Source organism: Eretmochelys imbricata, chromosome 7, assembly GCF_965152235.1.
Source record: "Eretmochelys imbricata isolate rEreImb1 chromosome 7, rEreImb1.hap1, whole genome shotgun sequence".
NCBI classification, from domain to species: Eukaryota; Metazoa; Chordata; order Testudines; family Cheloniidae; genus Eretmochelys; species Eretmochelys imbricata.
In genome coordinates, this window is record NC_135578.1 from 82,689,098 (window position 1) to 82,833,276 (window position 144,179).

At 44.0% G+C, this 144,179-nt stretch overlaps 2 protein-coding genes across 6 annotated transcripts; one reads left to right on the plus strand and one right to left on the minus strand.

The window, feature by feature from the left end:
* The first annotated feature begins 43,390 nt into the window (after window positions 1-43,390).
* Window positions 43,391-79,269, plus strand: MACROH2A2 (macroH2A.2 histone). 3 transcript variants are annotated; one of them, XR_013346649.1, is made up of 10 exons: window positions 43,391-43,537; window positions 52,366-52,602; window positions 58,821-58,927; window positions 59,684-59,881; window positions 62,662-62,772; window positions 64,651-64,750; window positions 70,533-70,622; window positions 74,098-74,272; window positions 77,484-77,931; window positions 78,581-78,707. XR_013346649.1 is itself a non-coding variant. In XM_077821885.1 (10 exons), the coding sequence occupies exons 2-10, from the start codon at window positions 52,431-52,433 to the stop codon at window positions 78,641-78,643; spliced, it is 1,149 nt and encodes a 382-aa protein (XP_077678011.1). In that variant the 5' UTR covers window positions 43,391-43,537; window positions 52,366-52,430; the 3' UTR covers window positions 78,644-79,269. The 3 variants fall into 3 exon arrangements, 2 of the variants coding, with proteins under 2 accessions (XP_077678011.1, XP_077678012.1); XM_077821885.1 differs by having other exon boundaries at window positions 77,484-77,616; window positions 78,581-79,269; XM_077821886.1 differs by lacking the exon at window positions 77,484-77,931 and having other exon boundaries at window positions 78,581-79,269.
* Window positions 79,270-79,352: 83 nt separating this feature from the next.
* AIFM2 (AIF family member 2, ferroptosis suppressor) lies at window positions 79,353-105,334 on the minus strand. 3 transcript variants are annotated; one of them, XM_077821887.1, is made up of 9 exons: window positions 105,304-105,333; window positions 103,754-103,948; window positions 101,129-101,244; window positions 98,340-98,459; window positions 87,304-87,396; window positions 86,716-86,824; window positions 84,351-84,503; window positions 81,947-82,147; window positions 79,353-80,260 (listed from the first exon to the last, which is right to left on the minus strand). In XM_077821887.1, the coding sequence occupies exons 2-9, from the start codon at window positions 103,926-103,928 to the stop codon at window positions 80,106-80,108; spliced, it is 1,122 nt and encodes a 373-aa protein (XP_077678013.1). In that variant the 5' UTR covers window positions 103,929-103,948; window positions 105,304-105,333; the 3' UTR covers window positions 79,353-80,105. The 3 variants fall into 3 exon arrangements, with proteins under 3 accessions (XP_077678013.1, XP_077678014.1, XP_077678015.1); XM_077821888.1 differs by having other exon boundaries at window positions 103,754-103,942; window positions 105,304-105,324; XM_077821889.1 differs by lacking the exon at window positions 84,351-84,503 and having other exon boundaries at window positions 105,304-105,334.
* Between the last annotated feature and the right edge of the window lie 38,845 nt (window positions 105,335-144,179).

Below are 144,179 nucleotides of genomic sequence, written 5' to 3' on the forward strand. Positions count from 1 at the left end.
TTGCACCCTCAGCAAGTTTGCAGATGACACTAAACTGGGAGGAGAGGTAGATATGCTGGAGGGTAGGGATAGGATACAGAGGGACCTAGACAAATTAGAGGATTGGGCCAAAAGAAATCTGATGAGGTTCAATAAGGACAAGTGCAGAGTCCTGCACTTAGGATGGAAGACTCCCATGCACCGCTACAGACTAGGGACGAAATGGCTAGGCAGCAGTTCTGCAGAAAAGGACCTAGGGGTTACAGTGGACGAGAAGCTGGATATGAGTCAACAGTATGCCCTTGTTGCCAAGAAGGCCAATGGCATTTTGGGCTGTATAAGTACGGGCATTGCCAACAGATCGAGGGACATGATCGTTCCCCTCTATTCAACATTGGTGAGGCCTCATCTGGAGTACTGTGTCCAGTTTGGGCCGCACACTACAAGAAGGATGTGAAAAAATTGGAAAGCGTCCAACGGAGGGCAACAAAAATGATTAGGGGACTGGAACACATGGTTTATGAGGAGAGGCTGAGGGAACTGGGATTGTTTAGTCTGCGGAAGAGAAGAATGAGGGGGGATTTGATAGCTGCTTTCAACTACCTGAAAGGGGGTTCCAGAGAGGATGGATCTAGACTGTTCTCAATGATAGCAGATGACAGAACAAGGAGTAATGGTCTCAAGTTGCAATGGGGGTGGTTTAGATTGGATATTAGGAAAAACGTTTTCACTAGGAGGGTGGTGAAGCACTGGAATGCATTACCTAGGGAGGTGGTGGAATCTCCTTCCTTTGAGGTTTTTAAGGTTAGGCTTGACAAAGCCCTGGCTGAGATGATTTAGTTGGGGGTTGGTCCTGCTTTGAGCAGGGGGTTGGACTAAATGACCTCCTGAGGTCCCTTCCAACCGTGATATTCTATGATTCTAAAAGAACACAATGGGTGCCACACTAGTGTAGCAACTGACCTCCATATGTAAAGACCACTTGAAAGAGATTGCTAATCCATAAATCTCAATTTGATATAATTACGCAAAAGACAAACTGTGATTCTAATAACATAGATTTCAGAGTAGCAGCCGTGTTAGTCTGTATTGGCAAAAAGAAAAGGAGTACTTGTGGCACCTTAGAGACTAACAAATTTATTTGAGCGTAAGCTTTCGTGAGCTACAGCTCACTTCATCCGATGCATCCACTGAATGCATCCGATGAAATGAGCTGTAGCTCATGAAAGCTTATGCTCAAATAAACTTGTTAGTCTCTTAGGTGCCACAAGTCCTCCTTTTCTTTTTAATAACATAGAAACTCCATTCCAACGTGCATTTCATGTTGTACACAACAGACCAAATTCAGTCACGACATAATTGCAATTCCCACTGAAATAAATCCATTTATGCCTTGGTTGAATTTTGCCCACTGTGTGTATTATGTACTGGAAAGAAAGGGATGATGTGTAATTCCTAAAACTTGTGCACCTTTTGTAGGCCATGTCTGAAAGGTGAAACACTAGGAGTAAAGTTTGCCATCCAGAATTCTCGGGGGATAGAAGGGAAGCTAATAGTGTCAAAAAAATCACAGTGGAGATGAACAAAGAGTACTCCATCAATTAAATTAAACACAGGCACTGAAGTCAAGCTGCTTAATGCAATACTGCAGGTCTCTTTCACAATTGTGCTATACATTCCCTACCTCCAATGTACCTGCAGTACTGTATGTATCAGTCTTACATAAAAAGAATCTCATATCTATGCAGTATAAGGAGGTTTGACAAACTGCAAGTTAAAAAAGTCCCGCTATACAGTATGTTTCGTATCCAGAGGGATCCCAATTTGTTATCTTAGGCAACAGATTCCTCTTTGTTGCCAAATGGAGCTACAATATAAACAGAACTGCCATTGCCCTGGGTTAAAAGCACTTTGTCTGAAACGGTGTAGCATGAGAACTGAACTGACAATTGTATAGCACTATTTTTTCATAAAAACTTTGATATCAAATCCAGCTACCTGTTACAAGGTTGTGGAGCGTGGCTGGTATGGGCAGCAGTTATCTGAACACAAACTGATACTACCCAATTCTAGTCTTATAATTGGATCAGACACAAAAAGGTCAGCAAGTACAAAAGTTAAAATAAATCCCTGTCCTAGTAGTAACCCTCTAACTGAGTCCTTGTAGGGTTGTTACAGCATTAGAGAGGAATTCTTTTGCTAACCTCATACCAAGAAACAACCAAGATTAATCAGTCCAACCCTTTCTAAAAATGGTGGCTGTACTTAAACAGCAGGCATTGACAAACTCCTAAGTAAATTCACAACTGTCTGCTTTTTGTCTGCCCCTTTCCTGTTTTCTGAATGCGTTCTTCTTTGTTGCATGGCATGGATTTGTCACAAGTAAGAATTTTTTTTTATCTAAAAGAAAACAAAACAAAACGTACATCTGTAACGTTGCTTTACATGGCAATTGAAAGTTAATGCATGTGCTCAGAGGAGTATGATATTCATTTATTATTTCTCAGGCTGTTTTTCAGCTGATAAATTTATGGGGAAGGAAGCTGTTGTTTGAGGCGTCAGGGACCTTGAAACAGTTACCAGCGCTCTTGGAAGCCACTAAATCATGACAGTGAAATAGGGTTGCCAACTTTCTACTCGCACAAAACCGAACCCCACCCCCTACCCCGCCCCTCCTCCAAGGCGCCACCCCCACCTTACCCCTTCTTCAAGGCCCAGCCCCCTGTTCACTCCATTCCCCCCCCCCTTCTCTGTCACTCACTCTCCCCACCCTCATTCACTTGCTCATTTTCACCAGGCTGGCTCAGGGTGTTGGGGTGCACGAGGGGGCTCCGTGCTGAGGCAGGGGGTTGGGGTGCGGAAGGGGGTGAGGGCTCCAGCTGGGGGTGTGGGCTCTGGTGTGGGGCCAGGGTTGAGGTACAGGGGATGTGAGGGCTCTGGCTGGGGGTGCAGGCTCTGGGATGTGCCTGGGAATGAGGGGTTTGGGATGCAGGAGGGTGCTCCAGGCTGGGATCAAGGAGTTTGGAGGATGGGAGGGGGATCAAGGCTGGGGCAGGGGGTTGGGGAGTGGAGGGGGTCAGGGGTGCAGGCTCCAAGCGGCTCTTACCTCAAGAGCTCCTGGAAGCAGCAGCATGTCCCCCCTCCGGCTCCTATGTGGTGGCTCTGCTTGTTGCCCCATCCACAGGTGCCACCCCCACAGCTCCTATTGGCCGTGGTTCCCAGCCAGTAGGAGCTGCAGAGCTGGGGCTTGGGGTGGGAGCAGCCCTTGGCTTCCCCTACGTGTAGGAGCCAGAGGAGGAACATGCTGCTGCTTCTGGGAGCTGCGCAGAGCCATGGCAGGCAAGGAGCCTGCCTTAGGCCTGCTGCGCCACCGACTGGGCTTTTAACGGCCTGGTCAGCAGTGTTGACTGAAGCCACCTGGGTCCCTTTTCGACTGGGCGTTCCGGTCAAAAACTGGATACCTGGCAACCCTACAGAAAAAAAGAGAGGTTTTGGGAGCACTAGACAAAATGGGCTTGATGTTCCTGTTACTTACTCCTTTATTGCACCAGTATAATTCCAGTGGCTTCAGTAGAGTTGCTACTGCTTTACAGCAGTGTAAATGAAAGGTGAATCAAAGACCAATAGCTGCAGCTAGAACCCACTTCCTTTTTGTCAGCAATGTGCAAGTACACACCTAGCAAGTATCAGTTCATGCTCCTCTCACCACTTTGTTCAGCTTTACTTTGAACAATTCCATTCAGAGCTTTGGGTTGGCCTGTTCTCTAAATAATTTCCAGTATATCACTGGGCTGTGAATTGCTGAGTCTGGATATCAAATCTTAGGCTTTTCAGGGGTTTGTTTAACATTCCATCTGTGGTTTCCTAAAAAAGTCACTGCACATTTTAAAAATGTCAATGCAGTTTTTGTGTTGCAGTTTGACCCGCACCCATCTTCAGTGGCAGTGATGGGGTAAAATATCAAAGAGATCAGCACATCCAGGTCCCATGCACTGAAGGGGTCCCCCCAAATAATTATTTTCCAGTAGTAACAATTAGTCTCCCCCTATTGGTTCCCTCCAACAGTAACAATTAGTCTCCTTCCTAGTAATGCCTCTAGCCATATGCAGAGAGTGGTTTGGGATTTCTGTTTTTTCTACTCATCTGCCCCACCTTTAGCCTTCCTTCCCTGCCCATTTGGAAACTAACTTTGTGTGCTCCTCCTCCATATCAGAACCTCCTCAGTTCAGTCCTCTATTCCCTGGTATAGTTCAGTTTTCCTTCTTCCCCACTATGTTCCCCCTGCAACACATAAACATCCTCTGAAAACTTACATTCAGGCCCAAGCATTTTAAATCTAAAAGCATGTATTTTTCAAGACTGAGGGCAGGTCTACACTTAAAACACTGCTTTGGCTGCACCGCTGTAGTGCTTTAGTGAAGACGCTCTACGCTGACGGAAGAAACTCTCCCGGCGACACAGCGCTGTCTACACTGGTGCTTAGGTTGGTATAACTACATCGCTCGGGGTTGGGATTTTTCACACCCCTGAGCAATGTATTTATACCAAAGTAATTCCGTAGTGTAGACTGGGCGCGGTTTTGCTCTGACTAGATTCCACCGACTTTACGAATTAGTTTTATTTTTATCTTTACCTGAAAAATAGCAAATACTTTGAGGCAAAGGGGATTTGTAGACTTCAGTTTAAAAGAAAAGTTGGCTCTTAAATACTAAATACTTATTTTAAGGGAGTTTGGCACCTAACTCACTTAGGTTCTTTAAGAAGCCATAACACATTTGCAAATCTGTCCCTTAGAGTCTGACAGAGATAACAACAAAGAAGCTACAGGAAAAGTAGAAGAGTGTTACAAGGTATACACAAATCTGAGAGTGCGAGAAGCAAGTGTTCTTGTCAAGAGGAGGAGGCAATGATACCTAGACAGCAGGCAATTCACAAAGTAAAAAAGGGGAATTGACTTCTGTTAAGGAAAAAAAATTGAATTTGCTCCTTTGGTTACCCTAGAAAAATTTGGGCCAGTCAACAGAAACTTAAAAATGCTATTGTGGCTTCACAAGATAAAGCTCGGCTGGTGATGAGGGGAAGATTCAAAGGGCCACACTGCACTACTGGAAGTTTCTGAACACGCCTTCTCTCAGTTCCTAGGCCTCCTTCCTCTTGGGTGGCTAGCAGCTGATGGAAAGGCACAGGGCATGGTCTAACTCCATTCAGAGTACTTCACATTGCTGGCAGCACTAACCCTCCTGCTGCCTTTGCATTCAGGAATTGCAGAAACTGGTATTGTGATCCACCCCCTGTGCTCTCCTTGTGCACCAACAAAGGGCCAGCCATGATCTAGTCCTGCTTTATTAGAGCTGCAATGAGATATCGGGTACATGGTATTTCCACCATCTTAGTCTAAAATTTTGGTTGAACAGCTATTCTCACAAGATTTCAGACCCTTACAGTTTTGGATTAGAACTAGAACTCAGATCATAGAGGCATTTTGTCATCAGTGGAATCAAATTTGAACCACCCTGAAATTTGAAGGTTTGGATTCAAGGTTCAGATTTTGGTCTATTTCTACTAAAACCTAGAGCAATAAAAAGCAGTGCTGGTATTAGGTATTATCTTTGATAGGCCATTTTCATATTAAATCATTTGTCTACCACTTCAAGGGTCAAACTCCTTGGTTGATAGCCAAAAAGTGAGACAAGCTTGGGGGATGACTGCAACAATGAAAGGAGAAGAACATCCTGCCTGAAGATTTGCTGAAGATGTTTGCAAATTACCATCCAGGAGTTTGAAGGAATTCTTCAGTCACGCACACCAGACTATTGTCCTTGACCAACATGCATGGTGTGGCTACTGGAGATGGGCATACCAACAGTTTTTGCTTTGTTTTTTTTTTTTTTTTTTTTTGACCTCTCCTTCCAGAGGCCAGCAGCAGAGCTAGAAAATTACATATTTTTTTTTGGATCATTTTCCCAAATTCTATTTTCGTCATCAGACTCTTCGCATGAAGAATTAGGTTTATTTTCCAGCAGCCAATATGTAAAGTAAGTGTAACATAGATACAGACAATAATTCTGTGGGACTCTCAGTACAAGAAGGAAACTCTCTCTCTTGAACAATCATCTCTTTAAAGAAAAATGTGTATATTCATTTTGGAGAGCAGCTCCAAGAGGACACGGTAAAAGCTTTGCTACCTTTCCTGGTTACAAGATGACAAACTTCCATCTATTCCCTTTGATGATTCCATCTTTAATCCTTTCATAACCTTTGTTCTCCCCACAAGCAATACATTAATGAATCTTTTGCACACACACAAACAAAAGTTCTATCAAATTTGTACAGTCACATTATATCCTGGCATAATAGACAAAAATTCTGCTGTTTGATGAAAGTCTGTTTTCATTAAGAAGTTGCTTTGGATACTGGAGTTCCATTCAGTTTCAGTCTTCCTTGATGCGAATTGGAAGTATTAGTTGGCACTACACACCAGAACAAAATAATGTTTATGATGTCTTTAGATCTCCAGAAATGTTTCTGATGTCCTGATAAAGCACTTAAGTAAACTTTTCTGTGGGTACATTTCAACAGAAGTATTCCAAGATTGAAAGGAAGGATCACAGTGGTACAATTTCTAACAGTTACGAGATACTAAGGGTTTTAAGCAGATTTACTGGAGGGAAGAAAAGATTAGGCAAGGAGTTAAATGTCACAAACTACATTTCCCTCTTCATATGAAAGTTTGAGTGTACAACACCGGAACCTCAGATGCCTCACAACACGTACCACACAAATACGGGTTTCAGAGTAACAGCCGTGTTAGTCTGTATTCGCAAAAAGAAAAGGAGTACTTGTGGCACCTTAGAGACTAACCAATTTGAAAGCTCATGCTAAAATAAATTGGTTAGTCTCTAAGGTGCCACAAGTACTCCTTTTCTTTTCACACAAATACGGCATCCCCTATTTTATTTCTATTACTGAGAGTGAAAGAAACTCTAACAATATATATTTGTATGGAGTATCTATACTATAGAGTTCTTGCAATAAAACAATGCAGCTACAATTTATAAAATAAGTAGAAATATTGCATTGAGTGCACTAATGCCCCAATTCAGTAAAGCACTTACGTATGAGTATCCAATTAAACTCAATGGGATTACTCATATGCTTAAAGTTAAGCATGTTCTTGAGTGCTTTGCTGAATGCATTACATTATTTTAATCACTAGAGAAATCAGGCTTATTTGGATAATGGGCTAGCAATTCATGTTGTAATTCAGCTAGGAGGGCTTATCTTCAGAAATCAAATCCAACGTGATTTATTTTTTATCAGAACAAATCCCAGAAATAAGATACTTTTATATATACCCATATTAAGCATCTCTCACTTCAGCTGGCACTACCATGCCTAGTTTGGGGTTTATATGTTTTTAATCAGTGTTTTACTAACTGCTTTTCAGCTAAAATGCACCTTTTGTTATCATCTGTCTCCATGAACAAGCTTGTGATTGGTTGCTAAGACCAGACGTTGAGAGATGTGGTGGACTCTAATTCACCAGGAAAATGAATGATCCCATTACCCAGGTTTAGGAATCATGATTAGTGTTAAAAAGCCCACTTCAGAGTTCCATAATCTAGTGGCACTACTCTTACAAACGTGGCAGGACAGCATTTTGGAGTTGCTGAGACTTCAAATTACTAAATGATCCAGGATATTTTGAAAGCCATGTTCCAGTGCTTTTTCAATAAGGGGAATACAGAACACTTACTTGTAATTTGAAGGGTAGAAGAAGACGCTTTCCGCTTTGGTCCTAACTCTAACTGCTATGTATCAGGGTAGCTTCATAAACATTTATGTAGGGATGTAGGAGGGATAGCTCAGTCGTTGGAGCATTGGCCCTACTAAGCCCAGGGTTCTGAGTTCAATCCTTGAGGGGGCCATTTAGGCATCTGGGGCAAAAATTGGGGATAGGTCCTGCTTTGAGCAGGGGGTTGGACTAGATGACCTCCTGAGGTCCCTTCCAACTTGGATATTCTATGATCATTGCTGTGTACCAAATATGGCAATATTAGTCTGAACAGAGACCAGGCCCTGAAATAACGAATGAGAACACAAACCTATCAAAGTTTGTCATTGTAGGGGAAATTGTATGGGATACTGGAATGCCCACAGGAAAGGCACACTTGTGATTATCCTAATTTGCCTCTAGGCACTCCCAGTGCATTAAACCCATCCTGATGAAGAGCCTTTATCAGGCAGCAAAAGCTTTAAACAGATGATACCTTATACAGTATCCACCTCTTCTCATCCTTATGCAGAACCTTTTCAGAGAAAGTCTACTTTCAAAATAATTCAAGGATGAAGGGGACAGGAAATATCTTCATTTAAAGAATATGGGATGCAAAACTCCCTTAAGAAGAATATCAGACACACAGATTATGCAATAAATGTATTAGCAAAGGGGAGAAATATCTTCAGGTTAATGAAGGGGTTAATTTCTTTTATTTGTAATTTTTACTTTTCGGGGTGTAAGAACCTGACCAGAACTGCGGGCGGTGTGCCTTTTGTTTTTTAATGAAAAAAGTTATATTTATAGTTTGATAATGTTAATATCACTTTTCTTTCTGTTATTAATATTATTATGGCAATACATTTGCTCTTTTTTATTTCATTGTGTTTTCTTTTAGGAGTACTTTACGTGGAACTTTGGAATATAAGGATTATAAATACTCCCCACCCCAAAGTTCCTAAGGACATTTTTGCCCTGTTTTTCCCCAGTTCATTAGCAAACTGGTGCTTTTAACTGACATGTTAATTTTCAGTGCAAAGAAATATATCCACACAGGCCACCCATGGGGACCAGGTAACAGTGACCTCTCATACATATGGTCTCTCTAAAACACTGTATTTACATTTTCAAAAATAAAAACAAGAATATATTAGGGACCAGATGACAAAAAGTGGTCTCCTCTCGTACCAGGTGGTCTATCTTAAAGAAGGTGGTCTTGAAAGTTTCTCTGTGTTATTTTTGCTAGTGTTCTATGGAATCTCAGACTCATTAGGAATATCTGAAATCCTGATTAAAAAGAAACAAATTTTCAGTTATGACTTGAAAACAGTAGGATGTTGGTAGTTACCTTTGAAAATTATCCTGTTTTCTCCCCTGGTTCTCCCTGGCCTCAATAAAGCAAAGCACTTAAATTGATGCTTAACTTTAATCCAGTGGGTCTACTCACAAGTTTAAAGTCAAGCGCGTGGTTACATGCTTTGCTGGATCAGGGACTCTGTCTCTTTTCTATTTCTTTGTTCTCTGAATCGTTTTCCTATATTGTCCCTTACTGTTTCCTTCTGTTTGTCTCTCATGATTTTCTTTCTTTGCTTCTTTCTTTCCATTTCATCATTCATACCATCTTTTCTTGCAACATCTTGTTCATTGTTTTATTCCCCCCCTTTTATTACCTTATCCTTTCTGCTACATTGTTTTCCAACCATTACCTCTCTATAATCAGATATTTTGATCTGATGAAAGTATCAAACCAAAACATCAATAAAGATGGTACAGTTTATATAGTCTTTTTTAATTTAGTATTTAAAATACTAGAGAACAAAGACCAGTTTAGTTTTACAACTAGTTTATGATTTTTGTTGTTGTTGGTCACAATTAAATAATTGTACAAATTTGGTTCTTTGTGAAACAGACTTGCTTAGAATCATTTAAAATTTCACTTGAAAAGTACTTTCACCACAGATCATTATATTTTTTAATTTATGTCATTTTGAGATTTCAGTAGGTCAGATGGCAGTGGTATATGTGACGGCTTGGTGGTGAAACTTCTAGAGATTATATTGGATTTTTCCTTTCTTTTGCATGGCTCTGTGTGCAAATACAGTGTCCCTGGCTTGGGGCATGCTGGGGAGTGTGGAATTCCATTTTGCGATAATTCCATTGTTTTCTCACAGTAACATCTCAACAACTGCTTCAGTAAATCCTCCCCTCTCCTGCAAGTGCTCATGTTTTCCCTGCTGTTACATATAATGAACAGAGCAATAATTGAGCAGTGTATCCTTCTCATGTGATGAGACTTTCAAAACAAAGCATATTTTTACTTAAAATCCATAGCCCTTACTGCAATTGCTAGATTATCTATTGCCTCCCTATCTTCAGTATGGGACAAGTGTCTAGTCTTACTCTGACAATGTTCCCGAGACCACAAATAGAATGTACTTTTCCATCCCAGTCACTGATAACAGGGTAAGAGTCTGTGCTTCATGTCTAACGAACGTATTACTGAACTTGAGACTCTCGGGGGGAATGGTAATGGTGATTTTCGGTCACCTTTGCACTCTTTTGCCCAGCTTGTAGCTCTGCAGCCATCCCACTCCTGCCTCAGCCTGACCCCAGCATACCCCTATGCCAAGGCTGATGAGAGGGTCCTCAGAAGACAGCTTGCAGGGCTATTAGAGCTCTTTTATGCCACTCTGGCCAGTTTATCCTGCGTAAAGGTGCTGGAGTGGGTGTGAGAATTTCGCCCCTGGTTTCTCAGTCATTTTTGACTCCTTTTGGAGTACACGCATGCCATAATATTATGGACCTTCAGAACTAGTATGTAGCAATGCTAAATCAATGAAGATGAAAATTTGAGGCACATTTGGAGCTCAGTCCTTCAGGGTGCTGAGCACTCTGGCCCCATTCCATCAAAGAACTAAGCACATGCTTAAGGATAACTATGGATTGCAGCCAAAGCGCCCCAGAGTGCCCAATACCTTGCAGGATTGAGCCCTATGTAACATGTATTACAGAATGACAGATTCTTTCCATCATTCTTCTCATTTGTCTAGCCAAATGGGATGTTGTTTCACCTTGCCCCACCATTTACTTTGAATTTAAATTGCCATGTTTAAACAGGGTAAGTTAAGACAGATCTTTGTCCTATACACAAAGAAATAATGTAGCCACCTCTGTGATGAAGAATAGGAGCCAGTGGCCTGATCCAGCAAAATTCTCATTGACTTCAATGGTGCAGAATAAACCCTCAGATTGGCAACTGGTAGACAAGACTCTGCACAATAGTGTAAGGAGGGGATATTTTGGCCAAGAAAAATGGGGAAAATCCACCTGCCATGGAATTTTTAATGTCCAAGCAGAACCGACAGGGCCTTGGTTTTTAAGGACTCATCCACCTAATGACATACTTTCGTCTTTACAGTCCCAGAAGCAATAGAAAAAAATCACTGTATTTTTCAGTAGTATAGATTATATTCACACCATTTGCATTGCTGCAGTTTATTTCTTCTATGTCTTTTGGGCGCCAAATTCATCCAATTTGGGTACCTTGCAGTTAAAAGTCAGTGATTTCCTTTCAATCCACTAATGTCAGTCAAATGTTAATTATGGAATTAATCTGTGCAGGACAATTATTTATTGAAGCAATTTGTTGTTCTATATCTAGTTTTCTTGACTCTTACAAGAGATGTTTCACCATTTTTTAATAGAATGTACAATATTTAAATGTACCTGAATTAAAATGATGAATTATGGATATGTTGTGATGGGGCATTGCTTCTACACATTTCTTGTACACATCAATTGATTTCTAAGACATTTAAATCTTTATATACTTTTTACATTTGGTACGCTGAAGTTTTCAGCTTGTATGTTAGATGTTCAATATAATTACTTGGAATACACTGGCATTGTAAGTGCTGTAATATACTTTTTATTAATAATAATCTTTATAATAATTATGATGATTTAGAGAGGTGTTTTTCGGTCCTTTTGAATTAGTTCAGAAAGCTAGAAATGTCTAAGCTTTAATACAGATTCTTTACTTAAATTATAGCTAGTAGGAGGAGAGCAAAAGTTTATTTTTTTCTATATCCTTTACTACCTTATGATGTGCTTTTTCAGCCAAATCAAGCCTTTGTTTTTCTTCTTGATGATGTAAGAGCACTGATTTATGTTTTGCTTTTAATCTCAATAATTCAGAACATTATTCAGAATTATTATTATGCCAGTCTGAACATTTTTAAGAGTGCTTTCTAGACTAGTACAGATGACATTTTGAAGGAACAGACACTGAACTACACCTCTAGGAGTTGACCTTGGCCATGGAATTTGAAATATCGTATTTTTAAAATCTCCCAATATATTTAAGTGTTGATACGTAAGACAGGGTTTGTTTTTTAATAAATAGATACGTTTCTTACCGATTCACATTTAACAAAGTCAGTAACCTAGTCAGGAAAAGAACCCAGAGTCACAATCCAGTAGTCCATCTACTAGATGATGTATAGTAAAAATTAGAGACTAAAGGTTTAAATATTCAGCATGTATGGGGGAATAAAGATTTAGTCAAAGGACTTCCATCCATGAAGTGGGGATAATGGTACTTACCTCCTTGTAAGATGCTATGGATCTATGAATGAAAAGCACTATATAAGAGCTAGATATTATTATTATTATAAATGGCTTGGCCATTTCACTTAATTTTAAGAATAAATATGAGAATTTTCAGGACAAAGGAGATTTTTCTGAAAATTTTCAATACAAGGTGTCAAAAACAGGACTTAGAATGGATTGCTGGTTGCAGCCTTAAATATGGAGCCATGACTATGACTTCATACCTGGAGAAGTCCAATTAATTCCCATGCATCATGCTGAAACTTTACTGCCAAGTGTCAGAGCAGCAGTGGGGATTTCCACTTCAATTAGTGCCCTGTATGTATTCCTGTACTATTTGTGTTTGTTACATATGTTGTAAATACTTTCCTTTTTCCTTTTATAAAGTAAATGTAAATGTTTACTCATATTTTTTCCTGCCATTTGTAAACAGCAGCTGATCTAACTAATAAATCATAAAACCATTTACATGTCTTGTTTCAATTTTGGGACGAGTTTTTCTTTTTAATTACTTTTAAAATTATGTAATTATTATATGTTGTTTAGAAGGACTTTCAAGTAGTTTAGGACCCAAATTTCACTGGCATACCTTACAAATGTTATGAGATTGTGGGAAATGCTCTCTATATTGTAAATAAGTTTTTAAAAAAAAAATTAAAAATTCAGCACTCCAAGAAATTTTTTAAAATAAACCATTTTGCAAGAAACAAATAAATAAATCACATGATTGTCTACTGCCGTCTCATCCGCAGAAGTTCAGGTAACTAACACTTGCCCAAGCGGTGCTTATATCATTGGTGAAGCTGGTGCAGAAATAGAAAGTCAAAAAAAACCAAAAAGCCACAAATCATTTGGTAATCCCATTCTGCTCTAAAACAAAGGCAGTACACATTGTCCAGAGTCAAAATTCACCTCTTCCTGGGCTCTGGCTTTAATAAAGAGGTACTAAAATAAACTCATGTTCAAGACTTTTTGGATTATTTAGATTATTTGTATTAAAGTAGGACCTAAAGACTCTGCCTGATATCAGGACTTCATTGGGTTACGTACTGTACAAACACATAGCAAGAGACAATCTCTTCCCTGAACAGTTTACAACCCAGGTAGATCAGACAGACAAAGAGTGGCAGGGGTAACAGAGGCACAGAGAGATGTAGTGAAGATCAGAAAGCAAGTCAGCAACCTAGTCAGGAAAAGAACCTAGAGTTGCAGTCCAATGCCCTATCTGCCAGACAATTTTGTCTCCCTTTGTGTGTTCCTAGGATTCCTCCCTTCTGATTTCTCTGCTCCAGATCCTACATTCCTATGTCCAGAGGACAACTCCCAACTCTGTTATATCCAGGGTGGAGTTTAACAAACCACACCTGCCCTAATGAATCAGCAGGACTTGATTAGTATCTCTCGGTGGGGTTCCAATACCTGGATGGCGCCACAGAAGATGTATACCACCCTTTTACAGGACCATTTTAATTTCAACTTCATTAAGAACAAATAGGTAAAATAAAGACCGATTACTTACCTTACAGTAACGGTGTTTTTTTGAGAGATATGTTATCCACATGAATTCCACTCTTGGTGCACATGCTCCCCATGCATGCAAGATCAGGTTCTTTTGGCCAGCAGTGTCCGTTGGGCCACACTTGTGCCCTAACTGTCCTCCTGTCCCCCATATCTGAGGGTATAAAGAGCAAAAAGGGCCCAACTGTCCCTCAGTTCCTTTATCAATACAGAACCCCAGCAGGGTAGAACTCTGTAGTCACAGAGAAGGAGGGTGGATCATGGAATCTGTGTGAGCAACACATCTCACAGAACCACAGTTACTGCAGGGTACGTGACCATTCTCTTTTCTTCAAATGATTGTCCACATGGATTCCACTCTACTGTGCAGTTGCCTATTTGCTTGGAGGCAGGTACAAGGAGCCCTACTTAAACAAGGACTGCAGGACAGCCCTACCAAAATAGGCACCCAGTCTGGAAGTCTCCATTAAAGAATAGTGTCTTGGCAAGCGCCACATAACTGCCCTACAAATTTCAGGTATAGCGACATTCCTTAAATGGGCCGCAGGGGCCGAGGTCTAGTGGAATGAATCTAGGTGAATCTAACCTGACTAACTCATAACATGTCCTTACACAATTGGAGACCCACTTAGATAACCTCTGTGAAGATATGGCTTGCCCCTTAACTCTGTCAGCAAAGGCCACAAATAGCCTGGGCATGTTCTTGAATGACTGTTTCCAGTTGATGTAAAAAGAAGGTAACTTTTTCAGTTCAGCTTCCCAAAGGATTGAGTGAGGCTTGGGAAAGAAAACCAGGAGGTGAATGCTTTGGTTTATACAGAATTCTAATACAACCCTGGGCACAAACTTGGGGTGAGGTCTGAGAGTGACCCTATCCTTATGAAACACTGTTTAAGGGGGAGCTGCCATGAGGGCCTAAATCTCCCCTATCCTTCAAGTTGATGTAAAGGATATCAAAAAGGCAGTCTTCCCTGATCGGTGGTATGGAGAAGGTAGTATAGGGTACAGGTGGCTAAGGGCTCAAAGAGGCAGGATCCATTGATATTGATATTGTATGGAGTTTCCAAAGGGAAGGGGCTCCTGAACCAAAGGAAGACCCAAGAATAAGGCCCTAAAGAAATCTTGCCACTCTAGAGTGGGAAAAAACAGTATGGGCTTGCACAGATAACAGTGCTAGATTGACCCTTATGGAGTCGATTGAAAGCCTAAATTCTTTCAGGGTGAGCAAATAATCCCAAAAATTATTAAAAATTGCTAAAATTGGTGATGATGACAAGTGTAAGAGATATATAGAACAGATATGCCTTAAAATGATTAATAACTACTGATTCCTTCTGGCCCTCAAAATAAGAAAAGCTATCCACTTCTGTTTATCCCAAAATAAGATACACCTAGGAAGTAAAGACAATAAGAAAACATTCACATCATGTGAGACACTTTGTCTAAGGACTAGAGGCGCCAACTTTGTGATTTGCCACGGGGGTGTGTGACCCACCCTGCTCCACCCTTTCCCCCAAGCCCTCACCCCTGCTCTGCCCTGTTCTACTCCCTCCCCCGAGCACACCCCTCTCCCAGCGCCTCCTGCACGCTGTTGAACAGCTGATTGTGGCAGGCGGGAGGTGCTGGGAAGGAGGAGGAGCTGCTTTGCGGGGCCCCTGGGGGAGGGGGGAAGAGGGAGAAGCTGATGCGCAGGGCTGCTGGTAGGTACTGAGCACCCACTATTTTTTTTCCATGGGTACTCCATCCCCGGAGCATCCACAGAGTCGATGTGCTAAGCACCCACAAATCAGCCATGGCCCATCACTTTTTACTGTTCATAAGGGCAAGCAATGGGAGAAGAAGGGGTGGAAAGGAACGAGTGGGGTCTTGGGGGGAAGAGGAGATGCAAAGGCAGTGGCATGGAGAGAAGAGGCAGCGCAAAGGCCGGTGCTTGGGGAGAAGAGGCAGTGTGGGGCGGGGGAGGCATGGTTCAGGCACCAGTGACCCCTCCAATTTTGGGGAGCTTCTGCCGCTCCTGATGGGTGGACAAGCTGCAAGTTAAGCAAACTTGAAATGACTGGCTTAAAATTGAAGGTTAAATTGGGCAAACTACCTGCTACCCCAAGAAATAAGTCACATGTTTTCACCCCCAAATTATTAACTATACATTGTTTTTTGTGTAAATCAAATATACCAAGTGGATAGCTTTTCTTCTTTCACCCCAAATGAGAAGCTGCCATTTCTTTGCCTTGTGAGTCAGCTCTACATCCTTCTATATATGGATAATGTCTCTTGTTCTATTGTAAGTCCCAAATAATGTGAAATGTTTATGTACAGTACTATCAAAAAATGTATGATGTATGTCTGCCAAATTTAAAAAATATAAGGGAGTTTGCTGGTTTTCATTGTAAATAACTGTTGCGCTCTGGAAATAATAGGAATTGTCGAGAGCAAGAAAAAAGGAATGTAGAAAGATATAAACCAGTATATAACTTTGGAATAAGCGAAAATGCGTAAATTGTTAGTAGCGTTAATAATGAAATGCAATCCTTGAAATGAATCAAGCATAAAAAGCCTCCGATAAGAAAAAGAAATTGGTTATACACCATCGCCATCTACTGGACACGAATGGAAGCAGCAGAGAAACTGAGCTGAAATCTGAGCACTCACTTGACAAGTGTCTTACAGAAATCAGAGAGTGGTCCCCTGCAATAAGCCCTGAGATAAAACTGAGAAAACCACGTGCAACTTGAGAGCTGACTGAATTCAGCAACCAGCTGCAGAATCCTAAGTGTGACCATCACCAGGACTATCCATGTGGAAAGGACTCTCCCCCAACCCAGGGTTAAGAGGATAAGATGTGGTGAGATTTCATTTAAATATTTTATTTCACTTTCTATTCTTTAATACAAGTAACTATAGGTTACCTTGCTAAGTCTACACCTTCCAGTGAGACATTACATAGCCATATTTTAGATTTTAACTCCTTTATAAATCCAAGCAAATTGACCTAACAGAGCTTGAAAACAACAACTTTAAGCAATTGGCTTTGAAATTCTCAATTTGTCTCTTTTGGACCAATCCATTCAAACAATAGTAACCACACTCTTAAAAGTGCCTTAAAGACAAGTGCATCCTTGGAAATGTGATAGATGTGTTAGGTACTAAAAAACTGATGATCATAAGTAAATGTCATACAAAATCTTGGTAATTTGCATGGTTCTTTAGTATAACTACTAAGTCTCAACTCCATTCTGTGATAATTGCTTTGCAGTACATACCTAGAACATTGGTTGTGTCTATACTGGAGTGGTGAACTGTTGATTATATACTAATGTGGTTCTGGGTGAATTAATAAATTGTTGGTTGGTTAAGAATAAGAAAGTATCCTGATCTGAGATATACTGTTCAAGATAAAAGCTGACCTGAAAAGAACCCAGAGTTAGAATTAGAAAGCAATGCTCCCTGAACTCAGTAAAAAGGGATTATCCTATTAGATTCCATTTATATTGGCTATAAACTCTTATTCAATTGGCAAACCTAGTTTGTTAGATTTCAGTTTTAAAATCTAACTGGCACCTCAGCAAATGCATAAAAATTGACCCCCTTTCATGCTTACACCAGGGAGAAGTCTGGTGCTAAGATGCCCAAATAGGAAACCTCTTCAATTTAGCCTTTTAAGTCAGTCCGCCAGAAGATTTCCTGCTTTAGAACGGAATGTCTGAACCTCAGCTGAATAGCTTTGTTTGGTGTACATCATCCAGGCTGTTACATGTAACAAAGCTTGGTCTGGGTGTTGAATCTGACCATTTTTCTGTCAAACTATGTCAGGCAGGGCCAGTAGGGTTATAGGGGGGCTGAGTGATCTATCAGATTTGAATACCAGAACTGTCTGGCTCATGCTGGGGCTATCATAATTACTAGTCCTACATCTTGTCTCAGTTTCCTCAGTATCATGGGAATTGGCGGAAAGACATACATCAGTCCTGGTGTCCAGGGAAGGAGGAAGACATCTGTCAGGGAGTCTGGGTAGAAACCCTCTGGAGCAACATGTCCAGCACTTCTTGTTCTGGCCTCTGACAGGTCTATTTCTGGGAATTCCTACTTGCAAAAGACTGGGTAGGACCAGGTCTTTGACAGACCATTTTGTGATTGTCTGAGAACTGCTTGCTGAGTTGTTCTGCCACTGAAGGCAGGGGGAATCTCTCTGGACACCAGCTGAAATTGGAGCCAGGAGCTGGGGCAAACAGGAGAAACTTCTGCAGGATTCTGAGTCACGCTGGGTAAACACCCTGGGGAGACATGACCTGGACCAGTCTGAGTTAGTTGTACCTGCCCTCCGCCTCCCAGATCCGTCCTGGCCCTTAGCCCCCTGCACCAGACTCTGGTAGCCTAAGACCTAGGCAGGCCCTAAGTCTCTATGCCCCAGACGTATAATCTCCCCTTCTTCTCTCTGTCCCCCACAGCCTCATCCCCCACTTTCTGCCCCGTTTAGTCAGTGCCATTCTGGTACCTTCAGATTTAGGACTACACCAAGTGCTCCTTTCTGCCCCTGTCAGAAGAGGTCAGCACCAATGTAGTGGCAGGCAAATGGGGCCTTTGAATAAATGTAGCTTGGGGTGGAATCGTGACTCACTGGGGCACTAATAGAGAGAGACTGACCAGAGGGCTGAGACCTGGCTACAGCCTTCCTCTCTGTATGAGAAGAAGGCTTGCTTGGTCTCCCGAGGAGGAACAGCTTCATGTGGGCTTTCCTTGCTCTCCAACTGTGCTTGGAGAAAGAACGACATGCCCTCTTTTCTCAGCTTACATGCTGCTAGAGTCAGCATCCTGGGACTGCTATATGAAAATGATGTTGTTGAACCTATAAAGGGATGAGAGGTGCATTCTAACTACGTGAAATAAAGGTTACTTACTTGTAACTATCAGAGGGGTAGCCGGGTTAGTCTGGAATGCCCCTCTGCTATGTACATCGGCCAAACTGGAAAGTCCCTACATAAAAGGATAAATGGACACAAATCAGATATTAGGAATGGCAATATACAAAAACCTGTAGGAGAACACTTCAATCTCCCTGGAAACACAATAGCAGATTCATCCTGCAGCAAAAAAACTTCAGGACCAGACTACACTTTGCTTCTCTACAAAAGAAAAAGGACACTAAACTTTCTAAACTACTACATGCTACAAGGGGCCACAGCAATGGTTCCCTCAACCCACCTAGCAATATTGTTAACCTATCCAACTATACTCTCAGCCCAGCAGAAGCAGCTGTTCTATCCCAGGGCCTCTCCTTCTGCCCCTCCACCCCCACGAACATGATACAGTTCTGTGGTGACCTAGAATCCTATTTTCGACGTCTCCGACTCAAGGAATATTTCCAAAATACCTCTGAACAACATACTAATCCACAGAGGTCTCCCTACCAACACTACAGAAAGAAGGATTCTAGGTGGACTCCTCCTGAAGGTCGAAACAGCAGACTGGACTTCTACATAGAGTGCTTCCGCCGACGTGCACGGGCTGAAATTGTGGAAAAGCAGCATCACTTGCCCCATAACCTCAGCCATGCGGAACGCAATGCCATCCACAGCCTCAGAAACAACTCTGACATCATAATCAAAAAGGCTGACAAAGGAGGTGCTGTTGTCATCATGAATAGGTCAGAATATGAACAAGAGGCTGCTCGGCAGCTCTCCAACACGAGTTTCTACAAGCCATTACCCTATGATCCCACTGAGAGTTACCAAAAGCAACTACAGCATTTGCTCAAGAAACTTCCTGAAAAAGCACAAGATCAAATCCGCACAGACACACCCCTGGAACCCCGACCTGGGATATTCTATCTACTACCCAAGATCCATAAACCTGGAACTCCTGGGCGCCCCATCATTTCAGGCATTGGCACCCTGACAGCAGGATTGTCTGGCTATGTAGACTCCCTCCTCAGGCCCTACGCTACCAGCACTCCCAGCTACCTTCGAGACACCACTGACTTCCTGAGGAAACTTCAATCCATCGGTGATCTTCCTGATAACACCATCCTGGCCACTATGGATGTAGAAGCCCTCTACACCAACATTCCACACAAAGATGGACTACAAGCCGTCAGGAACACTATCCCCGATAATGTCACGGCTAACCTGGTGGCTGAACTTTGTGACTTTGTCCTTACCCATAACTATTTCACATTTGGGGACAATGTATACCTTCAGATCAGCGGCACTGCTATGGGTACCCGCATGGCCCCACAGTATGCCAACATTTTTATGGCTGATTTAGAACAACGCTTCCTCAGCTCTCGTCCCCTAAAGCCCCTACTCTACTTGCGCTATATTGATGACATCTTCATCATCTGGACCCATGGAAAAGAAGCCCTTGAGGAATTCCACCATGATTTCAACAATTTCCATCCCACCACCAACCTCAGCCTGGTCCAGTCCACACAAGAGATCCACTTCCTGGACACTACAGTGCTAATAAACAATGGTCACATAAACACCACCCTATACCGGAAACCTACTGACCGCTATTCCTACCTGCATGCCTCCAGCTTTCACCCTGACCACACCACACGATCCATCGTCTACAGCCAAGCTCTGCGATACAACCGCATTTGCTCCAACCCCTCAGACAGAGACAAACACCTACAAGATCTCTGTCAAGCTTTCTTACAACTACAATACCCACCTGCGGAAGTAAAGAAACAGATTGATAGAGCCAGAAGAGTTCCCAGAAGTTACCTACTACAGGACAGGCCTAACAAAGAAAATAACAGAACGCCACTAGCCGTCACCTTCAGCCCCCAACTAAAACCCCTCCAACGCATTATTAAGGATCTACAACCTATCCTAAAGGATGACCCAACACTCTCACAAATCTTGGGAGACAGGCCAGTCCTTGCCTACAGACAGCCCCGCAACCTGAAGCAAATACTCACCAACAACCACATACCACACAACAGAACCACTAACCCAGGAACTTATCCTTGCAACAAAGCCCGTTGCCAATTGTGCCCACATATCTATTCAGGGGACACCATCACAGGGCCTAATCACATCAGCCACACTATCAGAGGCTCGTTCACCTGCACATCCACCAATGTGATTTATGCCATCATGTGCCAGCAATGCCCCTCTGCCATGTACATTGGTCAAACTGGACAGTCTCTACGTAAAAGAATAAATGGACACAAATCAGATGTCAAGAATTATAACATTCATAAACCAGTCGGAGAACACTTCAATCTCTCTGGTCACGCAATCACAGACATGAAGGTCGCTATCTTAAAACAAAAAAACTTCAAATCCAGACTCCAGTGAGAAACTGCTGAATTGGAATTCATTTGCAAATTGGATACTATTAATTTAGGCTTAAATAGAGACTGGGAGTGGCTAAGTCATTATGCAAGGTAGCCTATTTCCTCTTGTTTTTTCCTACCCCCCCCCCCCCGATGTTCTGGTTTAACTTGGATTTAAACTTGGAGAGTGGTCAGTTTGGATGAGCTATTACCAGCAGGAGAGTGAGTTTGTGTGTGTATGGGGGTGGGTTTTTGGAGGGGGGTGAGGGAGTGAGAGAACCTGGATTTGTGCAGGAAATGGCCTAACTTGATTATCATGCACATTGTGTAAAGAGTTGTCACTTTGGATGGGCTATCACCAGCAGGAGAGTGAATTTGTGTGGGGGGGTGGAGGGTGAGAAAACCTGGATTTGTGCTGGAAATGGCCTAACCTGACGATTACTTTAGATAAGCTATTACCAGCAGGACAGTGGGGTGGGAGGAGGTATTGTTTCATATTCTCTGTGTATATATAAAGTCTGCTGCAGTTTCCACGGTATGCATCTGATGAAGTGAGCTGTAGCTCACGAAAGCTCATGCTCAAATAAATTGGTTAGTCTCTAAGGTGCCACAAGTACTCCTTTTCTTTTTGCGAATGCAGACTAACACGGCTGTTACTCTGAAATGCTGAGCTTCAGTTCATTTGCAAAGTTGACACCATCAGCTCAGGATTCAACAAAGACTGTGAATGGCTAGCCAACTACAAAAGCAGTTTCTCCTCCCTTGGTGTTCACACCTCAACTGCTAGAAGAGGGCCTCATCCTCCCTGGTTGAACTAACCTCGTTATCCCTAGCCTGATTCTTGCTTGCATATTTATACCTGCCTCTGGAAATTTCCATTACATGCATCCGATGAAGTGGGTATTCAGCCACGAAAGCCTATGCTCCAATACGTCTGTTAGTCTATAACAGGCGTCGGCAACCTATGGCAAGCGTGCTAAAGACGGCACGCGAGCCGATTTTTAATGGCACGCTGCTGCCTGCCAGCTGCCAGTCCCACTCAGCCTGCTGCTGAACCCAGGCCGGCAGTGGGCTGAGCGGGGCCGGTGGCCAGGAGCCTGGCAGGCAGCAGCATGCCATTAAAAATCCTGCCTGCCCCGGCCCGCTCTTCTCTGCTCCACCCCAACCCCCACCACGGGGGGCAGGGTGAAGAAGCTTGGTCCTGCCAGGTGCTACTGCAGGGCAGGTAAGCTCCCCCTCCCCCTGCCCCTGCCGTGCTGGGTTCCTGCCCCTCCTCCTCTCCCTGACTGCTGCCAATCAGCTGATGGCCCTTGAGGGGGAAGGGGAGAGGGAGGGGGAGGGGGAGGGGAAGAAGCAGAGCCACAGCAGGCTCGCTGCTCCGGGGAGGAGATGGAGAAGAGGTGGGGACGGGGCTGTGGGGACGGGGCATATCCCTTCCAGCACCCTGCCATGATCCGCTCTGGGCAGGGGGCTTGGAGCACCCCCACGACCCTAGCCCACACCCTCAGCCCTCTGCCCTGACCCCTACACACCCTCACACACACCTAGCCCTCTGCCCTGACCCCTACACCCCCCACACACCCCAGCCCTCTGCCCTGACCCCTACACCTCCCACACACCCCAGCCCCCTGCCCTGCCCCCTGCACCCCCCTCACATGCCCCCAGCCCTGACTCTTGCACCCTCCTCACACACCCCCAGCCCCCCATGCCCCAATTTTTGCACCCCCCACATTCCCACCCCCACCTTAAGTACCAAACGGGAGCTCCTGCACCCCTCCCCCCATTCCCACCAGCACCCCTCGCACCAAATGGGAGCTGCCCTGGTAAGCACTCCACACCCAAACCTCCTGCCCCAACACTGAGACCCCTCCCTCATTCTAGCTCCTGGCCAGACCCTACACCCCAACCCCCAGCCTGCTCCTTCACCCCCAGCCCTGTGCTCAGTGCACTCCTACCCTCAGCTCAGTGCAGAGAGGAAGAGAATGGGCTAGAACCAGAGAGAAGGTAAGTACCCACTCTATGTGGGCAGAGCCAGGATCCCAGACCGGCAGCAGGCTGAGCGGGGCCGGCAGCCGGAACCCTGCCTGGCAGGAGCCAACGGACAGAACCCCAGACCAACAGCGGGCTGAGTGGCAGCGGGCTGAGCCGCCCAGCCCACTGCTGGTCTGGGGTCCCGGCTGCCGGACCCGCTCAGCCCGCCCCACGCCAGCCAGGGTCCTGGCCGCCGGCCCCACGCCAGCCAGGGTCCTGGCCGCCGGCCCCACGCCAGCCAGGGTCCTGGCCGCCGGCCCCACGCCAGCCAGGGTCCTGGCCGCCGGCCCCACGCCAGCCAGGGTCCTGGCCGCCGGCCCCACGCCAGCCAGGGTCCTGGCCGCCGGCCCCACGCCAGCCAGGGTCCTGGCCGCCGGCCCCACGCCAGCCAGGGTCCTGGCCGCCGGCCCCACTCAGCCTGCTGCCGGTGAATGGAACCCCAGGCTGGCAGCGGGCTGAGCAGGCTGGCGGCATAAGATCAGCATTTTAATTTAATTTTAAATGAAGCTTCTTAAACATTTTGAAAACCTTGTTTACTTTACATACGACAACAGTTAAGTTATATAATATACAGACTTATAGAGAGACACCTTCTAAAAATGTTAAAATGCATTACTGGCACGCAAAACCTTAAATTAAAGCGAATAAGTGAAGACTTGGCACACCACTTCTGAAAGGGTGCCGACGCCTGATCTATAAGGTGCCACAGGACTCTTTGCCGCTTTTACTTGCAACTGAGGTTCTTCAGGATGGACTGAGCACGTTTAATCTCTTGGGATATGTGCTGACTGGCGCAGCTGAACGGTGGAACTGCTGTAAGCAATGCCTGTTAATAGCCTTAGTACTTGAGTGCCGCTTCCTGTCCCTCCCCTCAGCGTTCCAGCACATTCAGACCATGTGACAGTGGTTACTGCCTCAGTTCCTTCCACCACTAATGCAGAGCCTGACTTAATTTGAACTCTGCAGAAGAGGGGAAGGCAGGCTGGGATCGTGAATATGCAGAGTCCGTCTCGAAGTAACCTTCTTCTTCTTCGAGTGCCCTCTGCATATTCACACTCTTGCGACAGTTTGGTCAACCATATACTGACATGGTACCCTAATTAAACAGATACTGGAGAACAGCCCTGCCAAACTGTGCATTAGACCTAGTAGTTGCGTCTAATGCATAATCTTTAGTAAAAGTATGTATCCAGGGCCGTCGTTAGGCATACGTGGCTGCGTCGGGCATCCGAAAATTTGGGGCACCACCCTCGCTGGCTGTGGTGTGAACTCCTCTCCTCTCCGACCCCTCCCCGCACTGGGCCCACAGGCTTCTCCCCAACACAACGCCCTGGCCCCTCCCCTCCGCCCACTCACTCCTCAGGCAGCTGGAGAAGGCCCCCGGCTTGGGCGGGGCCTCACGGGGCCAGGAATGAAAGTTTGCATGTGAGTGAGCAGGGGGAGCCAGGCAAGGCTGGGAACAGAGCTGGGGGATACCCGGAGGCTGGGAAGAGAGAGGGGGAGCCAAGCTTGGGGAGGTAGAGCCAGGCACAGGACTTTGTGGGGCGGGGAGGTGGAGAAGGAACTGGGCTGGGGTTGGCTGTGGGGAGCCAGGCTGGGAAGGGAAAAGAGCAGGGGGATTCTTTGTCTGGCTTAGTGAGCGAGCAGCAAACGCGCTAGGGCCTCCTTGGGAGCAAGCTGGTGGCCCCAGGGGGGAGCAGCTGTTCCGAGCAGCCCCACACTGTACCTTCACCTCTCCCCTCTTCTGCCCATGTGCCCTGCCCCGCCGGCAAGTCCCTGCAATCTCTCTCCTAGTCTCCTTTTCTCTTTGCCTCCCTCTTCTCTGAAGGTTAAGCCCAGATGCCAAGGATCCCCTTTGGACCGTCACCTTTTCCTCTCCTCCCTTCCCCAGCCGGGATCAGCAGCAGATGGGGCTGGGAGGAGGGAGAGGCGCACACACAACCTGGCTGGGAAGGAGGGAAAGTTAAAGGAAAATAAAAGAAGGTGACCTTTGCTTTTCCTGCCCATTCACAATATTCTGGTGTCAACAGGAGGAAACTGACACTAAAACAAAAGGAGGAGGGGGATGTACCTGGAGCAGAAAAGCAGCAATCAGGGCTGCAGAATGCAAGGGAGGGAGCGACCTCTTAGCTGGTAGGAAGAAGAACTCGCACTTGACAAGGCTGGAGTAGCTGAAAACTTTTATTTAGGGAAAAGGGACATGATTTTTTTTTTCTTGTGGATCCAAGTTACTCCAGGGCTGTCTCTCAAGCTGGTAGCATTTTGAACGAGGGAGAGTTGTAAACAGTGCAGAGTTGAATGGGATTTTAAAAGTCCCTTCAAGAATACAGCACCTTCTTCCTCACCCATGGGAAAGACCTTCAAAAACTGCCTTAAATAATCCAAAACAAGAGCCACTGTTCAAATGAGACTTGGCTGGTTGTGGCTCCAGCTGCACTGTTGAAACAGCGGGCTGAGTTATATGCAGTACAATCCCACTGAGCCATGTGTGGCAACCAGGAATGTAAATCAGGGCAGAAAAAAAGACTGGTGCCTGAATATAATTCCTTTTCTTATTAAACTGCACATCCCAAGCACCTCTTTACTTTTCTGGATTAAAGGGAAATGCTCTATTTTAGGGAGAATAAAAGGCCATTTGGGAGTTGATGGCCCAGAGCGGTGGCAGGCAAGGGCCTGGATGAGGGTGGGACTCAGCAATTGGTATCAGCTATTTCCTTTTTGTCATTCAAATGGATTTTGGGTCATAGCTGACATCCCAGCCATCATATAAAATGCTTCTCTGTGGCCTTTTGAAGTGCACACATACTGCCAAGTCCCTATCCTAGCAGGGGAGGGAAGGAGAGGGCTGCAGGGTGATCTCCTACCTCCATGCAGCCAGTAGCCTATGTTTGCCACTGCCATGCTGGAGCCTCCACATTTATTTATTGACAAAATTTGCAGAATTTTAAAATATTGTGCATAGAATTTAATCTTTTGGTGCTGAATTCCCTCAGAAATATGGGGTGCTGGGCAGTCGGAGCTGTGAGAGGGGTGCTGGGCAATAGAGGGGGTCTGCAGGTGGGAGATCGCTGGGCATAGGGATGGGTGGTGGAATCTCTGGGTGAGGAGCCACTGGGCATAAAGGGGGTGGGGGTAGTGGGTGGTGTGGCGGGGCATGCTGGCAGTGCAGGGCTGGGGTTGGAGGTGCAGGTGGGAGGTAAGTGTAGGGGTTAGGGGTGAAGGCGGCACTGTGCAGAGGTTAGGGGTGAAGGCGGCACAATTAAACTGTTTTTAATAAAGTGCATGAGGCAAGTTTTCCATTACTGTAAGCTTATGTTTGTGTTGCTAAGAGCAAGAAGGGCATGGGGCACCAGTTTAATAATACTGCGTAAGACCCCATAAATCCTAAGGATGGCCCTGTATGTATCAAGCTCCATGTGGTTGTTTTAGATTTCAATTAATGGAACATGTCTAAAGCATGCTGCTGAAGACACCGACTGTCCTGGTAGAATGTGTTTTAATGCAGGAGGATTGTTTCAAACATTCTTATATCTCTCTCCTATGCACTGTCTGACCCATCTCAGATAAAGTCTGAGCAGAAACACCTTTTCCTTTACAATTATCTGCATAGGAAACAAATAGTTTGTGAGGTCTTGAATATTTCAGATCTATCTAAGTAATAAGATGTTGTGTTTAGATGTTGCTTGTAATTATTAGAATTGGGAGCACTGGCTGTTGGGAGTCTGAAAGGACAGGAAACAGGAAGGAGGAGGAGGAGTTGAAGAGGCTGAGGGAGAGCTACTGAGGGTGCAGCAGCAGCTTGGAAAAGAGGTTTCCACTTTAAAAAATAAAATCATGTTGAAGTTTGTTAGTACCTTGCCTGGCTACTACAACATATTGGCGACGACGATGGATCTTCTGCCTCTGAACCCACCTGCACCCTTTCTACAAAGCCCAGGTGAGCCTCCAATTGCTTTTACTGCCTGGATCCATATGTTTGAGACTTATCTGCTTGCAATCAGTGCTACAGAGATTTCTGAAGTAAGAAAGTGTGCTCTGCTAATCCACTGATTGGAGCAGAAGGGCAGCGTATATTTTACACTTTTGCCCTTGTAGACGATAAATATGAGACTGCACTCACTGCATTAAAGAACTTTTTTGTACCAAAAGTGAATGTAGTAGTTAATCGCTACAGGTTTTGCCAGTGTGAGCAGAAACCAGGGGAGACTATAATGCAGTATATTGCTTCCCTGAGGAGTCTGATTGTAACTTGTGACTTTGGGAATATGGGAGATGAGATGATTAGAGACCAGCTCATTGAGAAAACAACCATGCTTCATGTAAGAGAACGTTTACTTCTAGAACCACAACTTACACTAGAAAAAGCAATAACCATTGCTAACCAGATTGAGTCAGCTACAGCTGAAGCAAATAATGAGCATGGATACAGGAGGCACAGTCCAGGCTGTGAGTCCTTTGCAGAAAAGTTCACTATCACTGCAGACAAACAATTACAAGACAAAAACTAATGGAAAACCACCAAATCAGCAAATTCAAAATACAGTAAAAGCATGTTTTCGCTGTGGATCCCCACAACACCTTGCAAGCTACACAGGATGTCCAGCAAAAGTAGCTCAGTGCAATCATTGCAAAAAGATTGGGCATTTTGCTAAAGTATGTCGCAGCAGCCAGTTTAATCAACAGGTGCATGCAGTTACAATACCAGATGTTACTGTGCTGAGCGTGGACAAAATCACTACTGCACATATTCCAGAACAAATAAAGTGCATGGTAAATGTTTCCGCCATACCCTCAGGCAAATCACACTCTATTCAGCTAATGTTGGACACTGGCTCAGCAGTATCTATACTACCTGATTCCATCTATTTACATTACTTTAAAGATGTGCCTCTTACTGAACCCAAGCTTCACCTGGTGTGCTATTTGCAAAATCATATTCCAGTAAGTGGCTGCCTGCCAGCAATAGTTACTTTTGGTGATTGCTGTGTAACTGTAGAGTTCTACATTGTCCACAAAGGCACCCCTATCCTTGGCAGAGATTTATTGGCTGCTTTAAATCTCAGGGTAATTAATGGACGAATTGATCTTCCTCAGCAAAGCACTCTTGCGGTACACACACCAGTTTCAGCTGGGACCCAACACCAGGTTGAGGAGAAACTCGGCTGTGCTTATGGGTTTCTGCATAAAGTTAAAATGCGGAATAATGTGATGCCTGTACGACAGAAATTATAGCGCTTACCATTTTCAGTCAGGGAAGTTGTTTCAGAGGAACTTAGAAAACTTGTTCAAGAGGACATTATTGAAGAGATTGACTCCTTGGAATGGGTTTCACCTATAGTAGTGACACAGAAGAAGGGCGGAGGCATTTGCCTTTGTGTGGACTTAAGGGAGCCAAATAAAGCTATTGTGATTGATAGCCATCTTCTTCCTCACATAGGAGAAGTATTTGCAGAACTCCGTGGAGCAAAGATGTTTTCTACTCTTGATTTGCAGAGCACATACCACCAGGTTATGTTGCATGAAGATAGCAGAGACCTCACAGCATTTATTACACATGAGGAACTATTCCATTTTAAACGTGTTCCATACGGTCTCGCATCAGCCCCAAGTGCCTTCCAAAAAATGTCATTGATTTTGAAGAATCAACATGGAGTTCAGTGCTATTTGGATGATATTATCGTGTTTGGAAATACTTCAGAGGAGCATGACAATAACCTGTAGTCTGTACTAAACTGCATCAGGAAAGCAGGCCTCATGCTCAATAGGTCCAAATGCAAATTTATACAAACTGAACTCTCCTTTCTGGGGCATACAATTTCACAGGCTGGACTAAAACCTGATCCGGCTCATATCCTGGCAATTTCAAATGTTCTTCCTCCAACAGATTTGCAAACCTTACGTTCCTTCTTGGGTCTTACCTCCTGGTATGCAAAATTCATTCCCAATTATGCTTCTGTCATTGAACCGTTACGAGAATTACTATGGGGAAGTTCAACCTTAGCGTGGACAATGGATACATAAGCTAGTTTCGAAATGGTGAAAGACTTGATTGTACATAGTCCAGTACTTGCATTGCCCACAATTATAACTACTGATGCTTCTGATTATGGACTTGGGGCTGTCCTCACACACCTTCATGAGGACTACACAGAGAGGACTGTTGCATTTGCTTCAAGGACACTAAGCAATGCTAAGAGAAAATATTCTACAGTCGAAAAAGAAGCACTTGCTTGTGTCTGGGCTACTGAAAAATGGAGAACTTACCTGTGGGGCCGCACGTTCAAGTTGCGCACAGACCACAGCCCTTTGATGATGTTGCTCACCACAAAAGGACTGGGAAGAGCATGATATCGTATTGCTAGATGGTCTGTAAGACTACTCTCTTTCAACTATGAACTAGAATATAAGCCTGGAAACCAAAATGTGGTAGCTGATTGCCTTTCTCGCCTGCCTTTGCCTTCACCAGATGGTCCACTGGAGGATGAGGATGTAGTAGTTGCACTTATTACAAGCACTCTTACTGCAGTTACAAGAGAACAATTTCAAGCTGCTTGTTCAGCATGTCCAATTCAACAAAAACTACAGGAATTTCTGACAAAGAGATGGCCCAGTAACCCTAAAAACCTTGACCCAGTTTTGCTGCCTGATTTTAGAGTTCAGGATGAACTTTCTTTGCTCGACGGCTGTGTGCTACGAGGTAAACACCGGCTACTTGTGCCAGAAGAATTACAGTCAAAAACTCATACATCTGGCACATGATACTCATCAAGGAATTGTCAGAACCAAACAATGACTACGGGATCTGTATTGGTGGCCAGGGATGGACTCTCACACTGAAGCACTCATAAAATCCTGTGTCACTTGCCAAATGCATGATAAGACAGCAGTGACATGTACCCCTCCATTACAGCCTGTTCCTCTTCCTGAATCTGCATGGGAAAAAGTGGCGATTGACATTGTAGGACCCTTTGATACTGCTCCAATTGACTGTCATTATGCCATCACCTTAATAGACTATTTCAGTAAATGGTCTGAGGTAGCTTTTACATCGCAAATCTCTTCTGCTACAGTAATTAAGTTCCTCTCTTCAGTTTTTAGCAGGGAAGGTAATCCCAGAGAACTGGTTTCAGATAATGGTAGTCAATTTACTTTCCTGGAGTTTGAAACTTTTCTAGCAGAGAGGAACATTTTACACAGAAGGTCATCCCTATACTACCCTCAAGCCAATGGGGAAACCGAACGGTTTAACAGAAGTTTGAAAGAGAGTCTGCAAATGGCTAAACTGGAAGGGCAATTGTGGATAACCTTCACTACTGATCTCTTGCAAGCATACCAGGCTACACGACATGCCACAACGCAAAGATCACCTGCAGAGTTACTGCATGGGAAACAGATGAATACTAAACTGATCATTGCTGGATTGTTAAACGCACGACCTGAGGCCCCAGCAGAGGATGATGTGAGAAAACCAGTTGAACAGAACCAAGTGAAGTATAAGACTTTCACAGAAGCAGCGGAGTGCTAAGGAACCGAAGTTTCAGTGTGGTTCTTTTGTTAGAATACGAAAACTTGGAATTTTACGCAAAGGGGACCATAAATTCACAGCTCTTCTTAAAATCATAGAGAAGAACGGACCGTACGCCTATTGAATTTCTGATGGGTGGGTATGGAATGCTTCTTACCTTGCACCTGCCTATGCACCAAGAGGAGATTATGCCAACACCCAGTCTGCATTGGATGACTTCACCGTAGTATCAACACAATAAGACATTGCACTGGAACCGGGGCTTGAGAGACGGCCTGTCAGACCCAGACAACCACCTGTCTGGACTAGTGACTGTTATGTAGTATCTATAGTGTTTTTAGTGTAATAATTCCATCAACAGTATAGTGCCTTGTTTCCTACTTGTTCCTGTGGTTAGAACAACATTTATTGTAATTGGGAGAGTTTCTGAAGAGAGGAGGGAATGTGGTGTTTAGATGTTGCTTGTAATTATTAGAATTGGGAGCACTGGCTGTTGGGAGTCTGAAAGGACAGGAAACAGGAAGGAGGGGGGAGGAGTTGAAGAGGCTGGGGGAGAGCTACTGAGGGTGCAAGCAGCAGCTTGGAAAAGAGGTTTCCACTTTAAAAAATAAAGTCCTGTTGAAGTTTGTTAGTACCTTGCCTGGCTACAACAACATAAAACTCTTTTCATATACAAACAATGTAACTTTGATTCACTCTTGAGTATGAAGTTTTGGAAAGAATACCGGAAGGTTACGTTGGTACATTGATTAACATGAAAATCAAAAATTACTTTAGGTAAAAACTAAGGGTGCAGTGAGAGCACTATTTTGTCTGTATAAAAGACTATAAAGGGAGGGTCTGCCAGTAAAGCATACAGTTTGCTAATCCTTCTAGCTGATGTAATTGCTATAATAAAAGCTGTTTTAACAGAAAGATGAAATAAAGAGCTAGTTAATAAAAGTTTGAATGGCAGAGACATGAGTTGTGTTAATACTACATTAAAGTCCCATACAGAAACTGGGTCCCTTATGGACAAGTAATGGTTTAACAGACCTCTTAAAAACCTTTCTACAATATAATGAGAGGAAAAAAGATCTCCCCTTTGAATAGGGTTTGCTGAGTCAGGAGCTGACTCAGTGCCTTGTCACTCAAATTCCTACCAGTATATGTTAATTGGGACCTGATTGAAAGACAGGCAGTGGGCAGAAGTTGCCTATTAACTGAGTGGAGATACAACTGAGGGGAAGTAACCCCCCAGCAGCTGGTACTATATAAGCAGACAGGAAGGAAGTGCTAGAGAGGAGAGTAGGGAGCCTGAAGGAAGAGAAGCATTGACATGACTGGTGGCTGCTACTACTGTACCCTTCCCCAGAAACATGTGGGGGAAGCTGGATACTGACCGTAAATAATAGCTGTGGCCTGCTGAAGTGATATAATAAAGTATGATGGTTAAGAACACCTGGAGTTTTGGTGGTCATTTACAGAGGCTGGAAAAGACTCTCATGGGACCCCATGACCTCCTCCACAGGACTATGAAAGACTCCTTTGTAGCTATATGGGCTGTAAGGAATCAGAAAGAATCTCTTATTCTTTAGAAACAGCAAGTACTCTAAAAAAAACACTTGCATAGGAGTGGATACTGGATCAAAACCCTTATCTGATACCCACAGTAGAAATTGCCTCCATATTTAATCAGTATTTTCTAGTAGATTGTTTTCTAGAATTAATCAATACATGCTGCATTTCAAGAGAAAAAGAGTTCTCAAAATCTGAGAGTCCTACCACTCATGCCATAAGGTGCAGTGAATGAGAGTCTGGATGGTACACTCGTTCCCCTTGTTATGATAGTAGATCTGGTGATAGAAGTAAGCATTTGTGTGATGTTATATGATTAAAATATGAACGTGTAGATCATTATTGCTACCACTGTTATATAATCACAAAAAATCTTGTACAAAGTGTGTCAAGTAAGGTGTCACTGCAAAAGTTATGGTTTGCTGAATATGATTATCCTATTTGTAGGCATGTATTGTTTTTTATTTGAAGTTCTGAAGATTGCTATGTACCTGTATTTCAAATTTGTTTGCTCCTGTGGTATCACCCCCAGGGTAATTTGCATTCAGTCTGACCAGCACATTGTGAAGGGACTGTTCAAGCTGAATGGCTTATTAAAGAACACTTAACTCACAATGGACCATAGAAGAGGCTTATCCACACCTGATGGACTTTCCTGTGAACCTCCTAACTAGAGCAGGGGTAATGGCCTCTGCTATGATTTAGCGAAGCATGCAAGGGCATGTGACCCGATCATGTGACCCTAAACTCCACCTTGTTATCTGTATTCTTCCACAAACTGGGCTGAGGGCTAAAAGGCCCTGGAAACATCTCCATTTTGCCTCTTTCCTGCTCTAATCTCCGGACTATGAGCTTATATTAATGGGAGCATTCTAACCAAGGGACTGAGGACCTTCCAATTAATTGGGAGCAACCAGAGACTTAACCAGTTAACAGTTTGTGCCATCACTGCTTCAAGTCTGATCCAAGAACTCTTTGCAACATGAAAGCTCACCATCTCTACTACGAAATTGACCTCCAAACTGTATTCATTTAACCAATTCTCTTTTCTTTTTTAATAAATTTTAGTTTAAAAAGAATTGGCTGTAAATGTGTATTTGGGTAAGTTCTGAAATATTCATTAACCTGGGAGGTAATGTGTCCAATCCTCTGGGATTGGTAGGACTTTTTTATATGATGAACAAGATTTTCAGTAATCCTTGTCATATTTGACTGGGTTATCTGGGTGGAAACCCAAGGCTGGGCTACTTTCAGGGAACTGTGTTTTGGCTTCTGGGTAACCAATAAGGTATTATAGAAGCTGTTTTCTGGCTAGCCTGATGGATCTAAGTATTGGAATGACCACCAGCTTTGGGGATGGTCTGCCCCATTCCTTGCAGTTTACCCTAATTAAGTAATGTCAGTGTGGCCCCCTGGGACCTCAGTCACAGCTCGAATTTCCCCTTGGAGAAGAGAAGCAAGTCCTGGGTTCTCTTGCTCCCTCTACCATGCTAGAGTAACAAGTATCATTTTGGCAGAGTCCTGCCTGATTTTCTTTACAGCCTTCAATATTAACAGAAAAAGTGGGAAAGCATCCATCAAATCTATTCCCCAACTGAGGAGAAACAAGTCTGTCAAGAACTGAGCATCTCTCCTATTCTCAAAAAATGTTTGCATTTGTGCATTGGGCATAAAGGGAAAAGTGTTTGGAGAGCATCTAGCATCGGTGGATGCTACCACAAATTAATAAGATCGGCAGTATGCATTATTATCTGATTATTCCTTTATTTATTTAAAGATCACAATTATTTCTCTGAAATAAAGCCTTCATGGATTTTAATGCAGGCTATTTGATTAATTAGTAATTGCGTATCACAGGGATGGTGTAATTATTATAGCTGGAAAATCAGAGCGGTCAACACACTGCATGGCAAAGTTCCTCTGCAGGAAATCTTTATGGCACACTACCTTGCCTGAAAGGAACAATGTGCCTGTAAATTTCATCAGAGAAATAACATCACTGCATCAGCAGCACCAGAATATAACAAACAGTGCAACTATAGAGAGTGACTGTCAAATAACTAACACCATGCAGAGACTTTACCAAGAAGAAAAAAAAAGGCAAGAAAATTAAAATATAGTTTCAGAGGAAGTGAGTGAAACCAGTACCACGCATGCTACGGACTCGTCTACACTTGAACAGCTACAATGGCATTGTAAAGCTTAAATGTGGACACTACCTACACCAACAGGAGGAGTTCTCCCATAAGCGTAGGTTATTCACCTCCCTGACAGGCAGTAGATAGGCTGATGGAAGAATGTTTCCGTCAACCTAGCGCTTTCTACACAGGGACATAGGTCTGCGTAATTACATCACTCAGGGGTGTGGATTTTACCTGCATGCAACTTAGGCTGCCGAACACCTATTTTTCCTGGTTCATGAATCACACTGGGGCTTAAGTGGGAGATAGGCATTTGGATGCCTACTGGGAGGCAGCAGTGTGCATGATCAGAGTGCCAGGAACATTGGTGCCATGGGAACTTTTACCCAAAAAACATATGTGCTGGATGAGTTTAGGCACCTACAGGGTTCAAGTGAGAGTTTCGTTGATCACAGTGGAGCCAAAATTCGGACTTCGTGTCTAAACCTGAAACTTAGGCACCTAAGTACTTTTGTAGATCTAGACCTCTGCCTCTTTGAGTGGCAATGGCTGTTCATCTAATCCATGTGATCACATGTATCACTCACAAATTAGCCATTTTATCCAATTAACTTTGCTTGAGCCAGTCTGTCCCTTCATTAGGGAATGCATGTTTTGTTATTCTGTTTTTTAAATCCACAATTTATATAACGTTTTTATTGCAGACTAGGAACTCCTTTTGCAGCAGCATAGGGCAACAAGCCACAGGAACCAATTGTGGCGTCACTTCCTTTAAGAAGTCATAATGAAAACATATATAAAAACACATTGTGATTTCTATGAGCAATTTCTGTAGAAATGGTAGATAGTACCAAATAAAACAGCTGACGTATTTACATGTCTTGGCTATCTTGAGAGAGAAGTATATAAGGATACTCTCTGGAAGTAGTATCTAGCTAACTATCCACAATACCCCCACAATCAAAAACCTTCTACAGCCATAAGAAATTATATGTAGTGTCCAGCATCCCACAAAATCATATATAAAAGAATTTTTCTGCATGCTTGTCAAACATACAGCTAAGGGTCGCACAAAATCCCTCCTTTACCTGTAAAGGGTTAAGAAGCTCAGATAACCTGGTTGGCACCTGACCAAAAGGACCAATAAGGGGAGAAGATACTTTCAAATCTGTGGGGGAAGGTTTTTGTTTTGTGTTTTCTTTATGTTCTCTCCAGGTCAGCGAGGAACCAGGGCAGGTTCATCTCCTAAAGCCATATCTGAACTAAGCATCTAAGATTACAAATTGTAAGTAATAGGAAGGAAATGCGTTAGATTATCTTTTGTTTTAGCTTGTGAATTTTCCCTGTGCTAAGAGGGAGGTTTATTCCTGGTGGTTGTTTTTTTTTTGTAAGTTTAAATTTTTGCCTACAGGGGAATCCTCTGTGTTTTGAATCTGATTACCCTGTAAAATTACCTTCCATCCTGATTTTATAGAGGTGCTTCTTTTATTTTGTTTTTATAATAAAATTCTGTTTTTAAGAACCTGATTGGTTTTTAGTGTCCTAAAAACCCAAGGGGCTGGTCTGTGCTCATCTTGTTTACCTAATTGGTTGGTATATTATTCTCAAGCCTCCCCAGGAAAGGGGGTGAAGGGGCTTGGGGGGGGGTATTTTACGGAAACAGGAACTCCAAGTGGTCCGTTTCCTGAATCTTTGTCTAACTCACTTGGTGGTGGCAGCAGTACCCATCCAAGGACAAGGAAGGATTTGTGCCTTGGGGAAGTTTTTAACCTAAGCTGGTAGAAATAAGCTTAGGGGGTCTTTCATGCGGGTCCCCACATCTGTACCCTAGAGTTCAGAGTGGGGAAGGAACCCTGACAATGCTGATTAGAGCAGCCATTGTTTAGCAGGAAAGAAAATAGATGAACTGGTATTCAAAAGCACTCTACTATTCACACCTGTCCTACGTCTTTGATTTCCTTTCTTGCTGAGCAGTGGTCATAGCATCTGCTTTGAACAGATATAGGTTTCCAAAAGTTCTTAAGCAAATTCTAAACTGTACCACTTTCCTCTAGCTAACCAGAGATATTACCCCTCTGATGCATTTTGTCATGTATAATTAAAGCCATTGTTCCAACAGCAATTAAGGATATACAAAGATGGACAGAAAATGATCCAAGACATTATGTATGTATCATCCATGAATAGTATAGAAATGATCCCATATATGTATACAAATAAATTAATTATAGATGAGATTTTTTCACCCCTCTCTAATCCCTTTACGCTGGATAAGAGGGCAGGAGTTGCATAAAGGGGCTCTAAAACTTCCTGATCCACCCAAGAGAGAATTAATTACTTGAACAAAAGAACCGATGACAGCCACAGGCTGCCTTCAAAGGACCCCCTTGCAAGCCCTAGCATATACACTATGCACTGAGATGTGGCTCAAGGTAGAAGGCACGTTAGGGGTGGGGCCAGTGCTGCTACCAATAGGGAAGTCCCAGGGCTGTCTATATAAAACCAGGGGCTTGGGCACCCAAGATTTGGGAGGATGCAAAAGTGGCTTAAATCCACCTTAGCACCCACTCTCCTGGGCTGTGAGTTCTGTGTGCTATGCCTCTTAGGTACGTCTATACCGAAGCTGGAAGCGTACTTCCCAGCTCAGAGACAGACACACACTAGGTCTGCTTCAGCTAGTGCACTAAAAACAGCAGTGTAGCTGGGGGAAGCACAGGCAGTGGCTTGGGCTAGCAGCCTGAGTATGTACCCAATGGGTGAGGGCTGGTTTCTACTCAGGCACCTAGCCTGAGCCACTGCCAGTGCTATCCCCAGCTACTCTTCTATGTTTATAGTGCTAGCACAAGAAGAGATAACACATCTGTCTACCTGAGCTGGGAAGCATACTCACAGCGACAGTGTAGATGTACCCTGAGAGGAGCGGCACAATCTTACTCTATGCATCTTGAAATGCTCTGGGGAGCACCTTTGACTTTGTGATAGGTTGGTTTTAATCTGTCCTCAATTCAAACTTGATATAAAGCAGTATTAATATCAAGAATGAATTATCAGAATTATATAAACCCATTATCTTTAAAAACAAACAGACCCTGTAAACACTGTGGGCAGGTGAGGGCATTGCACTGATGTAGTTATACTGATGTAGCTGCACCAGTGCAAACCCCTCATATAAACACACCATGCCAGTGTAAACCATGACTTGCAGTGGTGCCGCTGACCTAAGCATAGGTAAGGCTTCAACTGGCTTCACGTTGACATTCCGACCAACACCAAAACTCGCAAAATGAGACAAAGCGCAGATAGTCCTTGGAGGGGGTGAAAAAGGTAAAAAGACGCAAAAGTGGACTGGGAAACAGCTCTTATGGGCACATACCTTCAAGAAACATTTTCAGTTATAAGAAAAGGAGTACTTGTGGCACCTTAGAGACTAACCAATTTATTTGAGCATGAGCTTTCGTGAGCTACAGCTCACTTCATCAGATGCATTTTCAGTTATGGAATTTGTACAGAAAAAGAGGATCCTAAATTGTTTGTTAACATGAAAATTAGTGATGAATGACTTTGATAAAAGCACGTGAAGCAGACTAGGACGGCCCTCTGCAAAAACATTTGGGGATGCTGGTAAATTAATAAGCTAGGAAAATCAAAAACATGAAAAGTGTAACAGTGCTACAAGCTGGGTCGGAGGGGAGAGGGATAACAAACTGAGAGGTGTGTCTCTTATATGTTTAGTGCAAAAAGAATCAGGGAAGAAAAAGATTCAAATTTAAACTGATAAAAGGAAATACCTTTTTTGCATAATCTATGGAATTCATTGCCACAATATATTATTGTAGCCAACATCTTAGTAGGGTTCAAAAGATTAGATATGTACCTGAATAATACTAAAAACAAAACAAAAAAATGAACAATTTTTGGAAAAGTTATAACCACTCATGCTTCAGGGCTCTTTAACCACTTGGTGTTAGGAAACACAGGAAAGTCAAATACTCACCAGCAACTTCACACCACACCACAGAAACACTAACCCAGGAACCAATCCCTGTAGCAAACCTCATTGCCTACTCTGCCACCATATCTACTCTAGCAACACCATCAGAGGACCCAACCACATTAGCCACACCATCAGGGGCTCATTCATCTGCATGTCTACTAATGTTATATATGTCATCATGTGCCAGCAATGCCCCTCTGCCATGTACATTGGCCAAACTAGACAGTCTCTATGTAAAAGAATAAATGGACATAAATCGGACATCAGGAATGGTAACATACAAAAGCCAGTAGAACACTTCAATCTTCCTGGACATTCTATAACAGATTTAAAAGTAGCAATACTTGAACAAAAAAACTTCACAAACAGACTTCAAAGAGAAACAGCAGAACTAAAATTCATTTGCAAATTTCAAACCATTAATTTGGGCTCGAATAGGGACTGGGAGTGGCTGGCTCACTACAAAAGCAGCTTTGCCTCTCCTAGAATTGACACCTCCTCCTCAATTAGTGGGAGCGGACTACACTCACCCTATTCGAATTGGCCCTGTCAACGCTGGCTCTCCTCTTGTGAGGTAACTCCCTTCTCTTCATGTGTCAGTATATAATGCCTGCATCTGTAATTTTTACTCCATGCATCTGAAGAAGTGTTTTTTTACCCACGAAAGGTTATGCTCAGATAAATGTGTTAGTCTTTAAGGTGCCACCGGACTCCTTGTTGTTTTTGTGGATACAGACTAACACGGCTACCCTCTGATACTGGACAGGAAAGTTATGGAATTACTGCCTACTGCAGGGTTTCTTACAACTTTCTCTGAACTATCTGGTATTAGCCACTGAACTAGATGGACCACTGGTCTAATCCAAATCCAGTATGGGATTTCCTATATTCCTATAACCAGCTGGGGGAAAGAATATATTCTCTAGAAACATAAGGCTTTGGTTTCTTTACTGAAGCTAGCCCTCCTGAACCTGACTAGATATTTTACACAAACCATTTATTTTGTTTTAATCTGAACATGCTATTGCTAATAAATTCTATTTTTAAGTAGACCATTTGAGTCTTAGATTGCTTTGAGGTATGGTCACTGCACTCAGGAGAGGCAGAAGCAACCTATAAGTGTGTGGGGGGAGGAGGTGCAGTTGCCCAAACAGTGGCCCCACCCCGTCCCATGCCCCTCTTCCCCTTGCTCCTCTCCAACCCCTCCCCCAGTCACTCACTATTACAACCTCTAAAAAGTGGGAGGGCCATGGCTCCCAGTCTCCCCTGTTCTGGTGCCCCTGACTGCAGTATGTGTTGTTAGGACCACTTATGAGAGGCAGTTGGGAAGAAAACAGTGCCTCGTCTTGACCAGTCAGTTGACTCAACCTTCACCAAGAAATGAACCCAATATCAGATGCAGATAGTGGGAACCAGGGAAAGCCAGCTGACCACGAGGAATAGGAGGATGGAAGACAAGACTCCTCTGAATTCCTGATCTTGATCAGAGCCAGGGAACAAAATTAGTATTTTGGCCTCAACAGAAAACTAAAACTGGGCCTCATCCAAAAGCTGGCAGTCTGTGCTCAGGAAAGTCCTAGGAAAAGGAGTGGTGTTACAAGTCAGAACTTAAGTCCATTAACATACTTTTGTTGGGTATATTGATAACACAGCACTTACCTACATTACGTTTGGATCTAGATAGTTCACGTGTGCTGATAGAGATTTGATTATACTGAAATAAACCAAATGTGCACACAAAGTATGGTACAGATGTGCTACCCCTTCTGCCTTCCCTTTATAATTTCTATTGTTGCCATAAATTAAAGAAAAAAAAGATTAAAACTTCAGGTCAGATCTCCAAGGTAGTCTGATTTTTAGGCTGGCCATATCTGAGTATTCTTTTTTGGGTGAGCTATATTTCATTTGCCTCTTTTATTCTTTACCTTATAAGGTCAAGCATAAAGTTCACCTATCCTTTTGGTTGAGAAAGGCTATAACACAACTCCCTCAGGAGAGTGTTAACAGTACCCTTGGAACAGCTGAACGGTGTCATTCAAGTCATGTACCGTGCTCCCTCCCCCGTAAAGGAGAAAAATACCATTGAGGATCTGGGCCTAAGCCCCTAACTCCCATTTATTTCAATGGGAGTTAGGGGCTTAAATACCATTGAGGATCTGGATCTAAGTCACCAAATTCAAATCCCAACTTGCATTTCCTGCATAACTGGGCACCAAGCTACCATAAATCCACTGTGATGGTCAAAATTGTAGTTTAATTGAAAAGTCTTCAACAACATTTTAAAGTCTACAAAAAATTGTACTGGGTTTTAAAAGGAAAAAAACACCTCATAATAATGAAGTAATTTTAATACTGTTAATAAGACTCTGAAGTTATGAAATAGTCATGACAATTTCTATTCACCAGTAAGTGTGCCATATACAAACACTGTGACTCCAATAGCTTAGGAGCTAGGCAATCAGCAATTCATAAACCCCCTTCAATAGATATGTTATTTATTTTACAAAGAAACAAATCTATTTTGTACTAGGAAGTCAACTGGCAGATGGTCTTTGTAGAAACAAACAGGACTGACTCCATTTGTGTGAATAATTTTCTATTATCCAAAATTTGTAAATTTTAATCTTAAAAGATTGCTAAACAGTAACACCATCTTTCCCTAAGACAGAGATAACTGACAAGGAACATTTGTTTGGGTGGAGAGCCAAATGTTGTGTTTTGTCTGCCTCTCTTCCTTGTACTATAGCTGTTGTGTCACGAAAACCCTGGATGCTTGATAACACTCTGCATAATAGCAAATGTGAAAATATACGCCAAGACTCCAGGATCATTGCCTAGAGCAATCCATCACCAAATAATACTAATAAGCCATCAAATGTCATTTTTCCGATTGCTGCTGTATAATGAAATGCAGTTTTATTAGTGGATAAACAACTGGGTTAAAAGCACTTTTCTAGTCACTCTATTCTATTCATGTTTTTATACCACACTCATCACTGTAGTATCTGAATGCCTTCCAGAAATGCATTCAGGGATGTAACAGTTGTAACTTTGTTAATGCACATTTAAGGATGAGAATGTGTTCTACCTACAAAAATCTAAACTTACTACAGTGTGGTACAGTAGTTGATAATTTAAACACTAAAAAGGCAAGAAATTCTCAATTAAGATTTCTACACCTAGGACAACTTCAAGAATACCAGGAACACACTGTAAAGTTCTTCAATTTCATACCCTCCCCAGATTCCTATACTATGCTAGGGCCTGCATTATCCCTTTTCATAAAAAGGAAAGAACCAGGCTTCTCAGAGAGGTTGCCAGCTCTTCTCAAAAGACACTTGCAAATATTATACTATTTTATTTCAGGTTTCTGCTGTAACATTTGTTAGCTGATACCAGAGGAGCTTGGAAACTGCTTCTAGATATGTAACATTCATAAATGCCTAACAAACTGTAACTCTGCTATCCCCAATTCACACACAGGAGATTATAAATCTTTGGGTGAAATTCTGCCCCTACTGAAGTTAATGGGAGTGTTATCATTTACTTCAATAGGATCATAATTTCACCATTACTTCTTATATGATGCTTTATATATTCACACTGCTGTTCAAACATTAAGCAATTGACAATTTCTCAAACTCAATAAAACCTGTCCTGTGCTCTTGTTCTCATGAAGGTGTCCATGACAGAACAAGTAGTTTCTTGAGTTGAGAAAAGTATTCATTTTCCACAAACCTTTAACTCAAAAATAGTTTGTTCACTTATCCCCAATTATGCTCCTTTAAATCTTATACATGGAAATACTACTGGTGACTCCATCTTCATGCAAAGACAAACACTAATAACTATAACTGCAATCCAGCATGATTTTTGTTTTATATAATCCATTTGAATGGCATTTTATGATAGCATACACTGCATCTATAGTTTGTACATAATCCAGAATACAAAAATATGTATATAAATGAAATAAGGTGGAGAAAATTTATTGATACAAATAAAATGGCTCAGCCTAATTACAGAAGTTTCTGGTGCTACATAAGAGCCCTAGATTTTTCTGTTCCAGTCTCCCCCTCTTTTTGCATTGTTACTACATAGCACCTGCCTGCTGTTAATCTAGAGCCGTTAGGAAACATTTTCAAATGTTGTTATATTTTCTTGTCTCAAAATAGTATTTTATAACCCGTCTTGTTTATTTACAAAAGGTGTGTATTGTATTATGGTTAAACAATGCTGCCAACTCTTGTGAGTGCACCACAGGTCTCACAATATTTGTTGCTTTTTGAAAGCTCCAACTCCTCAATTGGCGTGACTGAACAGCTCCGCTTTCATTTTGAAAAAAGGCAAGCCTGTAGCTTTGGTGGTTATGGCAACAAGCTTGAAAATACTAAATCCTAAACACTTCCAACACCATAGGACAAATAAAAAGAACCCCAAAGATTTATTTTTAACAACCATCATGATTTTAAAGCCAATTTTGTGATATTTGAACATTTAGGGTTGACAATACCTCATACTGACCTCATGCAATGCCCAAAATACTCTACTAGCTGGATGATCACTCTACCCCACATTTTGGGATGAGTGGCTCCATTAATGCCAATTGGGGCACCAAACCTATCCCTGGATCTGGGTGCTATGAACCAGCCCTGGATATGATTTAACGTCGAACCAAAGATATCATTTAAAGGACCCCTAAACCTCACAATGGCGCCAACTCTCCCTGCCCACCCCCTTGCCAGGCCGGACTGTTCCTGCACTCAGGAAAGCCGCTTTTACTGATGCGCTGACCCCCGGCATCCCCGCAGCCAAGGCCGGGGAGCCCTTTCATCATCAGCGGGTCGGTTTTGGAAGGCAGGAGCCAGCGGGCCTGGCCAGGGAGAGGGGAGAGGCAGCGCGCTGTGTGAGGGCGGCAGGGGCTGTTGCAGGCAAGCTGCAGTGACTCCTCCTAGAGGCGGTATGTGGAGAAGAAGGAGCCCCCCCTCCGTCCCCCTCCAGAGCTGCCGCCGCCATTGAAACATACAATACAAGAGAAAGCTAGCGGCAGGCGAGAGCAGCCCAGGGGAGTCAGCGGCAGCAGGAGCTTCCCGAGGCGGGGAAGGCGGCGGCGACCTCCGGGCAGGTGAGGAGAGAGGCCCGGCGGGTGCGGAGCATTGCGGGGGGTGGGGCACGGCGAGGAGAGCGAACGATCGGGCGCTCCGTCTACCCAGGCTCGCCATCCGCGGCTGAGACAGGGCGGCTGCCCCAACGCGCTAGCCCGGGGGGGAAGGAATCCTCCGAGCCCCGGGGGCAGCCCGGCGCGGGGGCCGGCACCAGCCGGGGGCCGACCCGAGGGAAAGGCCTGGCCGGGGGCACGGAGGGCCGAGGCGGGTCCCAGCTGTGGGAGGTCTGGGCGCAGGGTGGTGACCGGACCCCGGGGACGCGGAGCCGGCGTTCTGCAGGCTGCGCTGTGCGGCGCCAGGAGCGGTTCCCAGCGGCGCGGTCCGGAGGGGGTGTGCTCTCTCGCTCCCTCCCTATGTGACTCTCCCCGGGGGAGTGGGGCGAGGCGAGGGCACTCCCCCTCCGCTTCCCTTTCCGGGACACCCTTTCGGTCAGAGCCCGGTTAATGGCAGCCTCCATCGAGCTAAGCTTACAGCCCCCCTCCCAGCGGTGCTTTGGGGGCGGGGCTGGCAGCCGACCGGCACCGGAGACTCGATCTTTGGGGGTTTGCGCGGGAAGATTCCTTCCCTCCGGCGGGCGCGCGCCCTTTTCCAGCTCCCTCTCCTCTGGAGCGCGCCCCAGTGGGTCGCTTGTAGAGCCCCGAGCCGTTCGGAGCGCGCCTCATACCCAGGGCCCCCTTATGCCCTAGTCGGCGCGCGACTTTCACCACCCACGTCAGAGAAGATGTCCTTCGCCTGTCCGAGGCGCTAGCACTCCGGTCAATCGCTTCACACCCCCCTAGTTCTCCGGCGGTGCGCGCCGGTGCTTTAATCTCAGGCTCGGCCAATGAGCGCGCGCACCATGCGTTGGGGGGGCGGGTCTGTTGTCTGGCGAAGAGCGCAGGCAGCCGAGTCGCGCGGGAGGTGCCGGGGAAGGGGCCTTGGCAGTTTGCATTTGAAAAAAAAGGCGGGTTCAGATTTGACAAAAGGCTGCTGTTGGACTAGAAGCCCGGCCCCTTAAAGAGACAACCGTCGCAGAGGCTACCGCGGGGAAAACAAAACAATCTCAGCCGGACGCTGCGGCGGGGAGACGGCAGGGCCTGCTCGAGTTCGCTGGGCCGGGTTCCCGCCTGCGCTGAGCTCGGACCCCGCGTGGGGTAGCTAATCGAAACATGTCCTGTGCAGAGGCACATTTGGAGCCGCGCCGAGAGAACACCCCAAGGATCCGCCTGCGCTGGGATGCCCTTTCCACCAGGGCAGCGTGTGGGGCGGCCGCGTGGGCTGAAAACGAGCCCCCTATTCAGTTGCCCTTTGTGGCAGAGCTGCGGCAGCTGCTCTCTTGTCTAATGTCTATATTAGCGTGTGTCACAAACTGCTGCCAGCCTCCTACAAACTCACCCGGGGAAAGGGAGGCCTCATTGCTGGCTGCTGATTATCTATCCTCTGGTCAACCACATTCATCAACTCCTATTTCTCTTCCACAACCCCTCAACTCCCAAATTTTGCTTCATCTCCATCATTGGGGTCAGAAATTTGCCTGCCACCAACTTCAAAACATCTAAAACAGTCACAGTTACTCTTGTGCTGAAGCTCCTACTGACTCCATATTTTCTTATCATTACTCTCATTTTTGGCCACAAATAATGTCACAGAAATAATATTTCACACAAATATTTATTCCACTGCAAATAAATAATGAGTTATGAGAGCAGTGGGTCTGGACCCAGGTCTCCCACCTCCCAGGTGAGTGCCCTAACTACCAGGCTACGGAGGCCTTCTCTCCTGGTGGCAAAATGTCCCTATATTTATCCACAGTGGAACAGCTTCCACAGGAGAGACTGAGGGAGCCACACATCAGAATATTTGATTCAGACTCCTGTTCAAATCCTTTCTGCCCCCGAGTCTGAGGTGGGAATTGAATCTGGGTCTCCCACATTCCAGGTGAGTGCTCTAACCACTGGGATAAAAGTTAGGTGGAGGTACCAGTGCCCATCTTTGGCCATTTTCTGTGGAGTGACGCAGATGCTTTGCAAAAGCCTTACTCATTCTCACAGCAAATGCCTCCCTGCAGCCTAGACTCAGACGCCTATCTCCATGAGAAAGAAGTAAGGTGGTTAGGACACACCCTTCTCTTCAGTATCTCACATTAGCTAGCTTAGCTACTGTGGTGGCTTTTGTGTATTACATTTTTAGGCACCTGTCTCTCCCCATTCATTGCATAGGGAGCCTAGGTACCTAAAAATCAGGCATGGCGACGCTGAGCGCAACACTAAGCGTTGCAACCCCTAGGTCCCTTTGTGCATCCAAGCCATGCTGCCAACTCTAAAAATTAGGAAGTGGAACGAAAAGATATCTGGAATAGCATAAAAAATTGGAGAATAGGAAAAAGTAAAGTGGAGAAGGGGAAAAGTTCAAAGTGTATCTGAATAGGAGTGAGATTTTGTAGTAGATTCTACAACAGACAAGAAACCTGTGAAAATTTAACAGAAAGGGAAGATATTTTCCTTTTTGTAGGCACCAGTAAGAAAAAAAAGTTATTGCATGTACAGGCAGGGGCTTGGAAAGCTAGGACAACTAAAACCATTATTTGTCTGAAAAAATGTTTACCTACTACTGCTTCACATAGCAACCAAGATTACCATATCTAAAAGTGATTCAAAAATATTGTTTTCATTTTGCTTAATATGTTTACTTGTTTTTTTCACACCCTAACTGACAAAAGTTTTCCTGACAAAAGTGCTAGTGTAGACATAGCCTACGTCGTAGATTTAGATGCCTGAGTCCCTTTGTGGATTGGTGTCTACATCCTCATTTGACACTGTAGTCACTGTCTGGGACAACCTTTCTATACGCAGTTTGACTTCTTGAATGACTTCTTGATTTAGTTGGGGATTGGTCCTGCTTTGAGCAAGGGGTTGGACTAGATGACCTCCTGCGGTCCCTTCCAACCCTGATATTCTATGATTCTAATGTTTTTCATATCCATCCCTAAGTAGATGAAATATGGCAGTACATTCTTAGAGGCAACTTTTGGCTGTGATGTTGGATGCTGCAATGCATCAATAGCATATGCAGAGAGAGGAGTGTAATGGGAAAATGCCTCTTTTGGGATGAGGCAGGTAAGAGTCCTATAAACTCAGATCATGCTGGCAAAACAGCTTGAGAAACAGCAACTCAGAGCTCACTTAAATTAATATACTTTGATTGGAACTGGATGAAATAAAGGGAAGTCCTACTTTTATAACTGAAGCTTTGGTGCCACAAACATATGTGCACACACATGCAAATCAGGTTGATTTGTTTTAGTGGTCATGGTGTTGAGGGGTAACATCACTAGCTAGAGCCAGGCATGGTACAGGTAGATATGTTTAAACTTTCTTTACTCCATTTGGCCAATGAACCTCAGTTCTGACCTATTCTAACACCTCTTTCATGTTCAGGTTCTCACATGAAAAAAAATTCTTTAGAATAAGAAGGAAAGAGTGTTGTAATCCGAAAGTTCCTTGACAGTTGGGAAACAGCAGTTGGAGAGAAGTGCAAGGAACAGTTGCACAGAAGTATATGACAGTTGTGGGAGAATTAGGAAAAAGAATGATCAGGTAAAGGGAGAGGATGGAAAATTAGACACAGTGAGGGAAGAGGGAGTCAGGAAAATGATTTAATTGCACAATGAGAGCACATATATAATGTAATAATTTCTCTCATTACTTTGTAGTCAAGTACTTTTTCATATCCATAGCTCTACCAATGTGCTTTGATCTTTTAACATAGATGCTGAATGCAACCACAACATTTCTGATGGGCCAAATCCTGCTCCTATTGCAATTTTGTCATTGACTTAGAAAGAAGCAGGATTTTGTCCTGCAAAAACAATGGAAGAGAGATCAATGTAATGTGAGTTTGAACTAGATAGATAGGTTTCAGAGTAGCAGCCGTAACCATTTGAATGACAATTATCACAAGAACTAAAAGGATGTGTTAGAGAGATTATTCAATGTTATAAAATAAAGTGCTGAGTTTAAGATTGGCTTGTCACAGATTAAATAAATTTGGCATTTTCATTTTAGTTTTTATTGCAGTATACTATCTCATGTCCTCTTTTGGGCAAGATAATTTGTAAAGTAGCTTATGTAATACTCCTTCCATCTTGTCGGGGAACTTGCTTTCATCATTATTTTGTAAAAAGCAAAAGTTTACTGAACAGTCACTGGACCTGAAAACACAGAACAATTACCGTGGGGAAATTCTGTTAAAATGTTGTGAAATAAAATTGCAAACCTTTGTGCAGCACTGCTAAAGTTCAGGATTGAGGTGCAGTGGCACAGTTGTGTGGCAGTGTATGGATGTTTCCTGAAGCCTGGCATAGTGTTTATCACAGTATTGCATCCGTCACCAAGTTATCCCTAATGCAATTCATCCTTTGCTGCCAGAGTGTTAAATTCAGCCACAGAATTAAAAAGGGGGCAGGAGGGGGAAAAATCAGTTAATGACATAATAAAATAGCATTGTTGTGGGGGGGTGTTATTTTTTCATTTGGTAGCCCCATTACTGACTTTTTAGTGCAAATGTTTATCCAGTAATTAGATTTTAGATCAAATGGCAGTTTTATTAGATCCCAAACTACAGCACTTGATTCAAAATTGGTAATTATTTAGGAACTCATAATGAGGTCATGTGTATCTTGAGTTCTTACTTAGTATGTCTGTTTACCAGGCTATTAGTTTATTCTCCCTTAGTTTTGTTACTCTACCTATATAATAAACACATTCAGAAAGGAAAATCAGCAGTATGGTGGACAAGGACAAACTGGGAGTATTTTAGACCACTGTTGACTGTCTGGTGTTTTTCTTTCTTAAATGTGGTATAAGTGTAGCTAGAATTCAATTTAGATTCTCAAAGAAAGTGTACTTGATTTCCCGATGAGCAGTTTTTTTCAACATCTAGCTAGTATTGGACGGGTGGACTTTTTCAAATAGTTATTCGCTTGGAATAAACAGAAGAACTAGACCTGGATTTCAGTGTTCTCAAATGGATTTTAAATGTGTCTTTGTGGTGCAGTGATATCAAAGGCTGTTAAGATCCTGATCACAGTAGCACAATATATTATGTTGTTATTTCCGGTTACAGTTTTGTCCTTCACTCCCAATCTGTCAGGGACTGCAAGAGCTGTTGAGGCAACAAGCTTAGCTCCGGCAATGAGTGAACAGCACATGTTGCAAAGCAGTGCCCTCTCCTCAATTCAAGAGGTCTGGGGTTTCATATGCAGCCCTCCTCAGCAAGTTTGGTCGTGACAATGTAGGACCTTAAATTACACGTAAAATGGGAAAAGATCAGTGTGTCTGTGGCAACCCCCCTTTTAGGGCATAAAAACTGAAAGCAGGCTGAAAAATGTGGGTGTTAAAAAGTAAAAAGATTTGAAGGGAGTGGGGAGAGAGTTCTGTGTTGTGCCTTCATCATGCTTTGGAACTCAGAAATGCTCTTATCTCCAGCCATGGAATAGATTTCCCACAGTTCCTCACTTCATGTCACCACAATCCTTTTCAACTTAACTTTTTTCTTGTTCCATTGTTGTGAATGCATATAAGAGAAATTCTGTGCATATGCCTTCATCAGCAGAAGCATCAGGTGCTGCAGCCAAATTCTTCATATACTTCAGTAGAGTGGCACTGCACTTACTGCGGTATAACTGAGATCAGACTTAGGGCAGGTCTACACTACAGCAGGGATCGACACTCTGAGATCGATCCACCAGCGGTCGATTTAGCAGGTCTAGTAAAGACCCGCCAAATCGACTGCAGATTGCTTTCCAGCCAATCCCTGTAGTCTACTCCCGACGAGAAGAGTAAGGTAAGTCAACGGGAGATTTTCTCCCATTGACCCCCTGAGGTGTAGACCCCACAGTAACTTGACCTAAGGTATGTCGACTCCAGCTACGTTAATCACATAGCTGGAGTTGTATAGCGTAGGTCGACTTACCGCGGTAGTGTAGACATAGACTTAGGCAGTAAGTTGGACAGCTATCTTTACAAAATTAAAATGTAGCAATTACTTGACTAAAAGCTGAAGCTGTATCTGTAGCTAAAAGCCTTTTATACTGTTTTAAGTAAAATGGCTGACTCCAGAGCTGTCATAACATTTACCTGTGAAACTTGTTTATTGTTTCCACAAAACAGGAAGAAGGAAGGAGGGAGCTAGATTTTATTTTCTTTGCTCCTAAGCCTAGCCTAGATTGGCTCTTCCCATGGAAAACTTCTGCAGAAGGAAGCCAGAGGGGCAGAAAAACTGGTAATCGTTCCCTTTAGGGCAAGAGATGAGGGACCTCCTCCCAGCTCCGTGGAGGTTGGCTCCTCTGGCTGCTCAGTAGCAGATGTGAAGGCAACCCAGAGGAGGGTGTTAATACACCTCTGACCTATATAATTTGTCTCCCAGAGTTCCAGCTGAAAAAGCAGCAGCAGAACAAGGAGGGGTGGTTCTGTGGAGTACAGCCTGTTCCCTCTTTCTCCCTATCTCACCTCAGTTCTACCTCCTGAACTTAATGGACCTCCATTCACATAAGACACAGCAAGAAGGATAGTGTTACAGAGGTTGCTCTCACTCTCTGCCACATGTAAGGGAGGAACGCTAAATATAGCCTTGGCAGAATTTGATTTTTTTTATATCATTTTAGTGGATAAAAATCAATGCTTATTTATAACTTATTTTTATCAATTTAAATTTTCACAGTTGCAGGAAATTAGGGGGAGGTGTCAGGCAATATTTATGAAGTGACAGTAGATGTTGAGATTCAAAAGGTTATAGCTTTATAACTGTTAAAAGACAAATTGTCAATATCACATATCAAAACATACACGGTAAATATCCTTAAATGAAACTAATATGTTCTCAGCATCATATTTCTTACTTTGCCTATCTGTAAATTATGGATGGAAATATTTTTCATTGGTTTGCATATGTATGTTGAAATCAATGTTTGCCAACATTCACTGATAAAAATCGAATCCTTTCAAATTTACTATGTCATTCACAAGGGATGATCCAGCTCCCTGTAGTTATTATAGGCAGAACAGACAGTGATGCCTTTAGTTCAGCTTGCCTTCCACCCTAACACTCTGCTTTTGTTTGCCTTTAATTGCCAAACTTTATCACTGGGGCTGCAATTTTCCATGCTGGTGTCCACCTCAGGCTGGGTTTTTAACAAAAATGGTTCAGCCATTTTAGAGAATGAGGTTAGGGGAGAAATATGTTGCTTTGCGCTTGTTAAAAAAATACTTACAGCCTTTTAATTGAGAAACTCTAGTTCCTCCATGCTTTGAGGTATGGCAGGAGGATTGCTGTGGTGCCAGGAGACCTTTGAAAATCCACCCAACTTTGACCGAACCCTGCCTGATTTAGTGCACAAGGTAGATGGAGTTCAAGGAATGAATCAGGGTTGAGTAGTGAATGAGGCTGTTGTCTGTAGGACCCGGCCTCATTTGTTGTCACAGTGGGAAGGTGTGTAGTGAATGAAGAAGGGAATTGCAAGAAGAGGAAGGATGGTTTCATGGTTAAGATAGTTGAATGCCATTTTTGAGAACTGGATTTTATCTGTATCTGCTGGAGTTTCTATGGAATGCAGGGCAGGTCACTAAAATTAAAATTTTCCACAGGTGGCCACTTGTGTGTTCCTCGCTATCTGAGTGCCCAACTTGATTGAGACACTGGGGCCTCATTTGCAAAAGTGCTGAGCGCTCACAACTACAAGTAAAGTTCATGGGATCTATGCTTTGAACATATGAAGTACTATAAAAATACCAACTACTCTGAAAAAATCAGATTTTAAGCATCTAAATTTGGGCACCAAAATTAGTGGACATATTTGACAACATCAGCATTAATCTCTCAGTTCCCCATCTGTTAAATGGGAATATTACCACTACATCTGATATGTGTGTTATAAAAAAATTCATAAATGTTTGTGAATCACTCAGATGCAATGACAAGTGCCATAAAAAAGCCCGTACAGAGGTTTTGAATGGTATACAGTAATTAAAGCATGTATTCATACACTAAATGGTGAGGATAAAAAGAAATATTAATAGCTACCCATTCAGTAAGCATTGCCTTTTTTGTGTACGAATGAGACAGGGGCCCTAAAGGAAAAAAAATAAAAGTATGTGGCCATTTAATGCAAGACTGTATAAGAATGTATCCACATAAGGCAGCTGAATTAAGTTTGCATGGGCAACCTCACTTCTGGCATTCCCTAATTTTTGAGTGTTTTACTTTGCAACCGTAACATTCTTTTAATGTAGTTTATTTTTATGTAGTTTTATTTACCATAACAAAAGGAACCAAGTGAAACTTTCTTAAATAATGATGAGTGTTACATGCCTATCTCCCACCACGGTATGCTGAAAATATCCCTCTCTCTTTGTAAATTGATTTTAAGACATTTAGCAAGAATGAAATCCTTCCACTGCAGATGCATCATCACCTGCTTTACACAACAAAGAGATGTTTACAGATATATTGAATAGCAACAATTTTTTCTATATTATAATTAGTTAATGTGTATTCAATTTTCTTCTATTCCCCAAACTGCTCTTTCTGATCTATTTCTGTCTTAATGTACAGTATTCAAAAGAACACAGATTATAGTGTTTTGAGTGCTCAGATTGTATGCTGTTTGATAAGTGATGCTTCTGCTTTAATATCTGTATTTATTGTGGCCAGATCAATGGCTCTATGAGAAGGCACTAGCAAGTCTATATTGATACTGTTCTGTAGAAGTTTCTGCTATACTCACCATCAATCCATCTCTTTTCCCTTGCAGCTTTTGTGTAGGTGCAAGTAAATAAAAACTTTCTGTCAGCAAATTGAAAGGAATATAGCAGCAAGATGTCTGCCCGAAGTGGGAAAAAGAAAATGTCCAAAATGTCACGCTCAAGCAGGGCAGGTGTTATTTTCCCTGTGGGGAGGATGATGCGCTACTTGAGGAAAGGAACATACAAGTACCGGATAGGTGTTGGAGCGCCAGTCTACATGGCAGCTGTCATAGAATACCTAGCAGGTAAATTAAGAGCCTCATTTTAGAAGTGCTGATCATGTACAGAGCCAAGTGAAGTTAATGGGCTATGCACACTTCCGGGGTGGGGGAGCTGGGGGCAAACAAGCTCTAAAACAGTATAGATATACCAAAATGCATTTAATGGTTTGAGGTGGATTCCTTCACATATTGGAGCAGCAGGGGCAGCATGCTTGATCTCTATGTGGAAGGATTGTGTTACTGTTCTGCAATGATCTCTTTGCCTGATCTAAAAGTGTGATGGGCCATAAAGGGAGTTGCATTCAGTACTTTTTTCACAAAAGAGAGACCAATATGATGATGTAGGACTTTGAGAGAGTTGGATGAGTATAACAGAAGAGAAAAAATATTTCACATGTTACTCTAATAGCATGTTCTAGTTCAATTAAACTACATTCTCTTTAACTCCATCTACCCTTACAAAAAAAAAGCCACAAACACAAAGAACTTGTTAAAGTGGCTGTGAAATTTGGTTTTGGTTCAACTTTGTTATGAAACAGTTTCTGCTTGATTACATTGCCAGAAAACAAACAAAAACCCAACTACCACCACCACCCCTACCACCCATCACCATCATCACCATCTTTAATGATGTTAGAGAATGTGTTTTAACTTTAGTAAATAACTAAGCTTTATGTCCTACCATGAAATTGAACATAATTCACCAAGGGTGGGGGTGGAGTTGGGGCAGGTGACACATATCGCTGTTGCTGCACTGGGTTTCCCCTATGAAGACATTCAAGTTTATATTCTTATTAAGACCTAGAAGAATTTAGCCTCAGTTTCACCATAATATAAATTTGTCCACATCACAAAATAGCCCCTCAGCATAATGTCATTGTACCTATTGTGGGGAAGTTCTCAGGTTGGAATTACAGGGATGTCACCGTTGAAGACTGACGTGTATTCGGAGATCTGTGAGGAGTCTGAGGCCTGGACTGGTTGAGTGTGCTGCAATTCACAATTACAGTTTATTGCAAGAGCTGCATGTGGGAAACTTGCATGAAGCCTGCCCTCCCACATAACAGCATATGTGTCTGTAGCAATGGCTATCTAGTCCCTTTTACACATATTTGATGCACCCTCTGTTACAACTCCTCTATTTGTCAAAAAAATCATAAGGAATAAGTTTCCTTTTCAATGCATAATACAGAAGGATTATTTTGAGACATTGAAGAAATAAGTAAGACTAGATTTCAGGTTCTTGATTATGTATAACAGGAGGGAGCAAAGTGCTGGTGACACTTACGTATTCGCCATAAAGCAATTCTGGAATCAGAATTCACATTTATCTAACACCGTTTTTGAAGTTAGAATGAAAAATATTGTTTATATGATACAAATACAATTAAGCTTAAATAAAGCATTTCTGTTCACCTTTGGCTCATCCAACTGCAAGAAATAATAAATTCAGAAAAATAAGTTAAGAATGAAATACCACAGGTAGAGGATTCAACTTCTAGAGAAACAGACTCAAAGTCTGAAATGGTGATTGTGCCTTCCTCTCTTTCGTTTTCTAATAAATTATCAATTAAGTTGTTTGTTCCAGAATCTCTTTAGTGTAGACTTTCGAGTGTGCATACGTAAATAAACCCATACTTACACAATCCTATTTTATATATTAAGGGAACATCATTTTCCTGACCATTGTAGGCGCCGAAATCCCTCTTCAAAGGAGCTGGTGCAGTTATGCTATACAAGGGCAGGGGCATGATTTGGGAAGACCTTGCAGAGTGTACTTAGCCCTCTCTGGCATGGAGCATTGCTCTAAGGGGATACTTGCATGGCTGAGAGGGGGATTGGGAAGAGTGGGGCCAAAAGGATCCATTGTTACATGGAGCCTCCAATCTCTCCCCCCCCCCATCGCCTAGCAGCTGCTTTGGGCCTTCTGAAGTTGCTGTAGTCATTAGGCTGGAATAACTGCTCCACAGTGGCTCTGCTGACTCCCTACAGCCTGGGAAGGATTCCTTCACCATCCCCTTCTCCATAGAGATCCCCAACACTCAGATTAGTTTTTTGGGTTGGCACTTGGGGATTTTCTCCTAAAGACTTAATCCTGCCCTGATCTGTGGCAGCCTTTACAAGGAAGTAGGAGTGCGACATACCTTGCACAAGGGGCTTCCAGCCTTGCAAGGCAGAGTGGTTTATGGTGAGCTGTGATCATGTGCTACTAGGTACTGTTTACTTGTCCTTTGAGCTAGAGCAATTGACATATTGGCTCTGTTGATGGCTAGTAAGCTCAACATAATTTTAAATAAAAAGAAAAGGAGTACTTGTGGCACCTTAGAAACTAACAAATTTATTTGAGCATAAGCTTTTGTGAGCTACAGCTCACTTCACAAAAGCTTATGCTCGAATAAATTTGTTAGTCTCTAAGGTGCCACAAGTACTCCTTTTCTTTTTGCGAATACAGACTAACACGGCTGCTACTCTGAAACCTATAATTTTAAATATTCACTTGAGAGTGGTTGATATACATGGGTCTATCACATTTTGGAAAACATTATAATCAATTAGTCAAGTAAATCAATAGATTATAATTTATTTGATACTCAAAAATATACAAAGGAACGTTTTCAGAAGGTTGATTAGACTGAGATTAAATAAACAGTAATTGAGAGATAATATATCTGTCAAACAGAGAGGAGTAGCATTTCAGCATGTTGTTTAGGGCATTAAACAAACATCTACTCTTTATTGATACTGGCATTTCCAAACCTAAGTTCCTGCACACACTGTTAGGGAGTTTTATTAGACAGTCTTATGAAAAGGGGTAGTTTAGCTGAAAAAGGATACTATAATTTCTAATGCTGTTATTGTGGTAACTCCTAATACTCAGACATGAAATCCTATCTATGTTTTCAGGATGTCTTTGGAAACTAGATACTTCTCCATGAATCTGTCATGAAATAAGTAATTATAGATGGGGCTGGTATTATTATTAAGACTGTCTGATACTTCCCAAAGTTATAAACAAATGAAAACAAGGATTTCTAACAGGAAACTAACTGTTTAGGATGAAGTTTTCCATGCTGGCTGCTGCCTCTAACTGAATTGTTTTTTTTTTATTTCAGCCAAAATAATTTATCCATTTCCAAGGGGGGAAAAAAATGTTGTTTTGCCCATGTTAAAAATCATGAGACCTTTTTTTTTTAAATGCTCTAGTGCTTTGTGGCAGGTACTTGAGATTTGGCAGAGGATGACCTTTATGTCAGGAATGTGCCTTTTGCTCTCCCTGTGAAAATTTGTCCAAATTTGGCCAAGTTGTAAGCCTTTGAAAAAACTGAAGTTTGCATATACTCAGTAGAAAGGTCTTTGATTTTTAACAGTTAAAATCCTTGTAGAGTCCATCCTTACTGAGCATGCTCCAGTCTCACAGCTCCTGCATGTGACTGTACTGCGCATGCACCATCCCCACACTGTCCCTGAGCCTGCTACTGCCCAGGGCTACAGTGGCTCAGAAGGACTTTCCCTATAATTGCTGCTCCTGACCAGGGTGAAGCTGGGTACTGGAACTGAGAACAAGGAGCCTGTCTCTCCTGTGCTCACAATGATCCCTCTGCTGGTACCCAGGCTGTGGAGGAGGAAGTCATCTGAGCTGAATACAGAAGGGACAAAAGCTGGACTGAAGGAAGGAGGGGGAAGAAGTACAGCAGAACCCTGTCTATCTGATCCAATTGGTACCAGAGCCAGATCAGATAATAAAAAATTCAGATAATCCAGAGAATGGGAAAGTGCGAGGCTGCAGCACCATCTAGCAGCCACAGGAGAGATCTCCCACTTCTGGACCTGTGTGCACCAGTTGTTCAGTTAATAAGGAGAGCCGGATAATGGAAGGTCGGATAAATGGGGTTCTACTGTATATTGGGACAAGCAATCTGGTGAGATTGGGACTGTGGGGGGGAGATCGGGACTGGTTAGGATAGGAGACTAGGAGCTGGGAGAGTGAAGGCAGACTGGGAACAGCTGGGCAAAAAGATTGGGACTGGAAGTTGCGGGAAGGGAGGTTTGGACTGGTTGAGCCAGGAGATGAACTAGAAGTAACGGAGGGCAGTTTGGGTCAAGGAGCCCGGGGTAGATTGGGATTGGATGAGGAGGCCGGTGAGAGAGACTGGCAGCCAGTGTTTAAAAGAACATTATTAAAGTTGCAAAGTCAAGCAATCAGAAGTTAGGAAACACCAGAATGAAGGTTGCCTGTGCAAACTAAACATTCTGCAGGTCCCCTGCCTCCTTCCGTCCACAGGATGAACCTGCACTGGGATGAATGTATATGCATAAGGGGGCCAGATTAAGGTTGCATCAGCAGTCTTAATTCTAGCATCTAATTCTTGAGTGCTTGATTCTGCAATTTTAATAATGTTCTTTTAACATAGGGTGTGTTTAATAATTTATATATTAAACAGCTGCTAATAATGTTTCACATAACTCATTACTAATAATTCCAAACAACTTTTAGAGCTTTCACATTCATATTTTGCTGCTTAGGGTTTATTTTGTATACTAAGGAGTAGTAAAAACTGGAGGACAGGCTTGCAGTATTGAAGGCCTCTTTTCCTCCTTTGGAGTTAAACGTCCTGTCAGAGGTGCTGGAATAATTTTTATAGTGGGGTGCTGAGAGCCATTCACCGAAAGAGTAAACCTGTATATGATGAAAACCACTTCAAGCCAGGAGGTGTGGCAGCACCCCTAGTTCCAGCACCTATGCTTTCTGCTGTTGTTCCTGAATTATAAAACAACTAGTTTTCTATAGATTTCCAGTGAGTTTGCCTTGGAGATTTTTGTATTTGTACCTCTTGCAGTTATTTTTTTTTCTATGAGAAAAAAGTACAATGTCACAAATGAAGGACTGATGCAACTGAGACTTGAACCCCAGTTAACAAAAGAAAAAAAAGCAAGAGAAGAGTGGGACATTGGACATTCTGAAAATGAATCAGTGCTCCAATATTTTTATGCTTGCTTAATGCAAAAAGATACCCAACCAAACAACTCCCCCCATTAATATACTAGTAGAGGTACCTGCCCAAGGAACAGGTTCTTCCTGTTTTTCACTATATACAAGGTTAAATTTCAGAAGTTAATGAGTCCCACTGATTGAGTTGAACATCATTTTATAAAAATTGTAGCAAATCAAGAAAAATCACATCTGTTTGTGTGTTACATCTAGATAAATCACAAAAAAGGTAACTGAGGTTGTAGGTCACAGCTGAAACCTTATTGCAAATCTAGAGAAACTACTTTTCACATGAATTGTGGCATAACCATCAATCCCTGAAGTTTCAGGAAGGGATTCGCAACTGACAGTTCATGCAGTCTGAATCTCTAAGTTACCTACTTGCATCCAAACCAAAACTCTTCCTTATGTAAAATGAATCTTTACACAGCTTTGTCAGTGCCCCTCAATCTAGACTTGAAGTATTTCTGTTCTATTCTACTGGCCTTCAACATAATTCTATCAATGCATCTCAGTCCTTGCCAGCAGCACTTTTACTTGTCTAGTCCTAAGAATCCTCACTATCAAGACTCTCTTTACTATACTTTTGTTTTTTCCATTGGATGCTCACACTGCTTTATTGTTGTAGGATTACGTGTGAATTCTGGGCTGTTGACATTTTTTGAAAGAGCATTTTAACTTGAGATTTGAAGAAAACAATTTAGAATTACATGAACCAATTTTTAGCACCCTAGCTTTTTACAGTGTCTGTTTAGAGAAGTAGGAAAGGATCACAAAATATTTTTTGTAATTTTACATAAACATTGACTATTGTTTTGTTTCTATGTTTTTCAGTAAGGAGTGGTGAATTTTTAATAAAAAGATTTTTAGCCCGATTTTCCTTTACACTAAGGCCACTTTATACTGCTTTGGCAATGTAAAGTGGCATTAGTGTAAATGAAAGTCAGGCTGTTTTTATCTTGAGAACATTTGCCACCATAATAGAATAATTTCTAAGTAGATTAAACCTAAGATTTCAGTTATTTGCTATTGTGCCTTTAAAACCAAACCCTCTCCCCCCACCCACCCCCCCCACACATCTGGAAATGATACCTTACAGGAAAAGTTGGTCAGAAAGATGCTGTGATACTGCACATCAGATTCTAGGGTGGGGAACAAGATGCTTGATTATTCTCTGAAGAAAGCTTGCACTGCAATTTTGCTAGATTTGTTGCTTTTCTGTTGCTGATTTTTACCCCCAATGTGTTTGCAGCTGAAATACTAGAGCTAGCAGGGAATGCAGCAAGAGATAACAAAAAGGGAAGAATTGCCCCCAGACACATCCTCCTGGCAGTTGCTAATGATGAGGAACTGAACCAGGTATGCTTTCAGTATTTTAGTGTATGGTTGTCTGTACACTGTAGCTCAAGTACAGCTGCCATACTTAAAGTTTAGAAACAGTCCAGTGTGGTATTCAGATGAGTCCAAGATGGTTCCCACAACAGAAAATGAAACAAGAATCTGTCCGCCAACGTAAGAACAAAAATGACTTTTATGCCATGGACTCTTATTTGTGTAAGGAATGGAAAAGGACACTGTAGCTAATGCCTTGTTCTTTATGTCTTAAATGGCCCCCTGCATGTTCTGTCAAGTGATTTGCCAGCAATATATGAATGCGTAGTTGACTTTATGGACGACATTTTATTGGGTGTACTTCAGGACCCCATTCATTCAGTGGTCCCATAAATAATGCCAGAATCTATCATTGTCACTTAGAGTTCAGCAGTACTCTATCTCTAGTTTATTAATCTGATCCATAGCTGAGTTATTTTTTATACTAGGCTTGCCAGATGGAAAATTCCTTAATTGCTTTTATGTCTGTAATTCTGTATCCCTAGCCAGCATCCTTTAATTTCAGGCTGTTTACCTTTGCTATTAAATAATTATTGTGAAGTGCATTGTTACTTTTGTATGAGCATTACAGTACAAATTCAACAAATAGAATCAAATGCGTGTTTTAAATATTGTATACTCTGCTTGTGTATAGTGCAGTGTAGTCTGTGAGGACAGTTCTAGTCAAGAATGAGGGATTTTAATCAGATAAGTCATGCTTCTTTACACTGCCTCTCCCTGCAGTTGCTAAAAGGAGTGACCATTGCAAGTGGAGGGGTCCTGCCCAGAATTCAACCAGAGCTTCTTGCCAAAAAACGAGGTGCCAAAGGAAAATCTGAAACTATCCTTTCCCCGTCTCCTGAAAAGAGAGGGAGGAAATCCTTGGTGAGCAAGAAGAGTGGAAAGAAAGCAAAGGCTACCAAAGCCAGGGCACCCAAAAAGGTAAGCAGGAACTAGGTTTGGTGTTTTGGAAGGTGGGAGAGACTGGTTGAATGAAGAATGATACAGGGGAATAGGAGAAATTAGATGGTTTCCTTCCCATTGCTTATTAGTTGATTGGTATCTTGTTTGTGACAACTGGAAGTGGGAGGTAGGGGTTGATAATGAGTGAGAAGTACATGGTCCAGGATTTTCTCTCAAAATAGCAAAAGTGAGTGGAGAAATGAGCCATCAGTTTATTTCCATAATGAGCTTCCAGAATCGTGGCAGACAGTGTTCAGAGGATACTTTTCAGGTACATTCACATTACCTTCTACGATACCTTCACAAAAACCTATACAGTCACTAGGATCCTGCAACAGCTTTGTGGAAAGGATACTCTAGCATGTAAAATACACTTCCTCATCCCCCACCCTTATTTTTTCCACCCTCCTTCCCAAGAAGCCCAACAACAAAGCAGCAGACCATCACTACCCTCTAGCTGACAACTGTAAAGTTTTCAACCATACTACCATGACAGGATTTCTGGTTAAGATTTCCAGTGGTCAGAGAACTTGTCCTGACATGGGGTCTATACTTGGTGCTGAACAGGATGCATTATTTCAGCCGTTTGTAATTCTCTGAGTAATGTCTCTGCGTATTCACATCAGTCTCCATCTTCTCCTCTTACCTTTTGGTCTCTTGCTGGAGACATGATTTCAATGCTTTTTAAAAATATATATATATTTTTAATTGCAATTACATCTGTGAGAAGAATGAATGGGTTGGAGGTTAGACTGCTAAACTTTCCTTCACTCTCTAGGCCATGGGGACAAAGCTGTCCCGTATCCCCACCCAAAGTTTTTACCAAAAGTAGTCACCATGAGTGCACCCCTTTGTGTTAGAGTGCAGTGCTGCCAGAGATGCTTATTTCTAACACTCCTTGCAGACCACTAGTCTTTGCACACTGGTCACCTCTAGGGTCTTCTTTGGCTTGGTCTTCTCGTCAAGTCACTTAGAAGTTTAAAACCCATTCCAGGGTAGCAAAAGGGTGCAACAAAGGCCAAGTAAATCTTTAAACTAATAAGTTTTCCTCCCCTCTTAGGGTCCACTGAAGTGCTCTTACTGGACCTATCTCAGGGCCTCCCCCACAGAACCCTAATCTGCTTCTGCAGAGTTTTGTCTTTGTTGCTTTTTGTCTAGCAAGTTTTTCCCTCCACTGACTCCCCTTTCTGGGGACTGTAGTTGCTTCCCTTAAGGATCTCCCTGCCAAGGCCCTAGTTTAAGTCTCTCCACCACAGGAGCCTACCCTGCTCCCTGTATGTCTCGCAGCCTGCAGGAGAGTCCTGCCTTCTCTGCAGTCTCTCCCCTCTTGAGCTTCCTTAGTATGCTTATAAGGTCCAGGTATCTAGTGGATCATCACCTACCTCTGTCCCTGTCTAGCAGGAGGCTATCAGTCAATCACCCCACAAGCGGAGCACGTATTTAATTGGTTTTTTTTCCCCATTGCTAGCAGCTGAAGGGGATTCTGAGTTCCACCTAACTCAAAACATTACTCTTGCAGCCTCATTTGGTTTTTCTTTCCAAAACCTAATGAGACTACATACTCTGCATGTTAAGAGGTGTTTGAGATTTTGTTTGGATAGGACTAAGTCATTTAGGTCATCACTTAGACTTTTTGAAGCCTTGGGGGATAAATGTAAAGATAATGCCGTTTCCGTACATCATCCGTTGAAATGGATGAGATTATGCACTTACATCTTAGCCAGAGTAACAGTACCTGAGAACTTTAGGGCTCCCTCTACAAAGGCTACAGTGGTATCAATTCATCCTTCTTTTATGCTTTCATCATAGAAAACTACTAGAGCTGCTCCCTGGAGTTCTGTTCACACCTTTATGCAGCACTGTGTTCTTGACTTGGCACTTAGATCCAATACTTACTTTGCAATCCTTGTTTAATTAGGATTGCTCAGCTCGTCTTTGGGTTTGTACTGCTTGCCATACTGCCAGAGCTGGGAACATGCAGCGACCACCTCTAAGAAGAAAATAGAATTACTTAACAATAATTGTAGGTCTCAGAGTAATACCTCTACATATTCACATCACTAGCCACCTTCCCCTCTTACTCTAAATTCTACATTCTCAAAACTCTGGGGTTTAGCAGGAGGAGTTGAGGTGTTGATCTACTTGGCCTCTTACATCCTTTGGTCTGAATGTTCAGAGCCATGAAGGGCATGGTTTTTTTCCTAGAAGACTCCTGAAGCTAGGCTGCACCAAGGGGTGCATCCCACAAGTGTGAATTTGCAGGTGCAACACTCTTCAAAAACTACAGTTACTGGTGAGTAATTTTTCATCTAGGTCATCAGTTGTGTGATGGGTAATTGTGTGATAGAAGTGCCATTGGATTATGATTTATTTTCAAATTCTAGTGGCTGCTCCCAGTTTTTCCATATAAATTAGAGCATTTAGCTATGTTATTTAGTTTGAATACTCATAAATTAATGCAGCATAAGTAAAATAACAAAAACAAAAATCCTCAATATGCTGCAGACATATGTATGTACTACTAAACCTTACAGTACCACAAACCTCCACTGTGCTCCACCTTTAACTTTTACTATGTTTAGTAAATAGTAGGGAACTCTTCTAATACATAACTTTTGGGTAGTAAAAAGCTATGGTTTAGTTGTCATCCTGTGAAGTTTAGATGAAAAGGTTGTTGCTTTTATCTTTTGAAAGATTATAATCACAGCCTTCTTTTTCCTGACTGTTATTGCTTCATTTTGCCTTCTGTCCCCCAATAGAGCAAGCAGAAGGAGAATGAAAAAGAAGGGGCCTCAAATTCAACATCTGAGGATGGACCTGGGGATGGATTCACCATCCTGTCTTCTAAGAGCCTCGTTCCAGGACAGAAGGTAATAGAAGTCAGAGAACAGATGTTATATAGTAAAATATGATGGCACCATGGAGTCTAAAATCAGCAGAAGTATATTTCCCATCCTGTATGAACACAAGCTCTCGCCCAGCATTCTGGCTCAGTTGTTTGGGATTTAAAGATGGATCCAAACCCCACTGAAGTCAGTCGGTTTTGGATTAGGCCCTTATAAGATTTGTCTGCAGACTGAAGGATTACAAGATCAAGACTGGATATTCTTTCTTCCTGGTGAGAGTGAAATGATGATTTGGGTCTCCCAGTATAGCTATGGGGGAAGAGGGGGGCCATGTTTAGTTAAGGCCTGGCTACGTTGCTTCTGGTTGTCTTAACAAACTATGTTTAATCTTCCAGCTAAAATGATTTCTAACAGTTTGGCTGCCAAGAATTCTAAAATGTTTCTAACAGGATTTTACCATGTCCACATTGTCCAGCTAAACTGTCTAACGAAACTCTCTCCTTCCTCTTTTTTTCGCATAGTGGTCAGGATTTTTTTTAGCTTCCTTAACCTCTTATTATCATTCTATTTGAAAGATACTGCATAATTTCTTACAGACTTAACTATGGAGATATCCTTCAAGCTTTTTCATTTTAAAGGGTATGATCTTTCAAAGAAAAATATATTTCATGAAATTTCTTCTGCAAATCCCCCCCCCGAAGGAGTTGCATGCCTGCCTTATGAATCTCAGAACCTTTTAAAAATATTCAATCATTGGAGCCATATGTATGCTTTGTCAGGGCCTCTTTGGCACTGACTCCATTTGAGATCAGCACCTACAGCTGTTGGCCTGGACCCCTTAGGCACAGGGACCATATGCAAGTCTTGTGCATTGGCACCAAGCCAATAGCACCTCTCCCAGGTTTCAGTACTCCAGTGTCAATTTGGTTTGATTCACCAGAAACTGGACATGTTGGCTCCCACTCCTTCAGATTCGTCAGTTCCTGCTAATCCAGTGCTTTAGCATATGAAGGGGTAGCCCCAATTTACAGATTGCATACCACAGCACATAAATCTGGCAGGTTCTTTTGGAGCAATAGTGTAGCTAAGTGGATGAGCCTTGGGTCTGCTCTGTTTGACATATGGGTCCTGTTCCCAATTCCACCAGATGTGACTTTGTGCAGCCTCCCATTTACTTCTGTAAAATGGGGAGGTCTGATACTTACCCTGCTACTAGAGTAGAGTTATTAGGCCTTGCTCAATAATAACAGTTGTGAAGTACACAGAAGTCCACTCAGTGGAAATTGGTAAAAGTCACAGTTTTCTGGCTACCAGCCCCGCATATCTTCCCCAGACCAAAGGGCATTTTCAACAGAAGAAGAATCCATTGTGTATCATCCAGAAGTTCAGGTCTGTGTTTCTGCTTCAGAATGAAGTAGGGAGACTCAGTGAGGTTAGGGAGCATGCTCACTGCAAATGAAGTAGTCACAGAATTTAAGAGCAAGTCTCCAACAAACTCTACTTAATATGTGCAAATGGTGAGTTTCCAAAGCTTATAGAGCTGTAATGTCATTTTTTGTGTGATAATCTCAATATTTCTGTCGTCTTTTTTTTGTTGAGATTGAACAAAGAGAGAAATGAGACTGTAGAATCTGTAGAAGGGCTTTTTAAACTCTCATTAAGGCTTCAATTATTGGTTGTTTCCAGTTCTGTGATTGATGTGTGGGTGGGAATTAGGCCTGGTCTACTCTAAGAGCATATAAAAGTAAAGTTTAAAACTTGGAATCAGACAACTTGACTACAGTAAAATGAATGACCCAGGAATAGTCATCTGGCTTCTCTTGTAGTAATTTGGTATGAAAATGATTTCACAGTTAAAATTATTAGTTTAATTCTTTCTACATTCTCATTCTCATCTTGCAGCTTTCTCTGACACAAAGTGACGTCAGCCATATTGGCTCCATGAAAGTAGAAGGCATTGTTCACCCAACAACTGCTGAAATAGACCTCAAGGAGGAAATAGGTAAGGCTCATTCGAAGCAGCAAAGGTGAATCTGGCATTGAACTGATATCTGGTCTACTGGCTGACTACTGAAATTGAATACTCTTTCATTTCTGTCCTGAAAACCAGGCTGGAACTGAGCAGATATTTGTTGGTACCTATTTGCAGCTAATCAGTGACTTGTTAATAATAGCCTACATACAGATGAGATGACAAATGCCATGATCAAAATAGTATAGGTGTGATATCTTATCATTCTCCCTTCCAAGTCAAGGCTTGTTAAATCTTCTGTGGTTCGTAGTATTAAGACTAAGGGTATGTCTATACATACAGCGCTGTAGCGGTGCAGGTGTATCGCATCTGGTGAAGATACTCTATGCTGACGGGAGAGAGCTCTCCCATTGGCATAAAAAACCCACCTCTGCGAGTGGTATAAGCTACATTGGCAAGAGAAGCTCTTCCACCAGCATAGGGCTGTGCACATAAATGCTTATGTTGGTGTAACTTATGTTGCTCAAGGGGGTGAAATATTTACACCCCTGAGCGACATAAGTTATGCCAACACAGGCTGTAGTATAGACAGCCTAGCTGGTCCTTTATTACTGCCTTTCTTTCTCTTTTATTACTGCCTTTTAAAAGTTTTCATCTTTTTAGAATCCATGGCCGCTAACGCAGTTAAATAATCAATTGTTCTTCAAGTATTTTTCCTATGGGTGCTCCACCTCAGGTGTGCGTGCACCTCTGTAGCCCTTGATCAGAGATTTTCAGTTAGCCGTGCCTGTCCAGCCCCTGCGCCCTATGCCTCCTCATGCTGACAACGAGGCTATAAAGGAGTGCGCGGATGAACTGCCCTCAGTTCCTTCTCAACTGCCTTGGTCGAGATGTAGCCTTGATGTGTCCCCCTTGAGCATGCCTCAGTTTATCTTTCTTAGAATACTTAGTGTAGTTAGTTGTTAGTTTCTGTGTTATTATAATTAGTTAGTACAGTTAAGTAGGGAGAGGATCATTTCTCCTCTCTTTCCCTCTAGGGGACTTGTTTCCTCCTGGCAGGGCATTCCTGGCTTCTCTGGGCTTCAAACGCTGCCTCTCCTGCTCAGAGTCCATACCAGTGAGCGACGGCCCCTCTAAATACTTCCATTGCTTGGAGGAGTCCTACATTGCCAAGAAGTGCAACTTCCATCTTGCCCTCAAGCCCAGGGCAAGGAAGAACAAGGAGATTAAGATCAGACTGCTTATCATGGAGTGCTCCCTTCAACCACTGTCTGAGCCAGGTCAGGAGACTTCCAACCCCTCCCCCTCGGCACCTAGATCCAGTGCCTCTTCTAACTTGGCACAACCTTGTCCTAAGAAAGGGGAGATGTTGGAAGTGTCAGGGAAAACTTCCAAAAACAGGAGCACAGACTCTCATCTGAAGGAGCCAGCTCTGAAAAAGACCAGGTCTCTGAAGAGATCTACAGTCTCTGAAGCCTCAGCTTCTTGGCTTGGTACCATTGACTCAAAGGACTCCTCCTCCGATACCAGCGGGTCCGTGAAGTCCTGGACCTCCAAGGAACAAGACATTGTTCTGAGAAGACCTCATTACCATCTTTGAGCAAGGAGCATAGACACTTGGGACGGGAACCACTGGGTTTGGTCCCAGCCATTGGTACCTTTGCGTTCATCCCAGCTGTTATCTGTGTATTCTGTCCAGCCGTTGGTACCTATGCCTTCGACACCCTTGGCACCAAGCATGTAATATAGAGTCAGGTATCATTAGCATCAACTTTTGTACGCCCACCAATGATACCATCAGCAGCTCTGTCAATGCAGCTACTGCATTGGTACTGATCTCTTACTCAGTACCACAGGAGGAGGTATACAAGGGACCTCTCAATGGATGAGCGAGAGTCCCCACTCCTCATGGGTACTGAGCACCTGTGGGTGCTGAGACCCTGATCTCTGGATTACCGCCTCCAGTACTGCAAGACTTTACACCATTTTCTGTGGGTGTTACCCCATAGGAGTTGATGGAGGAAGATAAGGAAGACTTTCAGTTGGTCTCTTCTGTTTCTGTTCAGGATTCTCAGACATGTCTCTCCAGGAAGCCTTTGTCTGATAGCTTGCTATCAAGGGTGGTGGAACCAATCCTGCATGCCACACCCACTTCTATATGGGCTCCGCAGTGGGGAATATTGGCTGTCTGTTAACAGCAATTTGCCAGACCACTGGTACCATCTGATACGGAGGCCAGAGTTGTTCAGCTCTCCCATCCCCAACCTGTCCCCCCCCACAGGAAGAGACAATTGAGGAACAGGAGGCTAAGGTGAATAAGGAGGTTACCCCTCAAACATATATTTCGTCCTGGTCCCTGGATGAGGCCACCGGTCCTTGGGAGATGTTTTTCTTCTGTTTTGGAGGAGGGGACTGTTCTGTGCATTCCCTCCAATGCCACTGATATTAAGGGTGATGAACAAGATCAGATAGGACAGGGTTATCCTTACAGTGCTGACCTGGCTGAGACAAGCTTGGTACTCTTATCTGCTTCACCCATGTGCTCAGCTGTCATTCAAGCTCCCAACCATTCCTCATCTCCTGTCACAGGATGTGGGTCGCATGCTTCTTCCCACCCTAGAGGTTCTCTGCCTCAGAGCATGGCTCCTCGATGGTTCACAGGGTTATAATCCTCCTGCTCTTCAGAAGTACAGCAGGTATTACTGAATAGTAGAAAGACATTAATCTGTACTGCTTACCTGCAGAAATGGAAGACACTCTTCCATTTATGTTGTCACTGCCTTCTGCTTGAATCTGTGTCAGTTTCAGTCATCCTGGATTACCAGCTGGATCTAAAGAAATCAGGATTATCAGTTAGCTCAATTAAGGACCATTTGGCCTTAGTATCAGCCTTTTAACCTCCAGTAGAAGGGTTCTCCATATTTGCTCACCCTTGTGTCATCTAAGTTTGTAAGGGTTTGGGGAATTTCTATTCCCAGGTTCGAGACCCCATCCCAACATGGGACCTCAACCTGGTACTTAAATACCTTATGAGATCTCCATTTGAACCTATGGCAACCTGTTCGCTCTTGCATTTGTCTATGAAGACGGTCTTTTTAGTAGCCATCACGTTGGCCTGAAGGGTCAGGGAGATTGGAGCTTTGATGGTAGGCCCCCTGCCATCTCATGGCGTTCTTTAAGGACAAGATCTCTTCACATCTATAAATTCTTGCCTGAAGTTCTACTGAAGTTCCATCTCCATCAGTCCATTCATCTGCCTGTGTTTTTCCCGAAGCCACATAGTTCCCTATAGGAATCCTGCTTACATACCTGGACGTTAGAAGGGCATTGGTGTTTTACTTAGATAGGACCAAGCAATTTAGAAAGTCATTGTTTCCTTTGGAGATAGCTCCAAGGAATCCTCAATTTCTAGTCAAGGACTACTGAAGTGGATTTCTGGATGTATTATTGCTTGTTATAAGGTTACCGGTGTTCATCCCCCCAGAGGGTTATAGCACATTCAACCAGATCACAAGCAACTTCTGTGGCACTACTGAAGAATGTACCAATATCTGAAATATGTAGAGCCACTACACAGGCTTCAATACATACATTTTTGAAACATTAGGCCCTGATCCAAGCTGTCAGTTTCGAGACAGCACTTGGTTCTGCAGTCCTGTCTTCAGTTCTGGACTCTATTCTGAAATTCCCTCCTCCATTTGGGGATACTGCTCAGAAGTGGAGGACCGATAGGGACATTACTTGAGGATGAGGTTACTCACCTTGTGCAGTAACTGCGGTTCTTCAAGATGTGTCCCCCTATGAATGCTCCACTGCCTGCCCTCTGCCCTCTCTTCTTCAGACTGTTCCTTAAGGGATGTTTGGGTGGAGAAAGAACTCAAACACACGCCTATATAGCCTTGGTGTTCTGGTTTGCCTGCACACTCCTATATAGCCTTGGTGTTCAGCACGAGGACACATTGGGTGCATATGCATGCTGAACAGATGCTGTTAACTATAAATCTCCGATCAAGGGCATGAGCACCTGAAGTGAAATACCCATAAGGACACGCATCTTGAAGAACCGCAGTTACTGCACAAGGTGAGTAATCTCTTCATATATCCCTTTCTGTGTTACAATTATTTTGTATTTGCATTTGAAAAAACTCAGAAGGAAATGAAATGTATTCATAATACTTCTTATCATGTCTTTCACTGTAGATCTCACATGCTTTGTAAACATCAGTGTCTTAAGCCTTACACCACTCCTGTGAGATAAGGAGGTACCATTTTATAAGTGCGGAATCTGAGGCACAGGGCAGTGAAGTTACTTGCCCGGGATCAGTTGCAGTCAGGATCCCAGAAATAGGCACAGGGTCAGGGCTTCATATAATCATTCAGCAAGGATTTCATCCCCACTGGCATCTCAACTGTTTGTTTATTTTATAAATTATTGCAGAAAAGTAATTGGATCAGTTAGCTTATTCTGGAAGTGCAATAAAATATAATTTCTGCTGGCACAGTTTTGCTGATTGTCCACTTTCTCCACCAGGGAACTGAAGTGAAGTTACACAGTAGAGATATCTCTGCCAGTAACCACTGTATCATCTTCTAAATTACTGAACCTGACTTTTAGGTTAGCAGTTTTGGGATATTCTTGGAAAATTCTTGCAAGGCACATTTTGTATTTTGATTAGAATTTTTTCATATACTGTGCACATCTTATTTATGATAGTTTCTAGCATGAGAGATCTGGTTCCCATGCTTTCATCCTTCTCAGGGCTATCTGAGAAGAAAGTACTGCAAACTCTACTATACACTTTTCTTTAAACCTCGACTACAAAAAAGATGGCATATTTTATAGAGAATAAAGTTCAGGTACTTCAAATAATGAAATACTAACTCACTGTACCAAAACCAGTAAAAAAAAAGTGTTACATGCTGTGTTATTTTCAAGAACTCAAATAATAAGCAGCCATGTTGGACAGTACAAAAAAAGAAAAGGAGGACTTGTGACACCTTAGAGAGAGACTACGGTGCCACAAGTACTCCTTTTCTTTTTGTGGATACAGACTAATACGGCTGCTACTCTGAAACCAGTACAAAAAAGCATACCTTAACTTCAAGATTTTAACAATAAGGTCATTCTGCTGGTATCTCATATTATCGGGAGATGATTTAATTTAATTATGCATATTAAGAACAATGATGGTCAAACGTAACTGGCATTTAGAAAAATTTAGCACGTTTAAACCTTTTGAATTTTCCATTCACGTATATCCTCTCACTTTTTCTTTATTATCATATCAGGAAAAAAATAGAGATGGCTTTCTGTTTGTGATATCAGAATCTCATTTTTACAATATATCCAGATATATCCATATATCCAAATGAACAGGCTTCACTTACAAAAATGCATTTTTAAAAAATTAAATACAACATTATTTCCTCTTGGTTGTTTATATACCAACCTCTTTTTGCTGAGTGAAGTAGGAAAGAGGAAATGTTTTAGTTTGTTCAAGGTGAAGAATACATGATCATTCCACATGGTTTAAACATACAGTGTTTATTTCATACATTTTTAGTTCACACATGTTAACAAACATTTATTCATTTGGTTCTTGTAAAATGCATAAATGTAAATAAAAATAAGTATTAATAAAAACAGGCAGTTTAGGGTTGATAAATAAATCCTGTTGATTAAGAGTGAATTAAGATAATACATGTATAATTTTTGTTCTTGAAACAATTTGCAGTTGTATTTTATTTTTAAAAGAAATACAGTTTGTTTTGTTTGTTTCAAATAAAAGCCTTTTGCTTTGTTTCCTTGCAGGCAAGGCCTTGGAAAAGGCTGGAGGGAAAGAATTTTTAGAAACAGTAAAGGAGCTCCGCAAATCACAAGGACCTTTGGAAGTTGCTGAAGGTAAAAAGGGTGCTATATTATCTTTTTGTATATATCAGCTTTTTCTCCTCACAAATACTCATTCCTTTCTCCTGCCACTCTGATCTGTTCTTGGGCTAATCTAGGGCTTTGTCTACACTAGGAAATATTTTTTAACAAATCTCTCTGGTAATGTAGAGGCTCCTATGCCTTCTTTCTAACTGGTGCTAGTACAGGGGACATACCTGGATGAAAGGGAGGGGGCTAGGATGTCCCTGTTCTGTGCCCATCATATGGCTTTGTTTTTTAGCCCCGTGGCAGTAGTTAGGCTGCCTTAATTTACACCAGAGGACCATTTCTACCCATGTCAGCCCCAAGATTGGGGGAATGCAAAGGTGAGCTTTATGACCTTTGACCTATCCTGCACCCCCAGACTTGCACATTGTGTGTTCCTCAGCCATAGCTAAGGATCTAGCTCACAGTATAATATATTAAGTATAAAAAGAGCAGTAGTTCATAAGTTACCTTGTATTAAACCAATTTTATTAGAACTAATAATCAAAGCAGAAGTTTTCTCTTACTGTACTTTAATTCTTTGAATATAATATAGATGTAAATCTTGTGATTATCTTTTTCCTTAAATTGCTATTCTCCCACCCCTGGCACAACGGCTATATGATAAAATATATAATTCTGAAAGAAATACTTGTGGAAATTTTAAAATATCTGTGGCAATGTATAGCTCTGAGCTTACTTTGTGGAGGTTGCATCTTACTTGTGAACAAAATTAACTGATTTATAGGGGTTGAAGATGGAAAAAAGATTATATACAATGTTCCCTACAATACATTTTCTAATACATTTGTCCAGTCTAGTGTCTCAAAACCACAGAGACTGGATTCTTTAAATAGTCTCATTTTAAAAATCCCCCAAATAAATAGCCTAGTTTTAAAAGTCCCAAGCAAAGGACCATCCACAACTACCCTTGAGAGACTTGCTACAATTTATTTTACCTCACTGTCACAGTGAGTCTTAAACACTTTTGGAGTAAACTACTTTTTTACCCATTAGCATCAATGGAAAATAAATGGTCTTCATTCAGGTAACCTGTTGCCAGGGAAGATAACAACCACAATGAAATGAATGTATTTTACCATTTGTGTTGTCACATGCTATGCTGGTATTTTTAAAATTGCCACTTTCATTATTTTAGATGCTAATGTATGATACTAAAAGTTTTTAAAATGGCTGGAGCTCTCCTGTAAATACTATGCTCCATCCCAAAGGTGACTGACTGTTTGTTAAGTGGTAGATCAGAAAATTCTTGTGTATATTTTAAGTAGCACCACTCATAGGTAACATTTCTCAACATTTTCCATTATAATATGAGTAAGGAGTAGAGATGTTATTTTACCTCTGTTTTTGGCACTGTTGTGAATACTGTGTCTAGTTCTGGTGTCTGCAATTCAAGGATGTCGATAAATTGGAGGGTTTAGAGAAGAGCCATGAGAATAATTAAAAGATTAGCAAATGTGCCTTATACTGATACACTCAAGGAGCTCAATGTATTTAGCTTAACAAAGAGAAAGTTAGGGGGTGACTTGATTACAGTGGATAAGTACCTGCATGGGGAACAAATATTTAATAATGGGATCTCTAATCTAGCAGAGATGGGAATAACACAGTCCAATGGCTTGAAGTTGAAGCTGTACAAATTCAGACTGGAAATAAGGTGTACATTTTTAACAGTGAGAGTAATTAACCATTGAAACATCTTACCTAGGATCCTTGTGGATTCTCCATCACTGACCATTTTTAAATCCAGATTGGATGTTTTTCTAAAATATAGTTAAGGAATTATTTTGGGAAAGATTCATAGCCTGTGTTGTAAAGGAGATCAGACTAGATGATAACAATGGTTTCATCTGGCCTTCTAATCTACAAATAAGACTCTGTTTTCAGTTGCTTACAACTTTGCCAAACTTTATCCATTTCCATGAAGTTGAGTGGGACCCTGGAGAATTGGATTCTATTGCAGCCTCTGCCACGAAGTTCCTATGTGATCCTGGGCGAGTCACTTAAACCAGACTTTTCATAGTTGAGCACTAATTGTATGTTCCTCGTTTTCTGGGTGGCCAATGTGAGACACCTGGTGACAGATTTGAAGAAGTGCTAAGCGCTCGCAACTGAAGTTGATTGGAACTATACTTTCAACATATAAAGTGCTATCAAAATATTAAGTACTCTGAAAAATCACCTCCTTGGTGTCTCAAGTTGGATATTCAAAACTGTTGGACACTTTTGGCCTTAAACTCTTTGTGCCTCTATTTCCCATATGTGAAATGGGAATAATAAAACTATCTAATCTCAGAAGGATGCTGTGAAGATAAATTCATTAAAAATCTGTGAAGCATTCAGATATAATTGAGAGAGCACCATAGAAATGCCCATCAGAAAATTAATAATACTGTATTCAGTACAGAGTTTGAATGATGTGTGTTAAATAAGGCCTGAGACCACAGACTGAATGAGGATAAAGACAAATATTAAATAACTAACCATTCACTGAATGAGGCCCAGATCCTGTGGGAAAAGTATCTGATCATGTAATTAAACAACTGTATCTTAATGTATAGCACAAGGGGGGCAATTAAGGTTGCAAGTGCAACCTTAATTCTGGAACATATCCTGATTTTTGAGTGCTTGATTTTGCAGCCTTACTGTTCTTGTAACAGTTTTCTGGAGTGAACAATAATTAGTGTTGTGAGTGAAGTGCTTTGGGATGGAAGGTGTGATAATTATAAAATGATTATATTAGAACAGGGGTGGGCAAACTTTTTGGCCTGAGGGGTTGCAAAACTGTATGGAGGGCCGGGTAGGGCAGGCTGTGCCTCCCCAAACAGCCTGGCCCCTGCTCCCTATCCATCCCCTCCCACTTTCCGCCCCCTGACTGTCCCCATCAGAACCCCCAACCCATCCAAACCTCCCTGCTCCTTTTCCCCTGACTGCCCCCTCCTGGGACCCATGCCCCGGGACTCCACCCCCATCCAACCCCCCTGCTCCCTGACTGCCCCAACCCCCTATCCACACTCCCTGACCCCTGACTGCCCCAACCCCCTATCCACACCCCCACCCCTAACCGCCCCCCAGGATCCCACCCCCTATCCAACCTCCCCATCTCCTGACCGCCCTGCCCCATCCAACCGCTCCCTGCTCCCTGTCTACTGACTGCCCCCTGGAACCCACTGCCCCTAATCCAACCTCTCCGCCCCCTTACCATGCTGCTCAGAGCGGCAGGAGCTCACAGCCACACTGCCGCACTCCCTGGCAGGAGCAGCAGGCCAGAGTGCTGGCGGTGCAGCAAGCTGAGGCTGTGGGGGAGCAGGGACAGCTGGGGAGGGGCCAGGGACTATCCTACCCAGCCGGGAGCTCAAAGGCCAGGCATGATGGTCCCGCGGGCCGTAGTTTGCCCACCTCTGTATTAGAAACTAATCATCGCCTTTTCTTTATTTATTAGCTGCCCTCAGCCAGTCCAGTGGACTAGCAGCAAAGTTTGTGATCCATTGTCACATCCCACAGTGGGGTTCAGACAAATGTGAAGAGCAACTTGAAGAGACTATTAAGAACTGCTTAACAGCTGCAGAAGACAAGAAGTTGAAGTCTGTGGCTTTCCCCCCTCTCCCCAGTGGCAGGTATGAATCTTTACCCAGAAGAGGCTGATATATTATTGCAAATTGACAGCATCTGTGGCAGGAAGGGGGATTATTATAGAGGCCAGATTCTACTTCCATTGAAGTCAGTGGCAAAACTCCAGTTGACTTTAGTGGTGCAGGCACAAAGTGCTCTTCTTGAGTAAAATGGTATGAAGTGTCATTTTTGCGTGAAGTTATCAATAAAAAAATCTTTATAATAAATTATGTAGAACATAATCTAATAAAAAGGAGATTCAAATCTAGTAGATCAAAAATTGGGCCTACCAACTATGCTTTGTGTTGTTGGTGAGTAATTCTTACTCTCTGGGCCTAATTTACGACTGCGTTACTTCAGTTTTATGCTACCTAATCTCACAATGGTTCTCACTATAAAACTGTTAGCTTCAATGCCAGCATAACTTTAGACATAAATAATAGTGCACCAAGCACCTCGTCTGCTTGAGCATCCTATGCCTGAGCAGTTTGATAGAAGAAGGTAAATTTTGGTTTGTTTATATAGGTTTTCCCAAGAGCACCCATTAAACCAGATAGTGGTTCAAAATCTTTTCTTTTAGATAAAAATTGTTTTGTGTTTAAAGTGTGATTCTGCTCTGAAAAGCAACTATAAAAATCATTGTGGGATTGCAGGTTTGTTTCCCAAAAATTTGTAGATCAAATATGCTTGGTTGACAAGTAAAAAGCAGTGTTTTGTTATTTTTTTAACTGCCTGCCCACTTACCACTTTGGAGTCTGTCAGTAACAAAGCTTATGCAAGCCGATTTAAGCCTTCAGTTACACTTATGCAACGCTGCTGGCTACAGCAGATGCCCTTAGTTACACTTGCACCATCTTTTATGTTTGAGTTTGTAGAGCTTTAAATGATTGGACCAAAGTAAACGATTTTGTTGGTTACTGACAAGAAGGAGTAGACGTTACCCTACTCTTTCTCATTGTGTTGGCTCTACTGTGTTAATAGGAATAAAAAAAGTAAAGAAAAGCTTATTTTTACTCCTAAAATGAGCAGATGTGTCTCTGAATGGATAGAAAGAGCTGATCTGATAAGTAATGTGCTATTTTTACATAATCACTTTTCAAACTAGGATCATATTTTTAAGGGCTCAGGATATAAGAGTAAATGGAAATGGAATAAAATTTTAATGCATGTGTTGTTTCATTCGCTGTTTCCGTCCTTGGTTTGACTGTGTTTTAGTCCAAGTCAGGTTTGATAGGTCAACAGTGTTCTCTCTTTTTATTATTAAATTGTAGGTTTTAAAATAAATTTGATTTATAGTTTTCAAAATAGTGTAATCTCCATTGTGACCCTCTTCTTTAGAGTGCTTGTTCATTATATTCCATGCTTGGTGCACATGCACCCCATGCACTCAAGATTGGAGGTTTTGGCCAGTAGTGTCCATTGGGGCTGCACATGTGCCGACTGTCCTTGTGCTTCTGTCCTAAAGACATAAGGGGCGGAAGGGCCCAACTGCCACTTCTCACCATTCATGGCTGTGAGACGGAGCCCCCAGTGTCTCCCTCTCAAAGTATCACTTGTTTCATAATCTCTAAATGTAATAGATATTTATTAGTGTTCATTAGGATAGTTAATGTTAGTTGGATAATTACCTGCTGGAACATTCTGAATAGGCTTTCTTTTATTGATAGTTTAGGAAGTTTTTATGTTCCTTCTTTATTATTTTCCTCACTGAGATCTTTTTCCTGTTAGTGGCACTTAGGGATATCTCATCGTAAATCACATGATTTTAAATATTGCCTCTTTTGTGAGACAGCAATTCCTGTCTCTGCTGATGTCTTTTTTGTTTGGGGAATCCCATATCTCCAGTAAATGCTTGGTGTACAAATCTTTTTCTAAAAGGACTTTAAAATCTAGGGAGGCAAATCTAAAAATGATTTTATTAGACTGCTCCATGGGACCAGCCTCTGATCTGGGCACAGCTGGACAAGTTCCATCATAATCCAGAAGTGCTCCAGTGAATTATGGATCCACTAGATTCGAGGCTCCATCTTCAGATTCCAGTAGGATGATTATTAAGTCCTCAGAGGAAAAGGAGCATTGCTGCTTTGCTAAAGTGAAAGGTAGATCCTCTCCGGGAACTTCTAAAAAGATGTCTAAGTCTACGTACTGCTCCCATTCAGAAGAGACTCCATAGCCCAAATTGGGTACTGTGGGAGCTTAGAGGGAGAATGGTGTGAGACTTTGGTATTGTATGGCAGCCCAAAGTTAGCTGCCTCAGGTACTCAGACTAGAGCATCAGAGGTTACTTGAGCACCGAGTGTCAACCGAGAATTGCTCCAAGTGAAAAGGACCCAAAATTCCTTGACTTATTTGGTCATGAGTGTTTCTCTACCATCTTACAATTCAGAAATTTGAATTATCAAGCATTGTTGGTTATGGTTTTTTGAACTAAAACAATTTTTTTGGATTTTACTGATAAACTACATCAGGAAAGCAGAGAGGAATTTAAATTTTTAGTTACAAAAGGAGACTTAATAGCTAGAACATCCTTACGGGCACCTCTAGGCGCTTCTGACCCTGCTTTGCAATCCACAGCAACACCAGAAATTATGGGATGGGCACCCTGGCTCCAAAGTTCTGGCAGACAACTGTGGAGAATCTTCTTTTTGAGGGCTCAGACCTTCTTAGCTTTAAGACTGTCGATGTGCTCCACACATGAAGAGATTCCCAAATCACACTTCACTGTCTTAGGATTCATATACCTGGTACTAAGAGAAAACAAGTTCCTGAGTTCCCACCCAGGGTAGTTTCAGACTTCCATTTGAATCAAATGATCTGTCTGCCAGTATTCTTTCCCAAACCGCATTCTAATCAAGGAGTGTCTAGGTTGCACACTTTACACGTTTGCATGTCCTCAGCGATTTGCTTTCAAAGGACCACGGCCTTCAGAGCTTTCCCAAAATCATTTATAGCATTAGCTGAAAGAATGAAAAGGTCAACTGATTTCAGGCCAGTGTATGGGTTTCAGGGTGTATTAAGCTTTGTTATGAGTTAACTAGTTTAGAACTCCCAATTATATTAGAACCCCCTCTACTAGGGCACAGCCAGCCTCTGCAATTCCTTGTAAATCATTCTCACTTTGGACATCTTTAAGGCAGCTACTTGGGATTTAGTACATAATTTTACCAACCATTACTCCATAGTGGAAGCATTGAGGTCTCATGCTTCCTTTGGCAGAGCTGTGCTGCAATCTTTATTTAAATGGACTCTGAGCACCCACCTCCACGCATCAGATCACTGCTTGGAAGTCAACAAGAATGGAATATACATGGACAAGCATTCGAAGAAGAAAAGTTACTTACCTTTACAGGTAACTGGAGTTCAAGATGTATTATTCATATGTATATTGCCTGACCCACCCTCCTTTCCCACTACTATGGAGTCCTATTGCACTGGGATTCTGCAGTGGTGAAGGAACTCAGTGGCGAAGGAACTGAGTGACGGTTGGGCCCACACCATCCTTTATGTCCTCCGTATGGGAGCATGAGAACATGCAGGGCACAGGCGCAGCCCCCACAGACACTGCTGGCCAAGACACCAATCTCACCTGCATAGGGAGCATGCACACCAAGAGTGGAATATATATGGACAAACCATCTCAAATGAACTTCAGTTACTGAAAAAGGTAAGTAACTTTTACTTTCACTTACTCTTAAATTTGAGAATACATCCTGCTAAACAATCAAAGGAACTAGTCCTGAGAATTATATCCATACCAAGTTCCAGATTTCAAACATTTTTGCTGTAGTTTTGTTCAAAGGAATGTTAGGGATTTTTGCTGGCATTTTTTTTAGAGGAGGAGAGAGGGGGTGTTTGGGTTTGTTGTTTTACAGCAAGAAAATATTTTTTTCACTCCCCTTTGAGTGGGAGAGGAAAAGTTGCTTGAACTTCTATGTCTGGAAAAAAAAAAATGTAGGCATAGACCATTGATGGAAAAGGTCAACCCTAAAAATGAACATTTCAGAAAGATGTATGAAAACAAGTGATAATTGAAACTGTTTTGCAACATTATAGTAACTGTTGTTGGCGAGTATAATAGTGTAATTGAGTTCATGTTGCGATGAGAACCTAGAGTTTTATTTCTTGACTTGTGTGTTTTATACTTGCAACTGGTGTTGCTTTAATGCAGGATTTCTCATGTAATAGTATATAAACACTCATTTTGAAAATGCGTTTTGTTCTTTTCAGTGTCATGAGTACAGTGTTTCCATGCACAATTAGAATGACTGAATTTGAGACTAACTTCCATCTTTTCCTTTGCTTCTGCTGCATAGAAACTGCTTCCCAAAACAGACCGCAGCCCAGGTGACTCTCAAAGCCATTTCCACCCATTTTGATGACGCTAGTTCTTCCTCCTTGAAGAACATTTACTTTCTGCTCTTTGACAGTGAGAGCATCGGAATCTACGTGCAAGAAATGGCCAAGCTAGACACCAAGTAGCTATGACAGCCAAATGAAGCTTTATTTTTCAACATAAATTTGAGTAGCATTAAAGAATTAGAGGTGGGTTTTATTTTTAAAATGTGGTGAAGAGGGGGAATGTTAGTAGTTTGATGTTTTGTGACTTAATGGAGGGCTTTGCTATGGAGGAGAGGGTTTAGTCTGTGATTAATTCTTGCTAATAGATACCCCCTACCATTTTATATCACCTTCAAGAAATCTTGAGTAGTTAATTTGCCAGCTCTCTTCAAAAGTTTGTTTAAATATGTCTTGCTTTTTTAGTTTAGGACTCATTTTAGATTTGTAGCTTTGAGTTTTACACACACACAATTCTTTGTTCCCCTTTCTTTTTTTGAGGGTGGATGGCAAAATGTTAATTTTTTTTTGTCTACATTCCATGTTGGAGAGAGAATTTTAAAGATGTACTAGGACCTTCTATTTTGTTTTACCCCATAATAATCTCTGTAATTACTGAGAATATTTCATCTTTGTTTTTTGTTTTATAAGAAAAAAGAAAAGAAAATGTGTCCAGTGTATTTATTATAAACCGTACCCTAATTACAGACACTTAAAATGAAAGTCAACAATACCCCCAGAGTGTGGAAATATTTGACATATGAATACTTAGGGTACAGATAGTACCAAATCTGTGGCCACAACATACTTCCATATAAAAGACACTGAATTAGACCGTGTGTGGAATTTTTGCCAGGTAATGGATGCAGTGCTGTGGATCGATTCAGAACGGCAGCCATCTGTTCTGAGTGTGTCTCAGGGCCAGACTCAGAGTATTACTGTCTTGAAGACTTAGGCAAACCAAGGTCTTCACTTGAACTATAAATTCTTCAAAAGCAGCTCTCTATGTTGTGAAGAGATAGGATTTGCTGTTGGTCTGAACCAAACTGAGCAAAAATAGCAAATGAGGGCAGTGAACTTGCAGAGATAACTTATCACACATTTCACTCAAAAAGAGGACTGGTAGACAAAAATGAATGGACTTTTGAAAACAGCATATTCTGCTACTTCTTTTATTTTAAAATCCATTTAAATTGAATTCCTGTCTCAGCTCCATCTTAGCATGTGAACTGAGTGTTGAAAAAGTTTCAGCAAGAAATACAGTTTCTGTGTAGATCCATGTAACAGAGCCACTTTAAAAAGAGTGTGCTTTATGTTATTATAATGCACCATGCTAAAGAATGGGATTCGTAATACATGATGTTTTGGTGCAGTATTGCTATCAGTCAAAAAGCCATATAGTCTGTGTCATTTTGGTAATGATGAACCTTTTATTCTTTTCCAGCTTTGTTAATGCCAGTCGATACATGTATTCCCTTGCTACTTTATCATTGTCCTTTCTATCTAGCAGGGCATAGTCTGTCCCATAGTCTCCCAGCTCTTAGAAACAAAAAGGTCGCGGCTCTTTGCAATGGTCACTAACAGACGTCCCACGTAGCATCCATTAATCTGGCCTACCCCATCATTCCGGCCCATCGACAGCAGGAAGGTTAGTGATCCTAGAAGTGAGAAACGTACACAGTTAGCTGTCAAAAAAGTTGCAAATGTGATCAAACAGCATGACCAGCACCTGTGTGCTTCACAGCACAATGGGACCAAATTACATGACAAGAAATAAAAGATTTTTTTTTTTTTTGGGCTGATTCTCTAGAATGCCCAGCTCTGTGGGATTCAGTCATAGTGTTTTCTGTGCAGCCTGGCTTAGAATCTCCTCCCCCCATGTATGCCAGGAAAGTGGGAAACTTGTCAGCTTCAGCAGTTTATCTTCTCACCTCAGTCTAGCTGTCCAGCCAGCATTTCTGGCTCCCACACCCCACGCAGGCTGGTTCTACATAACAATGAAGCATGCACTGCTATCCAGTTACTTCCTGCTTTTACAGAGCAAGAAGGACTTCCAAACAGGTCCTTCAGGGCCAGGAGAGAGAAAACAAAATGTTTGGTACCAGGCTCCAGCAAAATGAATTAATTCTGTAGTATCTTGGACAAATGCTAAATTCCACAGCTGTGGAATCACAAATGCCATGGAGCCCTGCACGAGCTAAACTGGTCAATTCACAACCTCACAATCAGAGTCTCAGGCTCCTTTCAGACTTAAATGAGCATTAGTTGCACTCGATTCACATTTTTAACGTTTTTGCAACCACTGGGGCTAGACGCCTATTTTTATTATTATTATGAAAGCTGAGATTCTGGAGCATAGTTCTCCAACAAAGGGGAAATTCTGCTGCAAATGCCAAGGAACCACAGAATACACAGGACTCTGATGATGCTTTTGCACAGCTATATCCTTTATTCTTATAATTTGGAAATAAGGGTGGGAGGTGAAACAAGAGAACCTTGTTTTCTCACTCTCTCCTAAACCACAATTAACCAGGTAACAGATGTTTCCATTTATAGAGGACTGATTCTTATCTTTTATGCTGTGGTAACTCCATGAACTCAGTGGAATTATTCCTGATTTAGAGTAATATAAATCAGAGGAAAATTAGGCTCATGGCATTGTGACATGTATGCACCTCTTGTCTTAAACCTTGGCATTAGAGTGGGTCAATCCAATCCCCTGAAATGTAATTTAAGATCTGGAAAGCTATTCCAGAGTGCCTGGAGAAATATGTACACAGACTGGTATCAAAAGCAAGTGGGAAATGCACTCTGGATGTCCTATTATCCCAGGGCTACAGAAACTAGCAAGGAAAGGTACTGACTTAAATGGAACTAATTGCACAATAAAAGACTATGCATGTGATTAAGATTTTTCAGATTCAGGTCGTAAGAGTTTTAAGTCATGATATTTTGCTGTTCCAAGGATTTAATATCATAGTCTGATAAACAACTCAATAAGATAATGGTTTCCTTTATAAATTTTAACCACCATATCCTCCCACCAATATAACAGTAATCAATCAGCAGCGAAGGGGAAGAACATTTCTAAGTACAGAATAATCAAATTGTGTGCTTGTTTTGTTTGTCTCTCAAAAGGATTGCTGAAGAGTTGGCAAGAATATTTTTTTAAGAGGAAGAAAGTAAGAATAATGTCAGATATATAATACTCAAATCCAAATTATTTCCTTCAGCTCTAATTACAGTCCTGTGCAAGTTATGGATTTCTTACAAAGTAATTCTATATAGAGATGAAGAAAGGATCTCATCAGCTAAGACTTGTTATGAGCAGAGCCCAGTTTTACCTGGCTGGTAGGTTTTAAGAGGTTTCTGTGTCAGACTGTTGATGATGTTTGTCACCACAATATTGGCATGGAGCCCAGCATGGTATGCCATCTTTGGTTCCTTCACATCAGCACAATCACCAATAGCATAGATATTATCATACCCTTCCACCTGGAGGTACTGGTTGACCTTTAAAGCACCGTTACCCGCCAGCTTGTCCCCTGTTTTAAAAAAAAAAAAAGTGCATCACCCAAGGCCTGAGGAGTTGAACAACAATGCATATCCAGTGACACAAAGCACTCAGGTGAATCACTACCAACAGCTATATCATTAACTATTCAGTAGAGTAGTTGTGTAGCTTACGTTTACCACTGCAAGAGATGACACTCGCCTTGCAAGAAGTCACTCCTACGTGATGCATGATAAATCATGTTTAATGATTTAATGACTTCAGCTGGTACTATCATCCAAGAGCCAACAGTGTATGTAAACCAGGAAAAGAATCGGCCAAATCTTCAGCTACTGTAAATAGTTATAGCTCCATTGAAGTCAGTGGAGCTATGGCAATTTATACAAGTCAACAACCTGATCTGAAAATGCTAACTTTAGTTCTAAGTATCAGGCTCTCTGAATTGACTTTAAGGGCTAGAGTCAAAGGGTGGCCTGAATAGATTTGGTTGTTGAGAAATAACAACACTCCCAGCTTTGTCAAATGGTAACAAGTGATTCTAGTGAGAATTACAGAATTTCAAATCTATATTGTAGCATGTTAATTCTAACACACACGCACATCCCTGCTTCGATTTTCAGGCACTTATATTTTTTTCTGGGTGATAAGTTACACTTTGGACTTGAAATTTTTTTATGAATTTTCTCAGCTAAAAGTAAGTTTTGGTGGAAATTTTAGTATCTTTTCCATGAACAAATGGTGATTTTCACTGGTTTAAAAAAAAAAAAAATCTGAATTTTTTCCCACCTGGATGACTCAATTACCCTTTTAAAACAGTAGATAATGCATGGTTTTCATCCTCTGAGGACTAGTGCCTTTCAGATGCTTGAAGGTATTTCCTTTGAAAGTTGTTCATTGTATGTGTACAGTACACTAGTTTCTATTTTAACCACATAGGATACAATTCTGCAGATACACAAGTGAAATCGAGTTTGAGCCAGACTATTCTCCCTTCATTTGCTCCCCTTAAATCCCTTTTACCATTTCTATTAGAAGGTGATAATTTGAATGTGCAACTGTGTACAATTGTATATTATATGTTAATTGTATATTATATGTACAATATAAAATTACTACGCCCTTTCTAATGCTGTCTAAAGGAAGAGGGGGTTAAGGGCATGCAAAATTTGAATTAGATGTGCACTTGTTAAATCACACGTTTAAGAAAATGTTCATTCACTAATTCTCACATTTTGAACTAATTGCAAATTTCTTGCATTAATTCTCGCATTAATTCTCACATTTTATTTGTCTTCCCCTCGAAAACATGGAAGACAGATGAGTGATATTTACTATAGAATATAATTGGCTTTTAATTTTAAAATGTAAGATACTTTAATTGAAATATAATATCATGGGAAATATTTTGTTGCATAGGTTTTTAAATAATTCACCAAGTAGAATTAGCTGAACACCAGGGCGCAGATCCTCAAATGGCGTAAAGTGTCCTAGCTCCACTGACTTCAGTGACAGTGTTACAACAGTGGAGGATCTGCACCCAGGCATTTTAAAAGGGGTTAACCCTTCACATTTAGGTGGAGAGTCTTAAAGGTGTTACAGGCCCACTGCTAAGTGCACCAGCTACTAAAGTTCCTTCCTAATTTCCCCCATTCACCTCCAAATGCTTTGTCTCTAGAGCACTGTATTACCAGCACATCGATGGATTCATCACACTCATAGAGAATACTTGTTCTTACGCTACCAATCACAATTTAGCACATTTGGCATTCTCTATATAGGATAGCTCCAGGATTGGAACAAAGGGCGTGCGGGCTCAGTTACCGTAGTGCACTGACAGATGAGTTTAGCAGCAGGAGTGAAATCCTGGCCTCACTGAAGTCAGTGGGAGTTTTGCCGTTGACTTCAATGAGGCCAGGATTTCACCCAGGACCACAACAGTAGGATGTATTGGGAGTCTACCTAAAGTTAATGGTAGGGGAAGGTGAAGAAATAATACAAACCACTTAGTGCATAAATATATGCCCTCTTCCACAAACTTCCACCGAAGGGTCACTTTCTTTTTTTGAAGTGTAAGCTTTAACCACAGAGATTAAATGTGCTCTAACTATACCAAGTTAAATGTCAATACCACTTGCATACGGTCTCTAAAATACTGAATTGGAATAAAATTTAAAACATTTTATTGCCTGTGCTGAAGAATCTTAGCCCCACCCTGTCCTATGGTTTTAACTTACCAAATGCACTGCTGTATGCCGATGAATTGATCTTTATACCAGTGCAGAGAATCACCATGTCAGCTGCAACCTCTGTGCCCTTTTCTGTCTTGACTGCCATATTCTCTTGGAATCGGTTTAAAGTCAGCATATGCAGGTTGCTGACTCTGTCACCTGTCATAAGAAGCTGCATAGAGGTCTTTGTGATCATTAACAGGGATGCTGCTACCCTCTAAGCCAGTGACTACTGTACCCCTTTCAGGAGTCTGGTTTGTCTTGCATATCCCCAAGTTTCACCTCGCTTAAAAACTACTTGCTTACAAAGTCAGATATAAAAATACAAAAGGATCACAGCACACTATTACTGAAAAATTGCTTACTTTCTCATTTTTACCATATAATTATAAATCAATTGGAATATTTTACTTACATTTCAGTGTATAGTATATAGAGCAGTATAAACAAGTCATCGTCTGCATGAACTTTTAGTTTGTACTGACTTTGCTAGTGCTTTTTATGTAGCTTGTAAAACTAGGCAAATATCTAGATGAGCTGATATACTCCTTGGAAAACCTGTGTACCCTAGGGGTATGTGTACCCCTGGTTGAGAACCACTGTTCTAAGCAGCATAAGCTGCTTCCTTGGGCACCGAAGCCTAAGGAGTGCAAAGTGTGTTATTTTTAACAAAAATACTTTTATAAAGATTGTACATTTAGAACACAGATTACAATATCTGTTCTACGCAAGACATACTAAAATATCTCCCAAAGTTTCATTTCAGATAATCATGTTTAGTTTCCTCCATTTGTTCCTTTCCTGGAGCTTACCACGTTTTCATCCTGAATTCCCACTATCCCTTTTATCTTCTGTGAAGTGCCTTCACATCTAATGGCAAAGCCTCTTGTCTCTGCAGATAGTCCAGTCACTTTTCCATTGCCCAGAAAAGCCTGATCCTGTAGCATGCTGACTACCTCTTGGGTGATGCTGAGTGCCCTTCCTTTCCATTGAAGTCAATGAAAGCTGCCAATGCTCAGAACCTCTGAAAATCACTTTGGTGTCGAAATGTGAATTTCAGGACCTAACTTTAGGACCTAACTTTTAAAAATATTGGCCAATATATATTACAGGCAGAGCTGGTAGCCTGACCGTTTTAAGACCCTCTTTTCGATTCCTTATATATACACCTTTGCCAAACTGTTTAGGCTGAAATTTTCCATGCCAGGTGCCTCCATCAAACTGATCAGCTAAAATTGTTCATGCAATTTCAGAAAATAAGACCTGGGGTGGGGGTGGGGGTAATGACATTGTTTTGTCAGTGTTAAAAACAAAATTCTCAACCTGTTTTGTTGAGACACTCTAGACCCTCCATGCTTTGACGCAAAGACATGAAATTAGGCAGGAGGGCTGGCTTTTTGTCAGATATGCCTTTTGCCATTCCTGTGTACATCCACTAAAATGTATCCAAGTTATAAGCCTCTGAAAAACTCAGTTTGCATATGTTCAGTAGAGCCTTAAGAGTGTGTCAGCTAAATTCTCTGAAGATGCATCTGCTCTGGGCATGCTCCATTCCAGGCCTGCAGGGGCTGAGCAGGACTCTCCTGTAATTGCTCCTCCCAGCTGTCATGGGATACTGTGGTGCCAGACAGAAACTGAGCAAGGAGACTGTCCCTCGCGTGCTCTCAATTCTTCTGCTAGAGTCCAGGCAGAAAGGAAAAGGAGGAGGAAGCGGAGGATTTGAATGCAGAGAGATGAGAAATGGGGAAGGCATGCATGGCTCACAGGACCAGTTCTGCCAGTGCAAAAATGGTTCTCTCCTACACTGCCTGTGGCAACAACTCCTTTTTCCAACATAAGATCTCTCAGGTATTTTGGAGGTGTTTATCCACTACCTTAGCTGCTTCTCATCCCCAAGACTGGGCTGAGCCCTGGTCTACACTGGGAGTAGGCACATGCACTTCAGCTCTACATTTTGTTTCCATACTGCTAGTTTTTTCCAACTGACATGGCATGTTCAGGCCCTCACTTCTCATGAGCATGAAATCACTCTAGAAAGGCATTTTATGCTGGTTTACCTAATGTGACTCCAGAAAAGCTATCAAAGGGAATGTGTATTGTATCCCATTACAGGAGCAATTGATGGGTCTTCTGCTTTGCCCTGGGAATGCAGGGGAAAGTCCAGTGAACCCTGCTTCACTCAGCAGCTACCTTCTAGCAGGTATTGAAGAGAGCCCTAGTTAGTCTTTCTCACCAGAAACAAGCATTAGAGACAAAGGTTCCTTATAGGAGAAGGAGTTAGAGATGGGGGAGTGGGGCAGGAAGCTTTGGGGATTTGTAGAGACTCAATCTGAGTTAGAGAAATATTAAATGAAATTGGTTAAGAACATACTTAACAAGAGATTCACTTCTTTCCTGAGAAGAATCTCCTTCACCACCTGCCGGACACTTGGTAGGAGCTCCACATCAGCCAGTGCGATTTTTGAGTGAATGAGGGTGACCTGTGGACAAATGCAAAAGAACTACAGCCAACTGGGGGAAAACAAAAAAGAAAACAAAAACAAACCTGAGTCAGCCAGGAACAAATACTACTTAAACAGGATTGCGTCTGACTGCTGTCCCAGCAAGCATGCAAAAGCAATAGCCAAGTCTTAGGCTTCTGGCTTTCAGCATGCATTTCTTGGCAACAAAGGCAGAGTAGGGTGGATGGGTGAGCGGAAGATCTTGGGAAGCTATTCTGCTTCCAGCCAACCCCAGCACCAGGATGCACTGCAGGAATGCTGGCTGTGAGGGCGTTCACAACTGCTCACTTCCAGCCTTGCTGAATTTGAGGCTCTATGGAAAATGGTTGTGAGGGAGTTTAGCTACAGCAAACCCAAACTGCTCTAGCAGAGGCATTGTGGAAGAACACATTTTTAAGTCACCAGATGAAGGAAGCAGCTGGTGGAGCATTAATTATTGTGTAAGTAGTTTCTTGTACCTCTTTGGCTGGATATTCTGTTTTGATCTCTGCAGCCATCTCCACTCCAGCAGCACCACCACCTACTATCACAATACGTGGAGATTTCTGGAGCTTGCAAAACCAAAAGAAAACAAAATTGTATCTCCTTGTTGCATTATTCCATACATACAGTAACCTAGAGTGAGGCATTCAGCCAGAACACTCATTCTGGCAGCACCAGCCATGCACCTTCCCAACTTGTAGGAAGACCTTCTTATTAAAGCAGAGTCCACACAGAAACTGTTATCAATAGAACACCCTTTGTCTTCTACCCTCTGGAATGAGAGGTGGAGCTGTCCCACCAAAAGCACCTTTTAAATCCCATCCTAACCTTGAAACACCCTTGGCAGATTTGGCCCTCAAAAAAAAAAAAAAAAAAAAAATCTTGTATTTCAATGGGAAGCATTGATTAGGATACCTGAGTCCTAGGGAAGGGCTGGCAACTGTCAAATGCAACTTGTTCACCAGATTTCAGGTGAATTTTTACTGTAACAATAAGCTACTCCAAGGTGCGCATTAATAGGGTAGCATTGCAGCCTGTTATAAGGCATGAGGTGGTGTGCCTTCATCTACCCAAGAAGTGCACCTATCACCTATTAATGCTCACTTTAGAGTGGTTTACTACCATCAGAATCCAAGGCCCATTCATTTAGATCTAAAAAGAAAAATAACTTGGGGGCAGGGGGAAGGAAGGGCTGCAGACATGTTGTGCAATGGCTTTCCATTATGAAAAATAGTACTTGGAGGATGATCAATTAGTAGTCAAAAGGGAAGTGGCTGCTATGGGATCAGGTGGGTCCAGCATTTTACATGTCCTACTTTAAAAATCATCGCACCTTTTTAACATAATGGGCAGAGGAATTTTCTTCTTTGGGGATGAGATCCCAACTGTGCCGGCTGGGCTGATGCATGACTGTGATATCACCAAAGAGGTGTTTAGCAGGGTGGCTGGCCCATTAGGATTGGAAGGTCTGGTGCCAGACAACTATTGTAAAGGGGTCACACCATTATAAGAGCAGCAGGAGGCTGAGGTAGTTGTGGCAGAGGCCAGGCTCTTCAGAGAAGACAGACTGGGGACAGAGTAGCAGCCGTGTTAGTCTGTATTCGCAAAAAGAAAAGGAGTACTTGTGGCACCTTAGAGATTAACCAATTTATTTGAGCATAAGCTTTCGTGAAGTGAGCTGTAGCTCACGAAAGCTTATGCTCAAATAAATTGGTTAGTCTCTAAGGTGCCACAAGTACTCCTTTTCTTTTTGAGCCTGGGGAGCTGCCCTAGGTAGGAGAATGGAGAGTAGCCTGCTAAGGCAGGAGCAAGACCCTGATACCAGGGGAGTTTGGCAGTCAGAGCCTGAGACCTGAGCTCCAGCCAGATAAAGCCTGGGAGTGGTGACTCAATAGCTCTGAGGAGAGGGGGCGGAGGGATTCCCTCCCTAAGGAAGAGGGACACACTGAACTGGCATAGGGCATGGAAGGGCAGAATGTACATGCAGTTCTTAAAGAGGCCCCTGAAGAGGAGGAAACAGAGGGACGGTGCTGCAGCATGATCGCTGGCCATGAGGGACAGTGCTGTTGGCAGCTGCTCTGTTACAAGGTCCAATGGTCTAATCTACCCATAGCTTTGTATGGACAGCATCCCCACCCATACACTAGCGTATATTACAAGGAGGCCTATTTCACTACTGATACAGGCATCGGAGCTCCGACCCACAATTCTTCAGTTGTGATATATAGGATGCTACAGGAAATATTCCCTATTAACCCTCATCCCTTGGTCCAGACTCCACTGTTGATTTAATCACCATGTAGAAAGCCCTGATTTTCCATTTGTACTTTTCTAAAGAAAACTGCTATCTCAGTGATTGAGATTAAAACATGTTTTAGTGGTTGATTTACAACTAAATAGAGAATTTACTCTAACTTTGATGTATTAACTATATACATTTAAGCAATTATAAAGCTTAATAGTTTCAGATCCTTATTTGTACATTTAGTCTGTGACAGATGAGCACAAACGAGGTTATCTAGTAAATAAGCAATATCATTCACCATTTTGTGTCAAGGTGCAGTAGAATGGTAACTGAATTTAATACACCATGCAACAGCGCAAAGCCATCTTAAATCTTTTAGATACATAACTTGAACAAAACACGTTTCATATTTACAACTACCTGATTTATTAAACAAAGGCATTAACTATAGTCATGGACTAAACAGATTTCAATTCAGCCTGGAGAAGTTTTCAAATATGCTTAAGTGAAAATTCCTTACTGCTTAAGTCTTTTGAAAATGAGACAGTTACTTAGGCTGTCCTTTAAACTTTTACAATAAGTAGCTCTCATCCTCTCCCTCATTTTTGTTCATAGACTGGAAGAGACAAGTATTCCTGCTTTTTCAACTCCCAATTTATTTCTCAGCTTTGAATGAATTAGTCCAAATTCAGAAAGTATCCTCTGTGCCTGCAGAAGAGGCTACTGCTGTCAAAAGCTAGTTTTGCACATTCAGTTCTGGTTCCAGGCACTTAGCTAGTGACTTTCAGTTCAGCTGTGACTTTTAAATGATCAAACATATTGCTTGAATGGTTCACCTCCAGTCCTGAAATTTGTTCTGGCTGGGAATGATTGATGGGTGATAAGATGCCCATGTCATACCACCACCTTCTTCTGCAGTTAAGCATCTACCCTGGTACTTTGGGTAGAGAATGTTGGCAAGAAAACAAAGTTTAGTAAGTGATTGATCCATCCTATTTCTTCACTGCCTTCAATCTAACTGTTGTTTGATATTTCTTCAATGTCTCTTGAAATTCTTTCCAAATATCAATCATATCAGCAGTCTTTCTGTAGTCTGTCCAAGGCTATAGAAAGAAATTTCAGTATATTCAGCACATCCTCTACATTTCTCTTTAGTCCAATGTAGACTACTGTGGCTCCATCTATTTTGCCATGATTCTTCACAAGTTATCAGAATAGGCCAGGCCATAATAAGTAGCTCAAAACAGCCAACCACTGAATGCCATTGTGCATCTTGGAGAATTAGTTTGAATCTTCCTGCTCTCTTCAGTGAGGCTGAAGCAAAGTGATTATGGGAAGTATTTTGCAATTTCAACATTTTCGTTAATTCCTGGAGTTGTACTTTAGTCTTTGGTTAAAAGGTGCATCAAATGAGTATGGCACACATTATAATATAAGTTTCAGGGTCCCTTCATTATCTTCTAGATTTCATCTGTGTTACATTTGCAGTATTGTCTGTGACAAAACTATGTACTTGACACTTGAATTTTTGTTCAGTTGTTGTTTTTACTGCTACTTTTAAGTATTCTGCTCTATGGGCAGTGTCTAATTGTTTCTGTAAGTTTGACATCAGAAGATGGGGTTGTCTCAAGCACATATTACAGGACTATTGTATACACTGTTCCACCCATCAAGACTCAGATTAACAAGCTTCCTGTCAAATTTTTGCTCACTGTTCAGTTTCCCTCTCATACACTGTATCCAGCAGTCTTCTAGCAATGTCTGCTTGAGGGATGGAGAGTGACATGATTCAATCATTATGGACCAGGCTAATGAAGTGTTTGTTCTGAACTAGATGAAAAGGAGAACTTGTTGCATAAATGAATCAAGTAATCTTTTCACTTACATGGTCTTGCTGGAATTTGCTGCTCCTGATTACCATGGGTTTATTGGATGAAGAAAATCTGGTACAGGAAACTGACTGTATGTTTAATTGCAGCACTACTAGTGATAACAGCAAATGATGGAAATTCATAACCTCTTACTGTATATCTATGCTAGACTCTGAAACAAAATGGTAAAGTCAGTCACTGAGTATTACTCAGTGCACAGCTTTAAAAAAAAATAAATAAAAACAGAGATCCCTCCTACTGCATCTGTGTGTACCACTGTTTAAATGATGATTTAGTCTAAACCCAGTTTTATAGGGAATTAAATAAAGGATTATTTGTTTATTTAAACCCTTAACCCTAGCAACATAAAACATCTTGAGTTTAAATGTTTAAATTCATAAATGCCTAATAAAACTTTAAACAGGAATAGTTAAACTAGGATGAGCAATGAGAGATCATTTCAAAAGTCCAGCAGTAACAGTAAAAGTGAAATTGATATACTCCCACAAAAAACTACCATACCAATTATATTTTGAATGCTAACGTTTTGAAATGCATAAGTAATCCATTCAAAAGGTAAGCTTATGACCATCTAAGTTCTTTACTAGCACAGTAAGACATGGTGGGCAGTCCATAAGATTGGAGCAAAAATAAAGTTTGCTAACCAGTTGATCCAGACTGATGTAGACATGCCGAACAAAGTCACTGCCTTCTGAAGAGCATTTTTCACAGTGTCTTGTTCTGACAATCAGGCCTTGCAGCTCTGTTGCAGTGTTTACATTTGGCACATGTTCTTTTTTACTCAGAGGTACAGGAATTTCTTGAAAATATTCCCAGATAGGGTCTCTATGATCCGCAGCCATGGCAGGCCTTCCCTATTCTCCCCACCCCCCACAGTTCCTCAGTGTTGAAATCAACACTAGAGGCTGCACTCTGAAGAATGCTATCCCTCCCCACACCATCCTGTTTAGACACCAGCGTTGCTCCTTTCTGGCTGCACACTCCGCTCCTTCTCCCTTGTTACAGAATTCCCCTTATGACATTCCAGGGCACAGTCCACAGGGCACAGTCCAGACCAGGGAGGGGCTGTGTCACCCCTGCCCTTCAAACTTGGGTGCCTCACAGTGTTCTACTGTGTAGCACTCCCACCTGAGCCACTCACAAACAGCCTTCTAGCATGCAGGTTACACCCCGAGCATCTGTGTGTAGTTGCAGCCTGCCAGCCACACACCAGTCACACTCTGGCTTCCACCAGCCTTGGTTCCACTTGCAGAGTGACCCCAGCACAATCCCAGTCCTGAATTTTCCCCCGAAACGTATGTTCTGCCCTGTCCTTTGTCTTTATCCTGAACAGCCCAGATACTAGATCTGTTGCCCCCCTAAAGGGATCAATTTTCAACAATTTGCTACCATAAATGGAGTTACCCACACAGTTCAGTTTAGACAATACTGGATTAGTTTAATTAAAAGAATAAAACAAATTTAACTACAATGAGAAGTTTTGAGTACAAGTATAAGGGAGCAAACTCAAATGGTTACAACATAAAACACTTCCTAGTACTAAAACTTAAACTAGGCTTGGTTCAAGGTGAAGTCCCTTACCACATGTTCCCAGTAACATTGCTGATCAAATTCTCAGGCCTGGATCTGCTCCCAAAGGCTGTTTCTTTTGTTGTCTTAAGTGAAAAAGACATTTATAGGAAAAGATACCTTGGGGTGTTTTGCCCCTCACTTTGTAGTCCTGTTCCCCTCTGAAATGCATTTTCCTGAGGTTTACCCCTAGATGAAGTTCATTACTGCTTGAGGCTGGAGTTATGGAGTCTTGTGGTGAAAGGTTTCATGCTGTTTTCTAAGATGCAGATCTGTTTGTTCCTGCTTCCCCTTTCTTGCCATACAATGGCCACTTGTCACAAGACTGCACATCAACTTTGACACTCATCTAGAGTCATCAGCTTGTCCTTTGTCTTTGAGAAACTGGTTTACCCAAACTTGTCTGGTAAATACATTTCAAACCTTATTTCAGTTCGTTACTACACACATTTCATCATATTACCACAGAAGTTGAGTTAGTTCAGATGATACTCAGCCCTGGTCTACACTACGAGTTTAGGTCAAATTTAGCAGCATTAGACTGATTTAACCCTGCACCCATCCACACGACAAAGCCATTTTTGTCGACTTAAAGGGCTCTTAAAATCAATTTCTGTACTCCTGCCTGACAAGGGGATTAGCGCTGAAATTGACATCACCGGGTCAAATTTGGGGTAGTGTGGACACAATTCGACAGTATTGGCCTCTGGGAGCTATCCCAGAGTGCTCCATTGTGACTGTTCTGGACAGCACTTTCAACTCAGATGCACTAGCCAGGTACACAGGAAAAGCACCGGGAACTTTTGAATTTCATTTCCTGGTTGGCCAGCGTGGCGAGCTCAATCAGCAGAGGTGCCCATGCAGAGCTCAATCAGCAGAGGTGGCCATGCAGTCCCAGAATCGCAAAAGAGCTCCAGCATGGACCGAACGGGAGGTACTGGATCTGATCACTGTATGGGGAGACGAATCCGTGCTATCAGAACTCCGTTCCAAAAGATGAAATGCCAAAATATTTGAAAAAATCTCCAAGGGCATGATGGACAGGGACCCGCAGCAGTGCCACGTGAAAATTAAGGAGCTCAGTCAAGCCTACCAAAAAACCGAAGAGGCAAATGGCCGCTCCTGGTCAGAGCCCCAGACATGCCGCTTCTATGATGAGCTGCGTGCAATTCTAGGGGGTGCCCCTATCACTACCCCACCCCTGTCTGTGGACACCTGCAAGGGGGGAGTCTCATGCAACAGGCATGAGGATTTTGGGGATGAGGAGGAGGATAGTGCACAACAGGCAAGAGGAGAAACCGTTCTTCCCGACAGCCAGGAACTGTTTATCGCCCTGGAGCCAATACCCTCCCAAGGCGGGCTCCCGGACCATGAAGAAGGCACCTCTGGTGAGTGTATTTTTGTACATATAATACATGGTTTAAAAGCAAGCATGTTTAATGATTAATTTGCCCTGCAGACTTGGGATGCATTCGCGGCCAGTACAGCTACTGGAAGTCTGTTAACGTGTCTGGGGATGGAGCGGAAATCCTCCAAGGACATTATTAAGGGAACATTCAGATGTGGCCGTTCCTGCTGGGCTGTTTGCCTGTGGCTGAAAAGAAATCATCCCCGCTTTTAGCCACGGGGGGGGGGGGGGGGGGGGGAGGGGGGGCGTTCACGCTGAGCTGTTCGCATTTGGCTGGCAGGGATCTTCCTTGATGCTAGTCATGCAGTGGGAGGAGGGGTGAAGCAATCATCCCAGAGAACTGGTGTGGGTGGGGTGGGGTGGGGGGATTAGTTGGGTTTGTGCTGCACGTTAACCCGAAAACCGCAGTCCCTCCTTTTAAATGGCCAACCCAACAGGTGCTTGGTATGGGAAAGGAGGGCGCTGCTTTTTGAAACCATTCCCACATGTTATGAAGGTTGAAGAAGCCGAAAGACTGTGGCTTACCATGGCTGCCTGCAAGCCAAATTCTGTTGCCCAGCCCTGCGTGTTTGATCTCTCACACCAAACCGGCAGGCCCTCAGTATAAGAGGCAAAATGCAACCTTGTATCGAAAGCACGTGCTATGTAATGTTAACAGCTTGGTTCACAGTGAAAGAGCCTACCCATTGTTCTCTAAAATGTGTCTTTTTAAATACTACTTTCCCTTTTTTTCCTCCTGCAGCTGCAAATGTTTCAACACTTCCCCTATCATCTCCGTCCCAGAGGCTACCGCAGATAAGAAGGCAAAAAAACCGCACTTGCAATGAAATGTTCTCTGAGCTCATGCAGTCCTCCCGCACTGAAAGAGCTCAGCAGAATGTGTGGAGGCAAACAATGGCAGAATCCAGGAAAGAAGAAAATGAATGCGAGGACAGGAGGGACAAGCAAGATGAGAGGTTGCAGGAGCAAGAGGAAAGGTGGCGGCAGCGTGATGAGAGGAGGCAGGATGCAATGCTGAGGCTACTGGGGAATCAAACTGATATGCTCCGGCGTCTGGTGGAGCTACAGGAAAGGCAGCAGGAGCACAGACCACCGCTGCAGCCCCTGTGTAACCGCCTACCCTTCTCCCCAAGTTCCATAGCCTCCTCACCCAGACGCCCAAGAACGTGGGAGAGGGCTCCCCCCTCCGGGCACCCAACCACTCCACCCCAGAGGACTGCCGAAGCAACAGAAGGCTGGCATTCAGTAAGTTTTGAAGTGCAGTGTGGCCTTGTTCTTCCCTCCTCCCCTACCCCTCCTGGGCTACCTTGGCAGTTATTCCACTATTTGTGTGATGAATTAATAAAGAATGCATGATTTTGAAACAACAGTGACTTTATCGCCTCTGCAAGCGGTGATGGAAGGGGGGAGGGCGGTTGGCTTACAGGAAAGTAGAGTGAACCAAGGGGGCAGGTTTTCATCAAGGAGAAACAAACAGAACAGTCACACCGTAGCCTGGCCAGTCATGAAACTGGTTTTCAAAGCTTCTCTGATGCGCAGCTCTCCCTGCTGTGCTTTTCTAATCACGCTGGTGTCTGGCTGCGCGTAATCATTGGCCAGGCAATTTGCCTCAATCTCCCCCTTACTCTCACAGATATCGTGGAGCACACAGCAAGCAGCAATAACAATGGGAATATTGGTTTCACTGAGGTCTAACCGGAGTCAGTAAACTGCGCCAGCGCGCTTTTAAAGGTCCAAATGCACATTCTACCACCATTCTGCACTTGCTCAGCCTATAGTTGAACAGCTCCTGACTACTGTCCAGGGTGCCTGTGTATGGCTTCATGAGCCATGGCATTAAGTTGTAGGCTGGGTCCCCAAGGATAACTATAGGCATTTCAACATCCCCAACAGTTATCTTCTGGTCTGGGAAGTAAGTCCCTTTCTGCAGCTATTCAAACAGACCAGAGTTCCGGAAGATGCAAGCATCATGTACCTTTCCCGGCCATCCCACGTTGATGTTGGTGAAGCGTCCCTTGTGATCCACCAGTGCTTGCAGCACCATTGTAAAGTACTCCTTATGGTTTACGTACTGGCTATCAAGGTGGTCTGGTCCCAAGATCGGGATATGCGTTCTGTCTATCGCCCCACCAGTTAGAGAATCCCAAAGCCATTCACTATGACCTGCACATTTCCCAGAGTCACTACCCTTGATAGCAGCAGCTCAGTGATTGCATTGGCTACTTGGATCACAGCAGATTTGCAGTAGATTTGCCCACTCCAAATTGATTCCCGACTGACCAGTAGCTGTCTGGCGTTGCAAGCTTCCACAGGGCTATCGCCACTCACTTGTGAACTGTGAGGGCTGCTCTCATCTTGGTATTCTTGTGCTTCAGGGCAAGGGAAAGCAAGTCACGAAGTTCCATGAAAGTGCCCTTATGCATCCGAAAATTTCTCAGCCACTGGGAATCATCCCAGACCTGCAACACTATGCAGTCCCACCAGTCTGTGCTTGTCTCCCGGGCCCAGAGTCAGCATTCCACGGCATTAGCCTGCCCCATTGCCACCAGGATGTCCAAATTGCCGGGGCCCATACTTTGAGAGAAGTCTGTGTCCATGTCCTCATCACTCTCGTCACCGTGCTACCGTCGCCTCCTCGCCTGCTTTTACAGGTTCTGATTCTGCACATACTGCAGGATAATGCATGAGGTGTTTACAATGCTCTTAACTGCCGCGGTGATCTGAGCGGGCTCCATGCTTGCCATGGTATGGCATCTACAGGAGAGCAGAGTTGCAGTGGAAGCGGTGGCTGCCAACGGATGCCACGAGAATAGATATTTATAGAGACCGACGAGAGGACCTGTGAGATGGATTCATGAGAGCAGAGTTGTAGCGGAAGCAGTGGAGGATCACGGTTAGCACCGAGCACATTTCCCGTGGAAGAACACACGTACCGGGAGCCCATGACAGACAACATGGAGAAATTTGCTATTGAGACAATAGCAGCAGAGCAGAGTTGCAGCGGAAGCGGTGGATGACAACAGTTAACAGTCCTACTGCACCGTCTGCTGAAAGCAGTATGGCGTCCGCACGGAAAAAGGACACAAAACGATTGTCTGTCATTGCTTTCACAGAGGGAGGGGCGACTGACGAAATGTATCCAAAACCACCTGCGACAATGTTTTTGCCCCATCAGGCATTGGGAGCTTAACCCAGAATTCCAATGGGAGGCGGAGACTGTGGGATAGCTACCCACAGTGCACCACTCCGTAAGTTGATGCTAGCCACAGTAGTGAGGATGCACTCCGCCGACTTAATGTGCTTAGTGCGGACCTACGCAATCGACTGTATAAATTCTATAATATCCACCTAATTTTGTAGTGTAGACATACCCTCAGAAGGCATATTTTGTACAAAGATTACTACAATAGAGTGTAGGGTATGAATGCAGGGGTGCATTCTGCCACACTCTGGCCCCATCCCCATACAAGCCAAAGAACTTACAATCCGAGACTTCTGCTTGTGTAACCCATATATCTTTTGCACTCCAATATTTTATTTGTTTAGAGACAGAAGGAGACAGTTGAGAAATTAATGGATTTATATCTGTCTGCATATATAAGCAAGGAGACTGAACAAGCCCATTTACTTGAAGTGCCCAGAACCATGCAGAAGCAAGAGCTGGTAGTTACTGGGCAAATCCATGTTTTTCCATAAGCTGGAAAGTTTTGATGGTGGGTGGAGTCATAAGCATTCCTAATTTGAGATCGCATCTTATCAGCACTGAGGTAGGGAGACACTATAAATAAGAGTAGACGACCGCCCAGGTGGGCTCAGCTGATGATCCTGATGAGATACATGATGGCGTCTCCTGGAGAGTGAATGAGGCAGGCTGTGATGACTTTACCAGTCTCTCACACCCATCAGCACAGCCACGGGGTCCCTCACAAGATCGATCCCTTAATATACTACATGGACCACTGTGCCATATTTATAGTTTGATCTCAAAAGTTAGAAGGTTTTCCCCCTGATTCCCTCTAGAAAAGCAGCTTTTAACTCAATTTTTGATGGAGGCTCATGGATTCAGCGTTTATTTAAAAGTTTTGAGATTAATGCAAAATGTGCTAAGGTCTAAAATTATAATAATTCAAATTTCATTTTTAAAAAGAAAAAACCCTTCAATTTGATTTAAATAAAATGTATCCATTTTGCTAGCCCTCTCTCTGATCCAAGCACCACTGCACTATAACACTCCACTCACCCCTGATCTCCAAACTTGGATGTTGCCAGCACTCGTCAGTTTCGTCCTCCCTCATCTGGATACCAATAGGAGCGCTCACCATAACTATAATTTCTTATATCTTTCTCAAAAGGATAGAGCCACCTACCACTTTTTCCACTGATGGTTTTCAATCTCACCTCCTTGACCATGTCTTCATACGTCTGAATGGCAGTTTCCATGTCAATGATCTGGTTAAACTTCCCAGGGAAAGGCCCATCACTGCCTGTAGCAAGGATGAGGTGAGAGTAGAAAAGCTCCTACAAGGGGAGAGAGTGGGATCAGACATCACTTTGAGAAGTCCAAGGTAAAGGATACCGAACACTGGAGTCGCTTTGCAGGTGGTGCTCTGACACCTCCCCCTGCCCTGGAACTAAATAGCAACATTCAATTCAAAAACAAACATCTTTTGCAGAACTAAATGATTCATATAATTGTTTACCTGCATTCAATCTGAAGATATTAATGGGGACTTGGTGAGTCTGAGTTTGTAATGGGATATCACAGCCTCTTTTCTAGGTGCAATCGCTATGCAAAATGGGTATTGTGGCTTCAGTCCAAGTTGTGACAGACAAATATATACATGACAAGTTACCAGCAGAGCTGGCCCTTATACTGGCCATCTCTACAGAGTCTAGACACTGAATGGAAATGGTGCAGACATAGCTACACTCTCCTTTTAAAGGTGGTCCCTCCAGAACAGGGTAAAAAGCTTTGGCAGGGCAGTCCTGAGAAGGTTACACTGTTGTTGTCCATACATTTATCCTGTGATTGAGAGACTTCTGGACTTAATTTAGCAGTTCTTATTAGCAACAAGGAAGGGAACAGCTTGTCTGAGGGCCTGACTGGACCTGTGGTGCAGCATTCAGTCCTGGCTTACTGCTGTGCTCCGCTTCCCAGCTCAACCCTACGCCCTGTCACTTTGATAAGTAGGAAGCTGCCACATGAGGCGTGTTTTGGGAATGAAGGGATGCAGAGGTCTCCCTGGTGAAACATTACAATTAAAGCTGGGCAACTACTCTGAACTCTTCTGTAATCATTGGCTTGAGTTGTAAACTGAGTTTCCTTGGGTCATGCCCTGCCCTCTTTTGTATGGTCACTTTGCACAACAAGTGAGTTATTTGCAGAGACTCACATAAAGTGAGTTTTTAGCTTGAACATCTTGAGTACTCATAGGCTCTGACTCCATGGGTGTTCAGGGGCTGGAGCACCTACACAAAAAAAACAGTGGGTGCTCAGCATCCACTGGCAGCCCTGCAGGTCAGCACCTCCCTGTCCACCCCCCGCCTGCCCCAGAACAGCTGTTCTGCGGTATGTAGGAGGCACTGGGGAAGAGGGGGAGTAGTGGGGGTGTAAAGAAGTAGAGGGCATAACCATGAAGGGGCCGCAGCCTACCCACTTAGCATCCAACCAGGCCCACCCAAATCGGGGTCAGAGCCCCCCCGAATCCACAGGCTGTGACTCCTGACTCTGGTTCGGTATCCGTCCGCCTGGTCATGTCCCTCTCCTGCCGGTGCTGCACGCTGCTGCCCCACCCCTGCACCCCCTACCCACGCCTTCAGTTGAGGAGGTGAACAGCGGGAAGGGCGGGGCCGGCCAGGGGCAATGGGGTACACTGGTCCGCCTGGCCCTGTGCTACCAGCATGCCCCTTCCTGTTGGGGGTGGGCCCATGCTGCGCGACACAGCTCCCCTGCCCAGCAGCCCGGATCCACTATGCTCTGTACCCCCTGAACCCACTATGCCCAGAGCCCCCCCAAAACCCTCCCACATTTCCAACACAAATGCACAGTGCTATGCACACCACCACCCCTGCCCAGCGCCCCCCCACACCACAGCTGCCCAGCACCCCACACAGAACCCCCCACTCGCTAGTTTCCCAATACACACAGAATTCTCCTCCCTCCCTCCCAGTGCCCTTCCCCACAGCCCTACCACCACAGCTAAACAATGCCCCACACAAACCCCCAGTGCCCTGACACACACAGATCTCCCCCACTGTCCAGCACCCCCCAACAGGCCCCCACTGCCTAGCACCCCAAAACACACAAACCTCCCCCACTGCCCAGCGCCCTCCACACCCTCACAGCCCAGCACCCCATGCACACCTCCCAGACACTCACCACTCCATCACACCCTGCCCCCTTCCCTAGCCGCACTCACCAGCCCTGCTGGGAGGTCCCTGGCTCCTACAGTCAGAGCGGCGGGGGGGGGGGGGGGGGGAATCTCCAGACTCTCCACGTGCTGCGCCTGCCACAAGCGCGAGCTCCGTGTCTCCCACTGGCCGGGAAAAGCGCCAATGGGAGCTGCTGGAGCTGCGGAGCGAGGCTTGGAAGCACTGGCAGAGCACAGAGGGTGCCCTGCCCCCAAGAGCCAAAGGGACCTGCCAGGGGGCGAGGTGGGGAGTCCCGGTGGTGCTTACCTGGGGCGGCTCCTAGGAAGCATCCGGCAGGTCCCTCTAGTTCCTAGGGTCAGGTCAGGTCAGGTGGGGGGGGGGGGGGGCGGAGGGCTCTCTGCCCGCTGCCAGTGCCTGCAAGCCCCGCCCCCGCAGCTCTGATTGGGAAGGAGGGAGCAGGTGCAGCACACAAAGCCCCCCTCCACCTCTGTGCCTAGGGGCCACCTGCACTGCGGCTCCTGCCAGCGGGCGGGTGCCAGGAGCTGCCTCAGGAAGCGCCGCCAGCCCCAGGACTTTGGTGCGCGCAGTGACTCATGGTGAGCGGTCCCCGATATCGGGACAAAGGGTGTCCCGACCGATGTGCGGTCGGGACGTGGGACAAATGTCTTAATATCGGGATGTCTGGTCACCCTACTAAAGAAACAGAGTAAATCTGAACATGAGAGTGAGAAGAAAATCATCTGCTCACTGCTCCATTTGCAGAGTAAAATTATTCATCGGAAGTCATTAAGTCAGTCTGTCCCCAATGCACTCACCTCATTATCATTCAGCAAGACTTTCTGCCTCAGTAAGTCTATTCCAACCACCTTAGCTTGTCGGAAGCTCTCCTCAAAGGTCACAGAGTAAGAGATGAAGGTTTTCTTGGCAAATCCTGCAATGAAAGAAGGTTAATGCCACCTATATACTGGTTAAGAAGAAAGGAAAGTAGGGGGACTAGAAAGCCAATTTTCCACTTTGTTTCCAGAAGTCCTATTCAAAGAATTTGCTTTCTTGATACACAGAATAAAGACCTGCTCCGTGACTAGTGTCCAGACATCTATTCTCTCTGCCACAATGTAGGACCCAGAAAGTTTTTGCTTCAGTTGACAAGAACTGAAAAAGGCAGGCATAAAATTAAGGGTGTCTCTACACAGCGACATCTTGGAAAACTAATCAAATTAAGTAAAGTGTGAATTTGAAATGGATTAGTTAAACCACATTAAATACCCGTGTGCATACTGTTATTAACGTACCTTTAATTCAGTTTAATTCACTTTCAAAATGAATTAAACTAAAAGGAATTAAGGCAACTTTAATTCAGAGCACTTGTTTTCACATATAGTGGTGCAATTGCACTGGTTCGGCTGTAGCGCTGTACATGAAGATGCCCCTATGCTGACAGGAGAGCTTCTCCCATCAGCACAGTTAATCCACCTCCCTGAGAGACGGTAGCTACGTTCACAGGAGAAGTTCTCCGATTGACATAATGCTGTCTATACAGGGAGTTCAGTCGGTATAACTATGTTGCTCAGGAGTCTGGATTTTTCATCCATTTTATAATCGAAAATGGTCTGTAGTATAGACCTGGCCTCAATGACAATGTTCACCCAGAGGTTTAATGCTGTTTAACTAATCCACTTCAAATTCATATCTTTACTTAATTTGCATTAGTTTTCCTGGAAGTCCTCATTTGGAATCAAGTGATTGAGGGAAGAAGTATTTCATAAGAAAACCACAACTTAAGCCAACAAGGCAAAGCCATCTTAACTTTGGGGATAAGTCAGCAATTTTCAGACTATGGTCCATGGACCTCGAGTAGAGCCCTGTGCAGTGAAACACAGAATGAATATTGACACTAGACCACTGGAGGGTTATGGGGCTGGAGGGGAGGTGGGTCCCTGAAAGTCTCTCTCAAGGTTTGAAGTCGGATTTAGAATGAAAGAGTTGGAGAACCACCATGCTATTCCTTGCTGGGTACTCATGGGCCACAACAGGCGCTATTTTCTCTTAAACTGTCTCAGCTGCATGTATTAGACAAAGATATTAGATGTCAGGAGGCATACTATTTTAATGTAGATCTAAATCTGGTCTCATGCTATTTGAGAGCATTTCTTTTATGACTTTTTACATTAAGTCCAGGACCAGGATATGTACTGGAACACTGAGGCAGGCTGAGAGGAACGGAGGTTTTTTTAAACTAATTAATCACTATTGAGAAGAGAAAGTCAGTAAATTACCAGTCATATTTCACACCCGGGCAGCATGTCTTCAGTAGGGGATGGAACTGGCATAGCTATATCAGTATTGCCAGCCCCAAGCATTCTCTCACACTCACTCACACAAAGATTCTGCAAACCAACTTCCAGGAGCATCAGATGTGCATCTGACAAGGCCCCGCTCCGTCCTCATGTCCAGGCCACCTGGCCAGTGGCTTGGCATGAGCAACTCTAAGGCTGTATGCATCTGATGAAGTGAGCTGTAGCTCATGAAAGCTTATGCTCAAACAAATTGGTTAGTCTCTAAGGTGCCCCAAGGACTCCTCTTCTTTTTGCAAATACAAACTAACATGGCTGTTACTCTGAAACAAGTCAGCTGCCACCCTACCCTCTCCTTCCTCCCCTTCCCCCCCCTCAAAAAAAAACAGCTAAAGATGAATGGCTTTTAAACCATTTGATTTTTTTAAGACACTGAGAGTTCTTATTTGCCTTCAGGACGCTGAGCTTTTGGTGTCACACTGTCAAGCCTCTCTCCAACCTTAAGCGCTAAAACTCAATGTAATTAAAGCTGAGATTCTCAAGTAATTCCATTACTACTGGAGCTGGGGCATAATATGCAAGGCCCTCAGCAAAACCATGTCACTAAAACCTCAGTGCAGATGAGCCCTAAGATCCTGAGGAATCTCAGCTACAGGGGTCATGCCCCCGCTGTTAGAGTAACATTCTAAGTATCAAAGAGGCTTAAGATAGCAATTTAGAGTAGCAGTCATCTTTCAAGTTCTTGTTTATAGTAGAGTGATCATCTTTAAATTTTCACAAATGCCTGTGCAAACAGTGTTCCCTATTCCTGGGGAAACTCACAGCTGGCATAACTTTACAAATTTGCCTTTGCAGATAACTATTAGTGGGAACAACTGCATTTGTGCTGTCACTGTGTAAGTGAATCAGAAGTCTTCAGCTCAGGTTTCTCAGAAGGTAATAGTGGTCTCAAGTTTTATCAGAATACAGAAATAATTTAGTTTAACCACAGTTAGAGATATTTTTCTATTTTGGAATCTTACAAGAGTTTTTTAAAACCTGTGCAGTTCCTCTTTCAGAAAGAAACTCCACATATCCCAGTGGGGTAAACAGATCACAAGGGACCAGAGATCGTCCACAGACTTTAGGAAAAAGCACGTAAGTTACCGCTCTCTACAGAGGCCCGGAGAGCACCCACATTGTGGTGGAATGCATCTCTCATGTCCACAAGAACAAAGGGGATTCCCCAGGACTTTAGTTGTCTGGCAGCTGCAATTCCCCCGAAACCTCCTCCAACGATCACAACACGCACCGAGTCGTCCACTGAAAGCTTGGATCCCATCCTAGATGGCAGAGCTGCTTCTTCAGGAAAAAAAGAGAAAAAAAAAACAACAAAAAACACCACACTAAGAAGAAGGGAAACAATAAGGGTGTCACAAGAGCGCCTTACCTGTGGAAAGTAAGGACTTGATCCTGCAAAGACTTAAGTAGTCCCATTGAAGTCACTGTGACAAATCACGTACTTAAAGTACTAACAATGAGTAAAACAGAAGCCAGGATATATATGGTCTGAAGACTAAATTTCAGAACAGTTTGAAGCAGGCACTACTACAGCTCAGCTTCTTACAGGCTCTCTCTTGCCTCCCAGATGGCTGACAGGAGCGCAGCAAGGAACATGCAGATGGAAACAGCAGCCCAGACATTTTAAGCAACAGGAATAGCTGCTTGAGATACGGAGTTTTATTTTTCCTCCAAAAAGTCATCACTTTGCACATTGTGAAAAGGCAGAGGGGAATCAGGCCCGACATGCTAGAGTTTTGTTGTCAACAGAAATCTGTTTTGAGAGGGATACGATGTTTGTTGAAAATACTTTAATTGAATGTACCAATATCTCCTACAACAGGGGTTCTCAACCTTTTTCTTTCGGAGCCGCAAACAGGCTATAAAAACTCCACGGCCCGGCAGTGCCACAACAACTGGCATTAGAGGGTAGCAAGGAGAGCAATTGCCCAGGGCCCCATGCCACTGCGAAGCTAAGTTGCTCAGGCTTTGGCTTTAACCCTGGGTGGTGGGGCTTGAGGGTCCCAGGGCTGCAATCCTGTGAGGCGGGGGCTTTGGCTTTCTGCCCTGGGTCCTAGCAAGTCTAGCACCAGCTATGCTTGGCGGACCCCCTGAAACCTGCTCGTGGCCCCACAGGGGGCTCCAGACCCCCGCTTCAGAACCACTACCCTAGAAGAGCACGTCCTGTTTCCTAACTGTCTAGGTCAGTGGTTTTCAACCTGTGGTCCACAGGGTGGGGGGGGGGGGGGAGCTCAGACCATGTTTAAGCTTCCCAAGGGATCTGCATCTCCAGTCAAAATGTGGGGGTCCGCACACTTTTAGGAGCCGGAGGAGACTTTTTTTTAAAAAAACAAAACATGCCAGCTTGGCTGCCATCCCTTCCCCTTCTCTGCAGGGTACACTGGAGAAGGCACTGCTCGGCCAGCACCGAATTGAGCGTCAAACCGAACTCCAGACCCCGGCACAAGACCCCGGGGGCGGCGGGGGGGGGGGTCACGGAAAGCCCTTTGGAGCACAACGAGTACGCGGGCCAGCACCAAAGTGCAGTGTCTGTCTCCACCGGACTCCCTGCCTCCGCTTTTAGCGAGCGAGAGGAGCGGAGCCTGCCCGGCCGTGCAGAGCCAGGCTGGCTCCAGCGTCCGGCCTGCTCCACTCACCCCTCCTCGCACCACTGCAGACCCGCGGGGGGCGATGGAGGAAACCCAGCGAGTGTCCGCGCATGCGCGTCCCCACGGCTGGGGCGAGCGCAGGGATAGCTGGGCTGGGTCACGGAGGCAGGCGTGGTCTGAGCCCTCTCGTGGCGACTCGGCAAACGCGGCTCGGACTCACCGGAGGGAAGATCCGCTCCGTCCCCTGCTGAGCCGACTCCTACCGCCCTCTACTGGAGCCCCCAGCGCGTTGCAGGGCCTTAGGGGACAGCTGAGGCTGCAGATGCTCACAGTCTCCTGTAAAAACAACAAGGAGTCTAGTGGCACCTTAAAGACTAACACGTTTGTTTGAGCATAAGCTTTCGTGGGTAAAAAACCCACTTCTTCAGGTGCATGGAGTGAAAATGACAGATGCAGATGTAAATATACTGACACATGAAGAGAGGGGAGTTACCTCACAAGTTTGAGAACCTGTTTGTGCTGACAGGGCCAATTCGATCCAGGTGGATGTAGTCCCCTCCCAATAATAGATGAGGAGGTGTCAAATCCGGGAGAAGCAAAGCTGCTTTTGTAATGAGCCAGCCACTCCCAGTCCCTATTCAAGCCCAAATTAATGGTGTGAAATTTGCAAATGAATTTTAGTTATACAGTTTCCCTTTGACGTCTGTTTGTGAAGTTTTTTTGTTCAAGTATGGCTACTTTTAAATCTGTTATAGACTGTCCAGGAAGATTGAAGTGTTCTCCTACTGGCTTTTGTATGTTACCAATCCTGATGTTCTTTTACGTAGGGACTGTCCGGTTTGACCAATGTACATGGCAGAAGGGCATTGCTGGCACATGATGGCATATATCACGTTAGTAGATGTGCAGGTGAATGAGCCTCTGATGGTGTGGCTGATGTGGTTGGGTCCTCTGATGGTGTCGCTAGAGTAGATATGGGGACAGAGTAGACAATGAGGTTTGCTACAGGGATTGGTTCCTGGATTAGTGTTTCTAACAGATACAGACAGACATCATACCAAATGGACTGAAGGTAAAAAAACCCATTGCAATCAACATACTGCACTGACTATGGTGAGAGACTGTGGCACACACTCTCAAAGAAACTGAGGAACCACCTGATCAGCATCCTGTACAGCAGACAGGAAAAGATCAAGAATGAGCTCTCAAAACTGGAGACTCTCATACAAAACCAACCTTCCACACAAACTTCCACGTGGCTGGACTTTACAAAAACGAGACAAGCCATTTACAATGCATACTTCACTTCTCTACAGAGGAAAAAGGACAGTAAACTATCTAAACTCTAACATGCCAGATGGGGCTACAACAGTGGTACCCTCAACTCACCTAACAATATTGTTAATCTATCCAATATTGTTAATCTATCCACACACTTAGCCTGGCGGAAGAGTCTATCCTATCTCGGGGACTCTCTTTCTGCCCCACCACCCCCACAAACATAATACAATTCTGTGGGTAATCTGGAAGCCTACTTCCATCATCTCTGACTTAAGGAATATTTTCAACACACCACTGAACAGTGCACTGACCCACAGGAACCCTCCTACCAACACTACAAGAAGAAGAATTCTGCGTGGACTCCTCCTGACGGTCGAAATGACAGACTGGACTTCTACATAGAGTGCTTCCGCCGACGTGCACAGGCTGCAATTGTGAACAAACAGCATCACTTGCCCTATAACTTCAGCCTTACAGAACGCAACGCCTCAGAAACAACTCTGGCATTATAATCAAAGGGGCTGACAAAGGAGGTGCTGTAGTCATAATGAACAGGTTGGATTATGAAAAGGAGGCTGCCAGGCAACTATCCTCCGATCCCACTGAGGAGTACCAAAAGAAACTACACCATCTGCTCAAGAAACTCCCTGCTACAGCACAGGAACAAATCTACACTGACACACCCCCAGAGCCCCAACCAGGGGTATTCTATCTGCTACCCAAGATCCATAAACCTGGAAACCCTGGACGCCCCATCATCTCAGGCATCGGCACTCTTACAGCAGGATTATCTAGCTCAGCCCCTACTCTACCAGCACTCCTAGCTATCTTCGAGACACCACTGACTTTCTGAGGAAACTAAAATGCATTGGTAATCTTCCTGAAAACACCATCCTGGCCACCATGGATGTAGAAGCTCTTTATACCAATATTCCACATGAGGATGGACTACAAGCTGTCAAGAACAGTATCCCTGATGAGGCCACGGCACACCTGGTTGCCTAGCTTTGTGACTTTGTCCTCACCCACAACCATTTCAGATCTGGAGACAACTTATACCTTCAAGTCAGCGGCACTGCTATGGGTACCCGCATGGCCCCACAGTATGCCAACATTTTTAAGGCTGACTTAGAACAATGCTTCCTCAGCTCTCGTCCCCTAAAGCCCCTCCTCTACTTGCGCTACACTGATGACATCTTCATCATATGGACCCACAGGAAGGAAGCCCTTGAAGAATTCCACCTGGCTTTCAACAATTTGCACCCACCATCAACCTCAGCCTGGACCAGTCCACACAAGAGATCCACTTCCTGGACACTACAGTGCAAATAAGTGATGGTCACATAAACACCACCCTATACCGGAAACCTACTGACCGCTATACTTACCTACATGCCTCCAGCGTCCATCTAGCAGACATCACACGATCCATTGTCTATAGCCAAGCCCTAAAATACAACTGAATTTGCTCCAATCCCCCAAACACCTACAAGATCTTTATCAAGCATTCTTAAAACTACAATACCCCCCTGGGGAAGTGAAGAAACAGATTGACAGGGCCAGACGGGTACCCAGAAATCACCTACTACAGGACAGGCCCAACAAGAAAAATAACAGAACACCACTGGCCATCACGTACAGCCCCCAGCTAAAACCTCTCCAGCACATTATCAACTATCTACAACCTATCCTGGAAAACGATCCCTCACTCTCCCAGACCTTGGGAGACAGGCCAGTCCTCGCTTACAGACAGCCCCCCAACCTGAGGCAAATACTCACCAGCAACTACACACCACACCGCAGAAACACTAACCCAGGAACCAATCCCTGTAGCAAACCTCGTTGCCTACTCTGTCCCCATATCTACTCTAGCGACACCATCAGAGGGCCCAACCACATCAGCCACACCATCAGAGGCTCATTCACCTGCACGTCTACTAATGTGATATATGCCATCATGTGCCAGCAATGCCCCTCTGCCATGTACATTGGCCAAACCGGACAGTCCCTACGTAAAAGAATAAACGGACACAAATAGGACATCAGGAATGGTAACATACAAAAGCCAGTAGGAGAACACTTCAATCTTCCTGGACATTCTATAACAGATTTAAAAGTAGCAATACTTGAACAAAACAAACTTCACAAACAGACTTCAAAGGGAAACTGCATAACTAAAATTCATTTGCAAATTTCACACCATTAATTTGGGCTTGAATAGGGACTGGGAGTGGCTGGCTCATTACAAAAGCAGTTTTGCCCCTCCCAGAATTGACACCTCCTCATCTATTATTGGGAGGGGACTACATCCACCTGGATCGAATTGGTCCTGTCAACACTGGTTCTCCACTTGTGAGGTATCTCCCCTCTCTTCATGTGTCAGTATCTTTATGTCTGCATCTGTAATTTTCACTCCATGCACCTGGAGAAGTGGGGTTTTTACCCACGAAAGCTTATGCTCAAATAAATGTGTTAGTCTTCAAGGTGCCACCGGACTCCTTGTTGTTTTTGTGGATACAGACTAACACGGCTACCCCCGATACAGTCTCCTGTGTTAGAGGCCCTGAGGGAGACCAACCCTCCTCCTACACACACAAAAGAGACAGCGTTCAGCTGAGTTGCTCTGCCCCTGGCTGCCTGTTGGTAAGGCATGTGAGAGTCCTGGGTTCCACTCAGGATTATTCGTGGGCTGCTTGGTTAGCTGCCCAACACTAGTCTAAGGTAGGGTGACCAGATGTCCTGATTTTATAGGGACAATCCCTATTTTGGGGTCTTTTTCTTATATAGACACCTATTACCCCCCATCCCGTCCCAATTTTTCACATTTGCTATCTGGTCACTAGTCTAAGCTAGCTGGTTACTTTTGAGGTAGCAGCTTTTGAGGGGATGAGGTAGCAAACAACTGAACCAGCTACTGAATTATAGCTTTGTGGGCGTGTCTGAGTCCAGCTGGTGGTTTGTCACATGTCAGTGGGATTAAGCTGTACACTCTTTGGGTTCAAGGGGGAAGTCACAGTGCTCACAAGGCTTGTGCAGCATGGCCTTGCACCTTGCAAGGCCACTGAGGCAGGAAAGTAACACTGAAGCAAAAGCAGCTGCCTCCATCTCCTGCATAGCTGCTGGGGGCTAAATCCATTGGCACCAGTCTGAAGTGATTTTATGCCGCTAACTGGATACCAGTACATGTATTTATGCTGTGCTGTTTCATTGCAAATAAAGGATATTTTCATTAAAATAATTCAGTCAGTGACTAATGGTAATTTACTCTGAATGTGTGACTTTTGCCTGTTACTAGGCCCAAGTTTTAGCTTTGCCCTGATAAACTACTCCCCAAAACTCAGCATTCAGAATGTCCACAGGTTAAACTGCCTGTGTGTGGAAAGCATTTGGCCCAAACCACTGGGTGGTATTTGGTGTCCATCAGCATTCTGATCTGTATCACACTAATGATACTTCTAGTAGGCAAAAGTGCAAGAAGAATATATTGGAAGACTTCAGGGACCATAATAAACATTTTAAAACACCAAACAGCTGCCTTTTTAATAGATCTTGGTGAGCAGCTGGAAAGTAAACTTCAATTGTGAGTTGTAAAACCACCACCACCAGGGCTGAATTGGGCCCCTAAGTTTCCTTTGACAGAGGCAATGCACAGAGGCCATTTGTGCAGTTAGCAGTTGTATTTAAGTGCAGGTAATTTGGGCTTTGGCAAAACAAGCTATTCCAGAAGAGCAGTTGTTACATGACACACGTACAGTCTTGTGAATGACATCCTGTCTAACAGGTAGGCAGGAAGTGCTCAGGGCCTGCCTAGGAAGGCAGCTGGTCAAACAGCAAGCCAGCTCATACACTTCCCACCACAGCTCTGTACAGATTAATTGTATTTGATTGGATTTGTTGGTTTTTCTTTCCCACGTTGTATTTACCACATCTTGTGCTATTGTCACATTCCCAGGGTTAGCCAGCTGGCACAGCAGTTCTTTTACAATGCTAAAGGCTAGAGCAGACTTAATTCTCCAGCTGTGAGGCTGGCCTTCAAAGAGAAACTGACCTCTATCAAGGAAGACAGGATAACTTGAGATAAGGAACTTTAACAGATGCTTTGCTCTTGCTTTCAGTGAAAACAAAACCATCTGGCGAATATTTCTCCAGACAGTTTGGCCTTTTTGAGTCCCCTCTGGAAAGGCCCTGGGGAAAATAGAAAGTGAACAGGCTGCCCCATGTAATGGCCTTTCAGGGTACCCTGAGTGGAATCTTTATCTCACAATCTCTGCTTTTTAAAATGCTAGCATGTTAGAGAGGCCAAATCATACTGCTGTGGGCTCTGCCATCTCCTCTATAGTAGAGTCATTAGGCTATTTGAGCTCCTTAAAGGTGATCTAAAGAGTCAAGCTTGGGTTTGTGACCTTTTTTGCTTAAATGTAGACAACCAATTAGGAGCAGCCCTGACTCAGCAATCACTGTAGCTGCATTGGTGCACTGCTGGCCCCTTAGTATAGACAAGGGCATGCAAAGGCGTGCATCAGCCGAGCTAATTAACCAAGATTAACTCAATTACTGCCAGCTCTGACTTTCCCTTGTCTATGCTTAGGGTCAGCACCAGAGTAGCAACTCAAACAAAAGAGACCTGAAGATTTCTTTTTTCAAAAGATAAGGTTCCTCCCCTTTAGAAATATCAGAAAAGTCAGGACATGTCTCCCTGGTGTGCAAGAGGTCTTTCTCGGAGGACCTAGAGAAGTGGCTTGGGAGCCATCTCAACCCTTAACTGGAGGATGAGGGTGCTGAAACTTTAATAGAATAACTCTCCTTCCATCTGTTCGCTCAGGCCTTTGAGTTAAACAAAAGCAAACCCAAAGCAAAGAGGGCTAGCCTGACTAACTATCCTTTCCTCTCTCAGTTAATCAGAGTTCAGTTCCATGGTATTTGTGAGGTCTTAAACCTGCTAGTTTGCCAATCCTGCATAAGCCTTTGTCTACATACACAACAGAAATTAGTATTTGTGTCACAGCACCTGTCCCCAACAGTGCAGCAGCAGCACCGGTGGAACAAAGCTGTAAGTGTTAGCATAGACAGGGCTCAGATGTTTTTTCTACCAGGTGATGAAAACCAACAGTTTGTTAGATTCCTTTCTACAGTAGCACCTTAATGCTGCTGAAGCTGCATCAATGCCAGCTCTTTTGTAAGATGGACACTCATTTTACTAGTAAAAAGAAAAGGAGGACTTGTGGCACCTTAGAGACTAACCACTTTATTTGAGCATAAGCTTTTGTGAGCTACAGCTCACTTCTCACGAAAGCTTATGCTCAAATAAATTGGTTAGTCTCTAAGGTGCCACAAGTCCTCCTTTTCTTTTTGCGGATACAGACTAACATGGCTGCTACTCTGAAACCTGTCATTTTACTAGTGTAGCTGCACCCATCGAGTCTTTCAGGAAAGACAGCATAGATAAGATCTGAACTCCTGATGTAAGAGACAAGCCAGAAATGTTAAGGCCTTTCAGGTCCTCTTTATGCAGCATAAATAAACTAAAAGGGCACAGTTTCTGTACCTTTCCAAATGATCTTTAATAGGATGTCTCACAGCTGGGACATTCAAATCAGCACCTAGGTGGGGAAGTGCCCGCCTTACATGAGTGACAATGTGAACATCCAAGGACAAGCAGCCTGATGTCCTACTGAGGCATCCTAAAAACTAAGCATTGTAGTTAAAAGCCAATTGGCAAATACCAGTAGTAGTCCCCAGATGCTGCTGACATTGAAGCTTTCTGTGTTGTAATTGCCCAGCAGGAGAGATTGCTAACTCAGTTCAATTGCTGACCAGAGCCTGCTGCGCAATGGGCAGCTACTTCACTTTCTGCCCAAAACTCTATGTTGGCTGGGGGGGTGAGGGAAGAAACAACATTCTTTATTAATACTGGAGTCATGTGGATAGCTCATAGTTCATGTGAAGAATAATACTTTCGGAAAACTATGGGGGAGGGGCAAGGCTTTCTTCAGAACCTAGAGAACACAAGTAAATTCCTGATGCAGTTGGATCAGGCACCACACCTGCAAGGCATGTGTACCTTGAGAAGGATGTGCTGAGCTCCTGGGGGAATTCTCATTTAGCTGTGTCAACCACCACCAAGGATTTTGCCAGAGGCCATTGCAGGTGACAAGAAACACAGAACTCTAAGGCCAGATTGAATGGGGATTGCTATTTAGCTGGAAAGTTATTCTGAGGGAGGGAACACACTGTCAGAGGGACGCCACTGCATGGCTAACTCTGATATAGACTTCAGCTCTGTGATGGAGAAGTTGTGAACCTCTTTTTAGTGAGGTGAGCCCTACCAGTCCCAATCCTGTTATAATAATTTGTTATTTAGATTGTGGTAGCACAATTTTGGGTGCTAAATTTGTTCCAACCATGGAGACATCACATCCTGAGGAGCAAAACAGAAAGACAGGCAGAGGTTGGGGCTGGGGTTGTGTCATAAATATAAAGGGAAGGGTAAACCCCTTTGAAATCCCTCCTGGCCAGGGGAAAGCTCCTCTCACCTGTAAAGGGTTAAGAAGCTAAAGGTAACCTCGCTGGCACCTGACCAAAATGACCAATGAGGAGACAAGATACTTTCAAAAGCTGGGAGGAGGGAGAGAAACAAAGGGTCTGGGTCTGTCTGTATGCTAGTCTTTGCCAGGGATAGACCAGGAATGGAGTCTTAGAACTTTTAGTAAGTAATCTAGCTAGGTATGTGTTAGATTATGATTTCTTTAAATGGCTGAGAAAAGAATTGTGCTGAATAGAATAACTATTTCTGTCTGTGTATCTTTTTTGTAACTTAAGGTTTTGCCTAGAGGGGTTCTCTATGTTTTTGAATCTAATTACCCTGTAAGATATCTACCATCCTGATTTTACAGGGGGGATTTCTTCATTTCTATTTACTTCTATTTTCTATTAAAAGTCTTCTTGTAAAAAACTGAATGTTTTTTCATTGTTCTCAGATCCAAGGGTTTGGCTCTGTGGTCACCTATGCAAATTGGTGAGGCTTTTTATCCAACGTTTCCCAGGAAAGGGGGGGTGCAAGTGTTGGGAGGATTGTTCATTGTTCTTAAGATCCAAGGGTCTGGGTCTGTAGTCACCTATGCAAATTGGTGAGGCTTTTTATCCAACATTTCCCAGGAAAGGGGGGGTGCAAGTGTTGGGAGGATTGTTCATTGTTCTTAAGATCCAAGGGTCTGGGTCTGTAGTCACCTAGGCAAATTGGTGAGGCTTTTTACCAAACCTTGTCCAGGAAGTGGGGTGCAGGGTTTTGGGAAGTATTTTGGGGGGAAAGACGCGTCCAAACAGCTCTTCCCCAGTAACCAGTATTAGTTTGGTGGTGGTAGCGGCCATTCCAAGGACAACGGGTGGAATACTTTGTACCTTGGGGAAGTTTTGACCTAAGCTGGTAAAGATAAGCTTAGGAGGTTTTTCATGCAGGTCCCCACATCTGTACCCTAGAGTTCAGAGTGGGGGAGGAACCTTGACAGGTTGCAATGGACAAGCAAAGCAATCAGGGTATGATAGGTTTTTTGATCTTGGGGTTGGCTTCCCCCCATAATTCAGCTCTCGTCTTTCTCTCACACTAATTCCCTATTTCAGCCTCCTTTCTCCACACAGAGGAACAGTTCACTTCAGATAGATAAAAGAACTGGAGGCTTGTTCTAACTTCCACTGACATTATACGAGTCTTTCCATTGACTTCAATGAGAGTTGGATCAGACTCGTTCCTTGCAGGCATCCTGGAAGAACTGGGGCATCAGGAGGGATTTAAATGAGGAGAAGATAGAGCCTTTGTGGACCAGCTCAGGAAAGGCCTGTCAAGCATAGGGGAGTTAGGGAAGAAAGCAGAGAGAGGGTTGTGGAAGAAACTGGCAAACAGGCGCAGTAAGGCTGGTAACATTGACAGAATAGAGGGGATGTGGTTTTACAATAAGAAACAAGGGTAGATAAGGAGGAAAGGCCAGAGTTCTGCAGGGCCTTGAAGGCATTCAGTGTTGACAGGGAACTCAGTCCTCTGGAGAAGAGGTGGCAGGAGCAGAAAGAGACATTTACAATAAAAGGGCACAGTCAGATCCTGAAGTGGTAAATGTGGGTCTTCGATGTTGTTCTGCAGCACAGAAATTATCCCTAAGAGATCCAGGTCCTGTGGCATTCCAGATAAATGTAACCAGGGCCGGCTCCAGGCACAAGCTTTCCAAGCAGGTGCTGGGGGGGGGGGGGGGGGGCATTCAGAATGGGGCGGCAGTCCGTGTCCCGCAGCGGCAATTCGGCGGCAGCGGCTTTTGGGCGGCAGCTCCGCCGCTCTTCCGGGCGCGGCAGTAATTCGGCGGCAGCTCTGCCACTGTTGCAGTGGCGGCAATTCAGCAATGACTGCTTGGGGCGGCAAAATTGGTAGAGCCTCACCTGAATGTAACCAGTCACTTGGATAAACATAGCTTTCCTCCACGCTGCAGTTATTGTGGGCTGATAATTCTATATGAATCACTCGGTATGCATCTGATGAAGTGAGCTGTAGCTCACGAAAGCTCATGCTCAAATAAATTGGTTAGTCTCTAAGGTGCCACAAGTACTCCTTTTCTTTTTGCGAATACAGACTAACACGGCTGTTACTCTGAAATCTACAGAGGCACTCTCCCTCCCATTTCTAAGAGCCAAATTCTGCTCTTACACCTTGTGCAAACCCACTAACTTTGGGCCAACTGGTCACCATTGAGGCAACAGCAAAATTCTCATAGATTACAATGGGGCTAGGATTTGACCCTTTATCTTCAAGAAGGCTGCACAAAGTCTAAGTCAGTACAGAATTTGGCTGTTCCTCCTGCTCCTATTTCTCCTCTTTTCTGTCCCCTTCCTCCTCATTTTTGAAGCGTGACAGTGGATTGATAAGGCCCTCAGAACAGAAGTTCTTTTGCCACAGAGAAGGGACAATGTGGAAGAAGCTTCCTACCTTTAGGCCTCAACCCTATTGTTAGGGGGCCCCTTTTAGCCAGAGAGCAGTTTGTTTTCTGGGCTTACGGTCTAAGGAGTCCGGAATCAAAAGTCAGCTAGTAAAACTGTGGATCCTGACTTGCTCCTTTCCTTCTGGAGAGGTGACAGGAGCAATGTCTTTCTTTAGGTTCCTACGTTCCCTTATGTGGGCTGCACCTGTATAAAGGGCTGGCGGCAACTAAGCTTGCACCTCATTCTGTCAGGGGATAGGGTTGACCCTGCATCCTTGGTATAACAGAGTTCACTTCCCCCCTTCCCCAAACCATAAGACTCCCATGGATATTGGGGGGATATATTGGAGGCCGAGGGCAGTCACATGGAGACCCAGTGCCTCTGTACAAGGTCATAGCCGCATATGGTCCCTTGGGAGTATGGTTCTTGGGAGTTCTGCAGCCCTCTTCTGACAGCTACTGTTCAAGGAGAAGTGAGTTCTACTGCAGAGGAGGAAACTGAGTATCACAAGAGTCCCTAGCAGTTGGGGGAGGGGGAAGGGGAGAATAACAAGAGAAAATGCCAGGCACAATACAGGGAGGCTTATGCTGTCAGGAAAGCTGTAGGAACATGGCCACCAGGGGGCATAACTGACCCACCAGCAGCAGAGTCATCACACTCTTGGCAGATCCAGCCTGTGAAGGGGAGTTGAGGGCAGCTCAGGTCTGTGTTTGTCAGTCAAAAATAAAAATCTGGTGTAAATAGGGTGGCCAGATATCCCGATTTTATAGGGACAGTCCCTATTTTTGGGTCTTTTTCTTATATAGACTCCTATTATCCCCCACCCCCTGTCCTGATTTTTCAAACTTGCTGTCTGTTTACCCTAGGGTGTATATCTGGTGTCCAGGCTCAGTGGAGTTGTTTTTTAAATACAAAGATGTAGAACTGGAGGCAATGCCTGTGTTAGAACTTCAGAGCAAATGAAAGCCTTTGAATTCAACTTCCCAAATCTCCTTGTTAGCCACTGAGTGAGAAGGCACCTCAAGCCCTCTCCTCTCCCCACTTTCCCTTTCCCTCTCCTTATCTTTCCCCTGTATTCTTCCCTGCCCTGCTGTGCGATCCCCCCCCTTTGTAAGTGCATGGTCTTGGTTCATCATTGGCATTCCTGAGCCACCAAGAGCAGGCTTTATAGGAACAAGGTTGCTTTGGAAATATTCCACCATTCCGTCCACTTCCTCCCTCTCTCAACAAAGCCCTTGGGCCCTGGGGCAGCGTGTTCCCATGGGGAGGGAGATGGGTTGTGCTTTGTAAGCAAGGGTATTTGCATGAGTGGGTTGTGCTGTGTCTCAGAGGGGAGTCACTGCTGGTGGGAGCTCCCAGGTGTAGCACTGTGGCCATTAAGTGAGTGCTCCTCATGGCTAAGGGTCACTTAACAGGTACCTTGCCCCTGTTAGCCCACTCTTGGAGGCTCCATATAGTCTTTGTTGCTCACAGCACTCCATGCTGGGGCTGGTTTAATATCAAATAAAGCTCTAACCTCAGAGTCCTGAATCACAAACTAATTCAACAAATCCTCAATGAGTCCTCAGCATAAAGTCCATAATCATAATTCAACAGTTCAGAGCTAACTCCAATTCTTCAGCCACACCCAGAGCTCTTTCTCCATCAGTCTGCTCTGCCTGAAGCTGTGAGTCCCCAGCCCTTTCTGGCTTGAGAGCTCAGCTGTCTGACCTTGCTTCCTTGTCCTCTATCTTCCAATTCCTGAGCTTCTCTCAACCACACCCTCCCCATAGTTTTCTGCAGCCTTTTATATTTGAATTACCATATTCCCTTCACGGGGGGCTCTTGGTGTAATCAGGGCTGGCTTAGCCTCAGGCCATGGAGCATGCCACCCTGCTACAATTGGCAATAACAGATTCATCCTAGAATTTCCCCTGAGTGCAAAAGGGATTTGACATGACCAGGAAAACACCGCTTCAAATACCTCTATTATCTGTCTATCTGTTTAGTATGATCCATGGTTTCTGTGAAGGGAGGCTTTTGGAGTACTGTAGTCTTAAAAAATACTGGTATACAACAGGTTTCAGAGTAGCAGCCGTGTTAGTCTGTATTTGCAAAAAGAAAACAAGAACTTGTGGCACCTTAGAGACTAACAAATTTGTTTGAACATAAGCTTTCATGAGCTACAGCTCAAATGTTAAGAAGCGCTGAAAGCAAAGATTTGGTTCTGATTTTTACTGAATAATTGAAAAAATCCAGCACTAACTATTTTTGAAGCATTTCAGGGCTTTGAAAGAGTAGCTTAACATCTTACACATGATGTAGTCATTTCCTGCAAAGAGACTAAATATATTTGTTTTTCCACCCTGTGTTTTTTAACCTATCCCTTTTATCAATAGGTTTGTCCTTTACCCTCAAAACACCCATCTAACATTTCACCCTGCTGTAATCTTTCCAGGCTGGGGAAACTGGTTAGGGCATGACATCCTAAAGCTTGGTCAGTAAGGATGACAGGGTTAGGGAAGAAGCTGCAGTTTCTTGACAGCTAACTATTCCCCTTATCCTAATACTCCTGTGCCCACATGCTCAGCACTTGTCGTTATGTCCATTTTCCTGGCAGGAACACCGAAGCGAGTACAGTTCCGAATTCTGCTAATGGCTCTCCTGCTCGAGAAGGGCACCTACAAATTGAGGTATGCCAACTCACTGGCTACTTTAGAGACTTTGATCTTAATATTTATATAGCTCCATGTGTGGCATGGCACTTTACAGGGCAGATCTTCAGCTAGTTTAAATTATCATAGTTCCATATGACAATGTACACTAGCTAAGAGGATCTGACTTTACATGAAGATATAATCCCTGTCCCACAGAGTTTTCAAATCTAATTCAATTGTATCCCTGTAATCCTATTAACTAAACTCATGGCAGACTTCTCTAACCTGGGAACACTTATGCAAGCCAATAATCAACTCTCACTAAGGCAAAAATGTGCTTTTGTATTGACAATGCTTTTTTCTTAACCTACCTTTAAAGTCAATACAATATAAGTGAAAATAAATAAATCCTTAGCACCCAGAAGGCATTTCTCCAACTAGATAATAAATATTTTTAAGGTAGATCAAATTTTAAACCAAAACTACTCAACACTGCACCTTTTCAGCACTTGGCAAAGGTCAACTTTTGCTGCATCAAAACAACCTTATGAAACTTGCATGCTGTAGGTCTGGAGCACAACCAACAAGGGAGACAGGGCCAATGTCAAAAAATGAGCCCAAACACAACAGCTGATGTAAAAGGAGCCTTTATGAAAGGAATAGGAACCCCAGATTCCGAGGCAAAGCATCAAACTACAGAAAAATGGTAAGAAACTCAGAATGCAGAAATCAGTGTGGTCGGATTGGCGACTTATGTGCACTCTGCAGGTGTGTTTCCATGCTTTTCAAATATTGTTGCATACCTCCTTGTTTTGATGTTATTTTTCCTACAGTTGGCAAACAAGACACCATAAGTAATGGCCAGTCTGCTTCAGAGAGAGATTTGTCTTATTTCAATGGTCTATAGTACTGCAAAAATACATTTTTGGACTTCAAGTGAGATCAGGAACAGTCTGGGGGAAATGGGTCGCCATCTATTTTTGACTCACATTTGCTATGCTCAGAATCCCAGAATTCCAGACTGGTCACACCCACAAAGTAAAATATGGGAATCCCTGCTTCCTCTCCCCCCTGCTCCCCATTGCACTGATGCGAACCAGAGATAAAGAGCGGGGCAAAGGAAAAGGCTGTATCTGGAGCACTCCTGTCCCCTTCTTTGTTGACATTGAGAGCACTGGTGCAACGGGGCTGCATAGCACCTCTGCTTCCATGCAGGTGAAAGGAGAAAGAATGTTGTGCCACCCCATTCCCTTCAAGCTGTAAGCGTGATGCAGATTGCTGAGAGTACAAGCGTATGATGTGTGCTGGAGTGGGAACTCTGTATGAGACCATGAGCTGGCCCCAACCCTTAACTTAACCTGGGACAGTGAACTGGCCCCAGCCTCAACCCTCACCTGAGTGATAACCCTAAACGCTGGCCGGGCTCTCCAGCCAGGCCCAGTGCTAACACTTGCCCAGGACCACAAATGGGCGCCAACTCTAACCGCAGCCAATGCCCACAACTGGTTCAAACGCAAATCTGGAGGCACAAATTGACCCCACCATCACCCTCGCCTGAGTCCACGAGCGAGACCCAACCCTAAAAGTCACCTAAGTTAACAATCTGGTCCCAACTCTATACCTGGCCCTGCCTTTCAAACTGGCCAACCCTTATCTTAGCCTGACCACACAAGAGAGTCTCAATCTTCACCCTACCTTGGGCTTTCAGACTAGCTCCAATTTAGCCAGACCCACAATCCTGTCCCCACTCTATGATTAGATCTGGCCCTCAAACTAGCCCAAGCCCATGAACTGGCACTAACCCTACTCCAGGTTCCCGAGCCAGCTCCAATTTAACCATAGCCTGAATGTATGAACTGGCACCAAACCAGTAGACATGCAAATGATGCCTGTGTTATGAGCTTGATGCAGAAATTACTGGGTGAGTTACTGTGATATACAAGAGTTCAGATTATGTTATGTTAGTGGTCTCTTCTGTTTTTATAATCTACAAATCAATGAAAATATCGGACTAGCAACCTAATAAAATAGCATATGCTGCAGCAAGCAGTGTCTGCTTCATTCTCTTTACAAGGTTCAGCTCCGGTGACGTATGAACATGCACACAGGAATATACTGTAGCTGGTATAGTAGGATGGTTACCTCACTTCCCACCCTTTTCTGTCACACTCATCCTTGTTTTCACTCGGGTTGCTAAACGCCATATTTTCCGTATCTGCTCATTGTTAGATAAACATATTTCTGTCTGTTTCTTTTACACAAACTCCATCTGTAAAATGGGGATAATGATGCTGAATTCCTTTGTATAGATCTTTGAGATCTACTGATGAAAAGTGCTCTATGAAAGCTAGGTGTTACTATTATTAATTATTATTATTATTAATAACAACAACAACATAGTACCTACCTTTTAAAAATGGGGAACAAAGAGGACCTGGGGAATTATAGACCCATCATCTTAACTTAGATACCTGAAAAGATACTGGAACAAATGATTAAACAATCAGTTTCTAAGCACCTAGAGGATAGTAGGGTGATAAGGAATAGTCAACACAGATTTGTCAAGAACAAATTGTGACAAACCAACCTAATTTCTGTCTTCCATAGGGTTACTGACCTAATGGATGTAGGGAAGAAGTAGATGTGATATCTTGATTTTAATAAAGCTTTTGACACAGTTCCAGATGACAGTCTCATAAGCAAAGTAGGGAAATGAGGTCTAAATGTAAAGACAATAAAGTAGGTGCACAACTAGTTGTAAAACCATACTCAGAGTAGTTGTCAATGATTTTCTGTCAAACTGGGAGGATACATCTTGTGGGATCCCACAGGGCTCTGTCCTGGGTCTAGTACTATTCAATATTTTCATAAAGGACTGGAGAAGTATGCTCATAAAATCTGAGGATGACACCAAGCTGAGTGCGGTTGCAAGCACTTTGGAGGACAGGATTAGAATTAAAAATGACTTGATAAATTGCAGAGTTGGTCTGAAATCAACAAAATGAAATTCAGTAATGAGAAGTGCAAAGTACTACATTTAGGAAGAAAAAAAATCAAATGCACAACTATAAAATAGGGAATAACTGGCTAGGCAGTAGTACTTCAGAAAAGGATCTGGATCACAAATTGCGTTATCAGTCAACAACGTGATGCAATTGTGAAAAAGGATAATATCAGTCTGGAATGTATTTACAAAAGTGTTGCATGTAAGACATGGGAGGTACTTGTTCTACTCTACTTAGCACTGGTGAGGCTTCAGATGGAGTACCATGTCCAGTTTTGGGCACCACACTTTAGGAAAGATGGGGACAAAATGGTGAGAGTTCAGAGGAGAGTAACAAAAATGATAAAAGGTTTAGAAAACTTGACTGACTAGGAAAGGTTTTTATTAAAAAATGGGTATGTTTAGTTTTGAGAAGACTGAGTGGGGACCTCATAACAGTCTTCAAATATGTTAAGGGCTGTCATAAAGAGGATGGTGATCAAATGTTCTTCATTTAGATATTATTTCTAAAAAAATATTTCTAAATACTGGGGAGGTTGTGGAATCCTCATCACTGGAGGGTTTTAAGAACATTTTGGACAAATACCTGTCAGGGATGGTCTCAAGGTTTATTTGGTCCTGCCTCCACTCAGGGGGATGAACTAGATGGCTTTTCAAGGTCCCTTCCAGCCTTATGTTTCTATGATTCTTTTCCTAGTGTTGAAATGAGCTACCACTTTTGTATGGCATTGTTAACAATGTTCAAGGGATTGGGCTCCCTCACACCTTGCATCCCTATAATGCCACATCCTAGGATTGGCTAAGACTGAACCCATCACAATCCATGCTTGGTGACCTATAGACCTTACTGCAGAAAATACAAAAGGTTCTTCTTCAAATGGACATCAATTCCAGTCTCGAAGAAGGAAAGGAAAAAAAGCCCACTCACCAGTATAGAGTACAAATGTTTGACCTTTTTCTAGGGATCAATTCGTTAATGAACTGCAATGTCAGGTTCATCACAACAGGAGACTGTGTGACAGTCTAGCGATGCATTTTGTGGCATGTAGATTCCTTTGGGGAAATGGAGCAAGGAGTGTTTATGTGTCTGGGAATGGAGATCAACCAAGTAGTGATTAATTTTGTTTGACCAACTGCATCGTTTTTTCTTGGCCTGTTAGCTATGATCATGGATAATGTCTGATACAACTGTCAGGTGACTATATCCTGCTTTTGCCTGGGAATAGAAGTGATACTCTAATAGATCTTTGCTATCCCTGGCATCTGTGCTCATATTCTGCGGGATCAAATCAGGTTAAAGCAGGACAGAAAAGTCTCTGGAAAAAAACAAGTTCAGCCTAGTTTCTGATTGTTCTCTCAGAATCAACACTGGCTATTTTAACTTTATAAATAAATCCCACTTTTAAGAAAAACCAACTAACTTCATTTATTTATTCTTTTTCTAAACAACTCACTTCTCATTTCTATTTTTTCTGTGACATGAGCCAGAGAGCCCAAGTCATAGTCTCATTTCCACATCCCACACTCCTAGGCCAAAATCATCCTATATTTGTTGGGTGAGGTTAGGAACGGTACATCTATTTATATCATGTGTGTCTGTGTGAGATCATACGGGGTTGCAGAAATCACACTGGAAAAGGGATTCTGACACAGAAAAACCCAAAGCCCCTTCTAAAATATTGAACTAATCTTTGTGTCTAATATGCAGTGAAAAAAAATGGCCTGGGTTATTTGCCAACAGGGGGTCTGGTTTGTCCTCAGTTTTACCACAAGACTATTCTCTCTGTTCCAGTGCTATGAAAAAGGCTTTGTGCAGCAGGATGGATGTAGGGAGGAGCTCACTGTACGCTCTGTGGCTGGCCTAGACTGCTGAGACAGAAGGGCTCTTAAGAAGTCCCTCCACTTTTGCTGCCTCCCCCCACCCCACTCTATATTGCAAAGCACATGCTATAAAATCAAACACCCCTCCCTAGCCTGGCCCTTCAGCTCCTATTTTCTGTTTCCCCTACATAAAACAGGAGAGAGCAGATAGCTGTTTTATGGGTATTAACTTTCCTTGTGCTGTGACTGAGCATCTGAGTTCTAATCCAACCACTGTTACAAATGTGATGAGTTTTCCGAACTCAGCTGAATCCTGTGTGGGTGGCCATCTGCATTAGAAACAGAATAGGACTGCCCTCTTTGGTTTATATCCTGATATTATGCTGAATCAAAGCAGATGCCTAGTCCTTCCCAGCCCCCAAAGAAAGGCTGGTGTTTCTGAAAAGAGCTGAAAAAGTGAGGAAGCTGAAGATGGAATGAACATGGAGATTGGAGTGTGAATCCCATTGTCACTCCAGCAAGAGCTGGTTTCTCCATGTCAAGACTGGCTTTCGTTAAAGTATCATGCTAAGGAAACCCAGAAGTATAAAACCATGGAATAGAATTTCCCTCGCATGTATGAGAAGGACACATCCTCTGTGGGAACATTCCCAGAGCTTACTGCAGCAACATACAATTTCACAGAATAATAAAAACGTAGGGCTGGAAAGAAACCTCGAGAAATCCTCAGGTCCAGCTCCTGCACTGAGGCAGGATCACATAAACCTAGGCGACCCCGACAGGCGTTTGTCCAACCTGTTAGAAATGTCCAGTGATGGGGATTCTACAACCTCCCCTGGAAGCCTAGTCCAGAGCTTAACTATCCTTAGAGTTAGAAAGTTTTTCCTAATATCTAACCTCAATTCCCTTGCTGCAGATGAAGCCCAGTACTTATTTTGGTCCTACACTGCATGGTATGGAAGGGAGGAAATAATTTCAGGGGCCTGCAAAATGTGAGTAGGTCATATGTACCCACACCCACGCCATGTGGTGTTCTGTCTCCCTCTAGTGGTGCTGCTGAACTCGTATATAAGTTGATGAGCCTGCTACAGCTTTGGCAAACAGACCTGGGTCTTTTAGTTCAGGGGGAGCAGCTTGTGCTTTAAGATGCAGAAGGACATGGCATAACTCATGCAGATGGAGAGCACAAAGGAGGGACACAGTGTCAACATACTGCATGTGTGTGTGTGCACACCCACAATCCTCCGGAATCTTCTTTACCCAAATACAATGATTTTCAGAAGTGCTGATCCCCTGCAGTTCCCATTGACTTCAAATGGAGTTTTGGTGCTTGACATGGCTGAACATCAGGCCCCATATGACTGGGATACACAGGGAGGTGAGCCAATTTTCCTTATGGGGTTAAGGACTAGGAGCAGGGTTGAGAGTGGGGGTGGGAAGAAATTCTGACCATGGTTCTACTTAAGGAGTGAAGAACTAGAAGGTAGATTAGTTAGCTGATGTTTCTCTTTAAGGGACAGAGAACGGACTGGGGTTGCAAGATAATATTGGCCATTAATTATCCTTAAGAAGTAGAAAGCTAGAAGGTGTGGTAGGGGGGTGCTTTTCTCTAAGGAGTAGAGAAGTGGGAGGAGGTAGGACTGGGATACCTGCTGCACTTTCTTCTCCACATACGGAAAGTTTCCAATGAGAGCAAGTTTCACTCCCCTGTTAGGGGATCTCTTTTTTTTCAGCATTTCATTACAGTGAAAACAGGGCATATAATACAACTGTGTCCTAAAAAAAAAAAAAAAGTCAGCCACACAGATGGCCTTTGTCTGAAGGTGTAATTACAGGATAAATATGGGATGCTGACCAAGAAACATGGTCTGGTGAGGCATGCAGTTTTTTTAAATAGATACATTTTCTATTTAATTCTAGCATATTCCTGTATGCTGCAGCCACTAGTCTCTCTTTGGCTCAAAGGTCCTATCTCTGGCCCACAGGAGGAAGCAAAAGTCCAGTGGGTTAGGTGTTACTATATAAATAAATGAACTCTAGTCAGGAATAATGCATATTTAAAGTGTTTTCTACCGGAAATGCCTAGCTATTCCCAAGAGTGAATGAGGCAATTTATGCTCCTCTTTCAGGTATTGCTTACATGCTCTTTATGTTTCTAATCCAAAAGGAATAGAAAATATAGCTCGGTAGGGCAGTGCATGTCCCAAGTGCCAACATACAATGGTTCTTCTCCTTGTTCCTACACTGAGTAGTGGGGAAAAAGTGATTTCTCTGTGGACTGGATGGGAAACAAAGAGATACTCCAGCCCAGATAGACCTTGACTTGTTAACTAGGAACAGTTGGCACTGAAGTTGGGCAAACATTTTTCTCTCATCACATGGTGTTCAATATTCCTTACTTCTTGTGCCTCCGAGGTCACTTCCTGTGTGTGGCAGCCAAAGCAGGATGAGTGTTGGAAATGAAAAGGTTCGGTCTAAACCTCCATCTTCCCCTGGCCTCATGCCAGCACTTGAGCTGAGGTTCTCAGGACTGGATTTGTATATGGATCTGACATGTCCATTGCTTCAGGCAGATACTAATAAATAAATTGCTTCTCAGAAGTGTTTATCAAACTGCCCGATATAGAAACCCACCTTGATAATGTTGAGAGGGACCTAGAATTAAACTAGGCCATCCTTCTTAATCAAGTGGGAGTGAGGGGGTGGAGGTGCTGGTGGGGTGGGAAGCGGAGTGCTTCTTTCTCTGAAAGCTTATCTTGTAGAAGTTTGGCGAAATCCCCCACTTGTCCAGATCAGCCTCTTTTTGACCTTGTAGTATGTCAAACATACAAAGACTTAATTGTAAAAATACATCATTTAAAAGTTAAAAACTTTACCACACCTTCAATGAAATAATCTTCTTCGGCATTTGCCATGCATCTTCGTATATCATCGGCACACGCAATCACTGTTGTACTTATATACTCCTCCATGCTGTGGTGAATAATATCCACAGCACAAATCCCTATGAATGATGACATCTCCCTTTTTTGAAGTGATACCATTAATAATCCAGTATAACTGAGTCAACTAGCTATTTTGACCCATTGTCTGGACAATATGTCTCTATACCTGTTGACCTAGAGTGGTCCATGTAGGTCTCTCATCTTACATAGTTAATGTGATAGTTAATGTTGGCATCTTCTAATATTTTTTTCCCTATGCGCTTGCATAACTCCTTTATGCACAGTTGTTGCCTTTGGCAGAATGCATCCCACACATTATTTGCCCTCTGTCTAAGGAAGCTTGTCCTGACTTCCTTTCCTGATCAAGGCTTACTTAGCTTTTACCTAAACTGTTTTGGTTCTGACCATGTTCCCCTCTCACAGTGTTGTTCATCAGCCACCTTCCCGATACAGCTCAGAATCTCCCAGACTGCTCTTTTCAGCTCCTCTAGTCTAAAAGACAGAAAAGCCTGACTTTTTCTAACTTCTCACCATGACTTTCGCCCCCAAGCTCCTGAATCACCTGTAATATAAGCTGTACCTTTCAGTTCTCCAATATCCTTTCCTTGGTAAGAATCCTCAAACTGTACACAATATGCCTGTCTCCACTTCTTTTTCTTTCTGTCCATTTACTGTTATGTCTTTGTATACATTTGTATTCTGTATTTTCGTATGTGCCTAGACAGTTGTCTGGCTGACTCACTGTTTGTCTCTGTGCCTGCTGATCTCCCTACCTTGTACTTACTTTACCTGAGTGTGTCGACTGGAGTCCTCGCTCATCTTATTCGTTTCAGACCCTTTTAGGAAAGGGATTCAAACAATAACATGAGTGAAATAAATATCCTCCTAGTTTCAAGCCAGGAGGAAACTGGACTTGGATTTGAAAGGAAAATGCTAATGTTCTCCAAGCTTCTTGGTCTCGTTAAATTGTTTAACGAGGGTTTTTTTTTAAATGGCTGTTGATATTTTTCCTGCAGGTGAAGGATCCTTGGAATTTTCTCCAGAACCTGCTGTTGGAGCCAACTTAAACAAGAATAGTCCACTTTATGGCAAACCTAGCAAAGCCAGGACAGCTCCGGAACAAACCCTGAGTGTCTTAGAGAAAGAAGGAGGGAGGGAAAAGGCAGGGCATATTTGCTGTTCCAATGTCAAGTTTGAATTAGACTGGTAAGGGGAAAACACCAGTCAGACAGGTTACATTTAGTCTGGAATGAGGGTATTTGTAAACTCCCCTCAGCTAGCAATCCTACACCATCTCCCACAGAGACTCCTTCTGGACAGGGATGGCACTGGAATAATTGTGAACACCATCACTCCTATTACATAGATTCCAGTTAGGAGACATTAGGACTTGCGTAGCTGCATACAGCTCCCCTAAATCTTCTACAGCTGCAGCACAGCCACTGTTCTTACACCACCCCCTAAGGGGTGATAAAGGGAACATGGTTCTCTAGCTTTGGACTGTCTTGTTGAAGTATTGGCTGAAGCACTCATGAATTCTCACATTCACCCACCCCAAACGATTTCTTTTTAGATTGCATCTGTACCCACTCCTTCCCCACCGCTAATGCTCATGTACCATCCTCCACAGCTCCTCCACAATCGGTACTCCCATACTATCCTGAACATTTCCCCCAGAGCTCCTATACCATCCTGTACAGCCCCCCTCAGAGCCCATGCTCTTAAATGATTCCCTACAGCTCCCCATAGCCAGTGCTCCTATACCATTGTGTATAGCTTCCCCAATGCTCCTATACCTCTCTGTATAGCTTCCCCACAGTCAGCACTTCTGCATTATTCCTAACAGTAAAAAACTAACCTCTTATTGACATAAATAGTTTCTTTTATTAGGCAAAACTCTGTGAGCAGAACAGTGAGGTAAATGATATCATGGAGATATGCTATTTGCATTCAGATGTTTGGAGAATCCATGTCCATTGCCTTATCTGCCTCTATCTTACAGCCTAACTATATCTGCTTCTAACATGTGCGTGTGTATCTGTTGTGGCGACCGTATACTCTGTCACCCTTTGGGGTGGGGGCAGGGAGGAAGGGCATTTGGGCCCCACGCTCACATCACTAGGGCTGTCTTTAGCCTGAACGGCAGGGCCTAGTGGCCAGAGTCAATAGGGCTTTGGTGGGCTGCCACCCCAAACAGTCTGGGGGGGGACAGGGGTGAAGAGACCCGGCCTGTGGTCCGGGCAGAACCATAATCCATCTAGGGAGATCAATTCTCTGGCGGGGCAGAATGCAAACAGCCTACCATCCTATCTCTGAGGGGTGGCAGACCAATGCAGGCATCTCAGATTCAGATGGGGGAACTGCCACCCCCAGAGGTGGGGTTAGAAGGGATAGAGGAACACGGGCCCATCCAACTCCACCAACTCCCAGGGCCCAGATAGTGGTGAATGGGTTCGCTACTGAGTCGGCAGGAAGGTCCAACCAAAACACACCAGCTCCTCAGGGGACAGTGCCTAGTCTCCCCATGGCTACTTTCTACCATGAGTCCTGTCATCGTGATTTGGGTGTCTGTGTCTCTGGGCTCAGCCAGCTGCGCTGCTCCTGGTGACTGCAACCTCTCTGGGGCATCTGCTGACACTGGGGCATCAGTCTGGGGCGCAGCACCTCTGGCTCTTGCAATCCAGGCTTCCTGCTGTTCCTCAGCTGGAGCCAGTGAGGTGCACCTTTCCTCCTCAGCAGTCAGCCCTAACTGGGCTTCTCCCTTTTATACTGCTAGAGCAGTTGGTGCATGCTCAGCAGGGATGAGAGGGCGTGGCTTCCGCTGTCAAGAGTGCTGCCTTAACCCCTTCATCTCCAATACAGGGCCTGTATACCCCATCATAGTATCATTCACCCATCCTGCCATAGGCGCCAACTTTTCCTGGCACCTGTGGGTGTTTGTGCCCCCCGGCCCCGACCTGACTCCACCCCGTCCCTGCCCCTGTCCCGCCCCCATTCCAACCCCTTCCCCAAAGTCCCCACTCCAACTCCCACCCCTGCCCCTATTGGACTCCTTCCCCAAATCCCCACCCTGACCCCGCGTCTTCCCTGAGCACGCTGTGTTCCCCCTCCTCCCCCCTCCCTCCCAGCGCTTGCCGCTGTGAAACAGCTGTTTCGCGGCGGAAAGCACTGGGAGCTAGAGGGAGAAGCGGTGCGCTCAGGGGAGGAGACAAAGGTGGAGCGGAGGTGAGCTGGGGTGGAGAACTGCCAGTGGGTGCAGAACACCCACCAATTTTTCCCCATGGGTGCTCCAGCCCCGGAGCACCCATAGAGTCGGCGCCTATGCATCCTGCCATCTGTTGTGGTGTATTTCCCATTCAACCATCCTGCCATCTGTTGTAGTTTATTTACTTCCCAGCAAACACCAACACTTCCATTTCAACCTCTTCTGCACTGTCTGGCATTCCTTACCATAGCAATGAGTAGCATAGCATATACAGTAATATTGATTATCTGAGTGAGACTGATATGCTAAGACAAGCCTAACATATTTGATGTACATAGTCTCATCACAAAAAATCACTGCAGGGGACAAAAGATTTTCTGGTTGAAGCACAGGCCTAGGAGTCAGGATATCTGGGTTCTGTTCCCACTTCTCCCAGAGACATTCTGTGCAACCTTGGACAAGTCACTCAGCCTTTGTTTCATCCCTCTTTTGGGGTGATAATACTGTCCTGCCCTACTGGTGGTATTGTAAGGCTTAATCCATTAATATGTGTAAAAATGCATGAAGTTCCTCAGCTAGATTCTGATTCTGCTCCCATTGAAGTGGTATAGGATTAGGCCTATGAAAGGTGCTGTACAAGTGCAAAATATTTCCTTAACCCTGGATACCATGCTGGACTCTGTCAAATTCTCTGTCAAAGTGTGTATTTCAGTTTGAGAGCAGCTGTTTTATCATTTTCTTGGGTGTTTTTTCTTTTTGCCGCAGTTAAAATAAATACCAAGTGTCCTTAGAAGCTCTAATCACACGTTATTAGTGAAAATACTCATCTGAACAATGACCAGTGATTTGGAGGAGACTAAACATCCGTGTGCCTTCTTCATCCTGGGATCGCTGCCTCTTGCTGTGGCTTTTGTAATTCACCATATGAAAGCAACCCTCTGTTGCTCCTCTCCAGGTAACTAATATAATCATTGTTGATGTTGGATATAATCTTCATCCTCCAAACGTATATGCTTGGGCAGGTTGCAGCCATCTCAGAAAAACAAGCTACTGCTTCTTATTCACATACATGACAGTGGAGATTGTGTTACTAAATATTCTTGCTGCTCAGTATTATAGTCTTAACATATCTTAAGCTTTCTTCTAAGACAGCTCTGCCCTTTGATTTGAACCCAGCATTTGGAAAGATCAGAAGGTACAAGTGAAAAATGCTTCATGCCCTGGGTGGAGTGTGAATGGAAACTGCCAACAAAACAAATAGGACTGGAGTTCTTGCACACTCTGTTGGCAGTTTCCATCTTGCTGAAAAATTACACCCTTTGTGACATCTCCATTTTAAATCAGGTGTCAGAGTAGCAGCTGTGTTAGTCTGTATCCACAAAAAGAAAAGGAGGACTTGTGGCACCTTAGAGACTAACAAATTTATTTGAGCATAAGCTTTTGTGAGCTACAGCTCATCCGATGAAGTGAGCTGTAGCTCACGAAAGCTTATGCTCAAATAAATTTGTTAGTCTCTAAGGTGCCACAAGTCCTCCTTTTCATTTTAAATCAGTTTCTCTTTGACCTTACTGCTGACTCCCAAGAACTGTTTTACTGTCACTGTATAAGCAAAAAGTTTTGTATTCTATTAGGGCTGTAGTTCTTGCGATTGTGAATATGATAGTAAAGCTAGATGGAACCTGGCTTGTTTTTCCTGGACTGCTGGGCCTGGGCTCCCTTTGAAGGCTTCCAACTTCCTTTTACGTTCCTAGTGCAAATCACTCAGCCTGAATTGTAATGAAGGCTATATATTTTTTTGGTTTTGACACCTGTTGTATCCCTTTCTAATGTATAAAAACCATAAGTATGCATAACGCTTCATTATATTAGCCATGAGATCAGGCACATACCACTGCTGCTCTCGCTATGGGACACTGACAGCTGGAATTCACTTTTGATGGCTCATTACACATCCATTAGCAACTTCTGTTCTGTCCAATGAGAATTGACGTTGGAAGCCTTTAGTGATTGTACCACACACTGGCAATTTACCTTTTGATTGCCTCACAGAAAACCCTCACCTTCTGCTAATCTCTCTCCATCATATGCAGAAGCTGCAGCTTCAATTTCATTCTGAAATAACAAAAGAACACAAGAATGGCCATACTGGGTCAGACCAATGGTCCATCTAGCTCAGTGTCCTGTCTTTCCCCACTGACCAATGCCAGATGCTTTGAATGGAATAAATAGAACAGGGCAATTATCAAATGATTCATCCCCTGTTGTCCAGTCCCAGCATCTGGCAGTCAGAGGCTTAGGAAAACACAGACCATGGGGCTGCTGACTAACAGCAGAGGTTACCTGTGGGGGGACATGCAGTGAGTGTCACACATCCCACCAGATTTGCAGCTTGGCTTGTATCGAGCATGCTAACATGGACTGAGCATGCTCAGGAACACTGATGCAGTTGGCTGCCCTCACTCTGTCCCCCCACTATTGACAGTCACAGGGTATCTCTGGGTAATAGCCATTGATAAACCTATCCTTCAGGAACTTATCTAATTCTTTTTGGAACCAAATTATAGCTTTTGGCATTCACAACATCCCCTGGCAATGAGTGTCATAGATTGATTGTACATTGTGCAAAGAAGTATTTCATTATGTTTGTTTTAACCTGCTGCCTATTAATTTCATTGGGTGACCCCCTGATTCTTGGGTTGCGATGTGGTAAATAACACTTCCTTATTTCCTTGCTCTACGTTATTCATGATTTTACAGACTGTGATGGTGCCCCCCATAAAGCTTTATGGAAATATGCTTATGAATATATATAACATAACTGGAATATGTTCAATGCTACATATGCCATGTAACATATCTATGTAAAGGTTATGATCTACTGAATCTATTAATCCTATTTGTATGCATGTATCATTTTTGTATTCAAAGTTATGAATAGTGGCTCTGTACTGGCTTGATTTCTAAATAACCTTGGTAGAACATTTGGTCAGTTCCTGGAGAAAGGAATTTGCAAAGTTAAGTGCCCAATCAAGAAGCACTTAAGGAACAATGCATCTTGGAATGCTCCAATCCACATAAGAAGTCTTCCTGGAGACATTCAAGATGCCATGTCAGCAATGGCTTCTGCCTGTAAAAACTGTGAGTCATGCATGGACATGTGACTTGCCCAGGTGACTCCAGAACTCCATCTTGGAGCTGGACTTTGCATAGGAGAGAGAAGGATGTCTCCACCCACAAGAGAAAGTCTATTTAAGCCCGTGGGAGACCCCTCCATTTTGTCTTCAGCTGGCTAAGGAGATAGCCTCTCCACCCCCAAGGATACCAGAAAGAAACTGGAACAAAGGACAGTAACCACAGGGGGTGTGAGTGCTTGCTGGACCCAGACTAGAAGCAGACTACTCTGTAAAAGAGAGCTTACTAGAACTGGTGAAGTTTTTATCTGTATTTAATTTGATTAGACATAGACTTGCGTGTTTTATTTTATTTTGCTTGGTAATTCACTTTGTTCTTTCTGTTACTACTTGGAACCACTTAAATCTTACTTTCTGTATTTAATAAAATCACTTTTTATTTATTAATTAACCCTGACTATGTATTAATACCGGGGGGGGGGGAGGGACAGCTGTGCATACTTCTATATCAGTGTTATAGAGGGCAAACAATTTATGAGTTTACCCTGTATAAAGCTTATAAAGGGTAAAAAGGATTTATTTAGGGTTTGGACCCCATTGGGAGTTGGACATCTGAGTGTTTGAAGACAGGAACACTTCTGTAAGCTGCTTTCAGTTAAGCCCACAGCTGTTAGGGGATGTGGTTCAGACCTGGGTCTGGGTTTGCAGCAGGCTAGTGGGTCTGGCTCAAACCAGGAAGGGCACTGAAATCCTAAGCTACCACGGCAGGAAAGCAGTAGTAGAAGTAGTCTTGGCACATCAGGTGGCAGCTCCCAAGGGGGTTTCTGTGATCCAACCTGTCACACAGACCTCTAGCATATCCCCCTTAGTCATCTCTGAATGGTTCCAGTCTTTTTAATTTGTGTTTATATGGAAGCTGTTCCATACCCTTAATCATTTTTATTGCCCTTCTCTGTACTTTTTCCATTTCTAAAATATCTTTTTAGATGAGGTGACCAGAATGGCACAAAGTATTCCACCTGTGGTGTATCATAGATTTATATAATGGCATTATGATATTTAATGTCTTATTATCAATCGCTTTCCTAATGGTTCCTAACATTCTGTTAGCTTTTTTGACAGCTGCTGCACGTCAAGTGGATATTTTCAGAAAACTATTCACAAGGACTCGAAGATCTCTTTCTTGAGAGGTAACAGCTAATTTAAATCCTATCATTTTATATGTATAGTTGCGCTTTTTTTCCAATGTGCATTACTTTGCATTTATCAACATTGAATTTCATCTGCCATTTTGTTGACCAGGCACCCAGTTTTGTGAGATCCCTTTGTAACGCTTCCCAGTCTGCTTTGGACTTAACTATCTTGAATAATTTTGTATCATCTGCAAACTTTGCCACTTCACTGTTTACCTTTGCCACCTCACCTTTTTTCCAGATCATTTATGAATATGGTGAACAACAGCACAGGTCCCAGTACAGATTGCTGGGGGATGCTGCTATTTACCTCTCCATACTAAAAACAGATAATTTATTCCTATCCTTTGTTTCCTGTATTTTAACCAGTTATTGATCCACGAGAGGACCTTCCCTCTCCTTCCATGACTGCTTAGTTTGCTTAAGAGCCTTTGGTGAGGGACCTTGTCAAAGGCTTTCTGAAAGATCAAGTACACTATATCCTTGGGATCACCCTTATCCACTGTCGTGAAGCAGAGAAACTGCCTGCCAGCACACTAGTGGTTAAAGAGAGCCTGTGGGCCCAGCTAGCCCAACCTTATATTTGCAGCTGTCATAAATATAAAGGGAGGGGTAACCACCTTTCTGTGCACAGTGCTACAAAATCCCTCCTGGCCAGAGGCAAAACCCTTTCACCTGTAAAGGGTGAAGAAGCTACGGTAACCTCGCTGGCACCTGACCCAAAATGACCAATGAGGGGACAAGATACTTTCAAATCTGGAGAGGGGGACAAAGGGTTTGGTCTGTCTGTGTGATGCTTTTGCAGGGAAAAGATCAGGAATGCAGCCTTACAACTCCTGTAAAGTTAGTAAGTAATCTAGCTAGAAAATGCATTAGATTTTCTTTTGTTTAATAGCTGGTAAAATAAGCTGTGCTGGAGGGAATGTATATTCCTGTTTTTGTGTCTTTTTGTAACTTAAGGTTTTGCCTAGAGGGATTCTCTATGTTTTGAATCTGATTACCCTGTAAGGTATTTACCATCCTGATTTTACAGAGGTGATTCTTTTATCTTTTCTTTAGTTAAAATTCTTCTTTTAAGAACCTGCTTGATTTTTCATTGTTCTTAAGATCCAAGGGTTTGGGTCTGTGCTCACCTGTACAAATTGGTGAGGATTCTTAACAAGCCTTCCTCAGGAAAGGGGGTGTAGGGCTTGGGGGGATATTTTGGGGGAAAGACGTCTCCAAGTGGGCTCTTTCCCTTTTCTTTGTTTAAAACGGTTGGTGGTGGCAGCATACGGTTCAAAGACAAGGCAAAGTTTGTACGTTGGGAAAGTTTTAACCTAAGCTGGTAAGAATAAGCTTAGGGGGTCTTGCATGCAAGTCCCCACATCTGTACCCTAGAGTTCAGAGTGGGGAAGGAACCTTGACAGCAGCAATGCCAGATCTGTATGGGAGAGAAAAGTATGGAGCCTGGCTCAGTATGAGGCTGACTGGCAAAGAGGCAGGAGCTAGCTGCCTCCCTACCCGAGGGATGGATCACCAGCCTAGCCAAGGAAGCCACCAGGAAACAAACCCTGTCTTCCTGGACAACAGAGACTGAGAAAGATTCTTAGGAGCACCCAGCCTAAGAGGAACCTGGGTGACAGAAGTGCAGAGACCTTATGGGGGTTCCAACCCTGTCAGACTTAAGGCTGGAGGAATCTGGGACCGCAGCAGGATGCTGCCCAGGGCCCACTACTAGAGACAGCAACTTGGACTATAGTGGCCATGCCCCAAACTGAAGGGACAACGGTAGGAAGTAGCCCAGGGCAGTGGGCATAGACTTGCCGCTGGAAGGTCCCCTACCCAGAGGTTGGCTTACTCAGGGCCCTGGGCTGGGACACGGTGGAGTGGAAGGGCTTGGGTCCCCCTACCCTCCCTGCCTTAAAGGCTGAGGTATCTTGACCAGGGGACTAGAAGTGAAGTACTCCGACGACTAGGTCACCTGGCCTTCCAAGCCTCCTATTACCGCCACGTGTTTGGCCCCCTCAAAGAATTCTAATAGATTGGTGAGGCATTATTTCCCTTTACAAAACCCATGTTGACTCTTCTCCAACACATCATGTTCACTTATGTATCTGATAATTATGTTCCTTACTATAGTGTCAACCATTTTGCCTGGTACTGAAGTTAGGCTTACCAGCCTGTAATTGCCAGGTTTGCCTATTGGGCCTTTTTTAAAAATTAGCATCACATTAGCTATCCTCCAGTCATCTGTTACAGAATTGGATTTAAATGATAAGTTACATACCAAAGTTAGTATTTGTGCTATTTCATATTTGAGTTCCTTCAGAACTCTTGAGTGAATACCATCTGGTATTAGTTATTTATTATGGTTTAATTTATCAATTTGTTCCCAAACCTCCCCTAGTGACACCGCAATAGGGACAGTTCCTTCGATTTGTCAACTAAAAAGAATGGCTCAGGTGTGGGAAGTTCCCTCAACATCCTCTGCAGTGAGGATCAAAGCACAGAATTCATTTAGGTTCTCCACAATGGCCTTTTCTTCCTTCCCGATTGTCCTTGGCCCCACTGATTGTTTGGCAGGCTTCCTGCTTCTGATGTACTTAACATTTTTTTTGCTGTTAGTTTCTGAGTCTTTTACTAGTTGCTCTTCAAATTCTTTTTGGCCTGCCAATTATACTTTTACCCGTGACTTGCCAGAGTTTATGTTCCTTTCTATTTTCTTCAGTAGGATATAACTTCCAGTTTTTAAAGGAAGTGTTTTGCCTCTTACAGCCTGTTTTACTCTGTTTAGCCATGGTGGCATTTTTTGGTCCTCTAATTTTTTATTTATTTTTTTTAATATTTGGGGTATACATTTAATTTGAGTCTCTTTTATGGTGTTAAAATGTTTCCATGCAGCTTGCAGGCATTTAACTCTTATAACTTGTGACAAAATGGCCAATGTTGGTATGGTGGGTCCCACACTTTTTTCTTGGTGGGTGGGTGGGGGCTAAGATACCACCCCTTGCCCCGGCTCTTGGGGCACCAAGGGCCCCACTAGTGGCCCAGGAAGATGGTAGAGAAGGGAAGGGGTCTGGGTTTGCTCCTCACTCTGAGCCCCAGCCACTCTCAACCCCTGCAGGATTCTTACCCTCTTCCCCCTTGGATAGGGTTACCCCTGAGGCTGGGGGAGGGAGTCTCCCTGCTCTGCTGGGGCAGGGTCTCACATCCTCCGGTTCTCTGGTCTTTCAATTCTCAGCAACACACCTTCAAAGTCTCTCCTTCCCACCCTGTCTGCCTGAAGCAGGGGGGTTTTATTAGGTTCCTGCTGGTCCTTAAGTGGCTACAGGTGCTCCAATTAACCTGTAGTAACCTTCCCTAGTCTACTGGGAACCACCCCTTAATTAGCCTAGGGATTATATATCTCCTCTCTCCCACTCTCCCTGATCTTGCTGTATCACAGACCGTTTCTTTTAACGTCTATTGAGCTAGCTTCCTCATTTTTGTGTAGTTCCCCTTTTTGATGTTAAATGCTACTGTGTTGGGCTTCTTTGGTATTCCCCCCTCCCTGCCCCCCAACACAAGGATGTTAAATTTAATTACATTATGGTCACCAATACCAAGTGGTTCAGCTATGCTCACCTCTTGGACCAGATTCTGTGCTCCACTTTGGACTAAATCAAGGATGGTGTCTTCCCCTGTGGGTTCCAGGACTAGCTGCTCCAAGTAGTATCATTAATGGTGTCTAGAACAGGGGATCTCAAACTGGGGATTGAGCCTCTCAGGGGGTCATGAGGGTATTACCTGGAGGGGGTTGTGAGCTGTCAGCCTCCACCCCAAACCCCGCTTTGCCTCCAGCATTTAAAATGGTGTTAAATATATAAAAAAGTGTTTTTAATTTATTAGGGGGGTCACACTCAGAGGCTTGCTATGTGAAAGGGGTCACCAGTACAAAAGTCTGAGAACCACTGGTCTAGGAACTTTACCTCTGCATCCCATCCTGAGGGGACATGCACCCAGTCAATATGGGGATAGCTGAAATCCCACATTATTATGGAGTTTTCTATTTTTATAGCTTCTGTAATCTCTCTGAGCATTTCACAGTCACCATATCAATCCTGGTCAGGTGGCTGGTAGTGTATTTCCTACGGCCATACTCTTATTATTCAAATATAGCATTTCTATCCATAGAGGTGCTATGGTACAGTTTGATTCATTTAAGATTTTTACTATGTTTGACTCTGCTTTCTTTCACATATAGTGCCACTCCCCCCGCAGCATGACTGAAGTTAAACTAAGGCGATGCTATTGATCAGTGTGTCCTGATCAGCAAAATATTAGCTCTTCCTTTAATAGTGTTACTATTATTTACAGTGCCCAGAGATCTGATAGGGACCTTGTAGAACAGATAGTTAGACATGGTCCTTATATCTGACAGTCTCAGATTCGAAATTCCAAGTGAGGGAGAGAACAGAAAGTGGAGGGATTGGACAAGGTTACATAAATATGATCATGCGGTCCATTGTAATACAAGTTTGTTTTTATACAGCACATGGCAGGATCTCAGTGTGCTTTGCAAACATCGATTTAATGCAAGCTGTGAACATACTCTGTGAGATAAGGGAAGTGTCACTCTCTTCAAGTGAAAAGAAAAGGAGTACTTGTGGCACCTTAGAGACTAACCAATTTATTTGAGCATGAGCTTTCGTGAGCTACAGCTCACTTCATCGGATGCATACCGTGGAAACTGCAGAAGACATTATATACACACAGAGACCATGAAACAATACCTCCTCCCACCCCGCTGTCCTGCTGGTAATAGCTTATCTAAAGTGATCATCAAGTTGGGCCATTTCCAGCACAAATCCAGGTTAAATGACTTGCTCAAAGCCACACACCAAGTAGGGAGCAGAGCCAAGAGCAGAACCCAGGTATCCTACTACTCTCAGACCTTCCCCATCCTTCCTCCCCACAAACCAGCCAAGATTTGAGCCTGCTTATATTGGAAAACAATGGGAATTTTGCCATTGACTTCAATGTGAGATTGGGCCTAAAGTGTGTTGTTAGACAATAAAAGGAAATTAATTATAGTCCATACATGTATTGTTCTCCCTTCAGAAACAGCAATAACTTTGTAAATTTATAAATGGAGTAGGGCAGTATCACACTAACACTGGCTAGTCGTAGTATATACTATACTCAGAAGCTAGTTTCCCCCAAGCACAGAAGGTCACAAGGTTCCTGAGAAAGTCAGTTATAAGACTTTAATTATGTCTACAGGGTGAAATTATCATGCCCCTTCTTTGTCCATTTTGCCCCTCCTGCTTAGCCTTCCTCAGACGGAGTGTCTGGGGCAGCGAGGACTGTAGGGTCTACTCACCCGGTACTCCCTGCTGTGGACAGGTGCACAGGGACATGGTAGGAGAGGGCAGGGAATTGGGTGGCCAAAGAAGCTGGCTTGGCACATGAGGGAATAAGCTGCTCCACAAAAAATGGGGATATAACTTAGTCCTCCCGTAAAGCAAGGGTGGACAGGTGACTTGGTGAGTCAGAATGCCTTCTCTGGTCTGGAGCCCAGACAGTTCCTATGGCAGTGCAGCTATGCACTACCCCTTACCCCAGACAGGTTGTAAAGTTACAATCTAGCCCACAAAGACTAACTCCAGAGCCTTCCAGTCCTGCAAAATAAATAGTTTGCCACTCTCCATATTCAATAGGCCGAGAGAGCAGATATAAATGAAATAAAAATGCAGACCTAGCTCTGTGAAGAGCCTCCAGTTTGGAATAAAAACTCGAAAAAGTGTTGCCTTTAAAGAACATATATTAGTTTGCAGTCTTTTTGTGATATCATTAATATTATTTAAAAAAAACTGTTAGTGAGCAGAATCCAGATGGGCTGTGGTTTATCATCACAATGTGATCATGACGAAAGCATGGACAAAAATGCATTTAATAGAAAAGCTGCAGCACAGTTCCAGACCAGAAGGTGTCATTTAATATAAGAGCTTGTAGCAGGGTCGTATTGAAAAACCCAGGAAGTGAGCGGGCCCAAGCCCACCCACTGCTAAAGGCCCCTCCCCCAGCCTAGCAGGAGGGACCACTGGACCCAGGGACCAACTGATTATGGGGAACAACTAATGAAAAACAGGGATCTGAGTGAAGGTCAGAGGTTCAAAATGAGGATGCCGGATGGGGACACCAAGCAGAGAACCCTGGACAGCACCCACTGCTCCTCAAAGCTGTCGAGGGAGCCAGCGGACGCTGCCCAGTGGAACTCTGCCCTGATGCGTGAAACTAGGGAGGAACGGAAATAGGCCCCACAGTCGCAGAGCACCACCTGATCTAACATCCTCCTCCTGGTATTATAGATGGAGACTTTGGCCAGAGCCAGGAGGAGGTTGACGAGGAGGTCTCGCGACTTCATGGGGCCACGGATAGGGTGTGCAAAGAGGAACAAGTGTGGGGGAAAAGTGCAGCCAGAGCCTCAACAAGAGGTTCTGGACAGCCAGAATAGGGGCTGCAACCTGGCGCATTCGAGATAAGCATGCACCAGGTTTTCCCTCACGCCGCAAAAGGGGCAGGCCTCAGGTATAGGGGTGAACTGTGCGAGGTGCACGCCTGTGCTCACGGCTCCATGAAGGAGCTGCCAACTAATGTCCCTGGTGGGCCGTGGGACCAAGGTGGAATAAAGGCTCGCCCACCGGGGCTCCTCACCCTCTTTAGGTGGAAGATAGTCCCGCCATTTGGTGTCGGGGCGGGATACGAGGGTGAGGATGTATGGAGCACGAGCGTGTACAGATGGTTTCTGGGCATGGTTCGAAACCGGACTGGCTGCAGGGAGTGGGGAGGCTGGGGGGGGGGGGGCTCACGGAACAGGGGCCCAAGAAAAATGTCCGGAGGGCCAGGGGTGAGGGGTGGGTAAGGAACGCCCTCTTGCAGGGCTTGCCGCAGGAAAGCGAGAGAATCGGGTGACAAGGTGGCCTTCGCCTCCTGGAGTACGCGCCTAGGGGTCGGAAGGGTGGAAAGCCCCATGAGTCGTCCGAGCGCGTGGGGCTCCACCCAATCCCCCCTGTCATAGTCCAGGAGGTCTCTGACTCTGGTGGTTTCTGCCAGGATCAACCTCCGACACACCGAGGAGAACTCCGCCAGCTGCACATGGAGATCGAGGTTGTGTAGCAGGGGCTCCGCGAGGAGGTCCACTCTCTCGGTGGCCACTAATGACCTGGTAGCTGAAAGAAGCTTCCAGGTCCGGAGGAGGTCCTGGTAGAAGACCGGCAGCTCGAAGAGGTCTCGCGGAAGGCCTCTCGGATGGAGGAAAAAAAAGCTGCTGGTCATATCGGTGCCCTCAGAGGCGGCGGAGGAAGGCGTGCGCCAACATGCTCCACGCCGGACTACCTGCACTGTAAAGGAGCCTCTGCAGGGCCTGGAGGTAGAAGACATGGACCTGGCTGTGCAAGAAAACCAGGCCCTGTCCTCCCTCCTCCCAAGGAAGACTCAAAACCCCTACAGAGACCCAGTGCAGCCCAGGTCAGAAGAACTCCAGAGCCATCCTCTGGGAGCCTGGCCAGGATCCTTGGCAGGGCTCAGGGTGTTGAGTCAGTGCCAGAGCATGGACAGGACCAGTTGGTTCAGCACCAGCACCCTCCCTCGCAGGGAGAGACACCGGAACAGTCCTGTTCATCTCCGGAGCCGCTCACCCACCCTGGCCTCCAAATCCTGCCAGTTCTCTGACGGAGAAGGATGTGTGGCAGATAGATAAATGCCAAGATAGAGCAGCTGACCCGCGCTCCACTGGATGGCTTGAAGCGTGGGTGGGAAGGAGCTCACCACCAGGCCAGAGCTCTTGATCCAGCTGACCCGGGCGGAGGAGGCCGCCGAGTAAACGGGTTGGCAGGCCTCCACCCACACCAGGTCGTCTGGGTCCTGGACCACGAGGAGCATGTCGTCAGTGTACGCCGACAGGACCAGCCGCAGCTCCGGCTCCCAAAGCACCAAACCCGTCAACCTCCGGCAGAGGAGAAGGATGAAGGGCTCGATCGCCAGAGCATACAGCTGGTCTGAGAGGGGGCACCCCTGCCATACTCCCCGCCCGAAGCTGACCGGCTCGGTCAGAGTCCAGTTGAGCCTGACCAGACACTCCGCGTCAGCATACAGCACCTGGAGAAAGCCCACAAACTGGGGCCCAAAGCTGAACGCCCCTAGGGTGCCCAGGAGATACCCATGGTCCACCCTGTCGAACGCCTTCTCCTGGTCCAGGGACAGGAGGGCGAAAAACAGACCATCCCTACGCCCCAGCTCCAAGAGGTCCCAGACCAAATACAAGTTGTCAAAGATGGTCCAGCCCAGGATGGTGTAGGTCTGGTCGGGATGGACCACGTCTGCCAGCACGGACCCCAGCTGCAGCGAGATGGCCTTTGCTACGACCTTATGGTCAGTGCTGAGGAGCGAGATGGGACGCCAATTCCGTAGTTCATGGAGGTCCCCCTTCTTCGGCAATAAGGCGAGCACAGCTCGCCTGCACGAGAGAGGGAGGACCCCGTTTTGCAAAGACTCGGCCCAGACGATAACGAGGTCCGGGCCAAGGACGTCCTGGAACACGCGATAGAACTCCAAGGTCAGCCCGTCCATGCCTGGAGATTTATTAGTGGGCATGTGACGGAGGGCTTATGAGAGCTCGGCCAGAGAGAGAGGCAGCTCCAGCCAGTCTCGGTCACCTGTGCTGACCGTCGGGAGTTTAGTCCAGAGCACCCTGCGGGCATCAGCATCGGTTGGATCCGGGGAGAAAAGGCTAGCATAGAAGGCCCTGGCCCTTCCATGCACCTCCTCCAGATCTGTGAGGGGGGGGTCCCGTCCTCCGCCAAGAGGCAGGTGATGTGCTTTTTGGCCCCCCTCCTTTTCTCCAAGGTCTAGAAGAAGTGGGAGTCGCGATCCATCTCCCAAAGGGGGCGGATGCAGGATCGAACAAAAGTGCCCCGGGCGCGATGGTCCTCCAGGGCCCGGAGCTCCTCCCGCTTCTCCAGGTACACTGCGCGGAGGAGTGGATCCTCAGGGCCAGAGGCGAGACGGCTCTCTAGCTCTAAAACCTCCCGCTCCAAATACCCTATCACCGCATCCCTCCGCCAGGTGGCGCCCCAGGTATAGTCGCAGCAGAAGAGCCATGCGTGCACCTTCCCCACATCCCATCACCACTTCGCCGAGGGAAAGGCATGCCACTGCTGCTGCCGCTGCCCCTGCCAGGCCAGCCAGAACTCCCAGAAGGACGCCACGAAGCCCACGTCCTCCAGCAAGCTGTTACTGAAATGCCAATAGGCTGGCCCCGGCCTCTCCGAACTGAGAGAGGCTGTCACGGTCACCAAGTGGTGATCCGAGAATGGGGCTGGCCAAACGCCGGAGGCGTGGGCTCGTGCCAGATGGAAACGTGAAATATAAATGCGGTCCAACTGGGAGTGGCGTGACCGATCCTCCTCCACCCGGACATAAGTAAAGGTAACGTCGTCGTCCAGGGGGTAGTCGCACCAGACATCCACCAGAGAGTGATGGTCCACGATCTCCCTGAGGACACCAGTGGCTGCCTGGGATGTCTTGACTCCTGAGTGGTCCCGGTCTTCAAGGGTGGTGTTGAAGTCCCCGCACAGGACCAGGCACGCGTGAGGATCCAGAGTGCCGAGGAAGGCCGACGCCTGCCGATAGAAACGCACTCGTTTCTGGCCTGCGTTCGGGGCGTAAACGTTGACCAGGTTTAATCTCAGCCCCTCCACGCAGGCCCAGATGTGCAACAGGCAACCGGCACGACCTCAGTTACCCTCAGCACCTTGGGCCATAGCTCGGGGGAGAACAGGTGGCCACCCCAGCCAAACGGGTGCCGAGGGTGGCTAAAGTAGACCTCGTCCCCCCACTCCAGCCGCCAGCTAGCCTTGACGGCTGGAGCCGTGTGAGTCTCCTGCAGGAAGATCACAGAGTACCCCCCCTCCCGAAGGAAGGAGAGCACCTGACTCCTGCGGAGACCCACGCTACAGTCCCTGGTGTTCAGCATAGCAAAAATGGTGTCCTTCATAGAGAGGGCTGGGGCGAATCCTCACGGGCAGGGTGATCGACGGCCTCCAGAAGGCCCCGCAACAACCCATGTTCAACCCCAAAGGTCATCAGGGAGTCACGGAACTTATGGGCCCACCCGTAGGCCACGAAGCCCTGCCTCCCGGTCCCTCTCCCCCAAAAGGCCCTTCATGGCCCAGAGGATGCAGTGGAAGTCCCCCCAGCACTGGAGGGCGAGGTGCTCCTTGCCCTTTGAGCCACGGGTGTCCAGCAGGAAACGGCGCAACTCTTCCCTCAGCGCAGAGGGGGAGGTGGCAGCCAACCCGCTGCCGTCCTCCGGTGAGGCCCCTAAAAGATCTTCGTGGCCTACACAGAGGGGCAAGCATGGAGCGAGAGGAGGTAGAGGAGCGCCAGCCAGCAGCAACAGCCCAGGGAGGGAGCTCCAAACAGCAGTAGCAGCCCAGGAAGGGAGAGAGCTCCAGCCAGCAGGGCAGCCTGAACAGACTGACCTCTCCTTCCTGTAGTGGGGTGGTTACCCGCTCCAGCCCTGATAGGGCTTGAAATCAGCCCTGGGAGAGGGCTGAGGCTGCCAGAGGGCTGCTGCTAGGGAAAGCAGTGAGCCTTGGCTGATTGGGGAAACAACCACATCTGCGGCCATGCCCCAGTCAGGGCCCAGCTGGTCTTTATAAGAGGGCAGTGGGCCAGGACACAGTCTCTCTCTAGACGTTGAGAGAGAGGGGCCTGACTGCTGGAA

Coding starts and splice junctions, on each gene's coding strand:
- MACROH2A2 (XM_077821885.1), top strand. CDS start 52,431: ATGTCTGCCCGAAGTGGGAAAAAGAAAATGTCCAAAATGTCACGCTCA. Junction 58,928..59,683: donor ATGATGAGGAACTGAACCAG/GTATGCTTTCAG, acceptor CTCTCCCTGCAG/TTGCTAAAAGGAGTGACCAT. Junction 59,882..62,661: donor AAGCCAGGGCACCCAAAAAG/GTAAGCAGGAAC, acceptor GTCCCCCAATAG/AGCAAGCAGAAGGAGAATGA.
- AIFM2 (XM_077821887.1), bottom strand. CDS start 103,928: ATGGGATCCAAGCTTTCAGTGGACGACTCGGTGCGTGTTGTGATCGTT. Junction 86,825..87,303: donor CAGAATATCCAGCCAAAGAG/GTACAAGAAACT, acceptor ATTTGTCCACAG/GTCACCCTCATTCACTCAAA. Junction 82,148..84,350: donor GGCATACAGCAGTGCATTTG/GTAAGTTAAAAC, acceptor TTTTTAAAACAG/GGGACAAGCTGGCGGGTAAC.